This window comes from Typopeltis vanoorti, chromosome 19, assembly GCF_054136105.1.
Source record: "Typopeltis vanoorti isolate ZY-2024b chromosome 19, IOZ_Tvanoo_1.0, whole genome shotgun sequence".
Taxonomy (NCBI): domain Eukaryota; kingdom Metazoa; phylum Arthropoda; class Arachnida; order Uropygi; family Thelyphonidae; genus Typopeltis; species Typopeltis vanoorti.
In genome coordinates this window covers 70,608,799-70,747,354 of record NC_143567.1, presented here as the reverse complement: position 1 = coordinate 70,747,354, position 138,556 = coordinate 70,608,799, and the positions used below count along the sequence as shown (strand labels likewise).

Here is a 138,556-nt window from a genome sequence, read left to right as displayed (position 1 = left end):
AACCTTTCCCAATATCAACAGAGACGAATTCTACACGCTTGCTATACAAGCTGATTAATTGAGAAAGAAGTAATATTTATTTGTTATAAATAAATGCATTTATTAATCATTCCACTTAGGCTTTTATTTTTGTAGACAGAAGACTTCTTAAGCTTGCGGCAATAATTGAGCTTCGCGTTGTGTATCGAAGGCCGATGCTTGCTCGTCTAGTCAAAGCTACCTTGGCTTTCTCAGATGTAGCTTTAGTAAATTTAGAAGATCCAGGTGAATGGGGAAATATTGATGAAAAATTACGAGTTGCTTTAATTGAAATGGGGCCTGTTCAAAAGAAAAATATAATATATCCCGAAGATACATATGGTCGTAAATTTGGCGACACGTATTATAATAGAAAAATGGAAAACGGGAGCTCGTGCCAAGAACATGGCTCATTCATTCCGAAACTTTAAATTCTGTTTTCTGCTTTTATTGCAAACGTTTCGCACCTACTAAATCAAGTAATCTTGTAGAAGGTTATAACGATTGGAGAAATGTAAGTACAACTTTGTATAGACATGAGACTAGTTTAGCTCACATGAAAAATTTCTTAAAATGGAAGGAACTTGATAAAAATTTAAAAAACTAAACTACTATTGATTGCCAGACTCAAAGCGTGTATGAAATGGAAAAGAAACATTGGATGAGTGTTTTAGAACGCTTGATTGAAATTATAAAATTCCTTGGTAGCCAAAATTTAGCTTTTCGCGGATCATCTGATAAATTATATGAAAGGAATAACGGCAATTTTTTAAAATTAATCGAACTGTTGGCGAAGTTTGATCCCGTTATGGAAAATCATGTTAAAAGGGCCCTACGACGAAACAATAGAGTACACTATTTGAGTAAAGACAGTCAAAATGAAAAACTGGAAACTTTAAGTAACGCAATCAGGGATACAATTTTATTATCAATTCCAAAATCTAAATATTATTCCATAATTTTAGACTGCACACCTGATGGAAGTAAAACAGAACAAATAACCATTATTATTCGCTTTGTTTCCTGTGACAATGGAATTGTCAAGATCAGGGAAAACGTTGTAGGTTTTGCAGATATATCAGATTCCACAGGACGTGGTTTATGTGGAACAATAATGGAACAACAGGAAACATGGAACATTCCCATTGAAGACATGCGAGGTCAAGGGTATGACAATGGGGCAAATATGAAAGGGAAAAAAATATGGGCTCCAAAATTTACTTTTGAACAAAAATCCTCGAGCTTTTTACGTGCCATGTGCTGCTCATACTCTAAATTTAATCATTAACGATGCAGCCAAAGTGAATGCAGATACAATTAGTTTCTTTGCAATTATTTAAGAAATATAAAATTTCTTTTTCATTCTCTTATAAACGCTGGGCAATCCTTTTAAAGTTCGTAAAAAATGTAATATTGAAACAGCCATCAGAAACCGATGGGAAAGTAAAATTAATGCAATCCACCTTCTACGATATTAGTTAGGAGAAATTTACGATGCACGTTTTGAAATTTTAAATAATGAAAATTTTAATAAAGAAACTCAGCATGAAGCACAAACATATGTGCTAAAATTTATTTGCTCTCTTATAACTTGGCATGATTTACTTAACAGAATAAACCCTGTGAGTAAAATGCTTCAAGATAAAAATATGAACATTACACTTGCTTTAGAATCTATCGAAAACTTAAAAATATTCTTACATTTGTATCTGATCGATACAAGCGTACCGATCAGATACAAATTTTAAAGAAGTTCTAAAAACGGCAAAAGAACTAAGTGAAGAGGTGGATGGAGACCAAGTATTTAAAACTGGTACGGAAGTTCGACGACGAAAGAAGACACGACAATTTGACTACGAGCATTACGACGAAACGCCACAATCGCCAGAAGATAAATGTAGAGTGAATGTGTTTTATACACTTCTAGATGTTGCAATGTGTTCGTTAATAGAACGTTTTGAACAGCTAAAAACATATTATGATAATTTCAATTTATTGTATAGATTACTACAAATTAATAACGAAGATTTACGAAAAAAGTGTGACGATTTAGAGATTCCCTTGAAGGACGGCGACAATAAAGACGTAAATGCAATAGAACTATATGACGAGTTATGTGCTTTCCGGGATATCTTTCGGAAGGATAATTTAAATATTCAAAACCCTTTCGATATTCTTAATTTTATTGTGTCCATTAACTTATCTTTCCCTAACTTTTCAATTGCTTTAAGAATACTATTAATCTTAACTGTTAGTGCAGCGAGCGGTGAACGTTTCTTTTCCAAGTTGAAAATTGATTAAAACCTACTTAAGAACAAGTATGTCACAAAAAAGGCTTGTTAGTTTGGCGTTAATAGCTAATGAAAATGATATATGTGCGGAATTAGACGTTAAGACCATTATTTCTAATTTTGTGAATATGAAATCAAAAACCCTAAAATTTTAATTTAAAAATTTCAAGTATATTTATGTAATTTAATTTATTTTCTGTTATTCTGTAAAGATTTTATTTTTTGAACACTTATTAAATGTTCTAATTATTTCTGAATTCATTTCTTATTTTCATCTATCTTGAGTTTCTTTTATTTTCCTAAAAGATAGTTCCACTCAGTGGCGTACCCAGGGAGGGGGAGAAGGGCCCTGGCACCCCCCAAAAGAAAAAGGAATTAAACACTAGAAAATTTTCCAAAAATCTTTTCCTAATTAAAATTCATTTTTTTATTCATGTTGTGTCTTCTATTTCTATACTACTTATCATGTATTGACGATATACGACCTATGACTGAGCATCTGCAGTCATAGGTCGTATATCGCAGTGTGTATTCGTAAATCGTCTACTCAACTCAGCTCCCCCCCTCCCAAGATTAAATCTTGAGTGCTCGGCCCCCCCCCCTCCCAAGATTAAATCTTGAGTGCTCGGGCCCCCCCCCCCTGCTTAAGATTAAATCCTGAGTGCGCTACTGGTTCCACTTATAAAAATTATTAAAAAAATTTTACAAGTTACTAAGAATTTAGTAACTTGTAAAATGCAAGAATTTTTTAAACTTTAGTTCAAATAAATTTTAACTTTAATTAAAATTCATTTTAATTTTGTTAGCGATTTTCGGGGCGGTGAGAAGGCTATAATCCCTGTATATTCAACGATTAAAGTGAAGTGGCTTTATCAAAATTTGATTTAACTTTTGAGAATTTTTTGAATATTCGGGTTTTTAACGATTATCCTGCCTAGTCAACACCCCCGGTTCGTTACATTTAGCGAACCAACGTGTGGCTGTTCTGTCAAAATTTATTTAAAAAATTTCAAATAATTTAAATTTTTATTATCGTAAAAGAACCACACACGCCCGGATCGTTACAGGGGCGCTTAGATAGAAATTGCATGCGGGCGCCAAAGACCCTAGCGTCAGCACTGCCTGCAACGACAACCTACAACTCTTCAAAAATAAATACAATAAAACAAAAATAATAATAAATAAATAAAAATAAAGATTTTTTTATATAAAAGAGCTGAATTTGATATCTCGATTGTTAATCTATCAAGAACCTTCATTCTGTTTTAGGTAGTTTTAAGTTAAGCCAAAGAACTCCACTGAGTTGTGATACTTTTAAAAGTAAAAATCCGACGCTTTATCAAAAGTAATAGCACGTTTATGATCGTCAGTCAATTTTGGCTTTAAGTACTTGAGATATATAATTTACATTTGGCTAAGTTCACAAAATAGCCCAGTTGAAAGCGAAACTCAAATGGTTCAACAACTTTTAATGACACTCTGTCCCTTTGTGTCCCTTACTAATATTTTGATTAAAAGAAATATTATGAAAGCTCGGCAAAGTTTTATAAATGGTTCTAAATAGTAAATTTCATTAAAATTCGTCCAGCGAGAGAACACGTAAGGAATCTAATAGATGGTTACGAATTTTGAAAAACATACCTAACAAGCAACAAAGATTGGACGCCTTAAAAATTATTATTATTATAATCATTAAACCTCCATTTTGAAATATAAACTACAATAAAATTAACTAGTACCGAAACAAAATTGGATAAAATTCTTTCACAGTTGTGTTATCCTATCTGTAAAAAAAAAAATACAAGCATTTATTTTCAAATGAACATTATTATGATAACTTATTTAATTAGGAAATATGCCATCTTACAAAATCCTTGAGACTTAATTATAAACCCGAAGGGAATTTTCTAGTAAAGCATAATATTACTCTCAGCTCTCACCAATTTGCTGCATTACACAGATTGCAGGCCATTGCCCCAGCTATGAGCAAAGTTCGTTACAAGTTGTGATGATTAGCCAAACTAATTTTTATTTTATTAGCAGAGTTAATTATTGGTATGTTGCAGGATTATTAATAGCGTCAAGCAGATGGAAATCACCGGCTAATCACGCAGGCGAGAGGCCATCGTGATACAGATAAACAGATGTAAAAATGAACAAATTAATATCAGTCATTTATAAGAAAACATTTAATATATTATGATGATTAAATTTATGCCATTTGCAAATACATGAGAAGGCTTAGATTACTTTTAAAAATACTTCGTTATCCTTATAGCCCTTCATAGAAAATCAACATTTTACTGTTTCAGTAATTATTTTGTCATGATTTTTACTAATGAATATTACTCTTAATGTTATTGACTGTTGCTTTTACACCCCCCCCCCACCCACCCACCCACACACAAGCGTGCGCATGGCCAAAATATTAAAGAAAACCTACGCTAAATGAACGAAACACAATTCGTAACTACCATAACATGTAGGAAGTACTGACTCTACATTAGCAATAATGAACTATAATAGCACACGATCACTGAGGGTGTGCGAAACTTCTCCAACAAAAACAAGTCGCTCTGGAATAAGAGGGGAGTAAGAAGATTAGCATTGAATGCTAATAGGAATATGAGGTGAACGACGTAAAGATATGGGTCCAGTATGCTTAGTCAGAGTGGTGGAATCGGGAATGTTTTCTTTATACTTCTTAGACACCCGTAATACCAGCAGAACAAGGACTGAATTGTGCGGTCTACTTAAACATATCTAAACATCGTTACCAAATAAGTACAACCATTCATCCTATTAACCATTCACTAATCAATTGCGAATACTTCCAACGATCGATAATACACGTGACGTTTTGATAGCAGTAACAAGTTTTTAGACCTCCACTGAATCCTATCAATCCTGTCTTATTTCTTGTAGAAAACAACCATTTTTTTTTTTAGATAAAGTAAATCCCCGGACAAGATGGAATTTTTCTTCTGGGGATAATTCTAATCCCCAATCACTCTTGGCAATAGTATCACAAGTATCGCCTCTTCTCCTCAGCATCCAAGAAATCAAGTTTTGCTTCGCTTTAAGCTGTAGTGCAAAACATGCCCACCTGTGTGTTGTAGATAGGCCTGTTTGTTTTCACAAAAGCATTTGACACTGACTCTAATCAAGGGGAGATAATAGCTAAGGAACAGATCTTAGAAAACACTGCACTGGGCGCTTTGTTTTAGAATAATAACGATGATAACAATGATAACATACTTTATTGAACACTCTGAGAAACAAATAAACAACACATTTTCATTTTGAATAAATATAAAAAGACGAGTCCGACAAGGATATGTGTTATTTACAGCTGTTGTTTGGGATTTTCTGGAAATTTATCATGCAAGAATAAGAATCGTATCTCGATCGAAAATTTACGCTATGCAGAGGACGCGGTGCTCATCGCTGAGAATGAAGAGGATCTTTATTACATAATTAATAAACTAACAGAGAAAGCTGTGATAAATTTGGTCTTAAATGAATACACAAAAAAATCGAAAACTGATTATCATAAAGGAATAAATGAAAACTTAAACATTAAAGACTATCCAGCACATAGATGGTTGTATATATCTGGGACATCTAATCACTTGTGTTAAAAGATATAAACAAGGATTTGTTTTATAAAAAGTAATAACTAAAAGGATTTTTCTTAACATGAAAGAAACATTAAACAACAAAAAAGTTTAAAAAAAATTACAAGACGCATTTAATAACTTAAAGCCTTCTACCGCTTTTGTTTTCCATTACTTATCCAACAGCTTCTACCTCAGAAACTGTTGGATAAGTAATGAAAACAAGACTCTGATAGCTCTGAAGATATATAGTTACTAAGAAGAATAGTGCTGGATTATCTGCAGAAAAAGTTATAAACGAACAAGTATGGAAAAAAGAAGCTGGCTTAATGCAATTAGAAGGAGGAAAATGAAATTCTTAGGATAAGCTTTAAGATAAGGATTGACCAATGGGATCTTTACAGAAAAGCTACATTGAAGAAGCAAATGGCAACCCTAAGCATTCGCTGTATAAACGACACAGAGCAGTGAACAGGAGGCAAAAGTACTATCGAAATCTTTAGCGGAGAACCATGGGCACGTACCAACTTTCATATCTGGTACGAAAGTATCTTCATACTAGAGATGACATCTAAAAGAATGGATGAATTCATTTCAGATGTTACTTTACTTTCCAAACGCTATTAAATCTCTACAAAACACAAATCCATCCAACTATAGAGTACTGTTCTCACAACTCTAAAATACTAGAATAATTCGATACATAACGGAACAGAAAAGCGCATTGGGTTGATTAATGACACATCTCTCGTGAATTCTCTCCACTCTTTTACACAGAAGTTCAGTTTCTGTTTCTTGCATTTCTTACCAATGTGATCACCCTTCATCAAAACCGATGTCATGAATTCTCCTTCTTTCTTCAAATGTTAAAACACGAGCAGCGACTACTCATTGGCTCTTCACAGCTCAACTCCAAACTCAATAACTTTTTTCCTCTTCATACATTCCTTTTACCGTCTTTCCGAGCAATGACTCGTGGTGAACAGTGACAGTGAACAGTGGTTCGGTGAGTTTCTCCCTTCCCTCCTCTGATATATTTCCTAAGGAATACAATCTACAGATAGTTTCTTTCTCTTCAACATTCTACGATTCCACATTGAACTAAGGACATTAACAAATATTACTGTGTGTGTGTGTGTGTGTGTGTGTGTGTGTGTGTGTGTGTGTGTGTGTGTGTGTGTGTGTGTGTGTGTGTGTGTGTGTGTGTGTGTGTGTGTGTGTGTGTGTGTGTGTGTGTGTGTGTGTAAATTAAGTGTGTTCATGTGCAGATCCGACTTGTCTGTTTTGTTTGCAAGAGAAAATCAGTAAATGAAGCTCTGTCTCCTTATCTCCTTGGAGGATTGAAAAATCTTTATAAATGTTCGTGGCAGACGGAATTAATTATAGACATTAATTTTCCTTTTAATCGATTGTTTGTTGAATTACCATAAGAGTATCTGAGAATTGGTCTATTTGACTATTCTCAATACATTTAAAAACATCTGAAACCCGATGGTAGGATTGAGCTGTGAAGGCCAAGTCTTCACAGATGCGGCCAATATTGAAGGCCATAGTGAGGACAAAGGGAGGAAGGTTTGGATGACGGTAGAGATTACAATGTCGGTTTATGAGAAAGTTAGATGTGAATATGTTTATTAGGGAAGTAAATGAGAGATTGTGTGTGGGCGTGTGGGGAGAGAGAGAGAGAGAGAGTGTGAGAGAGATTATTGTTCAGGATCATAAGCAACGAAGGCAATGAGGCGAGTATATCTAGCCTAATATTTTTTTTTATCTGATCCATACACGAAAGGCCACAAGACCTCTAGCACATTAGTGCTGTGTGTGGCAAGAGGAATAGAAGAAAAGGGGAATCTGTTCACATCTTGCTTGAACAGCTGAATCTTTGGGAAAGGCAGAGTAGGGGAGATTGTTTCGAAGGAGAGAAGTAGATGGAATGAAAGAGGAGGCTGTGAATTTGATTCGGTGAGTTTCAAGACGGACTATACAAGGGTATTGGTTAGCACTGGCCCTTGTTCTAATGATTTTGGGGAAGAGTGGAGAAATAATGGTGGCCAATTCAGCAGAGCACTGTCCATGAAAGTATCTGTAGAAGAGGCACAAGGCAGAAACTGAACGTTTGTGAGAGAGGGATCACTAATTAGACGGATTTCCCTCTTCTGAATAGAATCTAGAAATATTAGAGAGGATTTTGGTGCACCACTCCAAATATGGGAGCAGTATTGCATGGCTGTGCGGATTTGTCCAGCGTGCTTTCGGGAAGTTGCTGTTTAGAGAGTTGCGTGGGTGGGTATGGGGTGTGGGCAGTTTATACGGAAGACAGAATTGTAAAGATGAGTTTGCATCAGAGTCAACTGAGCTAAAATTGCAATCAACCTTGTAATAACTAAATTAAAAAATGTCGCATAGTATTTTTTGAGAATTTGTTTCACAGAAAGCTCGTAGGGTTTTTTCCTGACGTCTAACAATACTTTAAAAAATGGTCCATGAGAAGATAATGGCACAAAAACTTCGAAAAAGCTTTTCAAAACTTTCCATTTCTGATCAAATCTGTCAATAATTACTTCATCCTCTGCTTTGTTTGTTTATTTAAAAAAAAAAAAAACTTTTTCCTCTTAAGGGTCATTTTCGGTAACGAAGTTAATCCTGATCCCTGCTTCCATCTTAATTATCGCGACGACTGCTGAATCCAGTACAGTATTTATTGTATCAGTTGTCAACCATTGTTCTCTAATGTCGCTAACTGTATACTTCATTAAGTGGCGTCCTTTAATAAATTTTTAAGACATTTTTAAGACGAGAAATAAACTTTGGACGTAATCTTATTTTTATGCATTGTTCGGTTTATAAAAATATAACAACACACTGGTAGTTTAGCTTTTTAAAAGCCCGATTTGATTATGTAAATTCGTCTTGATTTATTGTCTTTAAAATTAGTGACGCAAAACTCATGAACATGACGATTTGAAATAATTCTGGAAAATAAAAAAATATATATATATATGAGTAAAGTTTGAATCATGTCTTCAATCGATGCACCTTTTCTAATCGACGAATACACGTCTTAGCTTGACTTAAAAATGCACTGAGAGTGATTAGTAGAGGAGCATGCAAATCCAAGGATACTGTTCAGTAAATTTCTGCAAAATGTTTGTGAAAGCATCTCGTTCTCGTGCATGTAACTCAAACTCATTCTTTGTATTTAGGTTATTTTTATAACTTGTCGTTATCACATACTGGCGAAAGAGTGGGTAAAAGCTATCGCATATCAATATGCCGTAAATAGGCTAGCACAGAGACTAACAATACCCCTAATGCTTGAATCGTATTCAGTTATGCTCACATGCAAAAATTCTCCAATATTTATCGGTAAAAAAAAAAAGAGCGGAACTTCGATTTCTAGAACTAAGATAAGATGACGAACTCGGTAAAAACGAAGAAATTCATTTTAAAAATACACATCGTTATTTTATATATATATATATATATTTATCATTTGTTTAAAGCTATATTTGAGATATTTAATAATTCTTGCATATCTGCTGCGTTTATCCTTCCAGCACTACAGCTAAAAGGTACGAGTCCACAGTTGGAATGACGCACATGGACATCCGCTACACCAAACTATTCCATTCTTTCGAAAAACGATATACACATAACGTATTCCTATATCACAGATCGTCAGTGTGCTACGGACCAATTGCTATGTTCTTTATATCAGTGTATTCTAAACTACTGAATGCCATGATTGACATTTGGCTTACATACATCTGCCCTTCCGAAAAACCCGAGACTGGAACTCCTTAGGTGCTCTATTATTTATTTGAGTCTCTGTTAAGGAATCTTTGTATTCCTGGTTCATTTTTTTCCAAAGTGGACTGCCAAGATTTCCGTGCCACTTTCAAGCACCCTTTGGTTCATTGTTTAGCTTCGTAGGTAATTCTCATACATTTCTTGGTTGAGGGTAGAACCCTCGCATTTTCGCTGGACGATAATGTTGTCTTCAGTTGATTGGAAAAGACTCACCCAGAATCGGTTGATTCTAGGCGAGTCTTTTGCAACCTCACGAACAGAATAGGCCTATGATCACATCCTATGTTAAGACCACTTTCCACGTGCTCTTAATTCTAAAACTGCTTATTTCAACATACTGTATGCCACGCTGCTCATGAATGTAACGTTACATTCATAATTATCTTGAAAATTTTGAGATTTGGGTTCGAAATCTTTTCCCCATTTCTCTCAAGAAGCGCGATCATTTGCGTGGTGTCAAGAATATTGCAGTTATTTTAAGTTCAAAATAAAGTAAGTAAAAATGGAAATTATTTTTTTTTCCCCATTTTTTTTACTTAATGTAACCTATTTTCCTACTTCAAAAACTTCGGATATACAGGGTGTCCCAAAATTCACGCAAGAAGTAATTTTGATAGAAAACACAGGTTTTTAATTAAAAATTGTAATTTCTTATTGATTCATAAAGTATACAGTATAGGGTTATGCATGGAATAGCATATCGGGTAAATGGCACATACACTCTCTTTTGTCGAAATTTTCCATGACCGTTTTGCATAAATGTGGCTGAATTTCGTTGATACAGCGCTCAATTTCCTCCTTCAGGGCGTGGGTGGTCATTGGCTTGTTGGCATAAACCTTACACTTCAAAAAACCCCAAAGAAAAAAGTCCAACGGCGTTAAGTCACATGATCTGGGCGGCCAATTCTGATCACCAAAACGGGAAATTACACGACCAGGAAATGACTCATTCAGTAATTGAATTGTTTCTCGGGCTATATAGCATGTGGCACCGTCTTGTTGAAACCACATGTCGTCCATTTCCATATCTTGCAATTTAGGCACAAAAACTGGATTATCATGTCGCGATAGCGAGCACCATTAACTGTTATTGCCTTACCAGCCGCATTTTCGAAGAAGAATGGACCGATAATGCCTCCAGGATGCATTTGTTTCTCAACAATCACTAGTGGATTTTCTGAACCCCCAAATGCGACAATTTTGTCGATTAACGAAGCCATCAAGATGAAAATGAGCCTCATCGCTGAAGATGATTTTGTTCGAAAAATAAGCATCCACTTGTTGTTTGTTGTTCCATAATCCATTCAACGAACTCTCTTCGCTGTGTGTGGTCATTTTTAATAACCCTGAACTTCAGCTGTTACGCTGTCTTTTTTTTTTTTTCTCATTAGGAACACTTTACCGCACAAATGACGCTAAATTTAAATTTTGCGTGAATTTTGGGACACCCTGTATATATCGTATAGGATGGGCTAACAATTTCTTCAAGAACTATTTGTCCATCCTGTAGGTGTCCATTTAATGAAAAAAAAACTAATATATTTGAAAATAATTTTTATAAACTTAACACACACACACACACACACACACACACACACACACACACACACACACACACACACACACACACACACACACACACACACACACGGGTCTAATAATAAATAATAAGGAAATAGATAATCCTCTGAATGTACATTACTTTGTAAATAAACAAAAGCTTTTTATGAAACTGGATTCTTTCCTGCAAATGTTTAGATAAACATTAACAGCTTTCAAAAGGTTTTAAATTACAACGAAGTGTCCATTCTACTGAAGTTTCAACCCAACTGAGTTAAAACACAAAGATTAAATAACACATTCGTAAATATTCAGAATATTTTTTTTTCTTTTCACTTAGTTTTAATTCATCGGCTAAGTGGATGCCTTTCCCCCCTGTGCGTGACGATTCACCTTAAATAAATGCGAGGTTATAATCGTTTGTCATTTTATATTTTTAAAAAAAGATAGATAGCCAGAAACAGTAGGGCTTATTTTTCCGACCAGCAATTATCTTAAGAGCAATGCTTCTTAGGAGAAAATTTAATTTTGCAATACATTTGAAATCCGAGCAGCATGCATACCAGGGGAATAGTCTTCTGAAATGTTAAAAAAAAAAAAAAACAGTTAGTTAACAAGGAAGCATATTAATGACTTACTATTGTCACTCATCATCATTAGTTCCACTAAAATATTAAGAAAGATTTTAAGTAAAGATGAACCATCGCATTCTTCTGGTAATCGTGAGTTATAGCTTTTGCGTTTCAATAGCTTACATAATGAATCATTACGATACATGGAAGGAAGCAACATTTTTTTTTATCCTTTTTCCTAAAAGGGAAATGGTAGAAGCGCTTTAATTATTCTGTAAGGAAAGAAATGATGTGACTTGAAAGGAAATTCTTTTGTGTGCTATAGAAAGAAGTATGGATTTTTATGCGACTTGTTTTAGCAATAGAAAAGAAAAGGTCTTCTTTGAAATGAGAAAACGAAAAACTGAATAAAAAACTATTAATTCTCCCTATTTACTTCAATGTAATGTGTTGCATACACAAAGAAATCCATCATTAAGGCTGCAACGTAGCATTAATACGGCTTCATATCTATTCTCGAATACGGAGTTTATTTTGTCCGTTGATTAACTAATACCATGCTGAGGGAGTTGGCTAATCGCCTCCTCAAATAAGAAAGAATTAAGGGTGGGGGGGGGGAAGGTCTCATTTAAGTAATTTAAAAGTCTTTTTTTATCAGATGAGGTATTTGAACTTTGGTCTCTTCATAGACAGGTGAATGGGAACACATCATTTGACTGAGAATAGATCGAATACATTTCTGTATTCTCATCTTTTATCATTATCATCTGAGACCTCCAGGGGTCAAGGACTCGTCGAGGGAGACTAAAAATCACCCAAATCAGCTGTCATGTCTTCCCTGAAATTCATTCACACCAGAACTCGCTACCCCTAAAGGCAAACTATTCCACTCGCTCACAGCTATGTGAGAGAAACACGTAGCTCTTACCCCTTTATTGACTGTGAACAAACTTAACTTCCATGGATGCCCCCGTGTTTTCTCCCCATAAACATTTCATCAGACGATATCCTATAACTCCCATTCAATAGTTCATAGACCTCTATCACATCACCCCCCCCCCTCTTTCTCCTGTTAGCCAGAGTCTGTAAATCACATACTCGCAATCTGTCCTCATCATCTAAATCCCATAATCCAGATATAATTTTTGTAACTCTTCTTTGAAGCCTTTCCACAGCTTCTCTATCACCGTGGAATCCTGGAGACCACATCTGTGCACATTAATCCAGATGTGGTCTTATGAAAGCATTATAAACAGGCAAAATTACTTCCTTACATGTCAAGGTTCGCTTCAACATCGCAATTATCCTGTGAGTTGTATTTGCAACTTTTGCTGTGACCTTTGAACTTCAAATTTCTATCCACTAATCCCCCCAGATCCCTACCTTCAGTTTCTTGTAGCATAACCCAGCTAATATAATATGCCGATGGAAATCTCATCACGCCAAAGTGCATTACTTTACTCGTCACATTAAACTGATAGATAGCCATTTTCATTTTCCCAAATTGCCAGCCAATTCAAATTATTTTGTAAGTGCTGAATGTCAGTAACATTCCTGATTGCCCTGCCTGTCTTCACATCATCAGCAAACAATTACACATCTGATGTTAGACTCTGCCTGATGTCATAATGTATAGATTGAACAATAATGGGCCAAAGACTGAACCCTGAGGTACACCGCTGTTCACCTTAAATCTGGCAGATTTACACCCATTGTATATCACTTTTTGATATCTGTCTGTCAACCATCCACTGATTCAACTCAAGAGTATACATTCCAATCCTATATCCTCCAGTTTATGCAACACCCTTTGGTGAGGTATCCTATCAAATGCCTCAGAAAAATCCAACGTTATCATTATGTATCCATTCCCTTTATCTAACTAGGCTGTAACATTGTTATAAAATATGAGCAAATTGCTAAAACATGATCCTCCGTTAGTAAATTCATGCTGATCCTTGCAGAGCATAGCTTGTTTGTCTACCCATTTTTGTATGCGAGTTCTTACCAACTTCTCTAAAATCTTCACTACTACACCAGAGACACTGATAAGTCGGTAGTTAGACACATCAGTTTTTGCATCACCCTTGTACAAAGGAATTATCATACACTCCTTCCATTCCTGTGGTATCATTCCTGAGATGAAACTCAAGTTATATAAACATGTGAAAGGCCTAGCCAGTTCTGCTGAACATTCCTTTAGCAAACGGGTTGATATTCCAAAATCCTTCAAGCCATCTTCCTCAATGAAAATACTGTAGCTTACTGTTATGTAATGCAATCCATATTTTTTGAAACAACATATACTGTACTTTTCATGCACACAGAGAATAGTTTATATAATATATCTTATAATAAAAAGTGGAAAAAAAAGCTTATGTGGAGTGTGCAATATCATAACGTCGACCATAACATACATTTTCTAAAACACCTATTTTACACAAGAACGCTTTCCCATTTCAGGTCAGATTTTATTGTTAGCAGAATCCCTTCTCATTGTCCGTTATTGCTTGCTCTGGTTTGTTATCCCAAATTTAAAAAAATGTAAATAGATAATATTTAAGCTATACTGTGCTACAGAAATGATATTCCACCTCAGTAGATGATGCAAAGCTTAAATGGTAATAAAATAAGTGTGTTGTTGAATTCTGTGTTTGAAGTGTCTGTCTTAGTAATCGTCTGCGATCCTGTAACAGGATCGCAGACGATTAAGAAATAGCAAAATCGCATTCCAAGGGAAAGGAGGGTAATCCAATTCAAATCTATGACTTGAAAGTCAAGTAGAAATCTGAAGAGAAGCAGGAAACAGACATGTAACACTCTTGACCAGATTAAAGAGCTGCCTCTCTTTCGCTCATGCCTTTACTCAACCACTATAAACTCACCTTTTACTAGAAAAATGAATTTAGAAGTCCCTTGCATTATAATTCCTGTTAATACTTCTTTAAGACTCCTTTATGTTCAGACTTCGGATTTTTGAGTTAGTCTGCTTCACTATCAATATTATCCAGTTAATTTGATTATGCAGCTGGTGGACCATCCTTTCGCCTAAATCATCAATGAACAAATCTCGATAATGGCCAAGATAAGTGCATGTCATCGAGGTGCAAGACCGTATCTCAAAGCTTCCTGTGAATATATTAAACTATTTAGTACGCTAGCATCATAGACATCGTAGAATAGCGCTAACAGAACAAGTTTTCACAGCAGACAAATTCCAATCACATTATGAGATTATACAGGATGAATTTTCCATGACATAAGAACAGATATAGACATTCCAAATCATCTCATATATCATTCGATAGTTTTTTTATTAATCACATGTTGAATCGCTGCATTCTATCCAATATTATGTCAATGCTATTAATGAATTATTTCTAGTTATTGAGGTATTTTATTTATTAAGTAGTTTTACCGAGTAATATTTCTATTACTGTTCCAATTCCACATAAAAGTAGCTCCTTTTGTCTATCCTGTCGAGTACTATGATAATAGAGTCACCCCCTCCGGTTAACCTCCAGTCAGTTAGCGAATCAGAACTGTATTCCTCGCAAGAAAAAAGCAAAATGCACTGCTGGATATTACTTACTCGATGTCTTTCATTATTAATAAGAGAAGTCGTTTTCCCTGTGCACCGTCCATTATCGGTTCAAAGGAAAAACATTTTTATTACCATAGAAGCAAATAACGCAATTCTCTTACTGAGTTATTGGACTTGGGAATTGTTGTTATTCTCGGAATATTGTGAAACTATCTTCGGTAACCACTCGTCATCTGTTGGTACATAAACAACACCTGCAGTAAAAGATGCAAAAAAGAAAGTGTCTAACGCAATATGGAGTTCCGTAAAATAAAACGAAATACAGATGATGTGCACGAAATACTGTTGCCTACTTTAAAGTGTAATAAAAATGACATCACATAAAACAATGCGATTTTGTTGCAGACGAAACTATCGCTTCAACTTTGTTCGTTTCTTTTCATTTTTTTTTATTCCTGATAACACGTGAGTGATACTACATTATAAAATATCTAGAATATCGAGAATCATATAAAACGTTTGCTTAGTTCCTTATATCGTTTTCTCCAACACATTTCAATCAAAGGCAGGATAAGGTAGTTAAACATAATAAGAGGGATTCTCCACCTCCTCTAGGAAAATCTTTTCCCAAACAAATATGCCAACGAATTAAGCAACATCTCATGAATGAGATTAATATAAACAGCAGTTTTTTTAACATAGAACTCTTCTCACTTTTATATAATTAATGCTATATATATTTAATATTAAATACTATTAAATAAATACCTTTGAAAATTATATACCAGGATGTTAATGTTTGGAAGTATATACATTGGCCATTTTTTTCTGCAAGGTTACCGTTGCCATGGTTACCTTCAATCTAAGTTTGACAGTACTCAACTGTGATCTAGGTTTACGGGGCCTCATTCTTGCTGAAACAAATTTGAAAATTTTAGTAAAAATAATGACCGTCATGCTAAAGATAAAAATATTTAATTTTCCTATTAAGAATTGATGGATTGGAATCTTACGCAATAATTACTTTTCAACTAGGCTGACGATGGTTTAATATCATTAGATGATGTCGACTTGCAGTCCACATCATTAGATGATGTGGACTGAAAGTGATGTCATTGATGCTGTCAATATTTGGGGAGAAACATTCCTTCTATTTTGAAGTGTATGTACTAGTTTAGCATATACACTTCAAAAACAAATGCTTTATTATAATATGCATTCGTATTCCATTATGACTAAAATTTCAATAGCAGCCTCGGATGAAATTACAGCCAAGCGGAGAAAATAATAAATAACAACTTATGCTACTATTCCGAACATTTTTCACTATATCAATCTGTAGGATTTTTTCCTTAAAGAAATAAATATTTTTAATAGATGTCCAAATAAATATTCATACGGTAATTTAACTATTTTTTTAAAAAACAATGCACTGTTTTTATATATAAAAAAAATACCTTTTCAGATATTCGTGAACACAAATATCTGAATACGGTTATTATGCATCTCATTACATAAAAAATACTTTCAAATATGGGCAGATTCATTCCTTAGATGCTCACAATTAAACAGAAACTCAACTTGTTTACCCAAACTGTTTATGAGATTTATATAGATTAAGCGTTGTACGCTTTGTACAATAAAAACAAAAGGTGGCTAAACGATTTTTAGCTGATTGCATATGAAAAAAAAATTCCAACAAACGAAGTTGAACAATGCCAACTGTAGTAAAATATATAACGTACAACTAACTTATGTATTGGAGAATATAAAAATTAATCTTTTAATTGGATTGATATTGCGATGTTGTCACTTAAGCTTCCGGCTAGTCCAGCACTCTTTCTACCAAGAGGTTGGAAATCTTTAGGATCGTGAACACCAAAAATTGCTAACAGCGTTATGTAAGAGAATCAAACTTCATTTGCTCCTTACGCAAACTCTAGAGATTTCCTCCTTCCTAATAACGTTTCACATTTCAAAGGGTCCTGAGGATGAGCAGCTGAACCTTAATGACTTCCTAACCCTCAGGGTGTTTTCTCTGTCCTCAATTTGCCGCCACTGCTCTGGGAAACGAACAAAGTAGTTAGTCTACCCTAGTCGCGAGCCGAGAGAGAGTTCCATGTTCGGTTGTTCCATTATCCCTTCTTTCACATTCATCTCAGACAAGCTAGCAACAAAGCGATCGTTCGTTGTCATGGCTACCGTTGGAGAGTGTGCGCACTAACTTCTAATAGTGGTGCAGAACGGTGCGGAAATTGCAGATTTCGTTACGTTTCTGTCCGTACGTAGGTAGACAAGGCTGAGGTACCTGTGAAACTCGTGCCGTTTTCTGCAGCATCGGCATCACCTGCCGATCCTGAGAACTGTTCGAGAGAGAGAGAGAGATCTGAGACAGGTAAGTAGAAACGTATAATGGTAAATAATTGGCAACCATGAACATTTTACTTCTGTTTATAATTATGTTGTAATGAAGGTCAGAAGATATGCATAGACAATCCGACTCCATTAGCAGTTTTTTTTTATGAAAATATAAATCAGTGTCTGGTAACTGTTTAGAAAATTTTGGTTGACATTTCCATTTCTATATATATTGTAACTGTCAATTGACGACATCGACACGAAGATGATCCATTATAATGAGCCATCTTTGTGTCTTGATAACAACTATGATTGCGCGAATCCTTATTCGGGTCCAGTTTGCTGCATGTTTCTAACTTTGATTTAAAACACGGTAATAATACTGTGTTTTAAATCAGAGTTAGATACCTCAACGTCAGTTTACACTAGCAATGATGACAATGGAGAAAGAAATCCACTCACTATTATTACTTGCATGATTACCAATCTTGTTTTCTCTTAGTCACGTGTTTGATACCAACATGCCATATGGAAGGAACAATCAGAGAGAAAACCTGGAGGCAGAAATTTAAGTCAATATTACAAAGAAAGACTGAAACCTATAGGGCATAATATTAAAATCTGCTACCCTTCGATGGTGTTACACATACGCATATTTGCTACAGATTACAAGATTACTAGAGAAGAAAAGTACAGTAAGTGTTAATGTCTCTAATATATAGACACAAAATAGGACAGACATGCACTTATATTTTCAATAATTACTTCTTTTCTATTGGGTATCATCAGGAGATAGATTTTCCAATAATGTATTTACTACTATCTAACATGCGTCACTTATATGAATGAAGCACGCACGCATGACAGTAAATAGAAATCCATCGTGGATAATGCAAATAAAAAGACAAACAGTAAGGCAGTCGCCAAGTGTGCTAATGAGCGTCATCTATTGTTTGGAGATCAATAGAATAGCGCCAGCGATAAGACACGCCACCTCCTGTAAATGTCGCTTCTCTGCTTATCACCCAAGTACTACATAAATGCTGCTAACGATTGTTGACATTAAGCCAGCGTCTCTTTCACGCTTTTCTATGCATCAAGTCTGATCTTAGTTCAACTAAGCTGATAAAACACCCACACGGTTGTGGTGATAAGAGGATAAAGCGAAATAGTAAAGAAAGGTTTATTTTTATTTACTATTTCGTTATGGAGAAACTCGAAGTATATGTCTCAATTCAATGTACTATTTGAAAAAAAAAAGTATGATGTGTATAATAAATTTTATGACTACTAAAGCCTAGGGAATACAAAAATAAAGTATTCTGTTTATTGTAAAAAAAGAGCACAACTAATTTCATTTTACTTTTGAGGAATTCACTGGTGCATAAAAATAGAAGGAAAGATACAAAGACATACAATAAACGTCAAAAGTATAATCGCTGTTACTGCTTTTAAAATTACTGTTTTCATCTGAATCTACTCGGATCCATTAGTTGTTGAAGGCATGTGCTTGGTGATCTCGCATTCTCCGTAGCTCAATAGCCAAAACAATCTAAGAAGTTCTAGCTGAGATTTACATTTGGATGGACAGGGATGAGCATAACTTCGATAGATTCTACTATCTTCCTCTCAATATCAATCATACCATCGATATAAGAACTTGGATATGTCCCATTTAACTAGACGTCTAGTGAATTGGTTATTGTTAGTATCTTCAGAGTTAAGAACATGACTGAAATGAGCTGAGACCTATGATATGTCTCTAATAAGTTCCTCCATACTTTGTGTTGTGGATTTTCCCGTTTTTGTCCGTAATACATTACAATCACACTAACGGAAATAAACACCAGGATACTTCAATCAGTCCTGTTTGGGTTTTACTGAATACAGTAAGGATCGTAGTTTGGTTAGAACTGTGCATATGATCCTGATTTATATTTCTTGAGAATTTTTGCTAATTCAGCTTGTGACGGTTTGTGCCAACCTAACATGATCTCTTCTGTTTTGGACTACAAGATCTAATGCAGTGTCACAAATTGCTTTGATGTGTTCACTGCAAATTCGTGCATAATAGACTATTCCAAATGATCCGTGACTTTATTAAGAGCTCTTCTATCAGAGACATAAAAATTCCTATTTTACACATTTACATGTGGGTTAGTGCAGGCACAACGTTAAGCATTGTTATAAGTGATTACTGTTACTAATGATTGAAGAGAATTTTGAATTAATTGTGGATTCCAGCTGGTTCCAAATGTTCTGTAGGGACTGAGATCATACCTCTAGGATTACCGGAGTAATTCTGTAACTTTCTGGTTCTAACTTTATGGAATGAGATATCACATGCTGGAGATGGGAATATTTATTTTTGTAGAACTTTTAGAGAGTGGTTACCAAGAGTTGTAGAAAATACATATTATGTTCAACATTACGACGGTATTTTCTTCGTTCTTCTATCACGTACGGCATCGGTTATATCGGTACTTGAATAGGCCAATATTTAATAATAAAAAACAATGTCAACACTTTCACGGTTAAGTAGTATACAAGACAAAATTGCTACGGTACAGATTATTTTTTCACAATATGAAATACCTTTACGAACAATGAACCTCCATATGGATGATTTTATATATTCATACATGAATATCAATTTAAATGTATATAATTTAAATAAATATTTCAATAAAATCAAATATATATTTAGAGTTGTAGAAGACCCTGACGTTAAAAAAGTGAGGAATAATTCATAATATTATGCAATTATCAAAGTTCAGAGTTATTTTCGATTAACCTGTAGTCATCAAGTTGAATGTGTATCTGTTTGAAAACCTGTTGTTCGGCACATTTTCAACATCACAACCAAACATATAGAACCCTTACACCATTAGTTCATATTTCAATTTTGTATTGGAGGTACGTAACCAGAAAGACCGAAATGTCTTAGAAAATCTCCCTCAAAAAGGTTGTTGGCTAGATCACTGTAAAGCAACGGTCGTATTTACTCGAATATAATTAGCATATATCTCGCACCCCAGATTTTACCTTACGAGAGAAGAAGTTTCGCATATACCTCGCACACGAAAAAAGTTTACAACTTTATAGATAATGAATTTGTTATGGCAGTTTCAGATATTTTGGAATTCGATTGAAGAGAATCAACATTTTTCAACTCAACAATCGTCGGCGTGCCTTTGTTGTTGAGTCGCGCGATCTTTTGTTAATGAAAATGAGTTGAGGTTGGATCACGAGATTCGTGAAGAGGAAACGTGTTTCCCTTCGTCGAAGGATATTCCTTTGCTAAAGAATGTCGAAATTTCGCGGATAAAGGGATGAATTTTCATCGCTATGTAATTCAACTTAGGAAGAGCAATAACTATATGTTATCACAAATAGCTAATGCCGATCAAACACTCCTCAATTCCGACATCCCATACCAAACAACAATAACAGAAAAAGGTGAAAAAAGGGTGATAACGTACAAATGGTAGAGAAAAATAGCGATACACCATCATCTTCGCGATTACTGCAGATGCAAGAAAGTTGCCTCCATACGTAATATTCAAAGGAAACAATGCCAAAGGGGAAATTTCCCCTTAGAATTCATGTATGAACTCAAGAAAAAGGGTGGATGGACACTACAATGGCTCAAGATTGGATTAGGACAGTTTGGGGCAAACGGCTAAGGGAGCTTATTTCGACACCCGGCTTTTCTCGTGTGGGATTGTTTCCGAGGACACTTAGGGTTCTGAAGTAGTAAAACTTTCGGATGTGAAGGCCGATGTGGCCATTATTCCTGGTGGCCTTACTTACATCTTGTCTACAGCCCTTGGATGTATCAGTCAACAAACCATTCAAGAACTACGTACGAAAATTCTACACGGAGTGGATGGCGATGATGAAACTGTTTGTTTTAATTTAATTACAGAAGCATTGTCGCTAAAGATTCCAATATATCGCGTGATAAGGTGAGTGGCCGATCGCGTAAATAACGTTCATAATTAAAAATTAAATGCATTCATTTTATAAATAATGTGAGCAACTATAAATTATGATGACGTCGATTAAAATGTTTCCTGAAAAGCTTTAGTTTCCGACAATCCGCGCATATATATCGCACCCGATTTTTTAACTTTAATTTTGGGGAAAAAATGCGAGTTATATTCGAGTAAATACGGTAAATTGTGAGTAAGCGTATTAAAGCGTATTTTTATAGAATATAAAAATGAAAGAAAAAAAAATAAACGAAACTATGAACCAGATTAAAGATGAAAATACTGTTAGTCGGTCTGGTCAAAGCAACGAACTCCATTAACAACTTTCAGAATTCATGTACTGGAGCAACAGGAATCCAACATGGTGATAGGAATTGTTAGAAACGCTAGACTACTGATGGATCCAGGTTTATACGCACAACAACATCACAATATTATATTAAGACTTACAAACTTGTTTGGCTTATGCTTTGACATTTTCAGCGTGAACGTTGAAATAAGCTCAATTAAAATAGTTAGATGATTTTACCGTCCGATGCGAGATAACCACCTACTGTGGTCCTGAAGCAACGGACCCGCGGACGTCATCTTTAAAATATGGTTGAAAAGATGTTAAAGAGAATTAATAAAGGACTTTTAAGATGTTCGTCGCAAGCTGGTTTTGAAATTCATTTTTGAAAAAGCAACTTATCGGCATATTTTTTCGACAGATTGCTTTTTCGAGGTTTCATTATTGTGCAGTTTATTTCGTCTAAATTTATTCCAGGTAAGTCCTGATTGCCGTTATCAGAAGCTAGAAATTGATATGTAAGCAGCTTTAGCCATGAATTGAGTATTCATCGTTCATTTTTTTGTTTGATTGTTTCTGTTTTGCGAGCTTCTCCTGATGGGATTTCAACTACTCATGAAAATACATCTAAAGTGTTACCCTCGTGAAAGAAGAAAAATTGCTGCACGCCACGGTCGATCGATTTGAATGTTTTTATATTTTATTTATTTATTTATTTTTTTTTTAGAAAATTGATTTCATGCGATGGGCGTATCATTGTTTGTTGTCAAGTGTTTGCACTGTTACTTGCTGTTACAATAAGACTGGTTTGATTAACACTAGCTTTATTATTGGGAGCATAAGTGACCTGCGTACGTTTAAATACAGTATAAACAGATCTCAAGCAATAAATTAATGAAGTACGCGAGTAGTGGACACCAAAACAAAATTTTTCGGAACTGTATAAAAGCATTTTAATTGTCATTTAGATAATAAGTCCAAGAAGTGCCAGTGAATAATGTCTATTAAGTATGAGAACTCCTCTAGAAGGTGTTCGAACCTAGTCTTTTAAACTAAAAGGCGTCGTCGTACCTACTCAGCTACAGATATTTACCTGGAGGCTTCTCATCAGTATAAAGTAGGCCAATAGCTTCTTGTATTTCCCTTCGAAATCGTATTTTCCAATAATGGTGGAATGTTGCAATTGGGCAAGTTGATTTCAATGTATATCTTAACGGAGAGACAGAAGATTAGACTACGTCTATTGCGGACAATGTGACATTTACATTCAATTAAGGGAACGACTAATTTAAACATTAAAAAACAACTGCAGAAATCTTACTATTATTAAACGTTTTTTTCATTTCTTCAGGTCAGTTTATAACTGAATATTTTTGACCATTGATTTTGTTCAGGAATTTGAGAGTCACATACGAATTCAAACAGATAAATGACAAACTCATTTTATTCGCCCGAAATAACAAGCACTCTCCGTTTCTTCTACTTAACACTTAGAGTTCAATCAAAAGTTATTGTTTCTATGAATAAGCGAATGGTGGCATCACGTGAGGCAAAATTTTAATATCGGAAAGCAATTCCAAAACACGGTTTCAATTAATGACGCCAGTAAACTTAATCCCTTTTTGATTGTCCAAGGAAATGCAATTCCATATATCGAAGTATTGCAAAAATAGTGAATATTTTGCATTTTCAAACTATTAATCGATTAGTCTGTAAAAAGTAAAAATATTTAGTTTGAAAACTTACGATCCTTGGTATGAATCTTTCAAAATCCCGTTAATGAAATGAAAATAACAAAAATGTTTGGTTAACAGACCGGGGGTCTTTCCTTCCTATGGGCATAAAATTATTTTTATTTCTTAACTTTTTTGGGGAATAATAATATATAAACATGACTTATGTTTATGATTTTTGCAAACAGTTGAGGCAAACTAAAATAATTACAATCCCAAGATAAAGAAGGGAAGTGAAAAAGGAGGCGGGTACATTTATCATGAGATTTGAACATAGCCCTACATACGCACTAACATAAACATAGTGTAGCCCACTGAGAACTCGTGCTAATTAAAATACTGTAGCCAGGAATGTAAGGAATTCATGGCTGCGTTTAAAGAGCTTATGACACTCTATTTTTCTGTAAACTCGAACTGGAGAGATGAGTCAATTTCTCAGTGTCATTTGTCTTATATTCCCATATACATCTATAGATAGAAGACGTTTTTACGATCTCGTGCAAGGCTGATTATGTGTGATGCGTTTTGTTATCGAGCGATTTTTTTTTAGGAAAGAAAATATCATACCGGATATCCCTCAAACTTCCGTTATCTTAGACAACAAAGGGCACGAAGATGGATGCTATGAAATAGAAACCACCTATCTATCTCAAACACAAGATACGCAGCTGCATATATTTTTCCCGTTTCTCTCACCATCTTAAATATCAGCGAGAATTGACGCAACAGAGATGATATTTATTGTAAAAGTCTACGAAGGAATTCTGAAGCAGAACAACCAAAAACAATGATTGAAACGAAATTCTATAGAATCTTTATGGAACAAGGAATTTTGATTCTCCCATATCCATTGTTTCGGTTGAGCAGTGTATGCTGATACTGTTGTGTAGTTGAAAGGGCAGACGACTGACATTTTGTTGGAGAGTTATATTCAGCAAACTTCAGCTCCGGTCACCATGACAACTTGTTCCCCGGTCTTTGTCAAGCCATATATTCAGTGCGTTAACATATCAAACTCATGGAAGAAAGGTGAGTAGGTAATATTATATGACAAATATGGGTGAACGTGACATCCATTTTGTTTGTTTCAAGCGTATACATGTCAAGTGCTTTATTTATGGTGAGGTGAGATTTTTAATACGTTTAAGAAATGTAATTCCCACTCCTCTACACACGTACCAACACCCTGACAATTATTTCTGTTTAAGAGCAAACATGGGTGTGGTCTTCACCGAAAATATTCATTTTGGAAAGTCACATTATACAGATAATGTTATAAAAAAACGAATTTAAAGAGACGTCAAACTTGAAGGAATGCAGAACGAGTCTACCCTCAAACACTTGTACAAGTTTATAGAATTAAAAGTATGTGTTTTTAACTCCGAAGAAGGTATTTACATCTCACACTTACTTAATATGGTGGACAGCAAATCCTGACTTCAAATGAATGTTATGTTGTGGTCGCACAAAGGACTGGAAACTATCAGGATACAAATTTCCTAAAACATAATTTCAACAAGGTGGTACAACTGCTCACATTTCTAGCGCTTCATTGGTATAACTGTTCATGTGAACGGATTTCTATGGCCAGAAAGATGCCCATATCTTGATCCACCAGTTTCGTTTTGAGGATTTAATTTTCAAAGAGTGCTATCTACTCAATGCTCTTAAAGTTAAAACTGAAAGAGCTGTAGGGTCAAATTCACACGCAGGAGATGTCATATTGATAGACACATTACAAGGGTTTTGTAACATTTTTCTTGTATATATAAGTGGGAAGGGTAATGGAAGTCAGTTACAATAATTCCCGTATCTACTCCATTTATTTAATGGAGTTCGTTTCGTTTCTGATACTGCATTATGGTAAGTGAACGTTATAAAACATCTATAATCAAAACCGAAATGCGTGAAGCTGGAGAAAGTTGGCCACCTGCTGTTTCTTCTTGTTGAATGTACTAAAACATTACATGTAAACAGACGTTGTTTCTGAAGTGCAGTGTCGGTCCAAATCCATTTTTAGCTTATGCTTTAAAAAGATACTGCATCTCGGAATTTCCATCGATTACTGAAACAGAGCTGCATCTCAATGAGTGTAGAAAAACAAATTCTCCAGGTGTATTTACTGAGAAAAAAATAATATAAAAATATAAACTAACAATGCGATCATTAATGAAATCTAAAATAAACAGAATCGGATGTAACTGTATGCATGAATCATTAGGTGAAGCACAAGTAAACAACAACATGGACCACCACGTATATTCATTATGAAATGAATAGACTGATTTACTTCTTAAATTTCATGTCTAAATCAGAAACATGATACTTTTTGAATCCTCTCTAGGGTTATGTTACGGCAAAGCAAAGTTATTATGTTACCATAACAAAGTTATTCGTATGCGCAAGAATTTTCCGGGAAAAGCTCGACCAACAGACAATTGAAGCGTGTGATGAAACAAGCAATGACACACGCATGCACTAGGAATAGAATGAAAGAGAAAGACGTCATTTTAGCTCATATTGGTTATTCTCCGTTCACAATATCTGTTTAAATCATGGTCATATTATGAAATTCGAGATTAACACGCGTCACTGTAGAGAGCGTAGGACGCCAGGATCCTTTATAAGGGCATTTCAACTGACGGTGATTTACTGATTTTCATGCCACAAAGCAGACGAATCAGCTAAAGAAGTAACAAACATGACCTTTACTTGCTTCGTCGAAAACAGCCGAAGATGCAATGTTAATCCTCGGGATTAACCTCGAATATTAGTTAGATACGGAGTTAATCCGCGGGTAATCATCCATTTTGAATAGTTTCCTTGGATAAGTTACAGGTGAAGTAATTAGTGGATACTAAACAAAACTAACTCAACTGAATACTTTCTGCTATCCATCGTTTCCAAAACATTCTGAAAACATTATTCGACATCTTGTCTTGCCTATTGAGTTCTTGCGAGTAATCAACTTATGGACACAAATTGTTGTTCAGAACATACGAACGTTCAGAACATATGAACGTATATTACTGATGATGTAAAAAACAGCCCAACCCCAATCTACTAGTAAAACGGAATGCTACTTGAACTGCTTGCAGTTTACATCATAAGAATTTCTGTAATACATTGTGTCAATTAATACAACTGGCCGTTTATTTGATTTTTATAGAATCATATGCAACGTCCAGTTTTATGTTACCAGACAAAACCTAACAAGATCATATCTTCTTATTTGTGAGTATGGATAGTTAGATTTTCACATTTGACGTCAGTTGACGACGTATGGTCACTCCACTACCTCATTGGGTTTCAGGAGTGAACCCTTCTGCTATAAGACATAGTAGAGTAGCAGAATCTCTTTCCACATAGAGTTAGTAGATCAATCACAAACATCCATGTCGGGATTCGAACCTGCATCTTCTTAGCTGGAGAGCGTATCTACTCTCCAGCCAAGAAGATGCGGATGCAGAATTCGGCCAGCCAGGTCGGCATTATGTGGATAGGGATATAAAATATAAGAAAAAAAGAGACAAGGAAGGAAGGAAAGAAACATAATTCATTACAGTATTAAAAGTTCCAGAATTTGCCGATCCTTACCACGGGCGGGTGGGTTTTTCATCCCTTAAACTCAAGAAAATCGATCGTAAAACGCACACTATTTCCAACAATAAATATATTGTGTTAGGGTTAGGGACAACAAGATGGCGGCACTGGTCAGTCGTCTCTGCACCGGATGCTGTTTCTAATTTGTGATAGTCTTGATTGGTCTCTGATTGGCTACCAGTGGAGATTGAACAACCACCCTTAGTTTATAAAAGTTAGATAGGCCTATTATAATTGCTGTTATGGATAGGCGAATATGCTTTCATATTTCACTACATACAGATTACTCATTGCGGCAAAGATCTCTCTCTTTTTTTAAAGGATAATTCGTTTAAAAAATTTAATTAAAAATCCATGACTGAGGACCAAGTCAATTCGTATTTTTGCCTAGGAACTTACTTTTTTTCATACAATCTGAAGTAATGGAACGAAAGTGATGGACTCGAAAATTAATTCCATTCATTTATGTTTACTTTGTACTTTTATCACTCTTTTCATATATAGTTTTAGGGCATGGCATAACATATAGCGAAGCACCCATGTTTAGCAATTGTGCTAGACAAATACTTTGTTATGTCACTCAGTCATTGCATACTCACGTACCTCCTTGGACCAGAGCTCCTTTGAAACTACTTGGAAAGGTAACAACAGGTGATGATGATGGCTGAATGAGAGCACGCTTATCTATTTATAAATTAATTAATTTTAATGAATTCCATATCTGGAATCTTTTGGAAGCTATTTCAATTTTAGTTTAAATTAAAAAAAAAATTAGTACATAAATTACAAATTGACAGAAAATTAAATAAAATTATAAAATTTTAAAGACTAAAATTACACCAAATTTGAGAATATTAAACTAAAGTGAATAAAAAATGAACTGCATAAGATAAGGTGAGATAAGGTAGTGTATAATTTCTTATCGTTTGATGTACTCCATTTGGTAAATTATCAAATTTAATCAAAATCGGTTTAAACAGAACATGCCCCCCCCTGTTATACGAATACACAAACACTAACAAATGCTTGTTGCACGGCTTTGCATCAGTATTTGAAAAGTGTGTGTGTGTGTGTGTGTGTGTGTCGATGGTTACTTTTTTCTAGCCATTCGGACTATTTTTCGAGATGAAAGAACCCGAGGTTCCTATAAGAAAACTTTATCACTGATGTATGAGATCGACTGACTTATCTTCATTTGAAAAGCTCTGCAAAAAGTACTTTAAGTGCTAGACGTTCATCAATCAATTTTAATAGAGTTTAAATAAAAACAGTTCTAAAAATCCGTCAAACTGAAGCGGCTCTATCATACGCATAAAGGAAGAACAAAGCATACTTCAAGGGTACTTAAAATGATATCTGGATGGCTCCAGATATAATATTTCAGTGACATCCAGTTAATCCTATGGGTAACAGGATGTCGGTCGCTGAAATTATTTTATATTAGGATGAAGTTGTTTTGAAAGACACAAAGTAAGAATTAAAATTAATTTGTCCTATTCAGAACTGGGACGAATGGGTGAAAGAGCTACAAGTCGGGTATCTTCCTCAATTCGTCTGTTTCTGGATGTATGACAGGATGCTGTGCGACAGCATACGGATGTGGTTGAGAATGGTAGTAGACTGTAGATAGTTCACTGTAAAAATCGCGAAGCGAAGTGAAAATAAAATAATTATGGAATGGATAACCAAAGCCACGTTCTCCAGTGAGGAGGAAATCGAATTCCTCCTTCCCTCGAATTATTTGTCTTTAGGTGGGAGATAAATTTAATCGTCTGCAGGGGCGGCTCGTGCATAGGCACTGCAAAACTGCAGCACCCTCAATTTTTCTCGATATATAAATATATTTATTAATTTATTTATATTTGCTTGTAATATTTAGTTTTATCATCAACAATCCCATACAATTCTCTTATTTTGTATAAAAAATAATAAAAATCCATCTTGTAGCACTTAGGAGGGCGAAGGACGCTAGCAGCACTTTGTTCACCACAGTGCCATATTGCTACGCGCGCAAGCGTATGCACGTCATAGTGAGATGCAAGCTATTAGCGTAATGCGGCACTGTCCATCGCGCAGTTCCACCGTTGTTTTATATGCAGTTTGCGCCAGTAGTAGAGTGTTCGTAGTGCTTATCGTGTTTACTCCATCTCTTTAAATATTTGGACATTATAATTAAAGGATTTAATTGTGATGTCCAAAAACTGTAAATCCATTCTTTTAATTACAATTAAAGGAATGGATTTTATTTTTAAGTAATTTTGAATTATACTAAACTGTATAATTTAATCGATAATAAACAATATTTTTTCATGTTTAATTTTTTTTTTAATTTTTACCATAGTTTTGATATTTTATCCCAACACGTGTACACTGTACTTACAGTGTGTATGTATATTTCGAAAGTTGCAGCACCCCCACGATTTCAAGCCACGAGCCGCCACTGATCGTCTGTGTGAGACCGTTGCTCGGCTTATTGGAAACCAGTGGCTTTGAGAAGTACTATGTTCAGTCACTAGTGCAGGGTTTCCGATTACATAAAATAAATAAATATATGAAATTAATAAAAGCAGAAAAAATCCTTAGAAAAAAATGCTGGAAAAAAAAAAAATCCACTCACGACAACCTTACATGGGTGTGAGTCACATACAAAAATGGGTTCTGACTACATCCTGGTTAGGTGATTTAAATAAAACACTATACTATATGATCCAAGAGAATCATAAAAAAAAAAAAAGATATTTTTCTTGCTCAAGAAATTCCTACATCTCTGGTGTTTCTTCATACATAAATGCCAAACGTGTCATGGTCTCTGTTCTTGTTCTTTAGAATTATGAAGATCATTAAACTAGTGTATATTCATCTGCGCATGTCTCAATTGTCTGATTGTTTGCTTTGGAGTGGAATAAAGCCCGAATCCTCTGAGAAAATACAACTACGTCTGTATTCTCATGGTTTTAGGATTGAGACCGCAGCGTTGACAAATTAGGATAGAAAACAACTGATAAATAACATGCGAACATCGCTTGGCCTACATGGGCAACTACTTCTTATCCGCTGACTATTTCTAATTTACAATGATTATTGAAAAGTTTTGACAACAGCAAAATTCAAAATGGATTATCACGCTTCATTAGACAAATTTAATACCATTCTTGCATACAGAGGCCTCTGAGATCGATCATTAATGCTGTGGAGAGAATTTTGTATTAGTCTGTATAAATTACATATTATGAATTGAACATCTTCCTCTTTACGGTAAGGCTCAATGCGGCCACATAACTAGGCTTTATACAAACCGATTTAATGCACTGATGGGGGCGATTAATATGCATAATCCACTATGTTCGTGAGTTACGTGTGCGCCTTCTTCTAGCCAGTTTGCCTGTTCGTTGAATGAAAAGAAAAAATCCTTTCAAGAGGAAAAACACCCTTTCTAACCGCTAATTCGCCTTCAATTCCTACACGGAATTCGAACCAAAGTCTTCCCAACCAATACCCCAGCCGGTTACGATGAATCCCATCTCTGACTTTTTTATGCCAAAATTGAGTTCAATTTGCTCAAATCTTAAGATCTCAACATTAGTGAATGCTATTGCAATGCAAACAGAGACAAAAACATTTATAAAATTTCATAATTATGGTATTCAGAAAAAAACACATAATTAAGGAGAGAAAAAAAGGTAAATTTACAGCAAATGTGTTTGAGATCTACGTGTAACAACTAACGTCACACACACACACACACACACACACACACACACACACACACACACACACACACAATGATAGATCAAAACCTTTTCATTGTCAAGGTCAGCCAATGGTTAACTCATGTTGTTAAACTATTAATAGAATAAATGATCGATCGTGTCCACCACGAAACTGAAATGAAATTAATAATTAAAAAGTGCAGCTATATTTGATGCAGTAAAATAGAAATTTCATCTGAAGCCGTACTTGGTGTTATTAAGGATAATCGTAATGACATAAAACAGTCTTGGGAAATGGCTGTAGATCGATGCACATATCCTAGAACGGCATCGCACAGTACTGTATCAAGTCGATAAAGTATATCAACATGCGTGACTTCAGATTACGCCCATTTCAAGCAGACACGTTGACATTTCCAATATGCACCTGCTGAATATTTTGAAAGCTTTATTGTGGTACTGGAAACTGTAATACTGTATAAATATACGGTAGTTAGCTATTTGTGACTGCATTATGAGAGTACTAATCTAACTAAAGGTCCGACCGTATATAATAACGTTTATTACATAAGTACATGTGTAGTGTCCGTTTGCCGAACTACTTAACGAGGTCTATCGATTAAAACAAACTCCTCGAGTAAAAAAAAAAAAAAGTTCTTGAAGTCGGCACTGTTTCTAAAACAAGTCTCTGTTGCTTCTATTCGGAACGAAGCCTTGAGCCTCTTTAGTTCGATAGAGAAGTGCAAATAGATAAATGCAAACGGAATTTCAATGCAAACCACCATCAAAGACGACAAACTTAAGGCGAGTAAATATGAGAAATTCGGTGTAGCGTGTTACTCCATTTCCAGAAACTCGACGTTTGTGGAATTATCATAGAAAACTGGGAGAAATAGAACATAGAGGTTCCTTTAATCTTATCTTCTTGCTTGCGGTACTTCTGAAGAATGGAGAAGGAGGATTGATTCAGTTGTGATGTAAATGAAGACGCTCTCCCTCTCTCTCTCTCTTTCGCTTTCTCGCAGATTACTCATCACAGTCATTCGTGTTCAACCACGAAGACGAGGAATCATGCATGGCACGCGCTCTTTTTAACGCAAATACCAACGATGCAACAAACAAGGCTCAAACGACTCGTCTTCGCAGGTAATTATAAAGTCAAATTTGGTAATTAGTTATCGACGTCGTAGTCGAAGGCTTTACCAGGCTATTTTTGGAATGGATTATAAGGTCCTTTCGAACGTAAAAAGAAATACGAACAGAGCCTAATAAAGGAACTGAAAACCTGTAAAAGGTCCAAAGGGGGAGGGTGTTTTTTATAAACATGAAAGAGCAGCTACAAGATTAGGTGATGAGACGTTAAAGAACATTTTAGATTGCTCTAAGGACAATCACAAACAAACTATTAAGTGAAAATACACGGGTGAATTCAACTGAAATACGACAGCAAATTCGGGTAGACACACAGCTCTTAGGAAAACTAAAGAATGATGTCACAAGAAGAAAATAACAAGAAATAGATTTTTCCCCCTTCCACTTGAAATCTGATGTGGACTCCAGCAATCACGTGCGAATGAATAATACAGAAAGCCGGAGGTTGTTACATTGTTCGCCGTACTGGAGGGGATGATACTCTCGCGACTGGCAAGTGAGCATCGATATTCGCACTCAAAGACGGCCTATTTCCGATGGGATCAAATATTTATAATATCTCAGTCTAATGGAAGCGACCAGTTTGCACGTGGGAATATCGCCCATTTCTTTGTAAGCAGTGTAACGGAACGTGTTGGGCTCTTTCGGAAGATTGGATAAAAGTAACTCATTCTTTAACGTCGGCACACTCTAGAATGTTCTTATAAAAATCTTTTTTGCATGTGTTTTCAAGAGAAGATGCATCGTCTAACTAACGGAACCGCTCTGGTGGTGTTGGATAAAATTTGAAAGTTTGGCTAATACTTTTTGTCGATATTTATTTTCAATTTTGCCTTAGGTTCGAATGAAAATCACATCCTAAGTTGTTTAGGTACAGTCTTTATAAATATTCGCGTATTTTACGGAATTCCAATTCAAGTCCGTCCTTTCAACTGAAAGATAAGTCCTGAATAATGCAGAGAATACAAGGCGTTGCTTTGTTTGTTCTAAGGGAGGGTACGACGCTATTTTCAATATACTTAATATATACTTCAATATACTGTTGTAACACTAGCCCGATGGTTTAGTCGGAAATACAGCAAAGCAACCAAAGACATGAAGCTAGTGTATTATGTTTATTAATTGCGTGAGCACGTAGGCTTGTTTTGTGACATCTCCGTGCGAGATTAGCTAAGTACTTCACTTTAAAGCCTTTATAGAGTTCCCAAAGGATATGAACTTAGTTCTTCTCCGCAGAAGGAAAAGTATCGCGTCGTTCTTGCAAATGGGAAAGAGAGCGAGACAGGGAGGAGAACTGAAATCGTTTAGCGCCTAAAGAACCTTCACAAAATAATCAGTGCTGCAGCGAGATTTGAATCCAGAATCTGCTAACCTGAGACATCCTTTCCATAAACTACACAAACTTTTTTTAAAACACTTCAGGCCTCCAAAACATTTTTTTTTTCATTAAGCAATATCCAATGTACCCTATTCTTCGATTGAGACTTTGGTAGTTTGTAAATGAGTTTTATTACATAAAGAAACACTTAAAAAATAACAACTGACATCTTACTCGGCTACTCAGTATCCAGCTTGTGCTACTACAAACCGGTCACTTCTGTGACTAGTCACAGAAGTGATCGGATATTTCGATAATACGAGATATTTCATTATGTCAATTACTGTATGTTGCGTAACTAGCTTATATCTAAAATTTCGTAATGTACTACTGAAATCCTCATGAAAAACTTCATACTACATACATCATCAATAATTACGATAGATAAAGACCGATTACGATAAAGACATCCGATAGATGTCAGTAGTATAGCTAACAAAATACTAAATGTATTTATAAATAAATTGTAGTTGTTTTAGGCTTTTTTTTTTCAATTATATAAAAAGCTATATTAATTTTCATAATAACATATTATCCGACATACTCAGACCACTCGATTAACCAGACCTACTTTGAGTATTCTGCAGCGTCTCTCTTGAAATGAGACTCAGTAAATGTTATCCGAATTTAATAAGCGTGATTAGGCTAAGCATGATCACTGAATATTTAATTACGAATCTAGCATTATTATAAAAAGAACGAGTATGTGATGGTATTGACAGAGAAGAAAATTATACATTGTCACTATGGTTATGAAAATCGCTCATCAAATTATCACCAGTAATGAAGATCAGGTACGAATGATTTGAAAGGAGATAAAATGGAAATGATAGAAGACCTGAATGAATTGTTTGAGGTAGCAAAAGAAAAGAGTGAGAGAGTTAGAATGATTAGTCTTTTGCCACGGTATGACAGTGAAATGTTTAAAAGGAGGGCCATAATTGTGAATGACTTTATGCGTGGGTTATGTATGACGAGTGGTGTGGAATTTGTGGATGTGTGGAGTGAGTTTGATGGGCAAAAGGATCTATATAAGATGGATGGCTTGCATTTGAATGGTTACGGTGTAAGAAGACTTGAGAAAGTGTTGCTGAATGTAGTGGATGTGCCAATTCAGGGAAACTAGATTTGTTAAGGGGGGGGGGTAGATATACAGTCCTTAGGGAGGCAGTTGAATGTAAGAATGAATATAATATGCCAGAGCAAATAAGGACAATAAATCTGAGTGGGATAGTTAATATAAGGCATCAAGGTAGGGTTGGGGCTAATGGGGGTCTTAAATTCATGTACACTAATACTAGGAGTATTAGGGACAAGAAGGAAGAGTTTTTGGCCATGGTTGGCACTTCCAGACCACAGGTTATTGGTATTAGTGAAACATGGCTGACTGTAGATGATATAACTAGTGGGATTGAATGTGATGGGTATAGTGTGTTCAGGAATGACAGAGAGAATAAAATGGGGGAGGAGTATTGTTGATGATAGCTGATGAGCTCCAGCCAAGGAGAATAGAAGTTGAATTGCAGGATAGAGAAAAGAGCACATTTGAGGCCATTTGGTGTGAGATTGTGGCTAGCAGAACTAAATATACAATTGGGTGCTGCTATAGACCAGGTGATGGAAAAGATGGTGGTGACAGTATGCACAAGCAAATAGAAGAAATGGGTGGAAGGAGGGTGATTATTATGTGAGATTTCAACTATGGTCGCATTGATTGGAGTGAGGAGAGGACACACGGGAGGAAAGAACTGGATTTTATGCGGTTATTAAGGGATAACTATCTGCGACAGCATGTAATGGAAAATACTAGGGGTCAGAGAGTGCTTGACCTAGTAATTACATCTGAGGATTTGGCTGTAACAAATATGACCACATTGCCACCAATCGGTGAGAGTGATCATAGGGTCTTAACTTGGGAGGTGGCTAAAGGTGTAGAATTTTCAATTAAGACAGGGTATATGTGGAATTATCGGGCTGGATAGTATGACAAGCGCTTAGGAGTTTGATTGGTTCAGTGCCATGGCATGTACAACTGCAAGGACTAGAAGTTGATAGTGCATGGGAGGTAGTTAAGAAGTGCTTGCATGAAGCAATGGCTGACTGTATACCTAGAGTCCGAATAATAAATCAGGTAGGGGTTAAATGGATGAATAACACCATTAAGCTTGAGTTGCAAAAAAAGAAACAACTATGGAGGGAATTTAAGGAGAAGGGTGACCGGCAGGCACATGAACGGTATAAAGCGCAGGCCAGAAGGGTGACGAGTGTGGTAAGAAAAGCAAAAAAGGATTACGAAAGAACATTGGCCATGCAGGCTAAAGAGAATCCTAAACAGTTTTTTAGATATGTAGCAAGTAAAAGGAAAAATGTACATGGCAGATTCATTTTAAAGAATGCTGATGGTAGGGAGGTAACTGAATCAGTTGAGATAGTTGAGTTACTGAGTGAGCACTTTGCAAAAGTATATCATCCAGGTGGTGACATTGCAGAAACGAATAAACCAGTAGATTATACGGGAATTGTGGTTAATGAAGTGGAGGTGAGTAGTCTATTGCATAACCTCAATGTCAATACATCTGTGGGATTGGACGGTATACCAGCTCGTGTTGTACGAGAAGCAGCTAATGAATTGTCAGTGCCCTTGACCATTTTGTTTAATTTGAGTCTCGGGTCTGGGTTGGTCCCGAGCGGGTGGAAAGAGGGGAAAATAGTTCCACTGCATAAAGGTGGAACTATTTCCAAGCCTGCTGTTGTAAATTACCGACCGATTAGCATATCAGGAATCATTGTCAAGGTCTTAGAGAAATTAGTCAAGAAAAGAATACAGGATTGGATAGATGAAAATGGGATATTGTATGGGGGACAACATGGTTTTGTGAATGGTAGATCATGCCTCAGTAACTTGCTCACGTTTTATAACACAGTGACGGCTGAACTGGATAGGGGTAATGGGTTTACAGTGATACTACTGGACCTTGCCAAGGCCTTTGATAGGATACCACATGGAACCCTAATCAGTAAACTGGAGCAGATGGGTATAGATATAGGGTTGGTGAGATGGATAAGAGGGTGGTTGAAGGAGAGATATCAAAGAGTGGTTTATTCAGGAGTGGAGTCTAAAAGACGTCTTGTGACTAGTGGAGTGCCGCAGGGCTCTGTTCTTGGACCACTGCTTTTCAATTTGTTCATCAATGATATTGGAAAGGATCTGAGAGGAAGTGTTCACTAGTTTGCTGATGATGCAAAGTTGGGTAGAGCAATTGTGAGTGCACAAGATGTCAAAATTTTACAGGATGATTTGGATAGTTTGGAGGACTGGGCTAGGAAAAATGGATGTCAATTTAATGTGGCAAAGTGTAAGGTTATGCACTTTGGGGTGAAAAGAATAGCAGCAGTATATCGCATTGGTGGAATCATACTCCAGGAGATTGATGAGGCCAGGGATTTGGGAGTGTTGGTGGATAGGGAGTTGAAGTTTAGGGGGTACATTGCAAAAGTAACTAAAACAGCTCACCAAATCACTTGGCTTCTGAAAAATACTTTAACATGCAGAGACGAACAAGTTGTTGTTCCTCTGTATCCAGCCTTGATAAGACCCCATCTGGACTTCTGTGCCCAGCTATGGGCACCAGGGTTTCTTCGTGATGGGGAGGAAGTGGAGAGGATCCAGAGATGAGTGACCAAGATGATAGCAGGTCTGTGGAATGAACCTTATGAGAATAGGTTGAAGATTTGTGGGTTGCAGAAATTGGACGATAGGGGTGATATGATTGAGACATTCAAATTACTGAAGGGTTTTTATAGGATTGATCCAGAAGATATTTTTGAAAATATGACTGGTGGTGGGAGGACTAGGGGCCATGCATGGAAGCTGGGCAAGAGCGTGGTTGACAAGGGTGTTAGAGCTAGGATCTTTACTTGGAGAGTGGTAAATGAGTGGAATAAGCTTCCAGAGTCTGTTGTGGGTGCTACGACCGTGAATGAGTTCAAGGCAAGGTATGATAGATACTGTGTGAATGTTGAATAGTTGTTCTTGACATGATGTTAGGGCCTCCCTCGATGAGTCTGTCGAGTCCTTGCAGTTTCCCGGAACAACAACAACAACAATAATAATAATAATAATTTAAAAAATCTTCATACCGATGTGCTGGGAGATCTCGCTTGGTCAGCGAAAATCAATTTTGAAATCATAAATACGACTACGCTCTGATAAATTTAAGATCACATAATGAATACTACATTAAATAAAGTAACCCATATTAGCTTTCAAATTTTTCTAAATCAGAGCGTATATATTGATGTTCTTATCTTATTGTGTTGGATAACGACATTCGAAATTTAAGTTTCCTTCAAGATATAATTGCTATCTTTTGCAGAAATGAATACTCTTCATAAATCCAGTGAAAAAAAAATCTCCAGAAACAGTCATCATCATCATCTTTGCGTCCATTCTTCTTTTTGAAGTTGAAATATACCAAAATGCGATTTTTACAGTGAATTTCTATCGATGACTAGAAATTCACTGTAAAAATGTAAGTGATGTAAGGTTAATGACTAGAGAATTTAGTCGCAGACTATTCTGTTATCTACTTCCAACAAAGTTTTGATACTTTTAACAATACCGCCGGAGTTCTTTGTATCTGAATGGCCTTTCAATTCGTGCCTTTGACATTCTTTTTTTTTTTCTTTTAAAATAAAAACTGACTTCAACGACAAACTGTTTTGTCAAGATTTTTACTTCTGCTTATTACTTTGTGTATTTATTCCTAAATCATCTTTCCAAAAAATGAAAAACACGCTGTTTTCGTTTACATAGAATCAGTGGCGTCTCGTGGCTTGAAATCGTGAGGATTTTCCTCAACTTTCGAAATATACATACACACTGTAAGTACAGTGTATACGTGTGGGGATAAAATATCAAAAATATAAAAATTAAAAAAAAAAATTTAAAGATGAAACAATATTGTTTATTATCGATAAAATTATACAGTTTAGTATAATTCAAAATTACTTAAAAATAAAATCCATTCTTCTTGTTTTGTTTCGAGCGAAAAGGTCAATAACTTTTTCCTTGACGTTTCTGTGACTGTTGAAGAATTTTTTTCTCCGTTGAAATCCTCGAAAGTGCATTTGTTATGTCTTTAACTGTAATGTCGAAATAGTTAAAGAGACGGAGCAAACACGATAAGCACTACGGACAGTGCCGCATTACGCTAATAGCTGGCATCTCACTATGACGTGCATACCCTTGCGAGCGTAGCAATATGGCACTGTGGTAAACACAGTGCTGCTAAAGCGTCCTTCGTCCTCCTAAGTGCTACGAAATTTGCTATGGATTTTTATTATTTTTTATACAAAATAAGAGAATTGTATAGGATTGTGGATGATAAAATTAAATATTACAAGCAAATATAAATAAATTAATAAATATATTTATATATCGAGAAAAATTGAGAGGAGTGCTGCACTTCCGCAGTGCCTATGCACGAGCCTCCCCTGCATGGAATGTTTAAAAAAAATATTAAAATTTTAAAACTGACTACAGCAATATATCAAGTGTTTTGAATTCTGAATTTAAGTATCTCTGCACTACTTGTCTACCGATTCTTGAGGACCAAGAACGAAAACTAGAAGTAATCTTTAGATTTATAAATTTTTCTTGAATATTATGCATCTTTAATATCGTTAAAAGTAATGCATTTAAACCTGATCTGGATGTAATAAATAACCAAAGTATATATCGTCCTTAATATTTCAGGATTTCTTTCTCCCCCCCCCCCTTTTTTAGCATCGATCCAATAGGGCTTGTCCATAAATTACACACCTTTTTTTTGGAGGAAGGAATATGTCATATATAATCCAGTTATTATATAAATATGTTAATGCCACTATATCTGGGATTGCCTCTAAAATTCGATAAACAGGATAATTTATGAACGAGATACCACAGCGAATATAAATTCTTTCTACTGCTTTGGGGAAGTTTGGCAACTATGAGCCAAAGTATATCACCTACCAAGGGAGTCATTACCATAAATCTAGTTTTTGTGTATGCATGACTAGCGATGTCTACTTGTCAGTGGAAAAAAAAAAAGTTCTCAGCAAAACAGGATTCTGTTAACATTTATTTCTTTTAAAATGTAGCAGAACAGAAGTGCAGACAGAATCTAATTTGCATACAAAACCTGGTATCGTTGCTCATTCTTTCCGCGTAGAATTGTACAAATTATTTTAAGAACATTCTATCATAGTTTTGCTAGGCTCTTGAATTTCCTTAGTGTTGTATATAAACTAAGAATACAATTTACTAATTTAGCATACGTTACTAAACAGTTAAGATTCTGTAAGACTTGGATACATACTAATACTTATTGTTATGCATCTTTAAAGCTAAGATAGATAATTTCGAATATCATGCCAACGAGTTTAAGAATTATTAATGTCTCACTTAATAAAGCCGTGTTTACAGGATTTATTTGAAAGCGGTGATAAATTAACTGAAATCGTCGTAACAAGATTAAAGTTCAGGGTTTTCCCATGTCTAGAGATAATAAATGAATTATATGAAGAAGATGGAGCCTGTTTAACCCAGTAAATCAAAAGAAGAAATTCGGAAATATTCAAAGACCAAGGTGTAAAAATAATATCGCAAGCTCATCATACAAAAACAATAAGTCTCTGCGATACCCCCTCCCCCTCACCAACCTGTGAGAAGGTAACTAAGTCAAATATAAGAAAATATGTCAGTAAAGAAGTACAAAAGATAGATAACAGAATGAGGAAAGGGTGCGTGGGTTTATTGTGAATCGCATGAACACTGCTCTGTGTTGGCTATAGATGGAACCATGCGTAGAGCTCACAACTTTACAGTCAAATAGCATCATTTCTGCGCATTCGGGATGGCTTCGATGACACTAATGAGCTCTTCAAAGCAGCTACCTGCTGATGGCGCTAATCTTGGTCTCATGGGACTTCCATTAAATGAATACAGTAAGCCAGTAACTACCCAAGAGATTACTTTTCTAATTAAAGGCTAACAAAACTTGCTCAGCTGTCATACAAAGACTTTTACAGAAGGATTAAGACAGCAACTAAATGCGACGTTCGTAAGTCAAAATTTCTAAGAATAATGAGATTATCACTCTGACACATCTAATCTTTATTCCGAGACTACTTTCGTACAAGAAATGACCGTAGGCGTCCTTGACAACAACAACAACAACGACATAGCCTAAATAAATGTTTCGATATTTTAACGGATAGAGAATGCTACTTTGTGACTAGCCATAACTCACTTGAAAATGAGATTTCAGTTCATTGAACAGTTTTGAGCATATCCATAGCCTTATAAAGGGATTACAACTATATAATAATAATTAGAACGTGTGACCTATTTTATTAAAAAAAAACTCTGAAAAATCTATGATGATGGACTATCGAATATTCATTATTAGTAACATTTGATATTACCGGTGACCTCATATATTAATTGCTGAATACACATTTAAATGAATAAATGATCAGTATTATAAAAATTAAAAAAAATAAAAGACAGTATTATAAAAATCAAACAGCCTCAGAAATATGCAATAAAGTGGGAAAAAAAATGAATGTCCTTAAAAACTTTAGAAAATCCAATAGAAAAATGCAACTCACCCTCTTTTCTTTCTCATTGAAACAAAAAAACAATCAGGATTTCTTTATCAATCTTGCTTTACTGCGGAGGAATGTCAATACTTCATATTTATTATACTCGTATTTTTAATTAAGCGAAAAAGATATTAGTAAAAATATAACCATTCATTAAATACAACTCTATGCGATACAGGAAGATGTGGGCAGGTCAAATCCACATGTTAATTAAGCAGGACATTTGACATTGGCTCTTATCTGATGAAAAAGATAGAGAAACTCATGGGAAGTTTGTGCTTGAGATATGCAATTTTAGAAGTAACTGCTCAGAATACTTATAACTCAGGCAGTGCATGCGTAGTTGGATCTACACTATCTAATGTTAACGAGTAATTATTGAAGTAGAAGCATTCACCGAAACAAATGATGCCACTGTTGCTCTGTTCTGTACAGTACTGTTTTGTAGCGGACTTGAATCATTCTAGAAAAAGTTTCTTCAGTGATTCAAGTCATCAAAATTCTATTGGGAAATGCCCAATCACACTATGCCTGATACAATGTTATTATGTGATGTATCGTTGCGGGTTAGGATGGTTAGCATTACGGCAAAATCAATTACACTGAGGAGGTAGCTACATTGAGGACATTGAGTCCGGTGTGTTAATACTTCGTGTTCTTCGGTCAATTTTCCTGTTTTGTGGATGAAAGCCTCTGACTCCTCTGTATGAGACAAGCTAATTTATCTTCCACTCGAAAAGTCATCAGAGGTTTCTGGCAGCCATTCTTGGAATACTGTGTTAAACACATCTGGTCAGTCGAATCCGAGAATCATGGACCATTTCTGTTTTCTTTGATAATGAATTCGAACACACATTTCAATAGCGATACAATACCGAAGGTTTTTTAATTAGCATTTTGAATCTAGAAGCTGTTCTTTTACGTTAACTTGTTTTTAGTGCAAGTTGATGTGCTTGAACTTTTTTAATGATATATATTTATTTTCGGTTTGTATTTCAAGTTGAATAGAAGCAAGATATTTTTCGTAATCCGAACTGTAATATCATCAATGAAACTGGTTATACAAAATAATTAACTAAGTCAAGTCACATTTCGATGCTTTTTTTTTAATTGCAAGTTGTGCATCTACCGAATAACTGGAATTAATGAGAATACGAAATTGCTGTTAAAAATAACTAGCGTGATGTAACTCAATTTCCGAACGAAGTGATGAAGCTGAGAGCATCCGTTTCATCAAGTATTTCTGGCCATTTATTAGTAAAGGTACTGACTACATTTCCAGTGCATCATTCATGCATACCATTTAAACAAAAATGTTCCTCTACATCTACGTTGTTTATCCCATCTGCTTCGATTTCCTCGTGGATGAGTACTTGTGACTTTATTCCCAATTCCTTTCTATTTATCTCGGCCTAATAGAATTTTAATCACAGTCTCCGGCAGGAGTTTTGTTACAATTTGATATATCTATCTTAATTTAGATCTGTTCTTTTTCCTCCCACTTTACCCGGCAGGATGATTTTTTATTGTTCAAGAGTGTTTCGGAATGCTTTGGTTAATGTTAGCAGTCTGGTTTTCATCTTTAGGATTAATAATAGTTTCCTTAGCTCTGTTTTCTATCTTAATAATTAGAAGAATTCTTTTTCGATACGGGAACTCAAAGCTGTTTTTCCTTTTTCCTATTAGATTTTGCGATAGTTCAAAGTTCATATCTGTATGAGAGAACGGAAGATATAAGAGTATCGACCAATCTAATTTTCGCGGATTGCGACGTATTCCTATCGCTTTAGACTTCCTGCTCTTCTCAGTAAGATTCTTGTTCTTTAGATTTCATTTTGGCATCCGTTCGTGCTGATGTGCGGTCCCAAAAGTATTAAATATTCGACTTTATCCGATCCCAATTTTGCTGGGTCGCCCTTTCCGTAATCAAAATTTCATGTATTTATTTTTTTAATGTTAATATTAATGCAATATTTAATCTAAATCTAATCTCAATTTAAATAGTTTTATTTATATCCACATTTCATATACTTTTCAATTCTTACATGCAAAGATTTTAGTTCTTCATTACTGGCTATGCGCATTGTTGATCTTCATACAACCAATCTTAAATTATTCATCTTTCCAGTCTTTCAATGCTTGCAGTATGATGGCTTCCGATAAACATTAAAAAGACCTGGAGAAGTAATATAACTTCGACGCATTCCTTTTTATAATGAAATTATTCTGAGAATTTCTCTATTTTTACTGCTACTAAGTTTCTGATTGAATTATTTGAAAGACGTATTCGGAATTCTCATCTCTTAAGACTTTTCATAGTACTTCACATCATTACATAGTCAAAAGCTTTTATATAATCAATATCATCGCAAAAATATAAAGATATATTACTTTAATGAAATGTCATATATTGATCTTGTGTTCCTGTTCCTTTTTCATATCTGAAACCTCTCTCATCGTTAAGCATTTGGTGCTGTTCTTTGTATTCGTTTCAATTTTTTATTAATTTGCAAAGAAAAGTTTAATAACATGGATGCAAAAGTAACTATTCTTTAATTACTGCGGTGTTGAACGTTACTGTTTTATATACTGAATTACATACTGGATTAAATATTGATTTATAAGAGGATACTTTTCAAATAATTTTTTTTCTCTGTGTTTTATACATTATTTTTTTTTAAGTTTATCACGTAATAATTAATTACGCTTTCATATAGGCGATCGTTTAGCAATAAATCCTTAGGATTTTTTTAAAATTCTTTTCATCTTGCTCTGAAACCCACCTTAAACTAGGTAATTTTCATTTAAAATATCTCGTCATGTTTCAGTTTACTTTTTCATTTATATGTATGGTGTGATATCAACTTATTATCTCAATTCTAGACTGCTGCATTTGTAACTATTTGTTAGTGTTTCTTCGTTTTATTATTATTATTATTTGGGGGGGGGCGGAGAGGGGAAGAACTCTAAGCTAATAATAGATGAAATCCAGGTTTATAAAATTCTTTACTGATATGAACTAATATTATGACTCATTAGTCTCAGAGTGATTTCTTTAGATTTGAATGATCAGGGGTAGTATTCACCTTTTTTTTAGAGATATTCTGAATATAAAGAGCCTTGATATATTATTATTATTTATTCATTTAATTGATACATAGCCAAAACAAGATTTAAACAACATTATTTAAACAACAATTTGACTGGTGATACAGAACAATTCAGATTCTACCCAAGAATCTAAGAATAGTCCGTCAGGTAGCGTCGTAAAATATGGACAGTTCCAAATAATGCTGTTTTTTTGTAGGTCATATGGGGTCACTTCGTTGATGTTTAATTGCTATAAATAATTGGACGCTTCTTTGAAATTGCTCCAAGTTCTGATAACTATTGGAATAACTTTGGTGTGTTTAAGCCACAGTCGACCAAACCTGTCGATGTTCAATAACTGCGATGTCAGGTTTATTGTGTTCCAAATGCCGGTCAGTTTGTATTCGAAAGTCCCAGAGAATGTTTGCTGTTTCGTTTTCCAATACAGTCTCTATTTTATGCTGCCACCAGTTATCAGAAGTAGGAATATCAGAAGAAAGCCATATTTTTTGCATACTTGCCAATGAATTATTTTGGCCACTTGATCATGGCGGTATTTATAGTCAGTTTGAGCTATCTTGCTGCATGCACTGATTAGATGTTCTACAGTCTCATCTTTCTGATTGCATAATCTGCATTTGCTGTTATTATTCATGTTCAAAAGTTTTGCTTTCGTTGCATTAGTTTGTAATGCCTGTTCTCGGGCTGCTAGAATAAATCCTTCTGTTTCTTTTTTAATGTATCCGTATTGTAGCCATTGTCACGTCTTGTGCACGTCAATTTTGTCCTCAGTATCTCTAAGAAAAATGGCCATGCAAAGGTTTATTTTTCAAGCGCACATATCGGTTATTTTGCTGTTCCTTTTTGTGATCGCATTTGTTTCCTTTTGCTTTCGGAAGACACTCGTGTAACTACTTGAAGCATTTGCTCAGAGCTATTGTCGATGTAACTTTTTAAGCTAATTACTTCTTCTTCTTCTTCCACAGTCTGTCTCACTTGCAGCAGACCCCGTACACCAATTCTCCTTCGTAGGTACAACCGGTCAACATCACTTCGTGGATGTAATGCATGATGCATAGTCATTAGTTTTCTAGTTTTGCGGTCCAATTTGTCCAGGTCTTCATTTGTCCAATCTATTATGCCAGCTGTGTATCGGATCACTGGTATAGCCCAAGAATTCATTGCTTTAATTGTATTTAACCCATTTGGTTGTTTTCAGAATATTTCTAACCCTTTTGGTGTATTCTGCTGCTGCCTGTTGTTTAACTGTTTATTATTATTATTATTATACAAACACCTCCTGGCGAGACTTATCAAGGGAGACAATAGTAAGATGACATTCATACTAAAAGAGATAGTGTTTATCATACCTCATCTTAAACCGATTTAATGTTTGCTCACTCACCACTTCATTTGGCAATAAATTCCACTCACCAACCACTCTCCATGCAAAAAAAAAAAAAAAATCAAGCCGCACTCTCTTACGCACCACACCTTTATAGAACTTCCAAGAATGACTTCTTGTGTCTATCCCCTTCCCTCCTTCAACCCTTTAAAAAATATCCTGGGTATCTATTTGATAAGCACCCCTTAACAATTTATGTCTCAGTCATATCGTCCCCTCTTCCGCCTATTGAATAGCATCTGTAATTTACATTCTCTCAACTTGTCTTCATAGTCAGTATTTCAAAATCCCGATATCGCTATTGATATTTGTCCCTGAAATGTTTCTACGGCTTGCTTCTCACCTAGGAACGCAGGTGACCAAATCGATACGCAGTAGTTCAGATGTGGTCTAATCAAAGCATTTCATAGCGGAATGACCACATTTTTATCTCTACGTGTCAGTGTTCGTCTTAGTATACTGGCATTTTTGTTCTGTTTTTGACCTTTGCAATATATCCCTTGAACTTTAATTTTTTATCAACCAATATCCCAAGATTCCTCGCTTTCTCCACCTCTTGTAATACAACGTCTCCAATATGATACACAGTTTTACTTCTTTGAGATCCAAAGTGCGAAATCGTACATTTACTGGTGTTAAATTGACATCCCCACTTGTTAGTCGACATAGCCACTTTACTCAAATCGCTCTGAAGCTCCAGTACATCTGCATCATTCCTAATAACTTTTCCCAGCTTAGTATCATCCGAAACAGCTGAATATCAAGCTTGCAGACCACTCGCAATATCATTAACAAAAAAATTAAACAGCAGTGGTTCTAGAACAGAATTCTGTGGGACTTCACTGGTAACTCTTTGCCTGAGAGACATGACACCTCTATACACCACCGTTTGATATCGATTAGCAAGCCAGTTTGCTATCCAATCAGCAAACCGCTTTCAAATCCCATTTGCCGTAACATATACACCAGTTTCTTATGTGATAGCCTTTCAAATGCTTTTGCAAAATCCAGAAGTATCACTGTAGTGTATATGAATCACCCTAGAACTGTATCCAGAACTGTAGTCATCTTATTATAAAATGTAAGTAAATTTGTAAAACAAGACCTTCCTTTAACAAAACCATGTTGACCTCTATACAGAATCCTTTTCTTTTCCACCATCCTGTATTCTGTTCCTAAGCAATCTCTTCAAGATCTTAACAACCACTCCAGAAATGCAAACTGGTCTGTAATTCGAAACATCTGTTTTGCTTCCACCATTATGCAATGGAACAGTCTTGCCCTCTTTCCACTCATTGGGGATTGTTGAGGACACTAGACTCTCATTAAACAACCGAGTCAACGGAAGTGTCAGTTCCTTAGAGCAGTGGTGGCGAACCCGTTTTATGTGCGCGTGCCAAAAGTTTACAAATCGAGTTGCTGACGTGTCAGGCAGTTTTTAATAGAGGAAAAATTAATAGAAAAATAAATAATTAATAATATTATATATATTTATAAATAATTTAATTATTTATAATTTTATAAATAATATTTTATTTTATTTATAATATTTATTTATATATAAATTTATATTATTCAGTGTAAAATTGATTATTGTATAATTAAATTGATTTTAATGATACTCATTTGAAGAAAAAACTGCAGTGAGAAAAATATTTATGCATTTTAACTCACCATCGAAGTTAACTGAGCACGGGAAGCAGCAGAAGGATGTCAACTTATCGGCAAAACGCTTACCGTATTTACTCGAATATAACTTGCCTTCGCGTATAACTCGCACCCTTGATTTTACTTTACGAAAAAAGACATTAAAAAGTTTTGCATATACCTCGCACACGAAAAATATTAAAACATGTTTACTTCGAGGCGATAGTAACTCGCTCCCCGCGGTAACATCATGTCCTATCCAACAGTCTGATTCTTTACCTTATCTTTACAACATCTGTATCTTATTGTGTCCCTGAATAAGGTACAGATGCTTATGCAGTCTGTGTAATATATTTCTCAACAAATAGTGCGATTAGAGATAGCTGGAATAAAATGGCGCTAACTAATGAATCACATTCCCCTCTCACAGAAACTATGCTGTATAAACTCCAGCAAAATCATATGTTGTACTGGAAACACAGTATCTAACTAAAAACTATTGTCCAATTTTTCAATTATATGTTTGTTTGATTGCATTTGAAATTCTCGATGCCATTATGACAGATCACAAAGGCTAACTTCAAATAAAATTCTACCACGAATTGAAACATGCCATATAATGCTTGTGTGAGTTCCCCTGCCAGCTCAAATGCAAACAAGCAGTAATAAAAATCAACCAAGGGTTGAAACTTCGTGTGAGTTTCAATAAATGATAAACGACACCCCATCGTGAATGTGTTAAAACTGAGAAATATATAGTGAGTGTTGTTATGACAGTTGCAGATGTTATGGGATTCGGTTGAAGAGAATTAGCATTTCAATTCAAAAATTGTCGGCTTGCTTTGAGTCACGCGATCTTTTGTTAATACCGCACCAATCATATGTACCTCTTCATAGCTGCTCTATCTATACTGGCCTACCATTGCTCTCTGTTTTGCGGTATGTTTTCACTTCTCATTAGTCATTTGTGAAGGATTGTTCTTTATGTATTTCAAGTCTTGTAAATGAATGTTAATTTTTGCTTTGTAATGGGAAGGAAGATTTCACTGTTTGGAATTTTGAAAATCTCCGCATATATCTCGCGCTACAAATTTTTAGCTTTAATTATGAGGGAAAAAAGTGAGAATTATATTCGAATAAATACAGTTTTATCACATACATACACCCAATATTTATATATGCAAACTATGTAATTTATTAAATAAAAATGTATGAATCTCTCAATTTTAAACACTGGTTCCAACAATAATTAATATTTTGAATTTAAAAACACATCACTTTAACGAAGCAATTAAAATTTATTGAAAAAAGTTAAACTTAGTTTCTTTTAGTACAACTGAGTTTTGGAAAGTTTTAGTTATGGTAGTGAGAATGTTGTTGCTGTTTTCTGTCCGTTAGCTTATTAATTCTGGGATGAATTGAAGTGATAACATTTCATTATTTCTTTCTGCAATCATATTAAGCTGGAGTTTGAGTTTCTTTTTGAATGATTCGACCTTGTTCCAAGCATTAAATGTTGTTGTATCTGGACCTTGAAGTTGTAATTCAACTCGTTTATGTAAGAAAACATATCACTGAGATATGCCAGCCTGTCTACCCATTTCTTATCCTGGAAATAATGGGATGGGTCACTTTTCTTGTTAATTAGAAATAGTTCAGCTTCCTTTTGGAGTTCACATAACCTCTCGTGAACTTCACCGCAGGACAGCCAACGAACTTCCGAATGTTGAAAGATTTCGATGTCTGAAAATTCCTGATCACTCATGAATACTTCCATGTTTAAAAATACGCTGCTTCATCACTGACATTTCCTACATAGATGTTATTTAGGTGTTCTGGATCTGAGCTTTCTGTTTCATTAACGAATATTATATTATATAATATAGAATATTTGCAATATAAAATATTTATTCATGAAAAATGACAAATTTCCGAAGAACCTTTCGCGGCCCGGTATAATTGATGCCAGGGCCCGATGGTTGAGAAACCCGGATCTACAATGAGTCGACTGACGAAAAGAAAAATTGTATTTGTTCACTATAGGAAGATGCCCGGCAGATATGACAGGTCCGACCGCCATTTTACTCTTAATATCATATGTTTAGAAGACACGTGCCTTGAAAACGTTGCAGCTGGTGACTTTTCATATGCTGAAAATATTAAAGATAATAAACTTGAGTTAATTAATAAGCTTTTAAATAATGAAAAGTTCTGGCGACTAAACACAATTCTTTTCTATCAGCCGAGTCATGTTATTATGCCCCTCAGCCAATGGTTAGAGGTTGCATCAGATGTAGTTTTCAGCGGTTGGGCCTTGTTCTTACAGTAGGCTTTGCTGGTTAGTTTCTTTCGTGTAAAACAAAATTTAACTTGTACGTATTGTAACAATTAAAAAAAAAAGATTGAATAATTTATAAGCGTATAAAAGGATAGCACCTGTAAATCATTGACGTGCCAGCAAAATTCTCGGACGTGCCACCTCTGGCACGCGTGCCATAGGTTCACCATCGATGCCTTAGAGCATTCGTTCATAACACGTGGTGAAATTCCATCCAGTCCAATAGCCTTATTCACATCAAGATGACTTAAACAAACATAAACTTCTATCTCATTACTATCAGTAATGATACTGATAGTAATGATAAAACCTTAGCAAAATGATCACTGAACAACTCCACAGTAACTTCTTCCTTGGTCACTCTTGCGCCATCTCTATCTAGCAGAGTTATCTTCCCATAATCATTCTTTCTCTTGCTAGCTGCATAACAGAAAAAAACTCCCTGGGATTTTTTCTTAGCCTGTTTCCATAGTCTCCTCTCATAATCTAATTTCGCCTTTGTTGTTATACTTTTCATTCTTCTTGCCTACACTTTATGGATTTCAGGTAACTTTTCACATCTTCCAAGTTTATATTTTCTCAATAATCTTCTCTTCTTCTACAATTCCTGCTTAATGTCCCTATTCATCAATTTAGGACCTATTTTGTTAATTCTTAGGCATACAGTCTTATTGTTATTGCCATAATTAACTACCTTTTAACTATAACCCACGCCATATTAATTTATTTCCTTCATATTCTTTTTTCCATAGAATTTCTTCAAGCTGTTTTCTGAGTTTTCCATAATCTCCTGCCCTATAAATCCACATTTATCCTTTTACTCTAGTTGCCTCTGCATGCTTTCCCACTTCCCAGGTCAGGACTACATGATTATTTTCACCAACTGGTGGCAATATTGATATGTTGTTGACAATTACGTTTCCGACGTTATTACTAAATCCGGTACATTTTGCCCACGGGTTCCCTCCATCACCAAATGTATGAAATAGCGATCCCTTAAGAAACTCAAGAAATTCTCTTTCCTTTCTCCCTTAAGTTATTCCTTCTTTCTAATTTATATTTGGAAAATTGAAATCCCCATTATTATAATAGGGATTTCAATTTTCACTAGCTAAACTTATTTTTTCCTATAAATTTCTTTCTCATCTCGTTCATTATTCGCAGGTCTGCAACACACCCTAACTAAATATCTCTCTCTAATAACACTTATTTCACACCAGACACTTTCAAAATCACTCTCATTTTTATCCCCTACTTCCACAGACCTACATGGACACAACTCATTTGTTATCATCAGTAATACATCTCCTCCTTTTTTATAATTTCTGTCTTCTCTAAGAATCCTATATCCATCAACTTCAATGCCAGTCAAGATATCATTTCCAGTCAACCAAGTTTCCGATATGCCTCTTATCTGAGTCTGGACTGTAATAACCAATTCTATAAACTCTTTTGATTTATTCCTTTACTTCTCCCATTTGTATATAAACAGAGGAGAGTATTTGTAAGCTTTACCCCTGATTTTCCATTTTTCCCCGCCTCCCTGTCAACGTTATTTCTAACAACCATCCTCATTCCCTTCCATCCTAATTACTCTCGTTTCTCTGATCTAACACATTTTCATTCTGTAAACATTTACTCCCGTACTTATTTAAATACAGACCATCATCAGAATATAATTTCTTTCTCCCATCAAACTCATCCCATACATCCGCATACTCAAGCCCTCTCTTCCTACATATTCTAGCTACCATTTCATTCATCATCAATGCTCTTCTTCTCAATTCTCCACTATCATATCTAGGCAGCACACAGACTATCCTAGCACTCTTACTCTTAAATCTCAGTCCCAAACATCTCCCTCAAATCCCTTGCCACCACACTATTTACGCTGCTTCTCAAATCATTCGTCCCAATCATTACAATCATTTCATCTACATTCTTACCTCCCTTTATAGCTGTAGTCACATAGTCACACTCTCTAAAGTATCTCTTGGTCAACATTCTTTAAAGACATCTCCGCGTTTTACTCTACGAAGCATCGAATCCCCTAACATTATTTTCTTCACTTTTCCCTCCACCTTTTTCTTTCCCTGTCTATCCATCTCTTTAAGCATCGACCAAAAAACAGGATATTTTATTAATTTTATTCTCTGTAGTAAAAAAATGTCGTTTTTATGCAATTAGCACGAATCCTCCTGAAATATTTAGGATCAGAAATATCAAAACAAACAGGAAAACGAGGTTGGTATTATTTATATTACTCAATATTTCGGTCAACTCGTAACAAAAAATAAGCCTAAAAACTGAAAGTTTTTATAGGGACTTCGTTAAGTAATACGAGTATATTAAAATTAAAACTTTGAAGAAAAAAAGACACAAAATTGCATTTTATAACACAACTACTATTTTCTGGTTATTTTTCACAGTCGCATCAATGTAAAAATTTTCAACTTATCGTTGATTGTGAAGTACGACGTGGTTATTAAATGACAATGAAAGTTATATACTTCCAAAACTATCCCATCTCACACTCGATTATGTTTATTTTCAACTGTTAATCAGCTTTTTTTTTTCATGTCGTCTTTTCATTCTTCTCGTTTGTTCATCGCACGCTAATAAAGTTACTCGACTGACTTTTCCTCCCACGTGTTTTCTTGTAAACTCTTATAGCTTAATATAAACGCAAAAATGTTTCAGAAAAATAAAATTACTTGAATTAGATAGCGAAGAAGCTGCGCATGTGTACTGTGATGTTGCGTCTCACTTTTGTTCACTCCGTGTACACGCCAGTGATCCGACTAAATTTCCGCGGTAATTAAAACATATGTAAATCTATTTTATGTGGTATGCAAATTAGCAATCAGATAAACTAATATTGTTAATTTTATTATTAAAGTATTGTAGTATAAATAATAGTACGAAATGAAAGTTTTACTGTTTTAAACCATCGGCAGCCATTATGCATTTACCTTATTCACAAATGCATACGCTCATTATTTTTCTTGGTTTCGTGCATTTATTCGATCTTCCACAAGGAAAGGAAAAAAAAGGAAGGGAAAAAATCTCAGATAATGAAGTTAAGAGTGCTTTACAGGCATCTAAAAGTTTATTTCTTCGAGAGATATTAAAGAAGCTGTGTTGTTAAGTTATAAAAACTCTTTTGAAAAGTAATAAATTTGGATTTATGAATTTGTTGTAACCGACAACAAGACAGCTCCATTAATGGAACTCAGCATTAAGGACATCCGCGTAGGCATAATGCTAGAAAGAAAACAGCTTTAAACAACAAAACACTAAGTGGGTAGTCGTGTTCTTTCATTAGAAGTGAGATAGCCTAAATGCGTGTAGCCTTTGGGGAATAAAGCTTATATAACGTATTAAACAGTAAAAGTTGGTAAGAAAACTTAATTTTTCTAAAAACCTTGAGAAGATATATTGACAGCGAGGATTAGATTAACAATGTCCTGTTGAAAAGAGAACCTGAAATAAAAAAAAACCCTCCACGGCTTAGCTAATGTAACCGAGTCAAAAACAGGCAAAAAATCTATTTCTGAACCATGTAGGACAAAAGGTATTTGCGATAAAAAACTGAAATCTCCATCTTTAGGTCTAATTCTAAACTATACTTTTAAAAAAATAAAGGAGGTGTATATATATACACAGCGAAGTCTTAGCAATTGCAGACACTATCAAAACCTCCCACTAAAAACTTTTATTTGTCTGCTTGGTTTGTCTACTTATTCTTGTTGACTCCAGTATTTTTTTGCGAGAATAATTCGAAAAGTTTGTAATGTTAAGACCATTTTCAGAACATACAAATGAAAGGATAAATCCCCAATGTGTTTTCCGTCTTTTCTAGCAGATGGCAACACTGCTACCGGCTGTTATGGCATACCAAACATATATCTACTATTTCAATCATCTGTGATAAATATTTCTTCCTTTATACCAACATGGTATAAGGTATAATAAAATAAATGTCAATCTGATGTGACCTTCTACAACCACAGAAATTGCTTACCTCCTTATTCCTATCCAGCAAGCGTCAGTGTTCCGAGTTAATCTCAAATTAACTAAACTTATGTTTTTAGGGTAGCTAGGGAGGTGGTCTCACTGGACGATGAAATTCATCTCTTTCCTAAAAATGATTATAGGCTTCCACGACGTCCACCACGGGAGATTCGAACAAAAAATAATAAATTTGTTGGAAGTATGAATTGTTTTTTTAAGAAATGGCATCATTTGGGTTTGTTCTTTTATCAATTTTCACTCACGATGTCCAGAAATAATCCAGTGGGGAAAAAAAAAACCTAAACAGAAAAACTAACCATTGTTAAAACGTATTGTGGTATGTTTATATTTCTTTCTTTCTCACATTTCAAACACATTCTGTCTTTTCTTGTTATTCTTTCATTTGCATTAAATCTCATTATGGACTTCGTTACAAGAAAAACGAAATTCCATTTATTTTTGTCTCACGAAGGACAAACAGACTTTTTGTTGTTTCTAATATAAATCTCTTACTAGGAAACCTTTCTTTTGAATTAAGAATCGCGTGATGGTGAAAAAGATTTTCGACAACCCAACACATAACTTTGTTTGTTTTGTACGTTTGTTTATTTCTGTTGACGAAAACAAATCCGAACGTGCTACTGAAAGTAAACACAAAAAAGAACACCGTAAAAAGAAAAAAAAAAAAAGAAGTAGGATTCTGTTTAGAATTAAAGCTCAAACTTCAAGAATAAATAAATAAATAATAAAAAAACTGAAATCTTCAAATCACAATAGAAGCGCATCTTTTAGCTAGCAAGCTATCGACTCGTGTCTCTCCTCGTGAATAGAATTTCTGACGATCCCCTGACAAAAAATATTTTCGAAGATTTGGCAGTACCAATATCACTACGTGTTTACGTTGAAATTGAAAGAAAAATATGGTAAAGAATTAGAGTTCAATGAACGTGGATTTCTTGGACGTCAAACTTAAGTTCAATGAGTGAGACCTGGTTGAAAGATTATGTAAAGGAAATATTTTTTTGGGGAAAAAATAAAACCAGGTTGTCGTATTCTCTAGCGAGGGCAATGTAAGAAACATTCGAGGCTAGTTATTCACTGAGTGTTACCATTTTTCACCAAAAGATGTTTTATGTACAACCGATAATAAAAAAATATACTTAAAATATGCATTGATGTTTTGTTTAAAAATGAAGCTGATGTTTTGGTTTGTTTTTTAAGATCGATACGATAAAGATCTCTGAAATACTTTATCACTAAAAGGAATTATTTAAATACAAAAGCTAATTTCTTGGTGCAATGGACTTGAGCAAATTTTGTGATCTCTCGTTACAGGAGCTGGCAAATATTTAGATTAATTAGCCATTGAAGAGATACTTTGGCAAAGTGAAAGATTACAATTATTCCTTGCGTGTCAGGTTTTCTTGACAGAGTCATGTAGTATTCATAACTATCCTTATTATTTTTCTGCAACTGGATAATCATCGATCTTTTTGGAGAATTTTTAAGAGGGTCTCGCAAGTTATAACAAATAAAATAGTATTATAATAAAACAAAAAAGCTTATTTTGACAAAAAACGTCGATCTTGGGAAATTTTGCCCTAAATATGTGTGACTCATGGACAAGTGGTATTGACTCCTCTTTCTCTCAAGGCAATATTGAAAGGACAAGAAAAAAACAGAATAAAATTCACATTATAGTGTTAATAAGCATCTAACCGCACACGCATTAAGGGATAAAGAAAAACTCGAGAGGAATTTATTTCTTCTCCAAATATAAACTACCATGTTTTGGTTGATATCAGACTTTTAGTTTGATTGTTTTCAACATATTCACTATTCGCGCTTGGCAACTTTATAAATACCGTCACCGAGAACATTTATGTTCACAATATTTCTGCAGCTATCATACCGATGTTTTACGACATATCCAACTGTACTCTGTTCCTCCCTGAATATACTGATAGATGTCTTATTTCCAGACTTATCAAACTTATCTGAAATCATTCGAACATCAACAAGAAAGGATAACCAGAAAAGAATATCGATAAAGAAAAATATTGCTAACCCTCAATATAATATGAAGTCAAACTAAAAGTACTGATATAAACCAAAGCATGATAATTTACGTTTGGCTTTAGGCTTATAACCGGAACCACAGGAGATGTTTAGAAACTGAAGGGCATTCTGAAGCAACGAAGTTCAATATATGACGGTGGATATTTTATTTACTTGCTTGAAGTATCTTAGATTCGTTTCCCATCTTATGCTTCTAGCTATTTCAGCAATAACCAGCTCTTTTGTTTTTACAGGGTCTATTTCAGCCTGTTGCCATGACAATGAGACGATATCTAATAGTGTTTGGGTTTCTATGCGCTGTTGCCATAGCTACAGATGCGTCTGAGCAATCCTTCAGGAGTAAGAGAGAAGCAGTCAGCAATACAAACAGTGATGAAAGTAAAGGTAAGAGACCATACTAAACAAATAGCTAGATATATGTATGATTTTCTCATAAAATCATCCAGAAAAACGAGTAAAACGCAATCATTTCACAGCACTATACGTAGTTATGGTAAAAAAAAATAAAATAAAATAAACAATTTAGAAAATATTTTAACGTAGAGAAGAAGAAGTATGCAATATTTTAACAGAAATGGACATAAGACACCGGATAGACTCCATTTAGGAATATCACATACGATTTGCCGGTCTGATTTGGAATGCGGATTTAATATTAGGACGTATGACCTATCGCGCTAAGAACTGAGTCATTATTCGTTTGTCAATCAACTTTTATTTAAATATCGACTTCTACTTTACAGTGATGGAGTTAAATACATAATAAAGGTCGTGCAACGATATATATATATATCCTGGGGAATAAATATTATTCTGAGCGATCACTGCATCCCATAACATGAACAATTCCATACTGACATTTATTTCTTATGTATGATCAATAAACTGGAGAAATAAATACATAGGCATGTTCCATCACATATTCAAACTACGTTCACAAAGTGAGCTTAGCGAGTTATTACAAGTTGAAATAAGTTATGGAATCAAAGCTTCCCCAACTTACTTCACATTGTTTAGCTATTTCTCTTTGAGTGAGGAACTCTGTATTCATGCAAAGAGATATAAAAATGATTTTTTTTATTCATTTATACAGGGTGTCCCAAAATTCACGCAAGAAGTAATTTTGATAGAAAACACAGGTTTTTAGGGTTATGCATGGAATATCATATCGGGTAAATGGCCTCCACAGCTTTGCTGGCACATACGCACTCTTTTGTCGAAATTTTCCATGACCGTTTTGCATAAATGTGGCTGAATTTCGTTGATACAGCGCTCAATTTCCTCCTTCAAGGCGTGGGTGGTCGTGGGCTTGTTGACATAAACTTTAGACTTCAAAAAAACCCCAAAGAAAAAAGTCCAACGGCGTTAAGTCACATGATCTGGGCGGCCAATTCTAATCACCAAAACGGGAAATTACACGACCAGGAAATGACTCATGCAGTAATTGAATTGTTTCTCGGGGTGTATGGCATGTGGCACCGTCTGGTTGAAACCACATGTCGTCCATTTCCATATCTTGCAATTCAGGCACAAGAAACTGGATTATCATGTCGCGATAGCGAGCACCATTAACTGTTATTGCTTACCAGCCGCATTTTCGAAGAAGAATGGACCGATGATGCCTCCAGCCCAAAATCCGCACCAAACAGTGACACGTTGTGGATGCATTTGTTTCTCAACAATCACTCGTGGATTTTATGAACCCCAAATGCGACAATTCTGTCGATTAACGAAGCCATCAAGATGAAAATGAGCCTCATCGCTGAAGATGATTTTGTTCGAAAAATAAGCATCCACTTGTTGTTGTTCCATAATCCATTCAACGAACTCTCTTCGCTGCGTGTGGTCATTTTTAATAACCCTGAACTGTCAGCTGTCACGCTGTCTTTTTTTTCTCGTTGGCAACACTTTACCGCACAAATGGCGCTAAATTTAAATCTTCCGTGAATTTTGGGACACCCTGTATATGGAAAAAAAAAATATATATATATATTTTTTTTTTTCCATGAGCTCAAATCGAGAGTGACTTACAACAGTTTCAATTAAATAAAACAAAGCGAATCCTAGATTGGAAAAATTTAAATATTCAATTTTTGTATGAATAATCTACAACCAACAGCATATTTCACGTTTAGTTAAAATTCATATTGTTCAAAACTGTACATTCAAATTATACAACAAAATATATAAATTTGTTGCTGTGTTAATTGGTACAAAGTATCCAAGTATTTGCAACCAGTAAGAGTTATATATAAAATAAAAATTCTGAGTGTCAGAATTTTCATTATACATTTATTAGTTAAAGTATATTTTAGAGCAATAAATGTATCCCTTTTTCTATGTTAAAGTAGCATTAGTTGCTATATCATGAATAACAGTGCATATTGCATTTTTTTTTTGCTTGATATTTTGTCATTTGCTTGCGGAGAATATTGCAATTTAGCATTTATTCTTGAAACACTCGTAAAATTTCTTAACACTTCCAGGTAGTGATGACAAGCGATCTAGAGAGGAAATAATGTTTGGAAATCAACAAAACAAACCAGCCGGGATGGTGGATGATCTTATTGTTATTCCTGAGAGGAAAGATACGTCGGGACAAAGTGCTTCCGAAGAAACCAGTGGTCCAAGCGAAGGAGAGAATGCAACCAACGTTGAGGGTAATAATGAATGCTAGTCGAAGCAAAGTGCATAAAATGATTTTAACGTGTTTTGTCTTCGGAATTTACGAGAATCATTTCAGACGTTTCCGGTATGTATTCAGCACATTTAGAGCGATCGAAGTACAGTCAGACATAACGGAATACAAATCGCGTAAACAACAGCAAGATCGATATATTTGCCATCAGAGTGACAGGTAGGAGGGCGGTTATGCTTTCATTCTCAACTTTCATATAGCCATCCCTCTGAGTATCCAACTATAAGGACCGAAAAATAAACTTCATGAGATTATATCAAAAAATTCATACAACGAAAAATGGTCTTCAATCAATTATCGATTAATGCATCATACATTGTTTTTAGATCAAACTTTTGTGCAATTGTGTATTTACATCCTCTGTCCAAAACGAAACCGAACTTTTCGAAAATAGAAGAAACTAGTGACGCCACCTGTTGTATCTTTTTGTTGTCGAAAGCGGCAACCTCCATTAACGTTGTATCAACTGTTTATGACATTTGTTTCAATAGAAGCCGAGTTATGGTGCCAAGAGTGACTGTTTTGACGAACGGTCGGAAAATGAGTTTCAAAAGAGAGCTGCGATTAACTTTTAGTTAAACTTGGTAAAACTTTTACCGAAACGCATCAAGTGCTTCAAAAAGCATACGATGATGAATGCTTGTCCTGTACTCAAGTTAGCGAGTGGTTTAAAAGTTTGCGAGTGGACGATTTCGGGTTTTCTTTGATTTCATCAAAGAAAACCCGAAATCGTCCTTGAGATTGATTGAAGATGAATTGGGATTCCAAAATCGACTGTGTACAACATTTTGACCCAGAGTTTTGGCCTTCGTTAATTGAATTCGCAATTTGTTCCACAGAAGTTGACCGACGACCAAAAAATGTATCGAATTGAACACTGCAAAGACCTCATTAAAACTGCTCATAAGGACTCAAACTTCCTTGAAACGATCGTTACTGGTGATGAAACGTGATGTTTTGAGTATGAGCCCGAAACAAAGTGCCAGAGAGTGCTGAGTGGAGACCACCAGAAGAGGGGGATCCGAAAAAAAAAAAAAAAAGAGCCGCTTGGAGAAGTCAAAAGTAAAGACAATGCTTATTTCTTTCTACGATTCTAAGGGCATTATCCACAAAGAATTCGTTCCGCCTGGCCAAACGGTCAATGATGAGCTTTATCTCGAAGTTTTGAAGCGATTGATAGCGAGAATTCGTCGGGTACGTCATCAATATTGTGACGATGATCGTTCGTCAAAACGCACTATTATTCTTGGCACTATAATACAGCTTCTAATGAAACAAATGTCATAAACAGTTGACACAACACTAATTAAAGTTGCCGCTTTCAACAACAAAAAGATACAACACACCACTTGTTTCTTCTAATTTCGAAAAGTTCGGTTTCTTTTTGGACTGAGGTTGTATGTAATAAAATTTTCTTATACAGAGGAAGCGCGTTTCGCAATCTTTTCAGTTTATAACTGTGCTCCAGTTGAAATAACATTCATCCAGATCTGGATGACAAGCCATTACAACAAGAACTCCACCATAGAAAAATGTTTCCGGTGCAGTCCCGTACTTCGGGAAACTTTCTGGAATGATTCAATCGCAGAGCTCAACCAATTGGTCGACTTAAAAAGTCGATAAAGAATTAACTGAGACTAAATCTACTGTGTTATATATTGGGAAGCATTGGAAGCCATTTAGACTTCCAGGTCTTGCCAACATTTAATTCACATATCCTTTAGTTATGCCTAACTGGTTTAATATCCGTGTGTGTATGTGTGTGTTCATTTGTTTTTCTATTACGGTTCCACTATCTTTCGTTTTTGACCAAAAATCCAAGCTCGTGCATATTGAAAAGCAGAAATAATCTCATACCTACTTTATATTATTTAATTTGCAAACGTTTGGCGATCTTTGGGCGAATCTACAAATTACGTCGTTGTATGGCGTAAAATTTTTTAATCTAACTTTGGTAATACCAAAATGCAGCATCATTAAAGGGAATTCTCCGTAAGGCACGTCTTCATGCTTACTGTCCCTGATTTAATAAGATTAATTAGCATTTGAATAATGAGGCTGCGTCGCTTGTTTCTGTCAGAGCCATTTCTGTCTTCATTCAACGTGTGCATTATTAATTACAGTTGACAGGACTTTGCGCAAAATAAAAGCAGACTTGCAGAGATGGAATTCCCATTTAAATTCTTTTGTAGTGTTATCCGTAACAAGATAGAAATTAACAACTATGATTCCAACAAAGACTGATTCCACATACGCTAACCGTCACAAAATGTTAATAAAAAGAATAACATCAACAGATATATTATCATGTTTAATTAGAAACGAAGGTAGAAGTAGTTGAAAAACATGTGTAAATACTCAACATGCATTCTGTCCTATCGCTATATCTGTAGAATTGTTTTGAGTACTTTTTCCCTCTCAATGTATCTTTAAAATCAGAATGTGCTATTTTGTTCTCGTATATTTTTTATTCTTTCAAAAGCAAATTTAATCTGCCACTTGATGAAAAATATCCTATTTCATACCTATGAAAGAGTAGAAAGAAAAACATCGGCTGTTGTACAGAATCAGATAATATTAGAAAAAGATTATTGAACCCTAATCAATAACATGTTTACGATCTCACGTGAACTTAGATTGATCGTCTGCTATATTTAGCTAAATATAACAATTACATTGCGTTGGCAGTGAACTATAATGATCTATCAGAGAAGTTGCACAGTAAAGGCTGGAAAATTGGAAAAGCTTGAAAAAAGTGATGTAAGTATATATTGACGATATTTTATGGATTCCTTCACGAATACTTTTATGGGTTCAATTAAAAAAAAAAAAAAAAAATATATATATATATATATATATATATATATCGGTAGAAGGAGAGGATTTTTTTTTACATGAAATTACATGAGAATATGTGTTAGTCTTCTCTATTGGAAAATGAGATGGAGAACTTGGTTGTTTACCGCAAGGCTTTTTTAAATGATATTGCACGAGTACTATCATCAGCACAGCTATAAATGGAATTTGGAATCAGTGATAGCTCGCTGACTTATATTTTTAGCGCCAGCTCGTCCCTTCCCAGGAAAGGTTGAGAAGCTGCACAGCATTAATATCGTGGATTGATGCATCAGCATCATCTCCTACTGCGTCAGCTGTTAGGTCAGTCCTAACAGGACTGACCTAAAGATTTAGAAAGGATTCTATCTTCCTAAATATCGCGCCTTTTAATAATTGCCTGACCAATCTCATCGAAATATCGCTTCAAAAACATCTAGTTTCGGTCTGAAGAGGGTGTGTATGTATATATATATATATATATATATATATATATAGGTAAGGGAGTGCAATAGAAAAGTAAGCTTTGAGATGCCTCCCCCTATACAGAAATTAAAGATTGGAAAGAAATATTTATAGAAATAATTCAAAAGGTATTTCGCAACAGTGTTTTTAGTATGACGTCATTCATTCATCACGGCAACTGAGTTTTAAAGCGGTTTTGGCTTAGGCACCGAAAAGGGTTTATTTACTCGATTTTGTACAATAATCTTGCAACGTTTCGAAATGCTTTACATAATTTTGCCATTAAAATGGTTCTGATTTAAACCAAAGTGATAACACAACATATTGCAGCGGGAATTCTAAATACCAAATTTGTTAAAATTCCGTACAACCAGGCAAAAGTATTTAGTAATTACATCACAATTTTTTGTTAATTTAGGGCCTGCAAATAGTTCGATTTAATCAAAATTGAAATGCCTGGACAATTTTTTTTTAAGAATCTATCGAGCTAAATTGGTGTTATATGTTTACAGGAGGGATGTTCACGTAGTTTCCAAAAGCACAAAAAAAAAAAAAAAAAAAAAAAAATACACAACGAGCGGCACGAGATAGAAAACAGGATTCCTAGCTTCTGAATGTTGGTCATGTTTTTCGCATGCAGAAGTTAGGAATCCAGTTTGGAGACTTGCTCAGAAAATCCAATGAATCCAGATATCGGGAACGATAACGAAAACTTAAAGATAGTGGACATACTCTAAGTAATTATATTTACAAGGAATGACGTTGGTCGGTGTTTAATATTACATCAAGAAAATTAAGGCTTTGATGTGAGCGTACAACGAGGGTGGTCTGAAAAGTTATCCGGTCAAAATACGAATTTATAATTTCAAAATCCCTTTTACTTTTATTCTAATACATTTATTCCAGCGATGCTCCAGCGCCATTATCCCGTCCCTGTAGTGGTTCTCAGTAAGATCTGCAAAATATCTTTCTACAGCTGCAATCATCTCTTGATTCGAAGAAAAATGCTGAACAGCGAGGAATAATTTTAGTTTGAGAAGAGATAGAAGTCAGAGGGAGACAAATCTTGGGGAATAGGGTGGATGTTCCAAAAATTCATAGTGCAGATCCCTTAATTTTCCCATTGCCAAAACACCTTTGTGGGCAGGTGCATTGCCTTGATGAAAGATGATTTTTTTCTTCTACAAACCAGGTCTTTTCTCACGAATTTCTTCGTCTAGTCTAGTTAAAAGATCGGAATAATATTTCCCGGTTATTGTTTTATCCTTTTCAAGATAATTAATAAACAAAATGCCTTTAGCATCTCAAAACACTGATGCCATGACCTTTCCTGTTGATGGAACCAACTTTGTCTTCTTTGGCGCTGAACAACCGGCTTCTGTCCACTATTTTGATTGCTGTTTCGATTCTGGTGTGTAATGGTGAATCCAAGTCTCATCCATCGTAATAAATCAACGCACAAAATCAGTTTTATTCTTGTTAAAACGCTCCAAGCACTGTTCAGAGATTTTCATGCGAGTGCATTTTTGATCTGCTGTAAGCAAGCGCGGCACCCATCTTGCGCAAGCTTTTTCATTTGCAATTATCATGCAAAATATATCCTACGCGTTCTTTTGAAATGTCTATAGGCTCAGCAATTTCACGCACTTTGACTCGCCGGTCATCCAATACCATATCGTGCACTTGATGAATGATTTCTGGTGTTGTTACGCTTTTTGGACGTCCTTCACGTGAATCATCTTCAAGGCTGGTACGGCCACGTTTAAACTTGGCAGCCCATTTCTTAATTGTCGAAAACGAAGGAGAAGAGTGCCCATAAACGTTTATGAACTTTGAATGAGTTTCGTTTGGTGTTAAACCTTCTTTTACAAATACTTTTATAATCGTACGATACTCCATTTTATCCATTTCAAAGGATTATAGACAGCACTTTTGCTTCAGACAACTATACAAAACAAACTACTTCATAAAATGACTTGCAATTTATATGGATGCTTATAACAGATGTACCAACTTAGAAAAAAAAAAATCTTGCCGATAGTGTTGCCATCTATGGTCGAGGCCAGGAACTTTTCAGACCACCCTCGTATGTTTGTGAGGGGGGGGGAGTGGGCCTTCGACCAGTTATTTTGTAGAAGTAAAAAAAAAAAAAAAAAAAAAGTTTCAGTGAAGAAAAAACAAACCTTTAGAATTCTATGTGTAATTGGTAGTTAAGTCACCCTTAAGCGGAAAATCCTTTATAAATATCGGATATTACGACAGAGAGCCTCCGTACCCCAATCGGGTTGGAAAGACTTGCGCTGGCATCCCATCTAGGTCGCGAACCTTTATAAGAGCCTTTCAGTTGGAGAGGTAGCTGGTTTCATACGGAAGTAGCAGGAGTTTTCTTCTGGAAAACTTGGGCTTTTTAAATTTCTCAAAACATGCAAACCGGCCAGGAAACAAGCAGTTAAGCACAGAATAAACTGGCTTCATTCCTTAGGCAGTAAATCCAAAAACAACTGTTAATAGAAAGTGGGCTTTCTTATAATCCGATTCAAAAGGAAGAATTATTCTTCCGAAATGTGTTAGAGAAACATGTGAAAGAAAGGAATGTGACGTATATCAGTCTTCTTCCAGGCAAGATTATATTTCGATGGAAGAGTTCTCTTGTCGGATTTTTCCGTTACGTTAGATACGACTTACTGTGAAGGCAACGAAATCCTAGGTTGATAGATCAGATTTGTGTTCTTTTTTGTACCAAGCTGGACATGGCTTAATTTCCAAAATGAAAGATATCATTAGATTAGTGCAGTCAAAGTAACTGAAGAGATACCATCAACAATAAAATGGATTCTCGGGACTTCTAAATTTAATGAAAAGCACATTATTAACTTGTATGTATTATCGTTCAGAACGAAATCGGTGATCTGCAAATGCATTATTACAGCAAAGAGATCCCTGCTCAATGAGGACAAACATAAAATTTCATTGCCCATATACACTTCGTTACAATAAATATCTGAATCATGCATGATTTTAATGCAATGAAAATTATCTGAGATATGGTAAAAATACTAATTCCTAGTTTAACCATAAATCTGTTGGTCCTCTCCTCGTACGAACGTTATTGCATGCTCGGGCTTTGATGAGCCTGAGAACTCACGCTGATCTAGGTTTGTGATGTCTCGCGACTTGCTAATGCAACCAAATATTTACAATTTGCTGCGATGGTTTTAAAATGTTACTGTACTATTCTCCATTGGTATTAAGAGGCAGCTAAGGCCATGAAGTCAGCATGTGTCTTAAATGCGCGAATTCTTCAGCTTATGTGTTTCGTGGGGGGGGGGGGAAGAGTAGCCCAAATTTTCAGGAGAAAAATCCTGTCTTCTCATATAAGATTGACACCTCATTTTCGGCTGAAAATCTGTTACGTTTTCCTACAAGAGATTCAAACCCGAGTCTTTACACCCTAATTGGCAATTACACATTTCCGAAGGCCATCTAAAATACAATTTCATGCTTTCAAATTAAGAAAAACGATATACCTCAAATTTTCATGTCTTAATATGTTAATGAGTAAATACTACATTTGCTATTCTGATACAAACATCTATGGTATTGAATATAGTTATTATCTGCTTCGAATTAACTTAATATAAGAGAAATTCTAAGGCCTACAGTAATTCTATATCGTCCATGTCATGCAGGCGACAAATCAACAGAAGGAAAAGAGCTTTCAAAGGAGGAAGGAGAAACGGCCGACTATAAAAGACCGCTCTCCGAAAGGGACTCAACTTATCCGTATACGCAATACTCAAATGAGGTAAACAGTTATCCTCATAAGGGAGCTGATTTCCTGTATATGGGAGATCAACCGGCACAACCTGACTTGGACAGAGAAAGCGAAGTTGAGGCAGGAGTTTACAGAGTTCGTAAGTAATCACTTCGATGATGATGTTATAGATCAAGTAATAGAACTTCGAACTAATTAGAAATTAAAATTTCTTATAAAACTTAACATATTTCTAAACTTCTATCATTCATAAGGCTAACTATTTCTTGTAGTTATAATCATTTTCATAATTATTCGCCCTCCTTTTTGATCATAAATTACATTATACTAACGTAACATAAATAAAAAAGTACAAACAAACAGCTATTCTTTAAATGCACATCTCATCAGCCAGTTCATTTCTATTGAATAATAAAAATAATTAACCAGTATTAACTAGTTTTATTATGCATACGGTATTTAACTGTTTAAATATCTTCGATTTTTTTAATGCATGCTTTATCCATACTACCAACAGATGATTAATATTTCTTTATAGAACAACCCCAACACTATACTAGCAGCAGTGGAGGTGCAGGAAATAACAACGTTATCAGCGAACTATTTCGCTGGAAGCGGAACCCAAATGCCATTCATCATCCCATGGAACTAAGGAAACGCATCCGCAGGGGATCGCTGAATAAAATGTCTTCTCGGAGACGTCGTCTTCCAAGGCGTGCTCTTCGTCTGAAGAGGGAAGTAGATATGCAGGACTTGCTATCAATGTTGGGGTCTCTAGAAGTAGGGGATCATTATTATGGTGACGACGAGGTAAGTGATTGTTCTTTACTGAAAAAAACCGAACGAAAAGAATTATGATAACGAGCAGATATGTAAGGAAATGTCGCAGTGTTCTATTGCATTATACTCCATTTTATTTGAAATGTAAAATATATGAATGAGTTTAGTACGAGTAAAAAAAGGCAGTAACAATTTAATTCTTTTATTTGCTTTCAAAAGGCGCCCAGAAGGTATCTTCTTCCAGTAGAGCTACCCGAACCAACTCCTGTGGAATTGCGTTATCCCTACTCCTTATCTCAAGACAGAATGGAAGATAATGACGACCTCATTTCTAGCAGTAACTTCTTAGGTGGATCTTCTAACACGGGTTTGAACATCAGGGAACCTTACGAACAAATTCCAGAACCCGAACCCCTTCCTCATTGGATGTTCCGCTCCCATCCTTCTCCTGTATTTCCAGTATCGCGCCGATCCTCTTTCTATCCACCGGATTATCGTTTCGTACCTGGTCATAAGAAACGCAGCCGCGGAAGAATCGGAGGAGAAGGAGACGACAAATGGGGAAGAATCGTCGAAACTCCAGATGAGTATCCCTCAGCAGAAGATGTGGCTCGCCTCTATCTTCTAGCAAATCTATTAGCAGAAGCTGAAGAACCTGAATATCGGTATAGACGTTCAACATAAAAAGGTAGGTAGGTGCAATCAGAACCATTCATTTTTCCCATTCTGTTGCACTGTAGAAATCTGTTTGAACGAAACTTACATAGTGGTCGTTTACATGAATGCGGAGAAGTATCGGAAATAAATCATGAAGAACATATTTTGCTGGGTTCCATCTTGACGTTAAGAGTGGATTTATTATTCGTAGAACGACATGAGGGAGTTTGCGACCATGCGCTGTATGTTTGTTTGTTTGTTTGTTTTTCAACCGAAATGAACTGCCTTCGTCGCGGTTTCCTTTAACGATCCGCAAATGTGAAAATCATAAGACGGACGGAGTTCAAACACGTAAAGAGGGTGTTCCGAGCATTCTCTATCATACTTTTCTCGTCTACTTGTTATTAAGATACTAGACACGCAATCTATTTCTCGTTTGGTTTTGCCATCGTTCACAAAGAAGAGAAGGCCGCTATGAAAGAATAAAACATCGAGAAGATTAACTTCGGGCTTTAGCAATTAGGGGTGAGGCTGCGCACAACCGTCGGCACTCGACGCCGTTGTCGGCAGGATGCCTACCAATACGACACGCGAATTGTGCAGCCAATTTTGATCACATCAGACTGTGTGTAAAAATGTCTATGTGAAACTATTATTTCCACGGTGAGATAAATCGAACTATTTTAGCGACAAAATTATGCCAACCCAATTCAAAACAATGCACGATTGTGTTACAAATTAAAATAAATCAGTTCTCAACAGCACGTAAGGCCAAAAACAGCTCTGGATAGAGCTGCTGATTACCAATGATTCACTAGGTAAGAATGCTAAGCGAAGTGCAACTTTTTATGATTATCTCGCGTGCTTCAGCAAAACGAAATACACAAATCACGTACGTCATTAAATGCCCTCCTGTTTTGAAACTGCAAATACCTTTCGCGGAAGTTGCGAAAGGTTCATTTATTCAAACATTATAGCCGAGATATATTTACTATTGGGGAGTGGCGTATAAATCCTCTTCTAACCCAGATAATTATAATGCAATAGCAGAACAAGACTTTCAGGAAATGGGGAAAATGCATTCAAAAAATAATAATTTGATGTGCTTATTGCACGCCAGCATTGAACATGAAACAAAGCTTTACTTTCCTCTCTCAAGGTCTTAAACTCGTTTCATTTCAGGGAGATTATAGTTTAATGTTTCTCTTATATTTCTCCTAGAAATGAATTCAATAAATCTTCAAATATGAGTTCGGAATATTAACATAACTTTACAGCAATTAGTTTCAGTGACTATGCACCTTAATATAGTATTAGCACGTGATTTGGCTATGCTTATTAGGTAGTATTAAAAGTATTGGCAACAGTATTATTACCGTATTATAGAAAGAGAAGCCCGCTAGGGTCAATAAAGTTAACAATGAACCCCCTACAACAGCGAATAGCTCTTTGAGTACCTAAGACTACGAAGTCCAAAGTACTCTTTGTCCTTCTTTCTGATTATATTAATAAATACTTAAAAGTAATAAATAAACAAAATAAGAAACAAGCTGAAAAGAATAATTGAGTGCTTTATGTGAAAAATACGAAATACAGTTTTTAAAGAAACGTTATAGAATACAAGTAATTACTTGAAAAGTGAAAGAACGCATACAGTGTTACAAAATATGCGACATGAATTTATGTATTCAGGAGGAATGAATCAATTCTTGAGGTAGAAAAAGCTAGCAAGTGCATTAAATGACATTCCATCAGAAATGCTATGAACAAAAACTAAGGAACAAACTAAGGCTATGAAGCCGATGGAATTATATCTTTAAATGATGTGTATCTTTCTGGAAGATTTGCCTATTTAGCAGGACACAAAATCCGAAGTCTCTATGAGGACCGCACCGTATGAGACCGACTAACTCATCTGAAGATGAATGAGGGGGGGGGGGGACAAAGATTCTTTGTATCCTACTGTTCTTTCCAACTAAACGCAATCGTCCATGCCTAGTTTAGTTGGTATCGACACCTGATATCAGAAACTATCACAGTAATTTTTGTAATCTACAAAAAGGGAAATAAAAATTGAATGTGAGAATTATAGTGGAATTACTCTTCTCAGTGTTCTAGGTAATATTTATGCAAGCATACTTTGATATGTGTCAAGAGAACAGCGCTTCAAAACATTGCAGTTATATGTAACTGCAATGTTTTGCAGTCTATATTTAAGATGTAAGTCAGCAGTTAAAATTGAAGGAGATATTGGAAGATGGCTTGATGTAAAATCAGGTGTGAGGCAATTGCCCACGCATGCTATCTCTTCTGCTATTCATCGTATGTGTGAATCATCACATTATGAAGGAGAGTGGTAATAAATCTGACATTAAAATTGAAGATGTTCAACTCAGCTCTTTACATTATGTAGATGATGTTTGTAAATGAATCCAGTACAAGGCTGTAACAAATTATATATATATTTAAGACCATTTGAAATCGATTTTAACTTATAGATCTGAGAGCTGGTTAGAAATGAAACAGTTTATCAAAGACTACAGACTACAGATATGAGAGTTCTGAGAAAAATTAGGGGAGCGAATAGATGACATTATTGGCAGAATCATTAAAATTGAACATAACATTATTAGAATTATAGAATGTGTAAACAAAGATGACTAATTCCATTTGGCATGGAAGAAGGGATCACTTAAAAAAGACCCAGAGGACGGATGTAGGAGATGTAGAAGTACTTTAGAAGATCGAAATATAAGGTCTTAGAATATTGGAGTACTGACCCAAAACAGCCTATTTTGGCGACAAATTGTCGATAGAAAGTTAGTAATAATGCAAGCAATCACTAATACTATAATATAACTCTCTATACACTCCCCCCCCACCTCTTGGTATATAAGAGAAATCTGATGATTATGATAATTACAGTTATGGTACAATGGCAGCATTTCTAAATTTTTCACAACCACTTGAGCTAACATTTGTGAAATTCATAACGATATACAAGTGTACATTATATTATAAATTGTTAATGGCAATGTTTCATATTCAGCAAATGTTATGCTTTTAATACTCGTCTACAAGAAAACGTGCAGCAAATATTTAACTTAATTCAGTCATTATCTCATTTCGTAGAATCGACAAGGTTGATTACACAATATATTCGTAATTACGTAGTAAGTTTGGGAACAACTTTCCCCTCCTTTTTAAAAACTTACGCTGTCAGAAAACTTAACCCTCGGCTATAAATAAATGAAGAACGACTTTAAGCAATGACTGCAAAACTAAATAGTAGCGCCCTCTAGTGCCATGACTATTTGAACTCCATATCTTAGAGAGAAATCGCTTTCTTTTTTTTTTAAATATTAACTCTCAATGGCATGTACCTTTCCAATGTTATAATGAAATAGGAAAAAACATATCAATGGGGGGGGGGGATAAAGAGTAACTCACTTGGGGCTTAGACCCGACACTGCTTAAAGAGGATAGAATGAACTGTGGATTGCAAGAGAGAGTAATTCTCATGTTCTGAAGCATCTGATTTTATACTAATGAAAAAAACTACTAATCTCAGTATAAAATACACATTTTTTCACCCATTTTTCAAAGTGAGAATAATTTATTCGAGGGACGGGTAAAATTCTCACATGGGAATAATTAAATGACTCATCAATGCTAATACTATTCTAGTGTAAAGCATATATATATATCCTATCCTATTCCCTCATCTACACGGCTAGTGGGGATAGCTGTATATGCTGCCATACTAGGGAGATGATTATGAGCAAGGTGGTTTCCCGTTGCCTTCCTTGCCGTACCATAAGTATTTATGACTGTAGTCGTGTGTGTTCACGGTTTGCCTGTTTTGAAGGATGAAAAACCCGAGTTTCCGGGAGACCTCCGCATGAGACTGGTTAACTCATCTATATATATCTTTATATATATATATATATATATTTTTTTTTTTTTATTCAACTTGTTAAAATATACATTAGACGATAGGTAACAAGAACTATTTACATAATATTACAGAGAAAGAAACATTTTCCTTTCGGGTATACAATAGAGAATGCAACAAATGAATTCAAAATTAGCAGTTCAGTTTCAATCTGAGTTATCTTTCAGATGAAGCGTATTGTCGTCGTCAATCCAGAAGAGGGTACCAGTTGGATTCCACTCCTCTATGAATTTCGCGACAGTTCTTGTTTCTTTGAAGTATTCAAGTTCCAATAAAAGTCTGCTTTTTAGTTTCCGACGGAGGATATAGATGAGGGTTTGTACAGTTTCAGTGATGGATGGGTGCTGGTTATTTCTTGTCTGTTTTAGGTAGAAGCTGTAGATGACGGTCTTAGCGCAGATGAAGAGGAAATTGCATATTCTGTGTCTGTGTGGACTAAATTGCAGTAGTCTTCTTCGCTGTGTGCGTAGTTACAGGTGTTAGAGGCGGTATTCAGGGCATATGTGATCATCGCTTTGTTTGCAGGACAGGTTAGATATGTGTGTTCCAAGGTACCTGAAACGTCACAAAATAGACACAGATCCGTTTCTCTTAGCTGAAATTTGTAGAGCTTAGGAGTTGGCAAGATGTTATGCCATAGTCTCTACTATATGTCGGAATCTGGTTTGGCACACTTTGATTTATATGGCAGATCCCACTGAAAGCTGAGTGGCATATGCAGCCTTGTAGATGAGAGGGTTAAGGGTGAATATAAGAAGGGCGAGAATGGAGACACTGACATGCGGAAGTGGTATATTTTCTTGTAGTTGAAGGGAAGAATTGGAAGTGAGGCTTCAGATTGTACGAGATGAAATATCGGCCCCGAGCAGTTTCTAGAAGAAATACGGATTTCCTGAGGTGTAGCGATATCTGGATAGGCTTTTATAATGGATACTTGCAGCTGTTGATATTGCTTGTCAGTTTTTGGGGTTCTTCATTGGTAGGCTTGTGAATGCTTTCCACTTTAGGGTTTGGGTTAGGAGGTCCCCTATGACTCTTATTCCTGCCCAGTTCCATGTAGGGAAAAGAAACGGCTGGCCAGTTGTGAGACTTGTTAGTTTCTTTCGAAAATAGTGGTTCTGTAAGTACAGCTGACTCTGTTGATCCTGTAAGTGAGTGATGAAGTCCTGTGTTTTTCCATTGCTGTAGAGCGTCTTTGTAAAAATGAGGTAGTTTAGGAGGAGATGGTGCAGGACTGGCCATTCGGAGGATTTTGGAAAGTGTAAGTCCTCTGGTGGATGATGTCGTGATATAATCGAAGGTGGTTACATAAGTGTGATTGCATTGAAGTGTCTTTAGGAGGAAGATTATCCTGAAGGATCTAATCTTCTTTTCAAGAGAAATAAGGCTTTGACCTCCCTTGCTGAGTGGCTTGCAGAGTTGAAGGTATGTTGTCCAGTGAGTTTTGTTCCAGAGGAAACGTTTGATTTCCTTTTGAATGTAGTAGAGAAATTCTTCAAGAGGTGTGAGTACTTTGTGGGTATGCCATAAGACACTCGCAGCCATCTGGTTAACTATTCGTACTCTTCCTCTAAGTGAAGACATGGAACGAACGCTGTTCCATTTACTTAGCACTTGTTTAAAACGGTTGTGCAGCTGTGTCCAGTTCAGTGTGTTATATATTTTCGTGTTGCCAAGGTGCACACCTAAGTATCTTTGTCCTTCGCTTGACCAGGTACATTCGATCGGAGAATTATTTCTAGACTTCCATCTGCCTGACCACAAGCCGGTAGTTTCTGCAGAATTTAATTTGGCTTCTGAGGCTAGTGCATATAGTCTGTCTGCTTTCTCGGTTACTGTCATTTCTTCTTCATTTCGGACTATTACAGTGACGTCACTGTAATATCTATATTTATCTATATATATATGCACACACACACACATACACATACACACCCTCTGTGTCCAAAAAGAAACCGAACTTTTCGAAAATAGAAGAAACTAGTGGCGCCATCTGTTGTATCTTTTTTGTTGTCGAAAGCTGCAACCTTCGTTAGTGTTCTGTCTATTTATGGCATTTGTTTCATTAGAAGCCGAGTTATAGTGCCAAGAGTGGCAGTGTGTTTTAACGAACGGTCGGTCGTCACGATATTCATCCCGTACGCGACAAAGTCTCGCTATCAATCGCTTCCAAACTTCGAGATAAAACTCACCATTGACCGTTTTGGTCAGGCGGAACGAATTCGTTGTGGATAATGCCCTTGGAATCGTAGAAACAAATAAGCATTCTCTTTACTTTTGACTTCTCCAAGGACTTGTTTTCGGATGCCCCTCTTCTGGTGGTCTCCACTCATTCTATCGCTTTGTTTCGGGATCTCAAAACACCACGTTTCGTCACCAGTAACGATCGTTTCAGTTCTTACGAGCGATTTTAATGAGGTCCTTGCAGTGTTCAATTCGATACATTTTTTGGTCGTCGGTCAACTTGTGGGTAACAAATCGCGAATTCAATTTACGAAGGCCCAAACTCTCGGTCAAAATGTTGTGCACAGTTGATTTTGGAATCCCCAGTTCATCTTTAATCAATCGCACGAACGAATTCGGATTTTCTTTGATGAAATCACGCACTTTGTGGATGTTAACTTCGCCCAGTTTTTGGATGGTCCGACTTTTCGTCGTCCTCAAGCCTCTCACGACCACTTTGAAATCGCTTAAACCACTCGTAAACTTGAGTACGGGATAAGCATTCATCATCGTATGCTTTTTTCAAGCATTTGATGCGTTTCGCTAAAACGTTTGCCAAGTTTAACACAAAAGTCAAATGCAGCTCTCTGTTTGAAACTCATTTTCCGACCGTTTGTCAAAACACACTTTCACTCTTGGCACTATAACTCGGCTTCTATTGCAACAAATGTCATAAACGGTGGACACAACACTAATGAAGGTTGCCGGTTTCGACAATAAAAAGATACAACAGGTGGCGCCACTAGTTTCTTCTATTTTCGAAAAGATCGGTTTGTTATTGGACAGAGGGTGTGTGTGTGTGTATATATATATACATATATGTGTGTGTGTGTGTGAAAATATTTTACCTTGGGTATAATAAATGTTAACGATACCAAGCTACTTTAAACCTGGTTTTACTCCATTTCCCAAGTAAGCAAACAGACAAGTAAGTCAAGTTTGCGCTTGTGCAAGTCTGGTTGACCCAACAAGTACTGTAAGTCAAGGCAACTCGTGGTAAAGGTGGATTAGCTCTGATCACTATTCTTAATATTTATCCTTAATGCAAAGCACATCTCCTGGAGGAGATGTATGATGCTATGTATTAAAGGCAGGGGGAAACTACCCAGACCGGTTTCGACCTTATGTATAAGTGAAACGGGCGCTAAAAATAAGACGATCCCGAGAGATCGCCCAACTCCGCGTTATCTCACTCAATGACAGGCTCATCCCGTCACCGAGAAGAACTTCTCAGCATTGGATCTACCCACTGGCATGCTCACGCCACCACCAAGCAGAGCCATAATCTCAGCGGTGGCCCCACTCAGAGACAGGCAAAGACCTGTTCCCAAGCAGAGCCTCTCAGAACCCAAGTCTCACCCGTACCGGTTTCGACCTTTTTGAATAAGTAAAGCCGTCTCTAAAAATTCGAACGATCCCTAGACCACTCAATAGTTGGCGAAAGACCGTCCATCTCAGCGTTGGTTCGACTCATTGATGGCCTTCCACCCACCACCACCACCACCGAGCAGAACCGCTCATATTCCGAAAAAAAGCATTCACCGACAAAGCCCCTCACCGGGCCGTGCCGGAAAACACTTTCCCCGGAGACTCAAATTGCTCCCTTAAGGCAAAAACTTAAAGAGAGCGAACTCATATTAGCAATCTCACCGGTTTCAACCTTTTTTGAGGTCTCCTCAGTGAGTAGCTAGACCCTAAATACCAAGGTTTTAGTAATACAGAGCCTTATCAACTTTACCTATACAATCCTCAAGAGATTCTTATTAAAAATAAAAACACCTTGTAGCAACTTGTATAGGTAAAGTTGATAAGGCTCTGTATTACTAAAACCTTGGTATTTAGGGTCTAACTACTCACTGAGGAGTCCTCAAAAAAAGGTTGAAACCTATTAGGTAGTGACCCCGCCCATAATGTATTGCATTATACATCTTTTAGTGAGATGTGCTTTATATTATGGGAAATACTAAGAATAGTGATCAGAGCTTTACCCACCTTTACAATGAGTTGCCCTGGTGTTGTACCATCTTTAGACTTGAACTAGGTTTCAGGCACAAACTTAAATGTTTGCTTATTACTTGGGATTAGGAGTTAAATAACCAAGCTCATAAAATTACATAGTAACCATATGTGTGTGTGTGTGTGTGTGTGTGTGTGTAGAAAGTATTTTACCTTGGGTATAATAAATGTTAAAGATACCAAGCTATTTTAACCCTGGTTTTACTCCATTTCCCAAGTAAGCAAACAGACAAACAAGTCAAGTTTGCGCCTGCAAGTGTTGCAAGTCTAGCTGATCCTGCACGTAGTGCAAGACCAAGGCAACTTATGGTAAAAGTAGAATAAGCTGATCACTAATCTTAATATTTATCCTTAATGTCAACCACATCTCCTGGAGGAGATGTATGATGCTTTGTATTAAAGGCAAGGAGCCACTACCCAGACCGGCTTCGACCTTTATTGAGGTCTCATCAGTGGGAGCCAGGCTAGAAATACCAAGATTTTAGTAGTACAGAGCTTATAAGTATGTTACCAGAACAAGTTACCAAGCTCTGTATTACTAAAATCTTGATATTTCTAGCCTGGCTCCCACTGATGAGACCTCAATAAAGGTCGAAACCGGTCTGGGTAGTGGCTCCTTGCCTTTAATACAAAGCATCATACATCTCCTCCAGGAGATGTGCTTTGCATTAAGGGTAAATATTAAGATTAGTGATCAGAGCTAATTAAATGCAAGGACTCACGGGGGAGATGGGCAGCCTTCTGAGGGAATGGTGCAGAACATCAGTAGAATGGAAGTGATGGAGGCCATGAAGAGGATGAGGAATGGAAAATCGGTGGGCCCCGACAGAATTCCAGTGGCGGCATGGAAGGCACTGGGAAGAGGGAATTGACCTGCTGTGGGACCTGTTCATGAAAGTTTGCCAACAGGAAAATATACCCGAGGAATGGAGGGAGAGTATTCTTGTCCCCATCTACAAGGGTAAAGGGGATGCACAAGACTGTAAAAATTACAGAGGAATAAAGTTGATGTCCCACACAATGAAAATCCTAGAAAGGGTTGTTGATGGAAGATTGAGGAAGGAGGTGGAGATTGCAAAGGAACAATTTGGCTTCATGCCTGGCAGATCAACAACAGATGCTATCTTTGGGTTACGGTAGATGTTGGAAAAGTATCGAGAGAAACAAAGGGAGCTACATCTGGCATTTATTGATCTGGAGAAAGCATATGACAGAATGCCAAGGCAAGAAGTCTGGAGGTGTCTGAGGGAGAAGGTGCCGGAGAAATATGTCTGGTTGTTGCGGGAAATGTACAGAAATGTGAAGACAAGTGTTCGGACATGTCTGGGACAGACTGAAAGTTTTCAAGTAAGAGTTGGCTTGCATCAAGGGTCAGCATTAAGTCCGTTTCGGTTTAATATTGTGATGGAGGTGGTAACAGAGGAGGTGAGAGAAGATGCGCCTTGGACAATGTTGTATGCAGATGACATCTTGCTGTGTGCAGATTCAAGAGAAGACGCGGGAACTAAACTGGAAAGATGGAGAAAAGTACTGGAAGAGAGAGGTATGAGACTGAGCAGAAGTAAGACAGAGTATATGTGTTGCACAGTGGGCGGCGGACAGGAGACAGATCTGGAGCTGGAAGGAAATGTCATCAGGAAGGTGAGAGACTTTAGATACTTAAGGTTCAAGTGGAAGAAGATGGAGGAGCTGAGAAGGAAGTGGGATGCAGGATACAAGCGGGTTGGAGGAACTAGAGGGAGATGGCTGGAGTGTTATGCGATAAGAGGGTGCCGATCAATCTGAAAGGCAAAATCTATAGGACAGTAGTGAGGCCAGCTATGACATATGCTATAGAAACTGTGGCCCTGAGGAAAATAACATCAGCAGGATGGAAGTAGCAGAGATGAGAATGCTTAGGTGGATGTGCGATGTGACCAGAAAGGATCGTCTGAGAAATGACTATGTCAGGGGAACAGTGAAAGTTACGAACTTAGGAGCGAAAATACAGGAGGCAAGGTTGAGATGGTTTGGTCATCTGATGAAGAGAGAGGACGAATATGTGGGAAGAAGGGTCATGCAGATGGATCTGCAAGGAAGGAGGAAGCGTGGGCGGCCAAAGAAGAGATGGAGGGAGCTAGCAGAAGAGGACTTGAGGATGAAGAACTTGGATGTGGTGACAGCCCAAGACAGGAAGGTGTGGAAGAGACTCATTATCAACAGTGACCCCACTTAAGTGAGAGAAGCTGCAGAAGAAGAAGAAGAAGAAGATCAGAGCTTATTCTACTTTTACCACGAGTGGCCTTGGTCTTGCAGTACGTGCAGGGGCAGCTAGACTTGCAACACTTGACTTGTTTGTCTGTTTGCTTACTTGGGAAATGGAGTAAAACCAGGTTTAAAATAACTTGGTATCTTTAACACACACACACACACACACACACACACACACACACACACACACACACACACACACACACACACACACACACACACACACACACACACACACACACACACACACACACACACACACACACACACATATATATATACACATATATATGTATACATATCTGGGTTCGATTCCTGTCAATAACGTGAGGAACCTTTACCTGGTCTCTTTCGACTAAAGGTGAGTTAACCCATCTCATGCGGTGGCAGCAGAATTTTCTTTGAAATTTCAAAATACTAACACCTGTCGATAAACACAAGCAATTACCGGATAAAAAAAGAAAACAAAAAGGACAATGGCGGTGACATATTCTTCCAAGCGACTTCATGGTACCCCCAGTGACTCATTGTGTAAGAACTCCACTGACTCCCCATACTGGGTCATAATAATAGTGCTCTTCATTTAGCAACAAGGTGCAATGTAAAATAAATAGCAAATGTTATTGCTATGTTAACAAGAGTAGTACTGATATGTAAGGAACTTAACGATTGCAATATTCATTCCATGAGAACAACAGTGTTTATAAATAATGGAGTTACCTTATGCATGTGGATTGCAATCTTGTTCTAAGAACTTCAGATCTGCATTATGGAAAGACTAAAATAAAGAAATTAAAAAAAAAAACATTTTGTATTAAATAACAGTTTACAGGAACATTATACTGAGAACATTGAAACAAAATTTCACCTTTTACTGTTTTTAATATTAGTCTAAGAAAAATTGCTATGTTCGTAGTGAATGAACATACTACATACACTATCACACACACACACACACACACACACACATACACACAATGTATATATACTGGTTAAAATAAGTACAACACATACGAAGAGGGTCTGAAAAATTCTCGGCCTAACAATGAAAAAATGAATTTATAATTTCAAAATTTTTTTAACATAATCTCCCTTAAGACTAATACATTTATTCCAGCGATGCTCCAGCTGTTTTGACTGCAGTTTGGATTCTGGTGTGTAATGGTGAATTCAAGTCAGTCTCATCCATAGTAAAAAATCGATGCACAAAATCAGTTTTATTCTTGTTAAAACGCTCCAAGCACTGTTCAGAGATATTCATGCGAGTGCGTTTTTGATCTGCTGTGAGCAAGCGCGGTACCCATCTTGTGCAAAACTTTTTCATTTGCAATTCTTCATGCAAAATATATCCTACACATTCTTTTGAAATGCCTATAGTCTCAGCAATTTCACGCACTTTGACTCGCCGATCATCCAGTATCATATCGTGCATTTGATCAATGATTTCTGGTGTTGTTCCACGGTTTGGACGTCGTTCACGTGGATCATCTTCAAGGCTGGTACGGCCACGTTTAAACTCGGCAGCCCATTTCTTAACTGTCGAAAACGAAGGAGAAGAGTGCCCGTAAACGTTTATGAATTTCTTTTGGGTTAAACCTTCTTTTACAAAGAATTTTATAACCGCACGATACTCAATTTTATCCATTTCAAGGGATACAGACAACACTTTTGCTTCAAACAGCTGTATAAAACAAACTGCTTGATAGAATGACTTGTAATTTCATAGGGATGCTTACGACAGATGTGCCAACATAGAAAAAAATCTTGCCGATAGTGTTGCCATCTATCGTCCAGGCCGAGAACCTTTTTGACCACCCTCGCATATGTTGTATTTTTCTTTAAGAGGATTTACTAGCATATGATTGTGAGTTCAGTGCTTTGCATTACATTTTTTTTTTTGACAAGGGATAGTCTAATCAATGGAGATTTAATACACATTTTTAATACACATTTTGGCTCTTTATTTTAGTAAACATATCTTAATTTTATCTTCTATTTTATGTATTTATTTATTTTTTTATTTATTCCGTTTTTTTTTTGTACGACACTATTTAGATATTTGTTTTGTATTATCCAAGTAGGTTCAATGTATTATCAGCTTCAGGGGAAAAGATTGATATGCACCTCTAGTTCTTCTTCTTATAATTATTTTTTGATTACGATATTTGGATATAACGATAACACTGATAGAAAAGTCACTATTGTGTATGTGTGATCATACCAGTGGGAATTTACCATCTTTCTTAAAATGAAGTAAATATAACTTTCAGTCAATGTCATCTTTTGAATAGAAGAACTGTAGATAGATGTTGGCAATGGATGAATAAAATTACTTTTTTTTCCTGACAGCTTCCATGCCACTTTTGAGGCAAAAATAAAGATGCGTGTTGCCCATTTATCCAACAACAAACAATACGTGTTGCGAAACATTTCATAATGGCTGATTATTGATTTGTTCTTTAAATCGCATTTCCAAGGAAACAAATGGATTGCTCAACTAAAGCAATTTTCTGTCTGTTGAAAAATAAATAGCTTTAATGCAGCTGTTTTTGTTGGATCGCTGGCCGAATAATATCTCCAGTAAAACTAAACTTTGCGAGGTGCAGAAGAATATTTTAGTAGACGCATTACTTTGATAGGTAATATTAGGGTTTTGTAAAATGAGAAAACTATAAAGTAGCGAAGAAGATTCACACAGCCTTCAATTGGGGATAACCTTCAATTGGGGATAACCTAGACACATTCAAAACACATTCCTGCGTTTTTTTCAAACCAAAAAAGGATCTCAATTCACCTTCGTTACCGTTTGATAATACAAATTAGTATACAGGATATTAGATCAGATCTTTCTCGCTCTCTTCTTGGATTGGCATTTATCTCCAGCCTTTATCAATATAAATGCAGCACAGCAGTATCTTCGTCTTTACGACCTTATCCGCTCAAGACGCTACTTTTCACCCATTTGGTTACTAGCTCTGTTCACCTACCAGATCTGTCCATACTTGGAATCCTATTCAAATGTTTGGAGTGATGCACGCAAAATCTCCCTAGAAATTCCTAATGCTGAAATATGATCTCTCTCTCTCTCTCTCCCTCTCTCTCTCTCTCTCTCTCTCTCACATTTCAACCACTATCTCGCACAGATGGGCTACCTCGGCTCTGTCATTTTTGCAAGTGTTTTCATGGGTGTTGCTCTACTGGAATGGACCTTCATCATCCTGTTTTTCATCAAGCCTGATAAAATACGAGAAGCAGCAATTCTTGTTTTATCTTGCTTAGTAAAACATGAGCAGAAGAAGCCCAAGATTCTTTGCAATCTAATTGCAATCACCGAACTTATTTTTTCTCTTCCGCTACTTCCATACTCTACAGCAACCTTTCTCACGAAGCGTTCTACCGGCTTGATTGGCTGAACCGATATCATCTCCGCTCTGTTTATCGTCTCTCTATGTGGCAGATGAATGTCATCTCCCAATATCAAGCAACGTGAAACTTTTACCTTGGGAAAAGGAGTTCCATGTTTGGTCTTTAGAGCGGGGTTTTCGGATTATTTAAGCCTTAACTCACTCACAGTACTAATATACCTCTAATATATTATAGGCTCAAGATCTTTTTTGGATATGAGTCATAAAAATTTACAATCTCCATTTTTTAAGACAAAATATCAATAAATTACTTCTTAACTATTACCTACATATACAACCAATTGATATTAATTTCTACAACCTCCGGTGCGTAGGATTAATATGATTAAAAAAAATACTTATTGTTCGTTTCGTTTAGATTTTGTAAACACCGATAACAGGAGCCAATGTTTTCTAATTCAGTGCAAATGTTTCAGAACTTCTGCGTCCTTTGTCGAAATAAATAAATAAATAAAAATTAACTGTTTCTGTCTCAGACTGGCTAACTCATTACATTTTATTCCGAAGTATTTAGCATGCTTAAGGTAGTAATAGTATACTATCCGTTTGTAACATTTCATGGGAAAACATATATATTTGAAATTGGGAGGTTCGAATAATGTGAGGAAAGCTTTCAAATATTCTTCTCCGATAAGTTCGGTAATGCAGAAGAAAGATTGTTTTTACCTTCCGGAATGATTCCACACTTTTTTTATACTGTTGACCTTATATAAGGTCAACAGACGTTTTCCTAGTGTGCCAAAGAAGTTTCCTTCCCTCCTAAGAAGGCAGTGATTACTAATATGTAGTCAGTATTAATTTCATAAATGCTTACGAACTTAAAATTTCAATAAAGCATTATTAGCCCAATTTTCAATAAAATTGGGCTAATAATGGTGCTTCAGAACACTTTGGCATTTGCTTTGCCTGGAAGTGCGATCTAAGCACAAACTGTATGTCACTTCAGTTCTTGCATCTGTTCTGAAAATAATGATTCTTCAGATCATCTACGCTTTCTTCATTCAGCTCTATTCCAACTTTTAGAACTTCCATTTATTATTCATTTCTATGGATCGGTATGAATGCCTGTTAATGGACTGTGACATTTCGAAATCAGTGCGATCAACTACGCTGTCATTTGTAGCCAGTATTTTTTTAATCCCTCTTTTCAGTCGCATTTCTCCTTTTTTCGCGTATAAGTATCACAGCAGAATTCCATTCTAAAATGCGTGCTTATGTAGGCGACAAAGTGGAAGTTCTATTCGCTCAGTTACCATTCATGAAATTTTGGGCCTGCTAGCTTGGATACATGTCACTCTAATTTAAATTTGACAGTACAAATTAGTCAGCCACGGGGTAACTTTATGATATTTTTGGATCCTTTCCGTACATTCATTTTTATTGTAAACAAATATCATCTAGGGAAAAAATAATAACTTTAACTTGGATGAATTCAGCAACGTAGACTTGTGAAGACTTTTTCCCATAACTAGCACCACGTTAGAATCTAAGACAACTATTATTAAATCAAATGAGGTAATCTAATTTTTTTTCAGTGCTTAACGATAGGTTTACCTCGTTCTGGTTCTATCACAGATCAAACAACATTTGATTAGAAATAACTTTGTCTCCAAATTAAAATAACATTATTATTAATTAAATTATTTATATATTCACTTATCTTTGTATTATTTTGGTTTCAGATAATAATTTAATTGTTTTTATCAAATGTGCTGTTTTGACGAGCTACTGCTGTTCTCTGTATAAAGTAAAAGCTACTTGCGAAGTTAAAATGTGTGAAAATGTGGATGAAGCATGTAAATTAATCGATAGAAAAATACTATTAAGTTGAACAAGTTCTCAACTTTAATTTAGAGTTTACATTATTTTTAAAAATAAATAAGGGTAGTATTTATTTTTAAACAAAACTGTAGAAAGAATTCGCAAAAATAAGCCTTCCCTATACAGTGTTTCTTGGCCATTCGTTATATATAGTGTTTATTTCGTGACATTTCTTTAATTTATATTTTATTGTGTTCTCCTACTTATATCACTTATCTTAGATTGTCACTGTGTAGTGTTATTACTTTACTTATATATTTCTATGCTCTATACACACGAGACTATCGGAGCTCTGTACTCTCTTATCCACAGTTAAATCTATCCACACAATTGGCCTCAGTAATAACGGTCTGGAGTTACCTCCTAATCAGGTTCTGGCAATATTTATTTGATCAAGCTGCGCCAGCCAGATCCCTAGGTTAGAAATTCCTTTTAACCAAAGAGTAACCCTCAGAAAATATACTAAGTAAATCAATCTATTAATTACTCTTTATGTCAATTTTATCTATCCCTCTTAAAATACTTTAGTTTGCAGTCATGGTCTCTGTCATATAAATCTCTCCCGCTCAGAATCGGATATTAGCAAGTGGTGCATTGGATTCAATTCAAGGCACAAAACAGGTTAAGATAATCAAGATACATTTATTAGATTTCTAAGATTACACATTTACAAAAAAAAAAAACATTCAATAGGATGAGTTATCCCAAGTTATAAGGTTAGACAACTGTAATTCACACATCATATCCAAGCATAGGCTATTTTCACTACACAGAATTCTTGCTAGCATCTTTTAAACATCTTTACTAGTTTATACATATTCTTAAAACATTCACATCGATAACTCTATAGATCATTACTCATTAGGAAGAAATTCTCCAGCAACTCCAGATGAAAAAACCTAAAAAGCCTTGAACGGGGGGGGGGGGGGACAAACCCGTTTTATACCTCGTATCTCTAACTCCCTCTTCTACCACACCTTTCTGCCCGATACTTTCTTTTTGTGGCCGGCCCCTATTTTCACTTCTATCTTCCTGGAATACTTCGCACGCGTGCCGCGTCTTCCCGAGAAAACGGAAAACACCGTGCGCCTGCCATTCGCACCTAAACAATTTGCCGTCGGCTACACAATTTATCCGAAGTTGTTGTCATTGGACTTTGAACCTTCGTTACTATGCTCTAACATATATCTTTTAGAGAAACTTCTTACATTATAATCTTTTACAATTAAACGACATCTTTCACCTTTAATTAATATTTCAAAATTTGCATTGGTATAATTCTTTAAATAAATTAGTATCTTTACTTATTTACAAGCATTTCTCCTTTTAGTTTTTTTTTTCTTTTTAAATTCTGAATGAGATATTTCTTAGTTAAAATATTTTCATTCAAAATTCAACAATGGAAGTATGAGACCTTAATTTGCAGGTTGTTAGTTTTATTACAAAGAACCAAACAATCTAACATACATTCAGTAGAATTATTAGCTTCAAAAATAATTTAATTACTTTTGAAGCAACTTCATTATACATAAATAAATACTTTATTCTAGAAAACTAAAATATCATATTTATATCCATGTAAAGTAAAATAAAACAAAGCACTGGAAAATAGATTTTTCTTGTTAGTGGTTAATGTTTCCGGAAGTTAAAGATAAACATAAGCAAACGACAGATGTTATTAAGTATTACCGGTGAATCTTTGGCTTAAATATTTTCTAGTAATGAACTCCATTATTAACAATTTGATGTTTGGAATTTGCCAGTTTTTTTTTAAAACAATTTCAGTTACTTTCGCAAGCATAATTAAATCATATGCTCCCCTGAAGAAGCGAAGAACGATCTCATAGCCATATTAATAAATAAATACAAAGCCCATTGGCGCCCTCTATAATAATTTGTTAATCGTCTGTGGTTATGTTATTATACAAACACCTCCTGGAGTCATGATTGTTGAGGAATTAATGATTTATAATTGATAAATAAAAACAGATATTACAGAGTGATTTTGCACATATTTGTTTCATTTAAATATCAACTTATATTTATTCCAGAGAAATGGAGCGCTTTAAACAAGACACAGACTGGACTAGGTGTTCCATCATATCAGTAGTCAGCCTTATTTTTATGTCATTTCTGATGTCATGTTTGTGTTCTGGTCGTCATAGTTGGATATTCTACTCAAAAGCAAAAGGACGACATTAGCACTTTACTTCGTTGGCAAATAGATTTTGATCTCTGAATATAATTACGTGTTGTTAAAAGGAATTTGTAGGACACAGAGATAATCTCTAGAATTAATGCTACTTTTGGCACTATTTGTATATTTTCAGTAATCGAAATGGCACCAGCTTACTGTCGCTTCAATGGCACAAATCTCATTTTCAAAGAAAAAAAAATACAGTAAAAGAATTTCGCGTATACAGCATTTTTAAACTTGGAATAAAATATGTTAGTGATCTGTTGAAATGGAACATTTAGCTTCCATTCGTTTATACGATGTTGTACATAACTCAATAGCAGGTATCTGAAATGTAATGTTCCCATTCATAAGTCTGGTTTTGAGAGTAGAAGATTAAGTGATTGAATTATTAAATCCAATTAAAGGTTATTCCAGTTTATGATAAAATTTCAGATCAATTCTATTTGAAAATATTCCGACATATTTCTCATGAATATAATAAATCGATAAAAAATAATTTCGATTCTTACTATCACCGAAAGTCAAATGATAAGTTTTAGAATGTATCATTGTGAAGACATGTATTATTTTTTGTTTGAGTACTGTGCCATAGAAAGATGTGATTCATATATATACGATGTCTATGAATCTAAGATTCTAAGGGTGAACTTTTGACAATAGTTTAGTCTTAGAACTATTGTCAAAAGAGAGTCGATTTTACAAGATTTGGTTTAAATTGTGATTAAAAGTCATTTATATATAAAGTGTTTGCGAAAGATTCTGATTTCACTTCAAATATGGATGAAATAGTTTCATTATCCGATGTAAGGGTGACTTAATTTACTTTAATTTAATATTTAGTAGCATCTCGATAAGATGAGTGCATCGAGTGAATCAGGTGATTAATAATTAGTTAAATATATAGAAATGGCATATATAATTCACGTACTGTATTTACCTTTTGTATTCACTGTGAAGGTTCTATGAGTTTTTTTCATTTAGTGCTGAATTAATTTAGCTCAAGCAAAGGCAGATTTGAATTTAGTGTTAGAACATATATACTTATTAGATTTAAAAAAAAAAAAAAAAATATTTGTTTTATTATAAATTCGACTTTTCACTTATTTAAAATTTCAAAATTTAAATTTTTCAAAAATTTTAAAATTTCAAAAATTCCACAAGTGGACAATTACCTTAATTCGAAAAATGAGAAAACTATTACATAGTAAACACTGAAGCATTTGTTACAATTTTCCATTTCGACTTATTGTGAAGGCAAAAGAATCACCATCATACCTCCCTAGATCTGTTAATGTATGGATTTTCCTTAATGGGAAAACCTAAAATGGACAACGTTCATAACAAAAGTTTACATAAAACTAAAAATAATTCTTTTTTTTTTTTTTGTTATGAAGAGTATGAGAATATACACCTCTACTGTGTAATTTTAAATCACAGATTTCAATACTGAGGTGCTATATGAGGCGACTGTGATATTCCTAGACTGCTAAAAAAAAAAAAAAACAGTCATTTTTTTTCCCCTTTCGTTCTTCCTTCTAAACTCAGGGTTGAAGAATAATCCTTATTTATAATGATTATTACTAAGTAAAAATAATCATAGTAAAGTAGCACGTGTTTGTTCTTTTAATTATTTTGTTCCTTTTCCTGGGAATGGAGTACTTCAAGGTTATCTAGATTTGACTGTGAACATAATTATATGTCTATAGTAACTTGGACTGGAATACTGAAAATAAAAGAATTATGATATTAAGATGGAGATGAGATTCTCCTTAGATTCATACCGTGAAATAAAAATTGAAATCTTCAATGATAAAAATACACTGGCATAAAATTTCATAACGTAACTTTATTATTATTATTATTATTATTATTATTATTATTATTATTATTATTATTATTATTATTATTACTATTATTATTATTATTATTATTATTATCGTATTTACTCGAATATAACTCGCACTTTTACCCCAAAAAATGTAAGTTAGAAAATGGTGGTGCGAGATATATGTGGGGATTTTCGGAAACTAAAATTTTTCAGGGAAAAAAAAAAAAAGTAAATTGACGTTTGGAATTAAATCAACAGTATTCATAAAATGAATGCATTTGAATTTTAATTATCAACGTTATTTACGCGATCGGCCGCTCACTTTCATTGCGCGATGTATTTGAATCTTTTAGCGACGTTGTTTCTGTAATTAATTTAATTATTTCTGGCAAAATCATGTGCCAAGCTCTCAAAATCCAGTTGCACAACAGTTCTTAATCTTAATCCACCCCCGCGCAAATCAAGATCGAGTAGAAGTCAATGCTGTCACTCCCACATTTGCTTCCATCTCTATGCGTATGATTGGTGCGGTGTTAACAAAAGATCGCGCGACTCAACGACAAAGGCAAGCCGACGATTGTTGAGTAGAAATGCTGATTCTCTTCAACCGAATTCCAAAATATCTGAAACTGCCATAACAACATTCACTATCTATTTCTTAAAGTTTTAAACTTTTTTCGTGTGCTAACTATATGCAAAACTTTTTAATTTCTTTTTTCGTAAAGTAAAATCAGAGGTGCGAGATGTATGCGAGGGCGAGTTTATTCGAGTAAATAGTATTTAAACCACTCAATTAAAATTTCTTTATATCCACACTTACTGAGTTCATGCAGAAACCATTTTTAGTGCAAGGAGGACTCTGCTAGTTTTCCTTGGTATTTTAGGTAAAATTTAGTCAATAGTCAAATGAGCGATATATGTTGCGTTCTTGAGAGTATCAACAAGGTGCATTGCAAGTGGTAATCTATGGTGGCAAGCATTACATATATTATCATAATGTTGTATTACGTTATTGTAAACTTATGTCAAATGTTGCATATACAGTATATATATGTTTTTGTATGTAATAATAATTAAAACAATCCCATGGAAAAGTGAACCTGTTGTAATCTTTGCGTCTCTAATAAAAATGAATATGTTATAAATGATAAATATATTTATTGATCTTTTCCCATGAATTTTGTATTGTTTCGTTATTTTTCTCTGTTGAATGACTTAAATATTGTATGCAATGATTTCCGGAGAGTGTGTCAGATTCTGTTACTTCTGACAAAAGTGATTTAAGTATGTATACGTTCTAAACATAAAATCAAGAATAAAGACACATTGTCATCTAAATGAAGTTTATTTAAAAAATAAAAATATTTACACACACACACACACACACACACACACACACACACACACACACACACACACACACACACACACACACACACACACACACACACACACACACACACACACACACACACACACACACAAAATGAATTATATGATATTGATGAATAAGATTGCTAGATTTAGTTTTCAAGTAGTACTATTCGCATGTTTATTATATAATACATAGTGCTGAAACTATCTAATAAAATTCTCACGGTACTAGCTTTACAGCCTTTCATAGAAGAGAATCACATAAAAAAAAATTAAGATAACAAATCTCTGAGCATAGAATGTAGTCTTGATAGTTGTAAATGTCAGGGTAATTCCACAATCATTAATTATGAACGAAGAATCTTTTTCGGTTACAGTAAATATTTTTTTATGTGGTTCCCACCCATTAGAGGTTGTAAAACTGTAGTACATTAGTGCAGCGGGTGAGATAAGGCTTTTTTAATTATTTTTTAAACTAATATGGAAGTCTTTTTCAAGTCACTTCATGTCTTCAATAAGCTGAGTGGTCTCACACCGGGCAGTGAAAATCATCTAGCACCTCATGACACTTGCAGATGCCAATGCCCAGGAGGAATTCGCATCTTAATGAGAAATTTCTTATAAAGACGGTTCAGCGCCTAAAAGATAAAAAATCAAATCGGAACACCACCAAATAATAAATCTGTCAAAAGGAATAATAATAATAATAATTATTATTATTATTATTATTATTACGTAACACCTCCAGGGAGTCCAAAGACTCATCGAGGGAGGGGAACCCACTCTACAACTCGCCGTCTATAGCAATCCACCAACCGCAACTACCTTCAACGCCATCTACTGCTGATCACCACCACCACCACAAAATAATGATCCATAATATACTGAGGATAGTTTATTCTGGTAATAACAACAGCAACAACAACAAAAAAACAGCTGTTCCCTCTTGAAATTACGGGATAAAAAAAAGGAATGCATCATGATGTGTATTTATGATCAAATCCATGACATAATGTTAAGACAATAAATTACTCAGACACTACAATTCGTTTCAAACGACCCGTCCTTCCCTCTCAGTGAGAACATTGCTGTACCGTATCTTGAATTCAGAAGAATTTAAATTTAAAGAATTTTTCGTGACCATTCTACACACGAAACAATTGAATTAGCGAACATAAGAACAAATAGCAAAATGAATCTAAAGCTGAAAATAGCTTATTTATTTTTTTTTTAATAAAGACATTGGTAAGGAGGAAGTAGAATATCTTACTAATTATTAAAACGGACTTAGCTAGACAGAAACAGCATACTTATTCAAAGGAGAAAGACCTCCTTTCTCTATTTGATATATGTAATATATTTGTTTACCCAAGAAGTGACGTTATGCATCCACGTTCCCATAACAGTTGACTAGCGCTTTTATTTGGATACATTGCATCCAAGTGACCGCTGAAATTAGCACATTAATAAATTATATTTATCTACTTATTTTTCAATCATTAACACATATCGCTTGTGGGATATATTGTTTATATCAGATGGTTTTCTGAAGTTTATAAAATATAGACGAATTATCGTTCTGTACATTAATTTTTTTTTTATTAAATCTTTCACGATATTAGTATTATTTCTAAGATCAAGTTAGGAGACCCAGCTAACTGGCTTAAAAACTTGGATCTGATAGGATAAGATGGATAATCGTATGTAAAAATTTCAGCTTTTTCAAAAAAAATCTTAAACTACATCTACTTATTTTATAGATAATGTCTTAGATTTAAAAAAAAAAAAGTTTCAAAAGTCCTCTTTCGCACAGATTGGATTTGCATTTTTCCTAGTTAAGTGGTTGGGAAAAATTTCTCAGTCACCTATTCCCCCCCCCCCTCCAGGACCAAACGAGTAAAAGAAAATCGATACATTTAGATGCAAAATTTCACTTAACCTAAAGCGAATTATAAGCAGAATCATTAGAATACACTTGCTAAGTCAATAAGCATAAGCCACTGTAAAGATATTCATTTATAGTTTGTATCTTAAACTTTTAATTCATTTTATTTTCTACCCAATCACGGATTTCACTTTCCTCAAATTGCGTCTTTAATGTCATTTTAACTTCTTTTCAAAACATTTCAGCACAGTCTGGATTACATGCAGACCATAATGTGTTTCATGTTTATTAACAAGGATAAAGTTACGCTAATGTAAAAGCATTTCGCGTTACTAATTAACATTTTATCAATTAGATTTATCTTCGAATTCTCTAGCATTTCAGTTGGACTTATCTTTAATACGTTGTGGTTGCAGCGAAGAGTTATTGGAGAGAAGGTAATCACCATATCATTTGCATTTTGGGATTGGCAGCAAGCTAAAACGTCCTTCTCTCTCTCTCTCATTCTCTCCCTCGGCTTCAGCCTAACGGAAAGTGCAATCAGGCACTTCGAGTCAGCTATTATGACTCAAAATGACAGTTAATTATTTGAATTTACTAGGAATGTTTATTTCTTGTTTATTAGTTTTATTATTATTATTATTTATGTGACTTCGACCCACGAAAGGTCGTAATTATATAGTACATTAGTGGCTTAAAGGTTTTCACAATTATATATATATTAATGTTCATTATTTACTCGGTAGAACTGTATATAAAAAAGGAAATTAAATGACTTTATACCGTGCATGACAAATTTATTGTTAAGATACAACTAGTTTCGTTGAAATACAACTTCTTCAGGTATCATTGGCAAAGAATAAAAGAAAAAAATAACAGATACATGAAAAAATACATTAACAGATTTAGTATAAAACAAGTACATTTAAAAGGAATGCGTGCTAGAGTTCCAACTGAAGTTGACTAAGTGCGTGAGCTGGTATTAGTGCGCCAATATTGGACAGTGGCAATGTGCGCATCAGAAATATTATAGCTAAGGCTGTTATTAATATGAGACGAATCAAGCGATATTTCTTTAGATTCGATTATTCTTCTTTCCAGTTCATCATAGCACACATGGATATCAGAGGTTTTTTGCCAGTCAACGATGTGTTGGCGACCATCATCTGCGTTGATGGAGAAGAGAACGTGGCTAGAGAGAGAGCTCTGGTTCTGTTGTAAGAAATGTCTCTTTGATGTTCTTCCATGCGTAAAAGGATGGATTTAGCAGTTTGACCGTTTTTGTGTGATTGTGGCAAAATGCCACAATCACACAAAATCTTATAGACCCCTGGATACTGAGTAGGAAGATGTTTCATTTTAGGTCTACTTAGTATGGAGCAAAGTTTAGGGAACGTAGTGAAGCAACTTCTAATGTTTAATTTCTGAAGAATTTTTGTCAGTTTCGGGGAGAGAGAGCTGATGTATGGTAACGAAATAAAACCTCTCGATTCTTACAATAGAACCAGAGCCAGCGCTCTCTCTAGCCACGTTCTCTTCTCCATCAACGCAGATGATGGCCGCCAACACATCGTTGACTGGCAAAAAACCTCTAATATCCATGTGTGCTATGATGAACTGGAAAGAAGAATAATTGAATCTAAAGAAATATCGCTTGATTCGTCTCATATTAATAGCCTTAGCTATAATATTTCTGATGCTCACATTGCCACTGTCCAATACTGGCGCACTAATACCAGCTCACGCACGTAGTCAACTTCAGTTGGAACTCTAGCACATTCCTTTTTAAATGTACTTGTTGTATACTAGATCTGTTAATGTATTTTTCATGTGTCTGTTATTTTTTATTTTATTCTTTGCCAATGATACCTGAAGAAGTTGTATTTCAACGAAACTAGTTGTATCTTAACAATAAATTTGTCATTCTCGGTATAAAGTCATTTAATTTCCTTTTATATATATATATAAAACAAACATGAAACTTCCTCAACCCATTTCACATTTCAAACTTGCAGTAATACGATCGATGGTCTCACGCCGGTAATGAAATTCATCCATCATCATTATCATCATTTTGTAAGACTCATCAAAACCCCATGCTTCTAACGGGATTCGAACCGACAGCATCCTTGTTGGAGAGCAAATACTCTAGCCACTCATCTAACGAGGTCCCTCAAATTTATCATGAATGTTGTAAATGTTTTGGATAATCAGTTATTGAATTTTCTGGTGTTATGCGTGTAATTTACAACCACAACAGATTAACACGATTTTGATCGCTGAAAACAATATATATATATATATATATATATATTTTTTTTTTTAGAGTCCCTAAATATATTTAGGGTCTCTAACCCTAAAAATATATTGCTTTAGGGTTAGGGACCACGGGATGGCAGCACTTGTCTTCCGTACTCTGTTCAGCAGGTGCCGTTAAAAATTAGTAGTTAGTATTGTAAAAATTAGTATTGGAACAGCTATTTATGACTGGCTAATGGTAGAGATAGAATGCCTCTCAGCTCCCAATAATTAGCTCCCTGTGCAGAAGAATCTTTTCAAACGATAAATGAAAATTTCAATGGAAGGTAACTAATTGGAATTAGCAACAGCATTAGCGATGAAATAAACAGCGAAACAGTTTTGTGTGTTTAGAAGTTCAAATAATGTAATTTCTAGTATTATGAATATTTGTTGAATTCGGTATTTTTACGATTGTTGCATATAAGATTTTTTTTAAATAAAGATTACGGTTTTTTTTTTTTTTAATAATATGGCTTCCATGGACGATGAATTCTTACGATGAATTATTACAATCCTTTTGCAACATCACGGAAGAATCAAATACCGTATACTATGTTTATTATGATAATTTATTATGAACTTTTTTTTTTCACAATTTTTATCCTTTATCTTTCGATATATCAGAAAGATATTTGCCAACATATGGCAAATTTACTGCGTATTTTATTTTAATTTTTAAAACATTCCTGGCATTGCATGTCAACTGGCATCAAAAAATACATTTTCGTTGAAAGATTGATTCTCCCCCCCCACCTAATTTCTATAAAAGACTTCTAACTAGATTCTAACAATACTAATTGCTAAACGAGTCTACACGGAAGAAAGAAAATACAGAAATCACAAAATAACATAACTGCATTTTTATGTATCGTCTACCCACTGAATGATAAAAAATTATAGTACGTAGGTGGTCTGAAAGGTTCTCGGCCTCGACCATAGATGGCAACACTATAGGCAAAATTGTTCTATTCTATTTGTAAGTTGGTACATCTGTCATAAGCATCATGTGAAATTGCAATTTATTCTATCAAGTAGTTTGGTTTATACACTATCCGAAGCAAAAGTGTTGTCTGTATCCCTTGAAATGGATAAATTTGAGTATCACGCGGTTATAAACGTTTTTGTAAAAGAGGGTTTAATGTCAAAAGAAATTCATTCGAAGTTCATATGAGTTTATCGGCACTCTTCTCCTTCGTTTGGGTCGACAATTAAGAAATGGGCTGCCGAGTTTAAACGTGGCCGTAGCCTTGAAGATGATCCACGTAGAAGGACGTCCAAAAAGTGTAACAACGCCAGAAATCATACATCAAGTGCACGATAGGGAATTGGATGACGGACAAGTCAAAGTGCATGAAATTGCTGAGACTATAGCCATTTCAAAAGAATGTGTAGGATATATTTTGCAAATGAAAAAGCTTTGCGTAAAATGGATGCTGCGCTCACAGCAGATCAAAAACGCATGAAAATCTCCGAACAGTGCTTAGAGCGTTTTAACAAGAATAAAACTGATTTCGTGTGTCGATTTATTACTATGGATGAGACCTGGATTCACCACCGGAATCTAAAGAGTAGTCGAAGCAGTCGAAGCCGGTTGTTCAGTGCCAAAGAAGACAAAGTCGGTTTCATCAGCAGGAAAGGTCATGGCATCAGTGTTTTGGGATGCTAAAGGCATTTTGTTTATTAATTTTCTTGAAAAGGGTAAAACAATAACCAGGGAATATTATTCCGATCTTTTAAGAAGACTAGACGAAAACATTCGTGAGTAAAGATCCAGTCTGCAGAAGAAAAAAAAAACATTTTTCTTCTGCAGACCGGACAATGCACCTGCTTCTTCAGAACAATGCACCTGCCCACAAAGATGTTTTGGTAATGGGAAAATTAAGGGATCTGCACTATGAATTGTCGGAACATCCATCCTATTCCCCAGATTTGGCTTCCTCTGACTTCTGTCTCTTCTCAAAACTAAAACTCTTCCTCGCTGGTCAGCGTTTTTCTTCGAATCAAGAGGTGATTGCAGCTATAGAGGGGTATTTTGCAGATCTTACTGAGAACCACTACAGGGACGGGATTATGGCGCTCAAGCATTGCTGGAATAAAGGTATTATTTATTCCAGCGATTTAATAAATTTGGAATATGGAATAAATTTATTCTAGCGATTTAAACGAATTTATCATTTTGAAATTATAAATTCGTTTTTTCATTTAGGCGGAGAACCTTTCAGATTACCCTCGTATATCAGTATCATTGTAGACTAAGTAATTTTTTTTCACTTCGCACACCCTGTTCTAGAGAACAATCATATAACTTTTTTTTCAAGCTTCTAATAAGCACAATAGTGGTTATTAGACGCAACCCACATAAAAACAATCAAAACCATCCATGTCACCGCAGAATTCGAACCCAGTCAATCAATCAACAACCCAGAATGAAGTAGATAAAATCTGAGCTGAAGCAGGAGCTGGAATAATGATATATTATTTTGAAATTCTTAAAATGATATAAAATTACTTTGTCTGAAATAATTATCCATACTAAAGCATAAATGATAAGGTACAGTATTAATGGAGATATTCTAGGAAAAAAACTCAGGTGAGCAAACAAATAGTATGACAAAAATTCAGAACACATTTGATAAAATAAATGCATTATTATTATCACAGTCGAAATCTAAATGCCATAAATGTAGCTTAAATAATTCGGTTTGTCAGCAGTTTAACGGACATTATCCAATCCAAATGATAAACGAATGAGTTATCAACCTTTAAACTGATAATGAAATCAGAATGAATAATACTTTTCATCAGCATACAGCTGATAAAAAGATATCAGATAAGAACTAACATCATCAAAGAGACAATGAAAAAGCTTCGAAGTTATCGTGATTAATCATGAGATTAATCATAATAAATTCACAATATTAATCATTAATCATGAGATTAATCATAATAAATTCACAATATTAATCATTAATCATGAGATTAATCATAATAAATTCACAATATTAATCATTAATCATGAGATTAATCATAATAAATTCACAATATTAATCATTAATCATGAGATTAATCATAATAAATTCACAATATTAATCATTATTCATGAGATTAATCATGAATATTCTTCGTGTTGTACATGTTAGTAAAATATTCTTATTTTATTGTTTTCGGCGAGGTGAGATTTGATATTTAAAAGACAGAATGAGCACTAACTTACGTGTAGCGCCCTCTTTATCAAGATCGAATTAGAGATTGTCTTAAAAGAAGAATTTGTTAATATTATGTTTACATATATATTATGTTTACATATTACATATTTTTATGTTTACATATTATGTTTACAAATTATGTTTACATATATATATGTAAACATAAATAAGTTATAAATTATCATTGACCTGCTTGCTTTTTAAAAGTTCATATTGAAATATAAGAAAAATGTTATGAAATTGCATACAGTACATATATTGGAAATACTGTTATTCTATTACACATATCTCCCCCCCCCCCCACTTGCCGCCAGTTTGGAGCTATCTTGGCAGTTAGAGCTCGTATCATTTATCAGTAAATAGAAGTGGCTGTATAGCGTTTATAAGCATTCGTTTTTCGTGAATTCGTAAAGAAAAGACTTCCCATGTCCTTTATTATTGGTTTTACTGCTTTATATGAATTAGCGATTTTGATAAAATACTGTTATTAATTTTAGAAATTCTGCATTGTCTAAATCCGTACTTTAAAATACGGAACTGAAAGTCCTGGGATTCCATGGAGGTGTCATGTAATAATATTAATAATAAAATAAAACAAAACACATATGACTCGTAATTTTCTTCGAAACAATGATAATTTTTAAGTTATTTATGTTTACATACATACATACATACATACATACATACATACATACGGGGGGGGGGATCTGTGTAATAGAATAACAGTATTTCCAATATATGTACTGTATGCAAGTTCATAAGATTTTTCTTATATTTCAATATGAACTTTTAAAAAGCAAGCAGGTCAATGATAATTTATAACTTATTTATGTTTACATATATATATATATATATATATATATATATAATAAATTATTTTGTTATTAACGAGATTTTAACGGTGTGCTCTTGTCTGAACTGTCTTCAGTATCACAGCTACCTCATGATCATTGAGGTACCTCCTGAATACACAACGAGCTTGCCTTGCCATCCTGTCTTTTGAAGTGACCTTCTCCATTCTATCTGGTCTATATATATATATATTAAAAAATGATGGACAGACTGCCTACATTGAAGTATTTAAGACGCAACAAGCTGAAGCTTAAAGCACGAAGAAGAAAATTACAGAAGGCTAGTTTACACAAAATGGTATTTGCATGCACCATCGCATATCCTCGTTATCAAAAGTGCTACAGTGTGGTTACACCGCTGAACCACAGCTCACTTAATCGTTCAAAATACGAAAAAATAAAATAAACAATTAGACTTCATATTTGGGCAATTGCTACATGAAGGATGCATCAAAACTTTTGAGTAAGATATAGAGAAACCAGCCACAGTACTCAGGAGATACTACAAAATAGTTACTATCAAACTAATTCCAGAAATAATGGATTAGTTTGAAAGCAGATCTGCTACTAAAAGATCACCATATACAACTTTTGTCAAGTATGACCAGGCATTCGTACACCAATCAGACTGGTCGATTTCTAGAAATTCTCTCAGAAAACACATTAATCACGTGGAACAAACACAACTGAATGGAAATCACATGGTCAGAAGGCATCATTACCTGACCAGAACAACATGAAAATTATCTACCCCAGTAGATCTCCCGAAAGGGAGCCAACAGAAGCGATACGTTCTGGTGTAACAGGAATCAATGCCAGAAAATTACCCAATGTATGGAAGTTACTAATCAACGATTGAAGACTACTTCTGTGCATAAAAATTATGACTGTTTCCAATTCCAAACAATCGGCCGACTTTTAGGATGGCGCTGTAGCAGGCAAGATTGCTTCAGTGCGTTAAATTTTGACTTTGATCTCATTACAGATGTTGGAAAAGAAAACAGAGTATTTGATTAAGTTATTAAAATAAATAAAATTAAATAAGGCCGTATCTGAATGTGTCCCTAGTGTTTGAAAGATAAACAGGTTGGAAATTTAGGCAAACGAAAAGGACTGTCAGTTTAATGTTAGTAAGTATGAAGTATGCACTTTGGCGTGATTAGAGTTCCAGCGGCATATTACATTAGCGTGGTTATGCTACAAGAATCTGATGAGGCTAGGGATCTTGACGTTATGGTGGGCGTGAATTTGAAGTTAAAAGGTTAAAAGGTGCACATAGCAAAAGATGCAAATGCAACTCAGAGGATAATTGCGATGTTGTAGCGAACCTTGACATGTAAGGATAAGGAACTCATTTTGCATCTTTATAAGGCCTTGATAAGACCGCATACCAGGATTATTGTGCCCATATTTGGTCTTCGGGTTCCAAGGAGCTGTGGAAAGGGTGAAAAGAAGAGTTACAAAGATTATATCCTGATTACTGGATTTAGATTATGAAAACAAATTGCGAGTATGTCGATTACAGACTCTGGTAAGAGGGATGATATGATAGAGCTCTTTAAACTTTTGACTGGGTATTATAGGATAGCTTCTGAAGAATTTTTCGTTATATGGAAGGTAGTTAGAGAACACAAGGGCATACATGGAAGTTAAGTTTGTTCGCAGGCAAGAAATGGATAACAGCTAGGTTTTTCCTCTCGCAAAGCAGTGAGTGAGTGAGTGGGACAGTCTGCCTTTAGGGATAGTGAGTGCATCTAGTGTGAATGAATTTAAGAAAAGGTATGACAGCTAGTTTGGGTGGGTAATTTAAAGCCTCCTTCACTGAGTCCTTGTGTCCCTGGAGGTCTCAGATAATATTTTTTCCCAAATCAAGTCATTATTAACTTTATTATTCATATTTACTTATTTACATTATATACATGTGTACATATCATCATACAAGTTCTTTCACGTAATTCTGTTATAATTACGTGAAATTATAAGCATTATAATTCTGTACTAGTCATGTGTACAATTCGGTACAATAATTTTATATAACTTTACTTTCACTTTTTATTACCTCTCAGAGAAATGACCTATATTTTATAATATTTAGGCAATAGTATTATAATTTCTTACGTTATACATTTCACTCTTAATATCTTTATAATTTGCACAATGAAATTCATATAACAGAATAATAACGATTACAGTAATCGTTCGCAAATATAGTTCACAGTTACGCAAGGTAGATAAATATGATTACATGCTTTATTTTACATTTTATTATACATATTTCTTTCTTTCTCCTTTTTTTTTAAAGTTTGACGAAGTGTTATCATTATCATGCAGGCTGTTTACATTTAAACTATTCTCATATTATACATTCGGTTTAGTGTAGAATGTTATGTAATAATAATAATAATAGCAATAATTTAAATTTAAAGATTTATTCTCCTTCAATGAATAATAATTTTTATTTTTTTATAAAAAAAAAATCAGTTAACGCATATTTATTCACGTATATGCAGGGAGTAGGCGAGGCCGTTTTTAGCCCTATCTAATTTTTGGAGACTGAGTGGGCAGTTCAATCTCCACTGGTACCCAATCAGAAGGTAGCTGGCCCAAGGTCATTACTTAATTATCACTAATTAAGTGGCACGCAGTGAAGAGAGACAGCTCTACAGGCCGCCATCTCGTGGTCCCTAACCCTAACACTCGTATTTAATGTCTGAAATAATGTGGGTTCTACGGTCGATTTTCTTGAGTTTACGGGATGAAAAACCCGAGTATCCGGCAGAAAAAACCCACTTGCCCGTGCCAGAGATTGAATAACTCGGGAACCGGTCGAAAAAAGGCTTAGAAAAATTTCCTCTAGTCGCCGACTAGACTCGAAACCAAGTCTTCCTTTGCGCCGCTAAGCGCCGTGGTGTGCAAACGCCACATCCACTGAGCTTATTTTATTTATTTTATTTTTTTTCTGTAATAACATTTTATTTATCATCTTACAGAGCATTTACATATATTTACATATTACATATATTTTTACAGTGAATTTCATAAAAATTTTTCCATTTTTTGTATTGTAAATTGCGTTAATAATAGTTACAATGGATGGTAATTTATATTTTGCAATTAGATAAGGTTACATTTTTAACAGCATTTATAGTATAACTAAGTTATATATAGTTTACAATTTTTGCTTTTTAATGTTTTTAACTGCTGTAACTACAGCACTTCAATGTAATAAATAATGATTTCTTCTTTTTTTGTTGATCTTAGTTGAGATGTAATGTCTCAGCTTGCACCCTCGAAGCTTTTTAATGAGCTTATCTGAGGGTAACACCGGTTAGGTATTTTTTTTATTATTATTATTGATTTGATTGCTGTGTTGGAAGTAGGCTGATGTTTGGGAGGTCAAATGAATGATCTGAAAGGTCTGATCAAACTGAAATTGCCGGTGTGTTCTGGTGTTATTGCATCTGTCTTGATGGTTCACATTCATTTTTATTGTGGTCTTCTTTTTGAACTAATTAGCAGACTTTTTTTTTCACTGTGGCAGCCTTTCTGTCTTCTGAGCTTTTAATTTGTATTGGTTTTGAAGTTTGTGACGTCCTCAAGAATATCTTGGCATTGCTGATCCACAAAGAGTGGTAATTTTTTTCTGTTTTTGATTTTTTTGCTTGGTACAACAGATTCTGGTTGAATGGTGTTAAATATTCAGATACGAAGATTGGTGTGCTGTCTTGCAATGCGTTCAAGTCCTTGGCAACTGTTTTTTTTCTGTCTGCTGGCTTTTATGAGATTGTCTCATGTGGACTTGCTTGCAAGACGAACTATGACTGGTGCAGGTCGTGGCAAGCCTTGTTTTTTGTTCTTCCTAAGCATCCGATTTATGGTCTGAATATCGTTCAGCTCTAGGGGGGGGGGATGCCAATTCATGGCCTAATTTTAAAACTACGTCTCTGAGGTTTTCTTTAGGTGCAGTTTCAGGAAGACCATTTATGATAAGATCTTCTTTATGTTGTTGCTGATTTAAACATTCGTATTGTAGTTTTAGAGAATGACGTTCTTGACGGAGTTCGGATGTTTCTTTCATCAAATTTTGCTGCCTGTCATTTAGTGCGTTAATGCTGATTTTGATGTCTTTTACCGTTTGCAACACTTCTATAACTGCTAAACTATTATGTTTTACCAAATCTTCATATTCGCTAGATTTTTTTGTTATTTGTTCATTCTGTTTATTAAAGAGTTCTTGCACAAGATCTACTGAGCTGGCTTTTATAGTCTCTAGACCGTTTTCTATTAGTATATTTAAAGAGTTGAAATTATAAGACTTACCTGCATTTTTTTTTATATCTGTTCAGTTTGTCATCTGATTTTGCTTCTGGTATAATCTGCTGCGTCGTAGGTTTAGATGCGTTTCTTTGTTCCTCCTGCAGATTACACACTTCCATTCCTCGCGTGCTGCATTAGTTTTACATTGCCAGGTTGTTTCTGAAAAGTTGGCACATTTTAAGGGTAGAATCCTACTGCATTTGGTACAGGTTATTTGATTTCCGTCGGACGATAAATCCACCAGGCATTTGATACACTTCATGACTCACCTTTCTTCCCTTGTGCAATTGTGGAGTCATTGTAAAGATGGCGACGTCCTTTATTCTTCGCTCGTTGTTGACTGCGGTCCTCTCTGTTCACTTTTCAAGACTTCAAAATTTGGTTTTTTCTTAGCCGATTTCGGTGAATTTTATATGACTGTCTTGGGCGTGACCGGTAGAGTTACTTGGGAACACTTTCAAATTAAAAACAGGAGTTGGAACCACTTTAAAACTATAAAACACGCGGGCAGCGATATTACCGTGGGCCCGATCGTATGCCTACGCAGTGCTCTCTTATGTATAATAATATATAAGATTATTATATATTATATAATTATATATAATATAATAATAATAATAATTTTAATACCAATAAGACTTTATAGTTGATTATGTTCATTAGATTTCAATAAAAACTTTTGATAATATTTTTACTCATATATTATGTATTTACAAGACATTTTGTTCTAATATTAACAATGAAGATTACACAGTCTTTATATAATGAAAAACTAATATGTAACTCTAATTGATAGCAGCATTCTTCTTAGTCTGATGGCTAGTGACTTAGGCATGCTGCTCTTCTTTTGACAGCGGCATTCTTTTAGGGTATCTGAAAGTATAAAAAATATAAAAAAATATATAAATATAAAAAATATTAAAAATATAAAACATATTAAGAGTTTGTTAATTTCTCCTATGAATAGCGACTTTTGGGAAAACCTGTATAATAATAAAATATAATAAAATTTATTAAATAATAATAATAATAATAATTCATCAATTAATAAAATTTTATTATTCATGCGTACTCTTTATAATACATGAATGAGCACGTTCATAACAGATACATGTGCATAATATTTTTTAAAGATTATTAATAATAATTCTTTACTACACACATTATTATAATATTAACAATGATGATTATACAGATAATTTTACATTTTTACAGTATATATGCAATAACAATAGATAATCATCATATATTAATATTTTTTCTCGATTTCAATTTACAGTTTATTTTGATTTACAATGTACGATAACAGCTTCTTTTCTCTTAAGGTGCAACAAGGAATGCTAAATGCATTAATTTCACTTTTCCACAATGCTATTTTTAAATCGATAATAATATTTTTTTACAGTATAATATTTACTACAGATATTTTATAATTATTATCATCATCATTAGTGTTCTGTCTCTTGCAGATTCTCTTCCTGCAATTTCCCCTGTCTCTTGCTTCCTCCTTCATTTCTTGATATCCTCTCGTGCCCATTATATCATCAAGCATCATTAGTTGTCTCCTTCCTCTTGGTCGCTTTCCTTCAATTTTTCCTTCTGTTATTCTTTTCAGTAGGCTATCTCCTCTTAATACATGTCACCCTGTATAATTATAGTAATGGTAATAATAATACTGTACAGTAGACAGCTTATTTACATATATACTATTAAAACATTTTTGTTATTGTCTTTATCACAACTGAAGTTCAGTACAAAAATTACTCAATACGTTCGTTTTAGGTAAACTTTTTTGTTTGTTGGGGTGGGCTTTCTTCCTTGAAGCTTCTGCTGAACTTATTTGAGAAAGACAATAGATGCGTGGTTTTATGGTTTTATTTCAGTACCCGTCAAGAGTCAGGTGTAGGTTAACTGTTTATATGTATGTGCTTGGAAACGTATATATATGAGGATATATACATAAAGATATACATATCTATACATATACATATACAGGGTGGACATAAAATAACTTTCCCTATTTGGAGACATCCGTAGCTAAAACCAATAAACGGAATGAGACCAAATTTTATATTGAGACTTTTGAAGGCATGGGGAGATGATTTCCGCTAAAAAAAGATTTAGTACCAAAAGTCGTCGATAGGGTAAATTTTGTCGCTGTTGGAGACGAAAACAAGCGGATAATTACACAATTAAATTAAATGCAGATAAAATGGAATAATAACATATCGATGGTGTAAGCGACAGCCGCGTCACTCATTCCAGCTGGAAATGTGGCGCGTTACAATGATGATAAGAATAATAATAATTAAACTTAAACAACAACTTGCGAGAGACAAAGAAATGAATGTAGTGGTTGAACTCACAGTAAATCATGTTATATTCATCAGAATCAGGGTCCCCTGGACTATATACACGATTTTCAATGTGCTGACCTTTCTTGTGTACAACAAATTGCATCCGGTGTGCGACATGCTCCACAGCTGAACGTAAGGAGTCGGATTGGATGTTCATAACAGCCCGTTTTATGTTCTCTTTCAAGACATGCAAGTTGGGAACACCACCAACATACACAACGGATTTCAAATACACCCACAGCCAAAAGTCACATGGAGTGATGTCCGAGGATCGAGGCGGCCATGACGTCGGAAAGAACTGACTGATAACCCTCTCATTACTGAAATGCTGGCGTAAAAGACCAGCATTTCAATTATCATTATGGCGCGTTACAATTATCATTGTTGCCCCACATATCCAGCTGGAATGAGTGACGCTGCTGTCACGTAAACCGTCGAAATGTTATTATTCCATTTTATCTGTCTTTAATGTAATTATCCGCTTGTTTTCGGCTCCGCCAGCGACAAAATTTACCCTATCAATGACTTTTGGTACTAAATCTTTTTTTCACGGAAATCATCTCTCCATGCCTTCAGAAGTCTCAATATAAAATTTGGTCTCATTCCATTTATTGGTTTTAGCTACAGATGCCTCCAAAGACAGAAAGTTATTTTATGCCCACCCTGTACATACACAAACCTATACATATACAAACCTATACACATATACACTATATACCAATAATGGTCCGAACACTTTAGCAAATTACAATTCACACCAGCAGGCGAACCCTAAAATCAGGTGCGTCCACCTTTGCCTTTGATCACCTCCTGCATCCTTTGAGGGAGGCTTTCCACCAATGGGAGGCTGACATTAGACACTGTTCCTCAATCAAAGCAGCACTGAGTTCAGCGACAAATCGAGGAAGTGCTGCTCTGGACCTCACTCACCGCTCCAATTCGTCTCACAGTTGTTCGATGGGGGTTAAGGTTAGCACGCTGCACAGGTCACGGCAGTCGTTTAACACTCATCTCTTCATACCATTCCATAACAGCTGCAGCTATGTGGCTGGGGCATTCCCGTCTTGATAGTAACATGGACCGGTTCCATAAAAATCTCCACAGTGTAGGCAGCACCTGATTATCCAGAATATCAAGGTACTGAGCTGCCTTCATGGAACCACAGCAAAGACCAGTTTATTTCCTCCATGCTGAAGACGCATGAACTTGTAGCTTTACTGTGGCCATTTCTATTCTAATCAGGATACGGTATGTTTTCTCATTACAAGTAAAATGATAGCTAGTGATAGCATCTGTTGACACCACCGATAGTGTCATTAGTTGCACATACGGCAATGGGTTTGTCTTTCTTAAAATCATGCTTCTCCACTCATTTCATTGATGGATTGTGGAAGGAAGGTAACAGAAAAACTCTTTTTCTTATATCCCTATATTCTTATATCCCTTTTTCTTAAAACCCTATATATATATAATCCCATACTTTGTTTTGGTGAAAACATTGCTTAAATGTCAGTGTCTGCCTTCATCGATGTTGAAGTCTGTGGAATGGATAATTGAAACACTGTTGTGATCGACATCGCTGACATTTTCAAAACTTTGGCTTCTCTCACCCATGTAGGCTACACTACAGGAACATGTGGTCCTACAAATGCCTGGATGCTTGTAAAAGACATTGTTTGTCATCCAAACACTAAGAGGTGTTTGGATCAGCTTGTACGCTATTATAATATTATGATTCTTGAATAACGTAGCAATCTTAGACAAATTACTAATATGTTGAATGGAAATCGAGTCTATACAGGATATTTGGTCTTCGGTGAGAGATTATCCGGAAATATCTGTTTCCGACAGAGAAGGGTTTAAATATAAGTATGTCATCATTATTTGCCGGGCTGGTTGGCCGAGTGGTTAGCGTATCCTCTCTCTAGATTCCCTAGAGGTGTCACGTAATAATAATAATAATAATAAAATAGATTGCCAGCCTCTTTAAGGTGTAGATAACAGTCAGTTGTTGGTTGGACAATACATTTGCCTTATATCGTTAATTGGTTCCACTGTAATGCCAAACAGTGATCAGTTTCCCTGTTTATAAGACTGACTGATTCGACCGCATCTTGATTATTGTGCACAGGTATAGTCAAAGGGGTTTCTGGGTGATGTGGAGGAAGTGGTGGAGGGGATTCAGAGATGAGTGACCAAACAGGTAACAATCTCTGAAGAATGCTTCCTATGCGGATAGTTCGAAGGTGTATGGGTTAGGAAGTTTGGTTAATAGGAGTTGCTGATAATTATTCAGTATAACAGCAGCGAACAGTGTAGTCAGTCGCTGATACAAACAATATTTTAATTTTACTTATTTCTGTGAAGAGGCATTTGAAAGTAAAGACAAAGATGAATAACTTTCGTGAAGATCTTGCTTCCGAGCACGTGTCGTATATTTTTTAAATATTGCACTTTACACCATGGCAACACATTCTGTCTATTCCAATTATCTATTTAACAACGAAAGGTCTAGGAGCCTGCCAACGTATGATTACAAATACATTCAAAATACAGTGTGGAGGGGGAAAAAATGAACTTCTAAACCCGCTTTAGTACACTCACTTGAGATATTTCGATTGCATGCAATTAACAGAAGAGAATGTAAAGTCCAGGTCATTACATTTTGCCGAAGCAGCGGTGTTGATGTGCGAAGAAAATACATTTATTGTTGAGCATTATTTTCTTTCATAAGAAGTTGGTAAAACAAATGGTTCAAGCCCACGATATATTTGTGAACAGTTTGTTCGTTTCCGTAAGCGTGTCGCAAGCAATAGCATCATTGCCTTAATCGAGAGGTTCCGACTTACCGGGAGTATTCTGTTTCAATGCAAAGGACATTCAAAAGACCACGAACTGTTAACACCAATGAGACTCACGGGCGTGTGCTGGAGCAAGTGTTAGTCTCCGAAATACAGTCAGCGCTGAACATCGGTAGAACTTGAGATACCAAGGCGGTCACTATAGAGAATCCTTAAGAAGTTGGGTGCCTTTTCATACGTCATTCAAGGGGGTCAGTGTTTAACCAACGAATCACGCTACAGGGCGGGAAAACTGTGCACGCGTGCTGGCCAATGTTCATGAAGATCTGCCTTTCCCCCGTAATGTCTGGTTCTAAGACGAAGCGCATTTCCATGTAAGCACAGTCATGTAAACAGACGAACCGACATATTTGTTGGTTTCTCGAGACCTGAATTTGTCCAGGAAAAACCCCTATACACCAAGAAGATCACCGCATGGTGTATTTCCGGCCATGCCATAATAGGGCCCTACTTCACTGAAGAGGATGGTGGAACCATCACATTGAATAGCGAACGGTACATTGAAAATTTGTTGGTTCCGTTCACCCAGGATTTGTATAGGATGTGTTTTTTAAAAAAAAAACATTCCATTTCGTGCACAGGTATTCCAACAGAACGGAGCAACCTATAACACATCACTTGATTCTGTAGTCTATTTATCAGAACACTTCCTCAGGAGGTTCTTTTTGAGGATCGCAGAATTCCCGTACTCTTCACGTTTTCCTGATCTCACATCAATTGATGCCTTCATTTGGGGGTATGTTGAAAGAATGGGTGTTTCTCCATGTCCCGCCTTCAAACCTTGAACTATGGGATAAAATTACACGATATGTCTAGCAGATGTCCTAACCCGTGTTCCCCAAGATGACAGAGAACCTTTGCTACGAAACCGGTACTGAAAGACAAGGCATAACACTACTTCATTTATTCGACTAAGATTCCACCGATTTTTGTGTACATATCATGTGTAAACATATTTCTTTGTTAATAAACCATTTTATACAATTTGTGCAATACTGTACAATGAACGCATTTACTTTATTGAGAGGATCAATAAATTCAAAGCAAATAATACTTACACCGTGCTTTGTGTTTTAATTTCATAATTATCCGATATGAACTTGAAGATTTAAAATTTTTCAGGATTATCTTTTCCAAGATAACGGTATACTTGCGCTGAATGCTGTCCTCTTTAGTGGTACCTTTTGACCTAATATAGCGAAATCAGCATTTGGCCCATTGTAGAACTTATTTGCAAAATTTCCATGTTTTGAAATCTGCAAAATTAGTGATTTTTTAAATCGTGATATTTTATTCCTCTACACTAGCTTCATTTCCTAGTTACAGTTAAGTAACTAGAGAATGATGTTTATGGTATAGTTGGCTTTCCCAGTAGTGAATTTTCTTTAGGATAGCATTATCTGTGTGACTACAGTGAAGTCACACAGACTTCACTGTAGTTGAAGCTTTCAGTGCCAAAATGAGGTTTAGGAAAAAGGGGAGGGGGTCGTCGTGACGTGCTTTTCGGTTGGATTCCAATTATGGGAAGAAGCAACTGAAACAATCAGAACTATCAGTTTTCTTGCTTTATGGATGAGCCACTATTTTTAGAGTAAATTCTTCTTGAGTGGAAATTCTTCCTCTTTTGGAGGAACAATTTCAACTCAAGGTCTTCAAACAAATGCTGGTTACGAAGTCATTGCTGGAGTTTGAAGTCAAGCAGAAGAAATGCAGAGAGAGAGAGAGAGAGAGAGAGATTACAACGTTATCACATCAGGATTGGCTTGAAGATGCAACCATTGACGCACATAATAAATACATTTTAAAATACAACTTTTATCTATTATAACTAGTCATTCAATTTGCTTGAAGAAACAAAATTGCTTGCAATCATCGATACACCAATAACCACAAATGTTTTCTATATGAAACACGATGGCTAAAGTTTGACAATTAAAGGACTGAGTTTCAATGGAAATTCATTCGTTATCTTACTAAAGTAAAAGGGCGAAGATGTTTTGTTTATTGGGCTTCGAATTAAACTGTACGACAAACATACCACCTTCCGCAATTGTGGTATTGGTTTGCATCTAGCCACAAGGACCCTAACGTATCAATTTCATGAAAGTCTTATACTAAGCTTCGTTCAATTTAGTTTTCTTTTTCTGTTAAAGAAGGCAGTAGACTTTTTGTAATGTCTTTTTGCCTCGATCCCACTGCACGTCCCTGTCCTGTAACTTTCTGATAACAGAAACTTGAAAGATTTTACAATAGATCTCCCACGATGAATCTTTGACTCCACGGAGATTTTTTATAATACAAGTGAAACTGAGGTTAAAAAAGCACCCTTAAAAATAAAAATGGCTGAAAAACATACGACAAAAATGATTTTTGTAGTCCTTTTGGTATTTTTTATACAGACCATTTCAAACATCCAGTATAAACATTAAATATCCAAATATATATTTTTGGATATTTAAAATTCTGTGATCCTTCTGATCTACCCTCAGCACATTGTCGTTCGGAATAAAAACAGAATCTATGCTTTTGTCAGGTCGGACACTAAACTCATAATAAACGCATTGAATTCTCTGTGCCATTTGCTGTGGATCAAGATTTCCTTGCCTCACTTTATCTTCGTTTGCTGTTTTTAGTTCTCTCCTAATGCTGACTGTGCCTACTTTGTTGATTATGTCTGAAGTTCATTTATTGTACGCTAATTAACCTGATAGCGTCCATCTTCTCTGGATATTCATACTTTAAAGCAATTATAATGTCAAAAAATTAACTCCACTGTGTATTTAACCTTTTAAACGAGTTAATTACCAATTACTTTAATTACCTTATCAATTACCAATTACAGTTTTACCAGAATTGTGCTACAAAGCTTAGGCCTATATAAAAACTCATTGTATATTATCGCGTCTATATATTTCATCATTTATCGTGAAAACAAATATTTGAACTAAGTAATTATGCCAGCAAAATATTCGCAGGTTTATCTATATCTCATCCAAATTATCCTAAACACAATATTACATATTTATTTTACAAATCTTGAAATAATTTGCACACTAGTCGCTTCCGCTTAGTTACTTAGGAGTTCGAAATGAAATTTTCTCCCAAATAAAAGGCAACCTTGTCGGATCCCACGATTTATTGTTTTTCACTTTGATATTTTAGTTCTTAATTTGAGTTCTTATGAGGTTTTTTCTGTAGAGATTTCTATTATTTCGTTTGGGATTCCATCAGTGAATGTTTCTAAAGTTCATTTGTGTCCCCACTTTCAAAGAATTTCACGTAGTCTATAAATGCTACGTGTGTTTAGTCTTATGAATTCTTTGCAGTTTTCAGTTATTAATTTCAAAGAAAGGAATCATCTGTCTGCGCAGCATTTGCACTTGTGAATCGCTGTAATCACTCTAGTTTGTTTTTCTATACCTTTTTTTTCCTCCCAAGATTCTGGCGGTTGTTTATCTCCTAGGAGATAAACAACCACTAGAAGCAACGTTTTTGTCAACGTTTTTCCCCTGATCTGTTGAATCACGCAATCCTGGTGGCAACTCTTAATCTTGACAGTTTTTAAACTAAAACGAAGTTTTTTGACTGCATTTTCTCATCTTAAACATTCAAAATGTGACCTCATTTAATACATGACATTCCGTGGAAAATTATATAATAAACCATAGTTTTATTTTTGTTCATAAAATCAAAGAACAAATTTTGACTTCGTTAAAATGAGGATTCACAAACTCCCTCCATTTTAAAGCAGTTGCTTCTCATAATTTCAGCAGCTGTTTACAGAATCTCATTTTCCATTTATAGGGATATTGTCTGCTGGTTGAAATATTTCGTGGCAAGCAACCCACTTGCCTTAAAACAGCACGAAATATGTTATCTGATGTAGTCAATCTATAGGTAATACTGATGAAAATACCCATCACTGATTATTCTACTTTTTATCGCCTTTTCCTGAACTATCTTGGTTGAACTACTATTTGTTACATCATCGGTACAATCTACTTTTAACTCTTATGCACCTGAATGGTTCTGTTGCACGAAAAATCCCGTCTGCTGGTTTCTTATTTCTTCAGAAGGTTTCGGTTCCATAGATTTAGTTATTTACATTTGGGAAAAAGCTCTTAGTTTAGGCAGTATTTTATGTATGAGGATGTTAAGCTCTCCCTAATTCAAGCTTCGTGTACTGGACAGTTATGAAAAGTAAAATTAATCACACGAATTTTAACAAAATAATTATTTCTGAGAAAATGATTTTATGCAAAATGGCTTCGTTTGCACTGGATGTTTGACAGGGTCCATTTCTTCACACACACACACACGATAAGTAAAATCACATATTTTATAAGAGCAGATCTTCACTACGCACAAAAAATAGATCTGGAATACAGAAAGTTATTAGTTTAGGTAACGAGATATATCCGATTGGTAATTGGTTCAAATTAACTGTCTAAGAGATTAATTTTGATCGGACTTGGTTTGTATTGCCAGAGTAATATTTTTAACTTTTAGGTGCATTTCACTCAATCCATGATCTCTTCTTTGATTCGTTCGGTTCAGGTCAGTGCGAGTAATATTCCACAATTCTGGTTTGGTTTTATTGATGTTTGAGAATTTTACTAAACTTTTTCTAGCTAGTCTCAGTTTGATTTAAATTGAGTTACTGTTTTAATGGCAAAACACAGTGGAAGTAGTGCAAAGCATAACCTTCTGGATTCATTCAAAGGGGATTTGCTTGGATGAGTATTCTTGTGCTTAGTTAAAATAGGATAGCATTATGGGATCGGCTTAGTGTGGTACATTTCCATACATTTCGTACATTTCCACGCTTCATTAATTTTCCTGATGTCACCGATATTATAAGCTGATGAGACATGAAAAAGTATGAAATGCAATTGCTTATATGCAAGTCATTAAACTTTTTCGTTGATTATCATCATGTTGACAAAGTAATCAAATCAAAGACCACCTAATAACTCTTAAAACCAGGTAAAGAATTTATATAGACAGGTATTGGAGTTTTAGTAATTTTTTCCTAAGTCATTTTTAGCCAATTACATTCATGTTCATAGAAAGGCATCACCTGTACATCTTAAGAAATGATAGCAAAACTTGAGAACTTTGCAATTATTTCAAAATGGAGTGGACAGTGATGTTTTCACTGGAAAAACAAATACCGGGAACAAAAGTTTGTTCAACTACACCGTTTTACTAACATTCAAAGCTAAAAATTCACTTTTTTCTGTTTAGTACTTCGTGGGTCCTCTTCTTGACTTTATTACAGCTTGTTATTGACACAATCAAATTCCTGATGGATGCAAGTATCGATTCATGGTTCTCCATACCTTTATAAAGGCTTCTTAAAGCTCTCGAAGTGTTTTCGGCTTCTTGTGTATTTCGGTCTTCATTTGGTTACCTCAAATTCTCAATGCGCTCGAGATCATATACTAAAGGCAATTCATATGGTACATTTCAGGGTTATAATAGCATCACTTTCACTTTTGGTCCTTATGACAAGGGGCAGAATCAGTCTGAAAGACGCAGTTCGTCGTTACGGTAAAGTGGTCTCTGATAGTAGGCAGCAATTCTTCTTCAAATATTTTCTGGTACAATTGTTCATCCACTGAACCTTTGGTGAAATGCAAACGACCAACACCATGATACGACATGCAGCATCAGATCATCCGGCTGGCTACGAATTTGACAGTCAGGGTTGGATTTTCCCCTGATCTGATTCGAACCCATAACCGCCCAGCAGATTAAACTTTTCTCTCATCAGAGAAAAATATTTTTCACCCTCTGATCAGCAATCTATTTGGCACATGCCCTTTGCACTAATTTATCCGAGCCAATCTCTCTCTCTCTCTCTCTCTCTCTCTCTCTCTTTCGGTTAAGAGGACTTCTTTTTAGATCCCCTGGCTGTCAGTCCCTGTCGAATGAGACTTCTCCTGACAGTTATAGCGCTTGCCGCAACTCCAAGTTGTTATTTCCCGTTTCAGTTCTCCGGACGATACACGGCAGTCTTAGCATGGTGTAGACAGTGGCTTTCTTCCTGTCCTCTTCTTCCTTTCAGCACATCTGGTTTCCTTCACTTTCGACAGCAACCGTACCACCGTAGATTGACTACAGGACACCCTTTTAGCTATTTCACGAGAGGAACAGCCTTTTCTGTTCAAAACTTGAATCGCATTTTTCTTGGAGGTGTTAATGCACGTAACTAGACATAGCTATATCAACACGAAAATGCGAAAACTAGCTCTTGCTGTCTGTTTATAGTATGAAAAAATTCTGACTGAATAGCAGCACCTATTACATTATACAGAATCCCGGGGGGGGGATGATAGATGATGCAATACAGTAAAATATCTAATGATAAACAAATGCAAATGATCATTAAATACTAAAAACTCTATGTAAGGTGATGCCGTTTCGTTTCTATGAACAGGAGTGTATTTATATATAGGTTATATAAATACACTCCTTTTGTTTACGTGACCCTCGCCCACTCATACTATTGATTTACGAAAAGTTGTTAACCTAGTCTTCAAATTACTTCAGACTTCCAAGTAGGGAGGTAGTCTCAAGTGCCCAAGTGGGATTCCTGCACCACCATTCTGTACCACCATTTTTTGGTGGTACAGAATGACGTCATTCCTGAAATAATCTCTTCATACTTCAACTTCAAATTATCCGAATTATTTTCAATGAATCTTTTGTGTTTCCTTTCTTATAAACAAAGCATATTTTATATTCCGTAAATATCATTCTATAGGTCTTGATAACCGAAGTTAAGTTACTTCTTCCTCCCTAAAATCCATTCATAATCATAAGGTGTATAAATTCATTCTTTCGTACTTAGAGCTTTCATAGTGCGAAAGAATATTCCCGGACTTGGGCATTAACCACCACACACACACACACACAACCTCCAAGTTTGCCAAATAGCAACGGACAGGAGTTTGTTCGGAGTATCTAGATTAGATAGAATAAGAAACAAGGACTTAAAAGACCCTAAAAACAAATAAGAGGCATCATTCGGAGAGCTAGGAAATCAAAATGGGTTTGGGCAGGCCACTTGGCAAGATATCAAGATGATAGATAGCCAAAGAGCAATACAGTGGCTGCTGAGAGGAGTCAGAAAACCTGGAAGACAGAGAAAAATATGGAGAGATGTCACTGAAAAACGGCTAAGGGTCACATGGACAAGACTAACATGTCTTGTCCTACTAGTGGAAAGGCTAATAGCTACCGTTTCACCATGCGGCCTAAGATTATAACTCTAAAAAGCATATTTGTTTAAAGGCTTACATCATTGTTTAAGCACAGAGGGTTGTGTGCGTGTGTGTGTGTGCGTGCGGGAGAGAGAGATTTAAGGTTACAGGCAAATTCATCGAAAAACAGTTAATCGAAAGACAATTCACCGAATGCAATTCATCGAACAGCAATTCATCGAAAAAGCAATTCGCCGAATAAACAATTCGCCAAACGACAATTTAACGAATGGCAATTCGTCGAAAAGGCAATTCATCGAATGACCAATTCCTCGAATGACAATTCATCGAACGACAATTCATCGAACGACAATTCGTCGAAAATGCAATTCATCGAAAATTTTTCGATAAATTCTTTCATAATTCATCGAAAAGTCATTTTTCTTGCAAACTATTGTTGAGAAAATGTTCAGTAACAATGCGGAATGTTACTCATGATACAGACAACATATGGAAGCGGTCATTGAAACGTAATAATTCTTTTCTTGCATTTTAGAGCATTTAATGTAAGTGTACATCCTGCTTCAGTGTACAGTTAGCGATTTATCTGTAGGGAAGACAGGAGTACCACATGCACTTATCTCCCGAATAACCTCGAAAACATGTAATTGCAGTTAATAAGAGGAGGAATAGGCTAAGAAATTCGTTCTACCAAATTTTGTCACAATAAGTCTAGTCGATTGAAATTAAAAATTTCATTAAATTTCATCCAGCCAGAGCGAAATTGCTAATATCATTTAGGAACTTCTTTAGGGAAATGTCATGATAAAAGTGATCCATTACGAACTAAAACTGAACCGTGCATTCAGCTTCTTGTACTGAAAACGTCTGCTAAGTCAGCGAGTTATTGTAATACATAATTTCGACATTTTTCTTTGTCGCCCCGAATATAGCTGAACTGCAAACTGGAAGGGTTCGACATTTTTTTGTAAACATTTCAAATACGGAATCGAAATAAAATATTTTCATTAATAAATGTAATAAATAAATAAATTTACTGAACGTAAGTTAGTAGGCCTAATACTGAGATTACTAGGCTTTTCCTCCTGGAAATAGGCAAATCGGACAAGAAAGACAATAAGAATCCATATTGTTCTGTAATTATTCCTTAGTAAAACAGCATTGCTATACCAACAATCATTATATTGAGGAGGATGAGGGAAAATAGTATTAATCATTAATATTACTACTACTAATAATAATAAATTGATTCTTTGATGTAAATATTTTTCACAATATAATAATAAAATATACAGGAATTCAGAGTAAAAATATTGGAAAACTTGAAAAAATTCATTCCTGAAGATATTTCAATCATGTTTCACTTATTTACTCCTGTTCCAATTCGGTTCGCTTGTTTTTCGGCAAGAAAAAAACCAAGTTTCAGAGGGGAAAAACCTTTCATCCTCGTATGAGACAGGCTAACTCACCTTCAGGTTAAACGCCCTGATAAAGGCGCTTGACATCCTTGATAAACGTAGGATGCTGAAGTCCTTTTCAGCAGTTTCATTAAATGAGCTGTAGAATTTTTCTCTTCTCGGTTTCTGCAGTTTTGATGAAAATAAGTTTAGGATGGAGGACTTTTTTTTATACATTCACGCTAAGTTTTTTTGTAGTCTTCCATTTTCCAGAGATGAGATATTTCTTAAAGTTGATTTTTCTGATTTGGAATTTTCGAGTTGGTTCGAAAAAATGGCTCAACAATGCGATCATGCATGATCACATTGTTGAGCCATATTTTCCATGAGGAGACGATTACGAGAGTGACATACCTAAATATGCTAGAGAAATTTGTGTTTCCCCAGATTGAGAATGTGTGTAGGGCCTCATTTTCCAACATGATGGAGCAACTCCACATTATGGTGACTGCGCGTATCCCACTGCTTGTGGCCACCGCGCAGTCCCGATTTGATTCCGATGGATTTCTTCTTTTGCGTATATTTATATTTGTGTATAAATAATTAAGTAAAAGAGTTATTTTCCCAAATGATTACTTTTTCCGATTTTTACATATGGCTATGTTCGTGTCCGAACAATTCATCGCGAGGAAAAATCAGCAAAATTCATCTCGCGAACTATTGATTGCAGAAAAAATTCGCTGAAAAAGTTATTCGCTAGAAAATTGAAATGATATTGCATTGATACCGATATGAAAAGTAAATGCAGTGAAGATAAATTTCGTAAAGGCGTAAACTTTTACTAACGCATAAACTGAACAAACTTATTTGCCATCGCAATACATAAATGTCTTTTTACTGTATTCAGTGTTAAACAAAGCCACCTGTTTTCTGGCTTCTGCATTATAGCATCTGTTGAAGTGAAAGTTTCTTTAATGGTACATGGACATTTTCATTGTAGTCTTCGGACAAAACAGAAGTAGTAAAAATTTATCAATTCCTGAGTGAAAATGAATACTTCTGTGTGTTATAAGAAGTTGATTTACAACAAAATATTAGCATTTTTGAGATATCTTCTATTATTGATAAGACATAAGAGCTGCTGACAGTAAAAAAAAAAAAACCTTAATGAGTCGAGATTAACAAATTGTTCAATGCTAGCAATGTTGAGTTCTTTCCTCATATCGTTGTTTTTAATATGATATTCCCATTGATGCCCTCTATTCACGCTTCTAATCTTTCTCTCTAATATCTGCGGTCTCTAGGCTGATAGTGTTTTTTTTTTTCTAAACCAGCTTTCAGATCCATAATTTTTTAAAACTGGTTCGAACACTGCCTTGTATACAGCTTTTGAATAATTTCTCTAATTCCATAAAACTTTGTTCTTTTTCCTTCCTACCATACCAATTTTGCTAATTCTGTCGTCTATTTCCATATTTAAAATTTTAAATTTGCCAACTTTACTAAAAATTGAGCCTGAATAGCTGAAATATTATGCTTCTTCTGTAAGTTCTCCATTCAGGATGCAGTTCACATTTCGTCTTTTTATTGTTGATTTTCATACCAAATTTAATACAGCATTTATTCAGTTTATTTAGGCAAGCAGACTTATACTGGATTTATATGAGAGTGTGTGTATATATATATATATATATATATATATATATATATATTTTTTTTTTTTTTTTTTTTCTTGTATATATATATATATATTTTTTTTTTTTTCTTGTAGGATGCACATTACGATAATATCCAGTGCGTAACCATCGTAGATATGTTGAAAATATAATATGAAGGATGTCATATACAGAATGATTCAAAATGTATGCTTATTTTGAAGAATTTCTAATGCTTACGCCCCTCTCCCCTCCTTATTCTCTCCTGCAATTCAATTACATAACCACTCTAAATTTCTACAGGTTTGAAAAAGTTTCCAGATAGTATTCAAAATTTATTACTTCATTTTACCATTTTGACAAAAGAAATAAGAGAATAATATTGTTGTATACCGTGAAGATTCTAATTCTGTAATCTTTCTTTGCCATCTAAAATCAGCTGTTCTACTGTCTGCTGAAATTATTTGAAATTTTAGAAACATTATGCTATATTTTCAACGTGTAAAACTGCTTATATGCTTACCACAAAAGAAAGTTCAGGTTTTTGTTTCTTTTTCTTAAAATAATCTAAATATTTTTACTTCTACTTCAGATGCTGGTTGCTATTTCTGAAGTAATCTACGTCTTAGAAATATTTGATAGTAATCCTCTTAGCTGGAGGAAAAGGGTAAAGGCTTAGATTACTCTGGGTGCTACTGAGAAAGAAAAGAGAGGACACTTAGCCAGAAGGGACACTAAAGTGTCTCAAGCTGTAGTGCGAATTACATCAAGAATGTCGTGTTTTGTTTTCAATTGTTGATTGGTAGACATCCTAACATAGAAATAAATATAGACATTTCTTTCACAGGCTGATACAGTATTTATGCTAAAATAAGTTCTTAATTTGTAATGACCAGTTTCATTTTTATCCTCGAAAAATTATAAATTATTTCTTTCAGTTATCTTGAAAAAGAAGATTTGAATTGTTTTTGAAAGAAAAGGAACATATGCATAATCTTATTTTTTGGTGGGGCGGGGGGGGGGTTATAGACTTATTCAATCTGCAGATATTTCAGAGAATTTATTTTATAAATCGTTCGCAAAACAACTGTTACAAACGTAAATCACTTGGGGAAACATGTCCAATCATTTTAATGTAAATAGTAATAAAGGTTTAGCTACTTCAACAATGCCATGTATCTAAACTGGGAGAAAAAAATATTTATACAGGAGTAATAACGTCTAATAAATCTGCTGATGCTAGAACTCTTACATAAATAATTTTTTTCTGACATATCTCTATTAGTTATAATGTAATCAATCTACAGATTTTTGCCCTCTTGTATTCTACCATCTTATGGGCAGCAATTTCTTCTTTGTACTACAAAAAAAAAAAAAAAAAAAAAAAAATCAGATAACACAAGAAAAATATGTAATATTTTCTTTTTCATTGGGTGAATTTACAATGTCCTTTCTTTGTGTTTTGGAAGGAAAGTGTAAATGATTATTTTCTTACTATTTTTGCCATTATAACATCTGATACAATTAGTATATCTGAACTAGCAGAAAATATATACATATCAATTTAAATCATAACCTTTAATTTCATTTTGTAATGACAATTATACAGGGAAACCAAGAAGATCACAATATAAAGAAAATAAAGTAAAAAAATTAGTGATATGATTAAAGAATTTCATTTTATTCTCTATAAAGCAGAGTCGCTCAAGCACGTCCTTCAGGAAATCTGCGAAGTATTCTTCGAAACATGATTTTGAACAAAAATATAACATAATCTTGAACCTCCGCAGCCTGTTTTTTTCAAAAATAATTCAAATATATCAAATAACTATCGTGAATTAATTTTTTTCGAGAACAAAGAAAATGTTTTGTGGAGTAAGCGATTAGAAAAAAATTAGCAAAAAAATAAAAATAAATAAAAATGAAATTAGTGTTCAAAGGTAAGGCAATATTTAAATGAAGAAACTATGCAAGAACCTTTATTTTGTCCAGGCATTAAAATTGCTCTGTACAATAAAAAGAGAAAATAAAAATAATTTCTATATTTTTAGTTTATCCAATATAACTAGGATTCAGTTACCCAGCATAGAACGAGGAACTGCATTCCTTGTTATAGACAACTGAGATGCAGCTATGAGCGTGAGATAATCCGATTAACTGTTCTCTTCAGCGGGAGGGTTTATCACACCTTCTAATGGACATGCTGGCCGAATTGCACTTCTTATAACTTCAACAGATAGCATTCATCGTATCCAGATTTATCTGGACGTCTATAGACGTCCTGACCGGTTGAGGGGGGGGGGGGGGAACTGGTACAATTAATAGATGACGTCGAACCAAATGGCGGGGAAAGTTCTGCCAAAGATTATGATTGTGATGAGTCCGTTAAAGAATTCAGTTTAAAGAAATTAGCAATAGGATTAGACTTGGCAAGAAAGTTATTTTATGGATAATGATCTCTCAATGGAGCTTTCCAGAAAATTTACGAGACAATTGGATATTTGTTTAGTTCCGTATTATGAACTTAATAAAAAATTGTAGCATAGTGGTAAGCAAGGTCTTATTACTGACTTCTTGAATTGATAACTAAACCAGCCGAAGTATGCAATAAGAACTATTGCATATATAAATAAAGAACATCTATGAAGTATACATACAATTTATAATTTTTATAATTTTTTACTATGTATTTTTTGCATAGTTTATGTTTTCTTAACTTACATGAATTACCTGAATATGTCATTGTCTATATAATCTTAAAAAAAAAGAAAAAAACGATTTGGGAACCTAAACCTACTTTTTCTATGTGATTTGAGTCTCGTATAACGCGATTTATACAACGCGGTATTTTTGTGGAACCTAACATCCGCGTTATACGAGAGTTACCTGTACTTCAATTTGTATCTTACCTTCCAAATCAGCAGACTTCATTCCTGCCCAATGTGGAAGTTTAAACTATTTAAGAATATGCAAAAAAAAAAAAAAAATTGACCTCTACTGTAAGCCGAAATTGTTCTATTTTTTTTTCTTCATTTTTATGCAATTTACATAACTGTTTACTATTAATTTACAAGTATACATACACATATCATTTGTAGAGAATTAGCCAAGAACTAAAATTAGACAAGATTTTCGCATGCGCATCTTAAATATTTTTTATGTTATTTAAATATTTTAGTTATCATCTTAATGCTAAGACCAATATTGTAGATAAAAATTCCTATTACCAACAAATTTATCATTTTTGTCAACAAATTTATTTACCAAGTATTGAAACTAATTGATTTTCAGTAATAATAATAATCGTATGATGATACACGCCGTGAGCCCCCGTTATGAGGAGGTACGGTACCATTTCATTCCCCCCAAAATTTTATCCGGCCGCAGGAACAGCTGACGAATCAGACCTATGGCTGGGTCAGTATTCCTGACTGTAATCCGTGTATGTTTACTGGACTGGTTTGCCTGCTTGCGGGATGAAAACTACCAAGTAAACTGGTGTAAAAAACTCTGCTGTCCACGCCCAAGACCGGCTAACTTGACTATAGCAGATCCTTAAGCTCCTCACGTCATTGATGGGAATCGAACCTATGATACTCCTTCGCCAGGAGTACGGTTGCGAAGCGCATAGCCACTAGGCTAACAGCGCGGACTGACTTTCAGTGATATGATATTACACTGTAAATGGATCATATAGTTTATATGTATTTTATCTGATTTTGCTGAACTTTTTTTTCCCAAATAACTTTTCCATTTTCATTCAGTTTACGTGACTTATTTACACTTAGGCTGGTAGTGATGCATTTTCTCTTGCTTTTATAATATGTGTATAATGTAATAAACTTGCCCTACTTTTATATTCCCGTTATTTTCCATATGTAATTGCAATTACCAGCAACTTTCGTATACTGATAATAAATTAATCATATGAAAATTAGTAAGGAAATACAATTATTCAGTGACATATATTATATATATATATATTATATATATTATTATACGTATTATATTATACATTATGTTACATTTCAATTTTTGCAATAATGTGCATTTATTTTAGAATACTATTCAAAACATAACACTGCAAGTTTCTTAAGCATTATTACTCTACATTGTAAACTGAAGACAGTCGTTTTTGTTGTTTTCTATACTTCTTTTTATTACCTATTTTTCTGAAATCTAGTCTTCTAGTTCCCGATAATGTGCATCCTTATTTATTTATTCATTTTAATTTACTCATTTTAAACAATGTATTTGTATACCAATTCTCTTTCCTGTTTTGGATTATTGCATGTGGTCATTAGAGGATTATTATCATTAGGGGAGATACTAAGGGAAAGTGATCAGAGCTTACTTCACCTTTACAACGAGCTGCCTCAAACCTGAAAATACCTCAGGCGCAAACTTCACTTATCTGTCTGTATGCTTACTTGCGAAAAAGGATTAAAACCCAGTTTAGAAAATTGCTTGGTATCTTTAACACAGTATATACCCAAGTTAAAAAACTTTTCACATATATATTATTATATTATATTACATATAATTATGCTATATTATATATATTATATTATAAGCTGTTGATTATCCGCCATGACAACTAGAAAGTGTAGTTTTAATAATTTTACAAATTATTAAAAATCAAATCAAGCTATAAGATACAAACGGGCGTGAAATCCGTCGCATTAAATTAAACATTCAAGATTTCTGTTTGTGTTAATTATTTTGAGTTTTTGTCCGCAGCTTCGTGATGCTACTTTTTTTGGTTTCTTGTTTTGTTTGTGGTTGATCGCTCTCAAAGGCGCCAAAGAGGAGGAAAAGTATTTCCTCCTCTTTGGCGCCTTTACTATCCTGGCGCCTGTGTGCGTCGCACACATTGCACATATGGCCGGCGCGCCCCTGTATCCCGGGTGTGGAATTGGAAAGACATGGATAACACTGAACATGATTCGTACGCAATAGAAGATGTGCAAGCTTTCTGTACGAGTGGAGGAAAATTCCCTCACCGGAGTGTGACTGTGGACACCCGAACAAATCAATCCATCATATTTGCATTGAGTGCGGTCTTCGCGCATATACAGGTCAAAGGAGCGACTTCCTAGAGGCGACACCACCTTCTATAGACTGGATCAGAGAACATGATCTTAACTTATAAGTGCTTTGTCCGTCAAACGTGTAACTGCCTGTTTTATTGTAATTATTTATCATTTACACTTTTTTTTATTTTACTTTTTACATATCTGTACCCATTTTTGTAAATGTACTTTTATAACTTTATGTAGATTGCCATACGATAAACAATAAATAACCTCCCGGTAGGGTTACTGTTGGGAAGAAAACGAAAACACCACACACACTTAATAATCTACAGTTTATTCGACATCTGAAACAACTATCGTTCAAATATTTGAACCGTAGGTCAGATGTCCACAGAAACTGCACTTTCTCGCGATAGTTTAGGGCTCCTGTGCAGTCAGTCGAAATTATCAATTTATTGTTTTTTCCCTTAACACTAGATATCACTCTTTCTAGACATGTAGAATGATGCTAAGCTGCAAACATAACTTTAACTAGGCAAAATAGCTGAAAATATCACAACATTTTCTGCAAAAATGGTATGGCGTCGTAAATGAATTCATTTTTTATATTTAGAAAGACATCCCAATTAATGTAATTCTGATTTTTATGTGTGGTCTCTTTGAGTTTACTTAGATAGGGCGATATTGATGTTTATTCTTCTTTCCGTCAATTTACTATTTCATAGCGAACACTCTCTCTCGTTTCGTTTTGGTTGCCTAAGAAATATCGATGTTTATTTTAATTTTTTAAATTTAGTAAAAAAAAAAAAAAGATTACAAGCATTTATACGCCCAGTCTATTTTTGACATCCGTGCATCATGGTACGTGAAGAAATTTCATAGTGAATGCTTTGCTTTCTCTATGTAAAAAAATGTGGCTAATATTCCTTTCTTAATTAAGTTCATGTTTATTTCAGTAATGTAAACTTGCGTACTACAGAACTATAAATATATATAACGTTTTTTAACTTGGGTATATTATGTATTCAAGATACCAAATAATTTTATATAAACTTAGTTTTAATCCTATTTCACAAGTAAGCAAACGGACAAGAAAGTCAAGTTTGGGCCTGCAGTAGTGTAAGTCCAAGACAACTCTTGGTAGTGCCAGTCGAGGCAACTCTTGGTAAAGGTGGATAAAGTTCTGATCACTTTTCTTAGTGTGTATAATACTAATAACTAACTAACTAATATATATATATATATATATATATAATGCCTCGACTGGCACTACCAAGAGTTGCCTTGGACTTGCACTACTTACAGGCGCAAACTTGACTTTCTTGTCCGTTTGCTTACTTGGGAAATAGGATTAAAACTAAGTTTATATAAAATTACTTGGTATCTTGAATATATATATATATATATATATATATATATATATATTGTCCTGCAAAAGCAATTAACAATTAACTAGAATCTACACAACTCTTAGTGACTGATCTTCAGGGCCGTTCCGTGGGTTTGCGCCGCCTGAGTGCAAAATTTTTGTGTCCCTCCCCCTTTAAAAATTAAAAGATCCCGAAGTACAATAACACGTTTCTCGAATCATTTTATTATACTGCACATTAAGAGGAAATCTCTCTCTCTCTCTCTCTCTGTAAAAAAATATAGTTTATGATCCTTTTTCATTAACGTATGAATTTTTATTAGCTAATGCTGCTATTTAGAATTTATGATCAGAGATGTTGAAGCCTAGATTAATATCATGGCTTTTAAGACGTCATTAAAAGAGTTTTTTTTTAAGGGGAAGGGGCGGAAAAATATGCTACTGCACGTGGCGACAAAATTTCTAGAGTTGGCCCTGGGGCCAGTCCTGGTGAATATGGTGTTTGAGGTAGATATTGAAATCCCAAGTCGTATATTGTCTGTTGGATTTCATAAGCAGGTGCATTGTCCTGCAAAAGCAACACGCCTCTGCTTAGTTTCTCGAACCGATTTTCCTTCAGTACCGCCTTCAATTCCTTCAGAGCTGCTGTAACAGTTTCACCTTTCTTGAGGTAAGGTAAGGATTACACCATCCATATCCTAAAAGACAATGGCAAGAACTTTCCCTGCTGACTGTTTGGTTCGAAACTTCTTTGGCCATGGAGAACCTTTGTGTCTCCACTCCACTGACTGTTGTTTGTTCTCTGGGTCATAGTGACGAAGCCATGTTTCATCAACGGTTAGAATATGAGCTAAAAAATTTCACGAGGATGAAATCCCTTTATGAAATGTTCTTTTAACATCTCAACTATACCCGCTTCAGTGGATATCATTCACTGCAACCAGTATGCCACTCCAAAAATTCGCTTTCCGAACGAAGTAGGATAAATAGTAGTTATAAATAGTAGGATAATAAAAAGATATATTCCTCTCAAAATAATCCCAAAAAAAAAAAAAAAAATTGCACACACGCCTTATAATTCATTTTTCGGTGAACGAATTTTTCGAATAATTCATTATTCGATGAATTGTGATTTTTCGATGAATTGTCGTTTTTCGATCAATTGCGTTTCGATGAATTGTCTTTTCGATTAACTGCTCATCGGTGAATTGCTTTTTCGGGGAATTGTCTTTCGATGAATTGCTTTTTCGATTAATTGTTGTTGGATAAACTGATTTTCGATGAATTGTTTATTCGGTGAATTGCTTTTTCGATGAACTGTTGTTCGATGAATTGCCTTCGATGAATTGTCTTTCGGTAAACTGTTTTTCGATGAACTCTCCGGATACCGAGATTTAAGCTATTAAGTAATTCTTAAGCCTAAGACATTTTTAAAGTTCTATGATATAGAAATTTTTTCCATTATATGAAGACTTTTTGCCACTGTAAGAAATTTTCCTTCTGGCCACTTTTGTAGTGTTCCGCTGATCGTAAACCTAACACAAAGAGTAAATCAATATATTTCAAGCTGCAATAAGGATATTAAAAATGTAGATGCATTTTTAATGTATTTTTATATAAAAGTAACACGGAATTTTATTAAAGTGAATACTTTATGGATTAAAAATATGTAACCCACACTTTGAACGTATTACACCATCTTAATTTTAATTCATAGAATTATACTCCTAATAAGAAAACAGATGTGGCTTCTAACGCATCCGCAAGAAATCACGTAGATCAAATTCTGCACTAGTAAGATTTTTTTTTCCTTTCCCACAACTTTAATTCTGTCCTTTAGTAATTAATTTGTCTATTCAATGCTTTCACCTTTGTTCATACAAAAGCAAAAACCTCAATGCAGTTTCGTCGAAATATCATCTTTCATGAGACATTTCTCAGAAACCTTAAAATTTTTAACCCTTGTAAAGGCAACTTGGATATTAATTTTTCTTAATAATATTAAGATTCACTTATGTAAATCGAGCTATCGTTTTATTTGAAAGATTTTGAATTACTAAGATTATTTGCAATGAAAAGTTTTATATTTATAAATAAAATGTTGGTTTTAAAGTTGAGGAAGAACATCTTATCCAATTTCCATCCTTATCGCAACTCTCAAATATGGCTGCATGTTCCAAGTATTTTCCTTTATTAAGAAAAGTAGCGATGGCAGTCCATTTAGGAATTTCCCACAATTGCTCTGCTCCCGAAAATTTTATTTATAATATTATTACAAGTAATGCTGTATAACGAGATATACACTGATGAGCCAAAACACTATGTAGCTTCGAACGCCGCTGTAGCCTCTATTGGATGCAACTCAAAACAGACTGTATGGAGAAGTATCATTACTTCTCCATACATAGGACAGAGGCTCTTGCGGATGGGTTTCAAACGTAGGAGACGTGTACCTCATACCGACCGATCCTCATCAACATTTCCGCCTTCGTGCATGGGATCACAGCAACTGGACACAAGATGACCGGAAGCGAGTTGCTTAGTCTGAAGAGTCAAGTTCCCACTTCATCATGATGACGGACTAGTCTGCATTCACCGCCGTGTGAGTGAACTGTTGCGACCACAATCAGGTTAACAGGAAACAGTCCATTGGTGGTGGTGGTATGGGGGATTGTTTCGGACAGGATACGTTTCACATGGTCAAAATGATCTGAACTGTTGCAGGACGATAACGCAGCGTGTCACAAGGTTCTCATTCTGCAAGCACGATTCCAAGAGCATATGGAATCATTTCAATACGATTGAACATTCTTGGAATCATGTGGAACGCAATATGTCGATGATAGTGCCTCGCTCGTTTGCTGACCTCCAGCACGTTATGCTATCTCGTTGGTTCAGAATATCTTAGGGCCACTATGTGAGGTGTAGTGGAGTGAATGCCGAGATGGGTGCAAGGCAATATCTCGACCAAAGCTGGCCCAATAGATCAGGATGAATTTGCTCATTGATGTAATCTTCGGTAGGGTTTTATAGAGATTTTAATGCCAATTATTACATCATCATTTGGATTACAAGAAAACAGTTGTATATAGTAACAGAAAACGTAGTTTTGAATTTTGTTCTACTTAAAAAAATGTAAATTATTAAATGAACAGTACTGTGTATCTGTATGGCAGCAAATAGCCAGTGACAAAAAAAAAAAAAAACTGCACACGTGTTCTTAATGGACAGTGGAGAATCCAATGTAAATCCGCTTGATTTTATTGTGTAGAGTTTGCGGATAAAGTAATGGTTGCAACGCGTAGTTATTAAAATTTTGTAGTTTGATAATCACACTTTTAGAATATTATTAATTTATTGTCTACCAAATGGAAGTTGTTCACTTCTGTATTCATGAGATGGCGCAAAGGTTGTACTATTTCTGAAAACAAAGTGACTGAAGTTATTTGGACAGTCCCACCCCTCCCAGTTTTGACACAGCATCAACAGCACTGCCCTGTACTTTCGAACACTCTTGATGTAAGACCAGCTCAGTAATATTTTGCATACCGACTCTTTTTTTTTAATTATATTGGGTGATGGAAACACAATAAACTCTAAGGAGATATGACTCTTATATGACATTCTACGACGAAAATATTTAAAGATGTATTCAAAAGTACTTAATACTCTCGTCCCATCTTCTGATTTGGACAAAGTGTCGTATTTCTAGTTTCTCCCTCAGTTGTGATGGGGTTATCTATCAATACCAAAGGATGAGAAATAAAACAACTCTAATTTCAATTCGTTGGTTTTAAATTTATTTTTCAATGCATATTACTCTGTATAAAATTTCTGAAAAGAATGTTAAGAGTAAAAATATGTCCTATGGTATTTAGAAAACATATTAGAAAACAGGTGGCAAGCAGTTCATATAAACGGTGCCTCCAGCGAATACCAGCTCACCAAAACTAGAGTTCTTCAAGGCTCAGTCCTATGGCCTATTTTATTTCTGATCTATAAAGTTCGATGGAATTGAAAGGGAACCAAATCAGCTTTGCTGATGATACGGAACCGATTTTCTCATCAAGCGGAATGCCAACGTTAAAGTGTTACATGGAATCTGATTTAAGCCTGCAGATATGGTTCAGTGAAACAAAATAACACTCAGAAAAATAAATTTATTCTATTTGAACAAAAGGGTAAAGAAGCAATACTACTAATTAAATATTATATCACTTCCTGCGACAGCGGAAGTGACTGCAATTGTGAAACCATCCAGAGGATCCATACCTAATAGTATCCGGGCATACAGGTGGATCGTAATCAAAATGGAAAACCCAAATCCAAGCAGTTACAAACCAAGATACGCACTCTACAGATATAAAAATAAACGCATAGTATCACCTAAATTTCTACATGCACTCTATATTAAACACCGGTATATTTAAGAATTCGGTATGGAATTTGTAGCACACAAACATTTCTTTGGCAAATTACACAGTCTACCCCAGGGCTTCCCAAATGTCTTGCTAAAGTGGAGCCCTATAGCAAGCAATTTTTTTTGTAGAGCCCTCACAACTCGATCTTTAATATAAACAGGAAAAAGAAGACATCAATAAACACTCACCAATTTACCATTTAGTGCTCGTAAATTAAAAAAAAAAATTAAGTTAATTTTAATAACTACAGTGCAATTGTTTTGAACTGCAGAGTTTTTCAAAGTCTAATATGATGGACGTAACTTGTACCATCATATCATCGATTCATTAATTTAAAAAAAAATAAAATAAGTGAATGTTTGTAAACAAGATTTGCGGAGCATCTAGAATTTCAGTTGTAAAGCCTTAGGGCTCTGCGAAGCCCGCATTAATTCCTCAACTTGAGTTGATTGACATATATCTTACATGCAATTTATTTATCGAATTCAAGTGTGTACGTTACTCGTCACGAGTCTCTTGTCTTGAATTTATTTTGGACCACCGGAAGCCAACAGAATGATCAAGCGATTTCTATGGTTAATATTGGTCTTAGAAATAGGACACTAAAATTTTGTTTGAAGCCTAACCTTATGCGATATCTTTCTAATTTGCTTACAGTGGTTCCCATGTGATATTTCAAAGGTATGTCCAAAATATGTTTTAGGATTTCATTGTACTTCATTTAATTCAAACCTTTCTGGCTTTATTTAGCATAATTGTACTTATAATAAAGACCCCTCCATTGCTGAAAAAAAAAAACATTTTGCTATTACATCTACTATAAAACGTGTCCTTTCTCCTACAAATGATAACTTGATTCTATTTCTGTCTTAGCAAGGAGTTCGCCATTCGCTAAAAAGAAATATCTAAAGCCTGCCAAGTCTCAATAGAAGTAGAAAGGCGAGGCTCTTTTTTATCACCTGACTTTCTGAAGATTTTAGACAGATTGCCGTTATTTCAATACACATATTTCATACAGCAAATGGACAAACTGATGATGTCGTGTTTATTAATATGATTACTTCATAAACTCTTTATCTATTGAAAAACTCCGTAATCTGCAATCAGAAGTTTAGAGGTCTCCCATAACCTGCTGCTCGTCGATTGGGCAGGGGTCTGACCCTGCTTTATTATTATTATTATTATTATTATCTTTTACATGAAAGGTTTTACTTCAATCTCCCCCCCCTCCTTCAATCCCCGCTTGGTAATTTCCATATTTCTAAACTTTTTTTTTTTTTCTGACTTGCATCTGTAGCCTTTCCCGAGATAGCACATCTCTGTATGGCGTCTTCATCCTACAAAAGACTAGGCGTTCTTGTTCTTTCAAAAAATTACGTCTAATTTGTACAAATGCTAAGACTATAAATCTTCAAGCGGCCCAACAATGTGATAATGCTCGTGCACGTTTGGGTTGGTGCATCTAACACCATTTCATGCATGGTTGATGACATAGGAAGCCAATCCGATCAACTGCTGACCCATCTCTCAAAGATTCTCACCACTCACTTGTGTCGATATTCTGGACTCTTCTACGTGTAGTATTATGGAAAATATCGAGAATATTCTGCTGAAATGGTCACCATCATCATGACTGTATGAACCGGTGTAGCTGCTGGTTACTTGCTATTCCTTCTTGTTCAGCATTTTCTGATAAGAAATCCAGACTCTCTATATCTAACTTGCAATGTCCTTTTCTAATGTGAGATTGCAGTCAATAAATGTTGATTTGGTTATTTCTTTTACCACTGGTGACTGACTGTTCCGCGCTTTGAAGTGACTTTCGTGTTTGCCAATGACATTGCTTCTTTTCGTGTATTACAGCCCAGTTCTATTGTCGTTGCTGGGAGAGGTTGTGTTAGCCCTACAAGAGAAAGATTGTCAAAAAAAAAAAACATTTCCAGTAATCACTCAAGCAGGATAATGGTTTCAGTCCGACAGAAAATCAATCATCTGCGATCCAAAGTGATTTATTCACTTCATTTCTTCTTCGAAGCGTTGTATCGATAAGTAAATATAAACGTGTGACTCGTAAACAGTTTCTGTAGATATTATCGTGTTCTTTGAAAGTTTTTAACTGAATAGCAGCTCTTTGCAAGCGGTGATTGCTGCTTGTTGTTGACATCTGCAAGCCAGTTATCCTTCTCCCAAACATTACTTATTATACCCCAGAGATATTCGAATCACGAACCAAGTGCATATGCATTACCTACATCTGTGACATACTCTATTAAGCTGTGAGGGCACTTCTGGTCGTCCTATTATGAAAACCGAATAGCATCTCCTATAAATAAATTTAAATAAATGAATACTAAATTTTCGGTATTAGATTTTAAAAGTAAAAAAAAAAGTACACTAATATTTATATATCTATATCTATATCTATATATATATATAATATATATATATATATATATATATATAGAGAGAGAGAGAGAGAGAGAGAGAGGCTGCTCGTGCATAGGCACTGCGGAAAAAAAAACACAATTTTTTTTTTCCAAAAAAAAAACACCCATTGGGGTGTTTTTTTTTTTGGAAAAAAAAACACCCCAATTTTTCTCGATATATAAATATATTTATTAATTTATTTAAATTTGATTGTAATATTTAAATTTATCATCAACAATCCTTTACAATTCTCTTATTTTGCATAAAAAATAATAAAAATCCATCTTGTAGCACTTAGGAGGGCGAAGGACGCTAGAAGCACTTTATTTATTTATATGAGTTTCCTCCCTTTCCTCCCCCGTCCCTATTGGGAAGAGTTGAGCCCCCCCTCATGGGGGGTTAAGTATTTATGGCTGTAGATCCGTGCGTGTTCACGGGGCCGGTTTGCCTGCTTGCGGGATGAAAAACCCCAGATAAACTGGGGGGGGGGGGAAACCCTGCTGTCCACGCCCAAGACCGACTAACTTGGCTATGGCTGAGGAAGATCCTTAAGCTCCTCACGTCGGCAATGGGAATCGAACCCAGGATACTCCTTCCCCAGGCATATGGTTGCGAAGCGCAAAGCCACTTGGCTAAACACACGGATGCTAGCAGCACTGTGTTTACCACAGTGTCATATCGCTATGTGCGCAAGCATATGCACGTCATAGTGAGACGCGAGCTATTAGCGTAATGCGGCACTGTCCATCGCGCAGTTCCACTGTTGTTTATATGCAGTTTGCGCCAGTACTAGTGTTCGTAGTGCTTATCGTCTTTGCTCCGTCTCTTTAACTATTTCGACATTACAATTAAAGACATAACAAATGCACTTGCGAGGATTTCAACGGAGAAAATAATTCTTCAACAGTCACACAAACATCAAGGAAAAAGTTATTGACCTTTTCGCTCGAAACAAAACAAGTAGAATGGGTTTTATTTTTAAGTAATTTTGAATTATGCTAAACTGTATGATTTTATCGATAATAAATAATACTTTTTCATGTTTAATTTTTTTTTTAAATTTAACCATAATTTTGATATTTTATCCAACCACCATGTACTTACAGTGTGTATGTATATTTCGAAAGTTGAAGCACCCCACGTTAAGCCACGAGCCGCCACTGTATATACATATGAAAGAATGATCATTAACTCGGTTAACATACATATTTTTTAAAAAAGAATTGAATGACTAGAACCGAGATTTAAGTAAAAAGGTTTTAATATTAAAACACGACTAGTTTCGGCTTGTAACAGCCTTCATCAGGATATAAAAGAAAGAAAAAAGAAAAAAACACTAAAACTTAAATAAAGTATGAACATCATAGAGAGTCTCTATACATAATTGACATTAAATCGTTGTGGTTGTATTTAAAGACAGCTTTAAAAGAAGAAACAAATAGATTCAAAGGCAATATATCTATTCCTTACATAAGTACAGTTTCACATAAATTAGCAAAAGTTCTAAGAAAATTCAATATCAGGACCTTGTTCAGTCCACTTCCAAAGATCCGTTTCTTAATAAGCCACCCAAAATCTTGTCATCGTCATCTCAAATACCCCGGTGTATATAAAATATTGTGTGATTGTGATATACCTTATTTTGGGCAGACAGACAAATCTGTCGAATTGCGTATGGAAGACACATGAGGGACATTACTTACATGAGACAGCGAGCCAGTGCATTAGCAAGTCATATCCTTTTCTCGGCTAATCCTGATGATGAAAGCCAAAGTCACAAAGTCTGCTGGGAAAAATCTACTAACATCTTCCGTTGCAATGATGAACAAGAGAGAAAAATCGTGGAATCTAGGGAAATCATCTTCAATCCTGTTCATCTAAATAATAACTTGAGCTACAACCTCCCAGACAGTCATTTAGCTGTAATCATTTACTGGAAAGTACGTGCTAGTAACCAGATGTTACTAGCACGTACTTTCCCAACAATAACAGGCTTTAAATACAACCACAACGATTTAATGTCAATTATGTATAGAGACTCTCTATGATGTTCATAGTTTATTTAAGCTTCAGTGTTTTAGTGTTTTTTTCTTTTTTTTTTCTTTTATATCCCGATGAACGCTGTTACAAGCCGAAACTAGTCGTGTTTTAATATTAAAACCTTTTTACTTAAATCTCGGTTCCAGTCATTCAATTCTTTAAAAAAAAAAAAAAAATAAATAAATAAATATATATATATATATATATATATATATATATATATATATATATTCAAGATACCAAGTAATTTTATATAAACTTGATTTTTAATCCTATTTCCCCAGTGAGCAAACAGACAAGTAAGTCAAGTTTGCGCCTGCGCATAGTGCAAGTCTAATTCAACTATGAGTTCCCTTTTATATATTATATATTATATATAATATATTATATCTTTTATATATATATATATATATATATATATATATATATATATATATATATATATATATATATATATAAAATATTTTATGACAAACAACACGTAAAGTTCCTCTAGTTACCAACTACATGAAAGTTCCTAGGCTTTTTTTTTTTTATTATTTCCTCGACAGTTCCTTAGTTAGCCGTTCTCTGACATATACAGTCAAGTTTCTACCCCCCTTCGGGACGCTCATTTTAAACCCGTTCCACTCAGAAGAATCTACCTTAGATCAAACTGGTTTCTACATCAACACCTGTTAGACCTAAAAATCGAAATAGTGGCAGATGTTTAGTACATTCGCTTCCGAGAGTTTACAAAACGATTGGTAATCGTTTTGTGATCAAACTGAAGTACTGGTAACGATTGAGTGTATAACAACGAATGTCTAGCGAGGTCCACTACCTCTAAATGATAAAAATAAACGCCTGAGGATTTATTCGTTTTGTTTATTTTCAATTACTATTATATATATATTATTTTTTCCATACCTATTCATACACAGATACATAACTATACCGACATGCTAAACACTGCTAAATTAGTTACTTATTGTTCATAAATTTTAACTCAACTAACATCTCGCCATTACAATCGTCATTTTGCATTTTAGTTACATAATTTTGACGCTTCTGTTATTCGTTAATGGTAATATTCGACATATATTCTATCTGAACAGACAGTAAAAAATTAAATTCATGTATTATATTTTTATTGCGTCCTCTAGTGGCCTTTCAATGAAGTGCAGGAAATTTATTAAATTTTATATTGAAATTCAGGGAATAAAAGATTACATTTCAATTAAACCTTTTTGTACTGTTTAGATAATCTTATCAATCTAAACTAAACGACTGATTCTCATAACTATTAAGATACGATTCCTCTACACACTTCTTCAGTCTTCTTTGAATACGTTTGATTTTCTTGACATCCACGCGTGGACCTTGTTTTAATAAATCTCACCATCTGCTGAGCGTTTCTAGCTATCTTACCAATGATTCATCACATCAGTGCCCATGGACCCATGGCTGTTGGTATCTGACGCTTGTTTCAGCCATTCTTTGTCATTTCTCTCTGTCCATTGCCCGATGACTCAAACTCTACAAACTTAATAAGCCACTCCTTCACATCATCTATCCATTCTCGTCTTGGCTGTCCTGTTCTGTTTGTGCCGTCCATCATACTAAGCATCGAAGTTTTGATCTTTTGCCTGTTACCCATCATGCAGACATATCCACAATGCTTTGCTCAATTCCATTATTTTGTTCATTAGATTCTGGTTACACTTGACTTTCCCAATAGATCTTCACTGTCACCTTTTGCAACCATCCAATTCGTGGAATATTTCCATAAGAGGTTCTTCAAAATCCAATATTCATCTCATAAAGTCTTTGACCATTATTCATGTCTCATCATTGCCATTTTCACCTTTTTTATCTGCTATTTTCATATTTCAAGTTCTCTGCTGCAGAGCATTTGTGAATGTGTGTTTTACCAGCAATTTCAGCTTTGAAGGAAGGTTCAATGATTTTCTTTTCCATATTTAGTTTGTAGCGTCTTCCAGCTCATGTCTGTTGACCAATATTTGCTTTTAATACTATTCTCTTCAAATAGCATTGTTTTAATTTTTTTTTCAATATTCATTTTCAACATAACCCTTTCCTTCTTCACTTAACTTCAACATCAATAATGAATATGTCACTTGCAAATAATAAAGTATAAATTTTTGTACCTGATTCAAAATTTCCTTTATACAGGATTATCCAAAATTAGCTCACCTCATAAAATAAAACTGAATTTTTTAATATTAGTGGCAAACTTTATAGAACTAAATTGCTTCAAACAAAGCTTATAACCGTATCATTACAAAAGCAAAAATAAATAACATTAATCAAGCAAATGTTCGAAATAACCTACTCATCGTTGAACTCAGGCACGTGATTTTTTTTTACCAAATTGGAGGCAACTTTTCGAAGCATGGAATTACTGACTACTCGGATTACTTCGGGGATGTTTGCCTTCAGTTCATCAATTGTGTGAGGATAAGATTTGTATACCCTACCTTTCAGGTAACCGTATAAGAAGAAATCCGGAAGTGACCGATCTGGCGACCTCAGGGATAAAAGTCCTTTAGAAATAAGTCTAACCAAAAAACTCGTAAAAATTGCATTGTTTCATTTGATGAATGGTAAGTGGTACCGTCCTGTTGAAAACAGCACTCACGTTCCTCAATCTCAAAGAGAGCCACGAACTTTGTGATGATGTCTTGGTACACTGTTCAATTTCGTCTCAAAGAAAATGGGTCCGACAATGCGGAGGCGTGATGTTTCACACCACACTCCAATTTCCAGAGAATGCAAGGGAGTTTCATGGAAATGTTAAAAAGTCTAACCATGAGAATTTTACGATGAACAAATTCTGTTTTTTTTTTTTTTTTTGGCTACTGATGTGTTGACTTGGGGGAAACATGCTGCATCACTGAAGTAAACATTGTCCAGCTACTGATCTCTATTTTCTTCAACAATGATCAAAACCATATATAGTACCAATACGTTTTCCCTTATCCAGTGCCTTCAATTCCTGAACTGAGTAAACCTGGTATGGACGAAGCTTTAATTGTTTGATGGTTCTCCAAGTACTACCATATGACTTATCTGTGCAGAGAGTTTTCTAAGACTCTTTGATGGTGAACGTTGCAACACATCGTGTACCATTGTCACCTTGGTCAAGACGGTAGGTCTTCTATGCCGCTGTTTGGCTACGATTGATTAATCTCGTAATTGTCGAATTTTGAGTTACAACAAAGTTGGGATACTTCTGATTAAATCCCTTCCACAACATTTGCGTAAGAACGACAGCCAAAATAACTCGTTCCTCCTGAGAAAATACCATTTCGCTTTCCTCATAAACAAAACTACGCAATGGACGTCCAATACTCAATGGCGGACAGATTACACGATACTGGCCAATAGCCCTAGGTTGCCATCTGTAGGTGAAACGAATAATTAGAATCGAAACACTGGATTCACCACAGCTTTGACTTGGATGTGCATGACTTCTGTATCACCCTGTTTTATCCTTTATGACGCTAATGTTCTTTCCAGAATCATGATATTAGATCTCCTTGTCTCGTGCCTCAAAGCGGCCTCTGCATTGTCATTGATATTTAGCTATAGACATCTCTGGTTCTTGTTCATTCTATAAGATTCGAGTGCAGCCCATGCGGCTATCTGATCTGCACTGTCGAATGCTTTCCGAAAGTCAACAAAGCAGTGTACTAAGGGAGCATGAGAAGTTCTGATAATCGCCATGAAGGAATTGAGGAAGAACCATGTATCTTACACGTTATTTTACATATTCTCCACGAAGAGTTATACACTTGTTACAAAGCTGCTGCATCACTTGCAATCCTCTGAGAAAAATAGTCTCCTCAGAAGATATCATTTTTGCTTTAGGAGTTTATTAGAACTTCATATAGCAAATACTTTAATTTTTATGTAGAACTTTCTCCCCAATTAATCTTACCATGAATATTTGATACGCAGTACTTATGTGTCTACTTGCTAATCTTCAGATTTTCTTCCATTATTTCCTTATTCTTTCTTTTTTCTTCTGTGTTGATCAAACTTTCTTCTTTTATAGTTCTCTACTTTGAATTCCATATTTAATTGATATCCATTTTCATATGTCCTCATTTCCAGCGTATTCAAATTATTCTGTAAGTTATGGATTTCAGTACCATTCCTAATTGCCATGCTCATCTTTATACTACCAGTAAATATTTAATATCAGATTCATCTCCATAGCATAAAGGTATATAAATTGAAAAAAAAGGTCCAAGGACTGGTCTCTGTGATACATCGTTGGGACTTAAATCTGTAGATTCACACCCACCGTACCTCCTTTCTGATACCCGTTTGTCAACCATCCACTTATCCAAGCCAATACTTTATATTCCAGTCCCATATTTTCTAGTGTATGCTGCTGCCTTTCATGTGATATTCTATCAAATACCCTAGCAATGTCGAACAGTATCATAGTGTATACATTCCCATTGTCCAACTGAGACGCAATCACCTTCCTTTCGTAAACCCATGCTGTTCCTTGCAAAGTAGAGGCTGCCTGTAAACACATTTCTGTATATGAGTTCTTACTACAATTCTTTATAATCTTCACCACTCTATCCAGAAATCAGTCGTGAGATACATCGGTATTTGCACCACTCTTGTAGAGCGGAACTATCATGCATTCTTTGCATTGTTGTGGGATCTTTCCTGAGCTGACAAGCAAGTTATACAACATGTTAGAGGTCATACGTGCTGATATCCCATCTCAGTTGTAGACAGCTGCAAAATCGTATTCCCATGCAACTCTGGCTCTTCATACAGTGCAGCGGTGTCAATGCGCGTCGTGTTGCATGTTACATACACTAGGTTGATAAATCTTAGCGACGTGAGCTCGTTATTCGAACTTTTATTCTCACGATATTCTTTCCACATCATCATGTTCTTATGGATCTCATGCTTAATAAGGGTCCTCGAACGTTTCACTCTCCCCTATTTCTTCTACAAACTTTAGGGATATATTCAGAGACAGCCTCGTTTAGGCACTTTTTCAAAAATTCTCATGTGTTGTTGATATTTTTCCTATTCAGTAACTGAAACCATGAGACCAAAGACAGTATTCTCTGAGTTTGTCGTAATTTCCACCTTTGCGGTTCTCAGAATGTAACTTGTCGTAAATTGGAGCAGTCATAAAGTTGGTTACTTCCTATATTTGGTCCTTCCTAAAAAATACTGTACTCTTTACACTTGATTCCAGTTACAATATTTGACTCTGATGGGCAAATGCCTCTAATGCAAACAGTCTGGGACTACAACGAATTCACCAAAGCAACAAATTCAATCTTTCCTGATGCTCTTGGCGTTTGTGTATAAACATAACAAGTCATCTCTTGGCTTTTTCTTATACTGCAGGCTTGACCAAGTTGGACAACTTTGTCTTGTCCTTCACCAAGGACAAGCCAAAGTCTTCTGGTTAGGACAAATGTCCGAACCAGAAGCATACATTTCTTCGTCCACAGCGTTTATAATGCATCATAATGAGGTTGCAGGGTTTTGATACTTTCATTATACCACTTTAATTACGTGTATATGGTTTACGTATGTAATATTTTGATTATCTCATAATTGGATCTCAAACCTGGGAGCAGGGTGTGCGAGATAATTTTTCATGCAATCATGTTAAGTCATGCACTTTACAGTTCAAAAAATAGATGGTGACATGACACAGATTACTGTTATGGCTAGATCTTCTGTTGATTAAAAAAAAAAAACAAAAGAATATTCCCTTAAACTACTTGCATTTAGGTAGTGGAAGATATTATGAAATCTTCCACTACCTATTATGAAATACATTTTAGAATTCATTAGCATCATTCGTGTTTTTTCTTCAATTGACATTGATATTTAAGTTGGCTGTGCCTTAAGAAATATTCTGGTAAAGTCTTTTATTGCTCATATAGTCTGATATGCTGCTGAACAATGTATGTGCGTGTGTGTGTGTGTTTAAATCAATTACAGATTATAGACATTTTTTTTATCATTAGAAAATCTAGCTTAGGCAAAGAGACTGAAACCACTATGTATTTTGTCATGTTATTTGATAAAAAAAAATTAAGATGCAGTTTTTTAATAGTAAATTCCTCTTAATTTTTTTTATCAAATAACATGACAAAATACATAGTAGTTTCAGTCTCTTTGCCTAAGCTAGATTTTCTGATGATTAAAAAAAAAAAAAAAAAAACTCAACGAGCCATTTGCATTTCGATCCCAATTTTAGGATAGCACATTCTATGTACTACATAGAATGTGCTATCCTAAAAGTCTTATTTTTATTTATTTTTGAAGATTTATTTATGTTGCTTGTCTGTAACTGCCAGACAATTGTTCTTCAAAGTCGTAGAGCTATCGTAGATTTTTTTTTTCATTTTTTTAATGAAAACAGTTTTAGATATATCTAAATAGTACTCAATCCGACATTAAAGAAAATCAGCAATGCATATAAGAAAGATATCTTTTATTGAGGTCGTTACAATAAACAGAGTGCAGTACAAATTCTAGCATAGATTTTGTAATATTAATCAGAAAAAAAAATCGATTTTCTGTTTGATTAAGTAGGCAGTAGACAGTATTTGAAATCAGCTAAGAAGATAATTAAACTAAAACACTTTTAAGAGTATTTATATTTAAATTTTCTCTGCATCTTAAGAAATCTACTTGTTAATAAGTAGATTCTCATGCATTTCTCCAATCGTATCACTCGTAACTGCTGAACACTTAACTTAAGAATACGATATCCATATATAACTTATAGTTTGTTATTTAAGATGACAAAATATTGAAGCCTAAATCATCTCCTGTTAGATTCTAATAGTATAGAAATAGTTTCCGTTGTACGTGGGTTTTCTTCCGTTGTAATAAATTTTCCTTCTGGCTACTACTGCTGCGTTCCATTGGTCGTAAACCTAACAGAAAGAAAAATCGAAATATATTTTATATTCAGGAAATTTTTAAGAAAATTAATTTTTTCTTTAATAAATCTTTGTTACCTTTTAGGACATTTTTAACAG

The 138,556-nt window shown here is 35.1% G+C and overlaps 2 protein-coding genes across 2 annotated transcripts in view; one reads left to right on the top strand and one right to left on the bottom strand.

The window, feature by feature from the left end:
* Window positions 1-17,713: 17,713 nt before the first annotated feature.
* Window positions 17,714-85,855, top strand: LOC150096236 (uncharacterized). Its single transcript, XM_090409447.1, has 7 exons — window positions 17,714-17,807; window positions 56,087-56,237; window positions 58,340-58,513; window positions 65,541-65,765; window positions 66,165-66,436; window positions 66,626-67,094; window positions 84,805-85,855. The coding sequence occupies exons 2-6, from the start codon at window positions 56,108-56,110 to the stop codon at window positions 67,088-67,090; spliced, it is 1,266 nt and encodes a 421-aa protein (XP_090265573.1). The 5' UTR covers window positions 17,714-17,807; window positions 56,087-56,107; the 3' UTR covers window positions 67,091-67,094; window positions 84,805-85,855.
* A 52,465-nt stretch (window positions 85,856-138,320) lies between these two features.
* Window positions 138,321-138,556, bottom strand: part of LOC150096235 (domesticated amidase effector 2-like) — a 1,044-nt gene continuing 808 nt past the window's right edge. The window contains exon 3 of the mRNA XM_090409417.1: window positions 138,321-138,451. Coding sequence (XP_090265543.1) covers window positions 138,347-138,451 — 105 coding nt within the window. The 3' untranslated portion in view covers window positions 138,321-138,346. The remainder of the gene's footprint in view (window positions 138,452-138,556) is intronic.

Excerpts from the sequence above, each read along its gene's own strand:
- LOC150096236 (XM_090409447.1), top strand. The coding sequence starts at position 56,108 with ATGACAATGAGACGATATCTAATAGTGTTTGGGTTTCTATGCGCTGTT. Across the intron at positions 56,238-58,339 it reads AAACAGTGATGAAAGTAAAG|GTAGTGATGACAAGCGATCT; the intron begins GTAAGAGACCAT and ends TAACACTTCCAG. Across the intron at positions 65,766-66,164 it reads GGCAGGAGTTTACAGAGTTC|AACAACCCCAACACTATACT; the intron begins GTAAGTAATCAC and ends ATTTCTTTATAG.